Raw genomic sequence first — 123,117 nt, forward strand, 5'->3', positions numbered from 1 at the left:
GGGCATAATATTGTCGGTGGTGGGAGGTGGGTTTAGCATGGGGGTGGACGGGGGGGCCCAAATCTTAGGGCCTCATAAAGATTTGGGCCGGCTCTGCTTGCTAGTTAGCGCGCTAGTTTTAGACAAACTATGAGGAAAATCCTACACTACATATAACACTGAATTCAGTTATTTCCATTGGGGAACATTATAGATTACGGTGTTCTCGTTATCAACGGGTCTGTGATGGTAGTTTGCTGTACTGCTATATCGTTACACTTGAATAAAATTAATGTTACTATATTTGGCTAACCTGTTATTAATTTGTTAGCTCGCTATCGTAGTTTTAAGTTGCCTTGAAATGGAACTCGTGAGAAGGACATGCCCAATCGTGTACAGAACTCGTGAACTCTGCGCTCTCAGCAAATGTCCACTTTTGAGGTTTTTAATATCGGTAGGGCGTTCAACTGGTGAACAAGGTAAACTCACCATATGACAACAGCAGGAGAAGGTAGGAGGTAAACCAAGAATGTGTTCTTTCTGGAATACATTTCATTACCATCTTTTTCCTAATTAATTTGTGGTGAACATTGCATATGTTGAGAGAGGTTACCATGGTCATTGTGTATAATTCAGGTGGACATTTTTTGTGAGTGTGCATGGTTATTTACTCTGATATATGGATTATTGTATGGATAACTAAAAAGGACAGATTGCTCATATTATGACCGAGTTGTAAATGCCACTGCTCAGTTCGCACTCTACAATATATGAGAAATTAGACTTCTGACACAATATGCCACACAACTTGTGCAGGCTTGGATAATTACTTTATCTATCAAATACACCAGGGGTCCCCAATTACTTTTCATAGCGGGCCACTTTTAGGGCCACTTTTAAAACCACGGGCCACTCAACCTCCAGCAGCATGTTGTTCGTTAGTTTGTTTTGGTGTCGATACGTTGCAGGCATTATAATTTAAACAGAGATTTTTCATCTATTTTTCGATATATTACTAGTCTTACTTTTACTAAGAAATTAAAAAAAATTTTTGGTAGGGAAATAAAAAAAAAATTCTGGCATTTCTCCAAAAATTCTCGCGGACCATAAATCAACCCGTCACGGGCCGGACGTGGCCCGCGGGCCGCCTATTGGGGACCCCTGAAATACACTATCAAAAGTTTGTGGTTCTTCTTACAGATCGCTACAATGCATTCATTTGTTATTTCTGCAATAGCAGAGCAGCTGGAGCAGAGGACACAATGCTTTGGCCGGGTATAGCTTCACTGTTTGCTCATAGTTCATTAATTAGGCATATATCTTGTCATAAAACAAACAAACCAAACAGGTCTTGTAAACAACTTTTTATGTCTATAGGCAACACCCAAAGAAATTCAGGGAAGCTTGCCCTTTATTCAGTCAGCAGACAGTCTTTTTACAATAAGTATGGCATATTTAGTGTGTTATTTAATTTGACCCAGTATGGATAACTCAAAAAAGCAATCAGGTTCATTATATTATGAGAATGAAGATGTTCCATCCATTGAATACTGTTTATTAACAGTTAATGAACAGAGATTGGAAGCAATTAGATTGAAAGGCATTGAGGGTAATTAAGCAGTTAGGAATGTATTTTTTACAAATATTTAAGTTTATACTTTGAATTAGTGAACAGATGCTGCAAGTGTGAAGGAAAAACCCAGTACATCCATGGCAACCAGTAGTGTGCTTGGTAGTGGTTTGGTGGTTTGATTGTCACAGGTGCAGAGGTAGGTGCTATGGGTGCCATAGCCATGGGTGCCTTTTGCTTTGCCTTTGTACTCTGGCTTTTGCTTGCATGATGCCCATTGTTGCTTTTCTTGTCCCTCCTTGCAGCTCTGATGTTCTTGCTCTCAATCCGCAACCTCAGCCTGATGTATTTGCTGATTATCTTTTCTTTTTTTTCTTTTTTTTTTGACATCATGGCATAGGGGGAGCCTGCTGTCCAGGAGCATGACTTCACTTTCTAGCAAGTCCACCGTATTGGGGAGTTCCATGAGGGAATCACTCGTCTTCGCCCGGAACAACTGCTCCACTTTACAGACAAAATCAAAGGCCTCATCTGATGGATGGTGAAGAGCACCCCTCTTGAATTTCTTTAGTCGAAGTAAACTGCATTCTTTGTCATCACTGTTGTCATTTTCCACAACTGCAGCCTGGCATTCATCACAAATTGAGCAGTTGCTGACGACCTGCCTCACAATATATCCTGCAAGATGGAAGAGAATGCAGGTGTCTGTTTGTTTAATCTCAGGTGCTGCTCTTACCTCCATCAGTTCTTCCACCCTCAGACCAGGGCTAGAGACCGTCTCCGTCATGTCCAGGAAGTCCGCTAAGTTGTCACAGTCATTGTCAAGGTAGCTGCCAGTTTTTACAGTTGTTAAGAACTGCCCAACAGTTACTGCCCTCAGTGAGTTGCAGAACTCCCCTGGAGTTGGGACAGCATTTCTTTGCCTGATGCAGCTGAACGTGTTCTCCAAACAATCCTGGGTAAACCTACTGGTTAAGTCAAATTTGTGGCCCCGACTCAGCAGATCCTGCTGGATCTCGCGAATTGTGGTGGTGGCCATCACCACTCCAGTTTGAACTGGTTTTCACCCTCCCTGACGACCAATCCTCAGGCCACAGAAAAGATGGATAATTTAATGCCGGAAGTTGATGGCCTTCTCATATTCATCCAGCCTAAATCTGCTAAGCACCCTTACCACATTACGAGATGACATCAGGTCGAACCAGTGGTCTATCCACTCAAGAAACCGTGAGTGTGCATCTTAACTTCTGGAGTGATTCTGAATTACTGGTTCATCTAGAATAGAGTAAGTATCATCTTTCTTGTTTAACAAGTTGCTACTAGTCTTATTCCAGCTGCTTGAGTATTAGTCCTTTTGTCTACCCATTTGTTGCTGGTTGCTAGTGGGATCTTATTCTAGCTGTACCTGTCTTATTCTATTTACTTACTTGTCTTATTTACTTATTCTAGCTGTAGCTGTTTTTAAACTAGTGGGCCCTTAAATATTTCTTGTTGCCTAACTGTTTTGACTTGGCTATCCTTTTAGCTTATAAATATATTCCTTGGTAACTTGCCGTTTGCAGTTTTAATAGTATTGTGTGAGGTTTTATAGAGTTTTACATAAGTGACCAGTTTCTGGGCAATAGGCCTATTTTCAGTGTACCTCTTTGGCCAATTAGGTGTTAAGTGGCCAGGGTGTAGCCAGAACATCGCAGGGATTTATAAGTCTGGCCTGATTCAGTTTCAATCCAGTGTGCATTTTAACTTCTGGAGCGATTCTGAATTGCTGCTTCGTCTAGAATAGAGTAAGTATCATCTTTCTTGCTTAACAAATTGCTGTTAGTCTTATTCTAGCTGCTTGAGTATTAGTCATTTTCTCTACACATCTGCTGCTGGTTCCTAGTGGGATCTTATTCTAGCTGTAGCTGTCTTATTCTATTTACTTACTTGTCTTATTTACTTATTCTAGCTGTAGCTATTTTTCACCTAGTGTGCCCTTAAATATTTCTTGTTGCCTAACTGTTTTGACTTGACTATCCTTTTAGCTTATAAATATATTCCTTGGTAACTTGCTGTTTGCAATTTTAATAGTATTGTGTGAGGTTTGATAGAGTTTTACATAAGTGTCCAGTTTCTGGGCAATAAGCCTATTTTCAGTGTACCTCTTTGGCCAATTAGGTGTTAAGTGGCCAGGGTGTGGCCTGCACTCATGGCAGTCAATTAGCAATCAGTGTTCTTTAAATCACTGCTGCTACTTGGAAGCATTAGCTTCCAAGCGTCAGGCAAACAAGCCTAGGTTGAATGAAGGCTAGAGTGAACAAAGGCAAGCACGACTTTTTCAAGCCAAGACTTCGTCAAGCACGGGCTGCTCTTTTTAGACCCGGTCAGTCATCTGTATCTGTGTACATAGTATAGACTATGTGTTTCCTTCGCATTCCTGTCCTTTCCTCTACCCGGGGCTGGCATAGACATTGGGTCACCCCTAGGCACTTTTGAACCTACCAATCTCATCTATCCCACTGTCTCCACTCACGTTGAACAAGTGGTGACGGGAGGTCTCTGGAATTGCCAGTCTGTGGTGCCGAAAGCTGAGTTTATCTCAGGCTATGCATCCTTGCTCTCCCTCAACTCTCTTCCTCTAACTGAGACCTGGATCATGCCAGAAAACACTACCACACCCTACCTCTGTCTGATGTGTACTCTTTTTCTCACACTCCCAGAGCTGGAAGGCGGGGTGGTGGTACTGGCCTGCTAATCTCCCTGAAATGGAAATACTCTCTTGTTTCCATTCCAAAATTTTCTCCACCCTCTTTTGAATTTCATGCCGTTACTGTCTCTTATCCAGTCAAACTCACCATCGTGGTTGTGTACCGCCCACCAGGCCCTCTTGGTGAGTTTCTGGAGGTGCTTGACACACTTGTCTCGCACTTCCCTCTTGATGACTCTGCACTTATCCTTCTCGGTGACTTCAACAGCCACACTAACAAGCTAGATCCTGTTCTCTCTTTCCTTTCCTCCTTTGACCTTCACCTCTCACCTTCACCTCTCACCCTCTCCTCCTACCCACAAGGCCGGCAACCAGCTGGACCTTATCTTTACTAGACACTGTCCTATTTCCAATCTCTCAGTTACTCCCCTCCAGCTCTCTGACCACTATTTCATGTCCTACTCTCTCTCCCTGTCTTCACCCCCCTCAGCCCCTTCCCCTACCCACATAGTTTCCACCCGAAGACACCTCTGCTCTCTCTCCGCCACTGATCTTTCTTCCTCTGTTACCTCTATCCTCCCTACACCTGAATCTTTCTCTCTCCTACCCCCTGACACTGCTACTGATCTTCTTCTCTCTACCCTCTCCTCTTCACTGGACAATCTCTGTCCCCTCACCTCCAGGTCTGCACGCCCAACTCCACCTGCCCCTTGGCTGACCGACTCAGTACGTACTGACAGATGGAGCCTGATAGTGGCAGAGCGGAAATGGAGGAAAGGCAAACTCCCAGAGGACCTTCTCAACTTCCAATCGCTTCTTTCCACTTTCTCCTCCTCCCTTTCTGCTGCTAAGGCTGCCTTCTATCGCTCTAAAATCCTATCCTCTGCCTCTAATCCTAAGAAACTCTTTGAAACCTTCTCTACACTTCTTCAACCCCCCCACCTCCTCCTCCTACTTCCTCTCTTCTCCCTGATGACTTCGCTAACTTCTTTGACAAGAAGGTAAACGACATCAGATCCTCCTTTTCTCACCACCCGGTTAGTGCTGCTTGCACTATCCCACCGTCTGCACCCTCCCTCACCTCTCCATGTCCCACCCTATCCCACCTCGCTTCCCTCTCCCCCGACGAGGTTCTAAACCTCATCACATCCAGTCGCCCCACCACATGCTCCCTTGACCTGGTCCCCCCCGTCTTCTTTAGTCTATAGCACCTGAACTCCTTCCCTATCTAACCCACCTCATCAACACCTCCCCCCAGGCAGGATGCTTTCCATCTGTCTTCAAGACTGCTAGAGTCACCCCCCTTCTCACGAAACCATCACTTAACCCCTCTGACGTCAAAAACTACATACCAGTTTCCCTTCTACCCTTTCTATCCAAAACTTTCGAACGTGCTGTCTTTAACCAACTTTCTTTGTACCTGCACCAGAACAACCTCCTGGACCCCAACTAGTCTAGGTTCAGGGTGGGTCACTCGACAGAGATGGCCTTCCTTGCAGTGACAGAATCGCTGCACTCTGCGAGAGCAAACTCTCTCTCCTCTGTCCTGATACTCCTGGACCTGTCAGCTGCGTTCGACACAGTGAACCACCAGATCCTCCTCTCTACCCTCGAGGGGCTGGGTGTCACAGGCTCTGCACTCTCAATGTTTGCGACCTACCTGACAGGTCGCTCCTACCAGATGACATGGAGGGGATCTGCGTCTGAGCCTCGCAGACTGACTACAGGCATTCCACAGGGTTCGGTTCTGGCTGCTCTCCTTTTCTCCCTGTACACGACATCCCTGGGTTCTGTTATTCGCTTGCATGACTTCTCTTACCATTGTTATGCTGATGACACCCAGCTGATCTTGTCCTTTCCTCCCTCTGCCACACAAGTAGAGACACACATTGCTGCGTGCTTGACTGACATCTCAGAGTGGATGGCGACACACCACTTGAAGCTCAATTTGGACAAGACAGAGCTGATGTTCCTCCCGGGGAAAGGTTGCCCGCACCAAGACCTGGCCACCCCCATTGACAACACCGTGGTGACGCCAACTCGGACTGTGAGGAATCTGGGTGTGATCCTGGATGACCAACTATCGTTTGCTGAAAACGTTGCATCGGTTGCTCGCTCCTGCGGATTTCTCCTCTATAACATCAGGAGGATTTGCCCATTCCTTACCGACGAGATGGCAAAGGTGCTCATCCAGGCTCTGGTCATCTCCCGGCTGGACCACGGCAACTTCCTCCTTGCTGGCGCCCCGACGTCGGCCATCAGACCTCTGCAGCTTGCTCAGTGAGCTGCAGCTCGTCTGGTGTTCAACTGCCCTACGTTCTCCCACAGAACTCCCCTTCTCATGTCCCTACACTGGCTCCCAGTAGTTGCTCGCATCCAGTAGGTGCTAGCCTACAGGACAGTGAAAGGAACAGCTTCTTCCTATCTCCAGGCCATGGTCAAGCCCTACATCCGCGCCCAACCACTTCGCTATGCTGCCTCGGGACACCTGGTTGCCCCATCGCTCAGAGGCCCTTGCTGCCGATCGACCCGGTCATGGCTCTTTTCTGTCCTGGCCCCACAGTGGTGGAATGAACTCCCCACTTATGTCAGGACAGCGGAGTCACTGCCCATCTTTCGGCGCAGGTTGAAAACTAACCTCTTTAAGAACTACTACCCTGTTACTTGTTCCTTATTGTATTCACTCATTTAAAAAAAAACTCTTTCTTACACTTTTACTTTAGTGCTGGTTTTGCTCTTAGATGCTTGTTTCAATGCACTTATGACCTCTGATGACTGTAGTTCTCCTGATTTCCTACGTTAAATGCACTTATTGTAAGTCGCTTTGGATAAAAGCGTCGGCTAAATGACTGTAATGTAAAATGTAATGTAAATGTTGTGAGGTATTCTTGAGGACTTTGCTCCTCCAATACCAAGTACCTCAGAGCAGCACCTGTAGCCTTGCTGAATAGGTGTGCCTGTAGTGAAGTGGATTTTGTTGGACTGCAGCTCACTCTACCATCTCATCTTCATCTATGTGAGAGCGTAGTCCTGCGTGTTTGTTGATAAAGCAATAGGAGAAGATGTTCGGTCTCAAAACCATCCGTTTTATTTAGCAGTAAATGGATAAAGCATACAGAGCTCTGGGTCCAGATCTTCCTATCCCTGACAAACAACAGATTGTGTCAGTTCACGAAGTCTGACTGTCTCTCCTTTCCCTGACCCAGTCTTTATACTATACAAAGTGTTGACTGAACATGAATGTGTGGTCTTCTTTGTGATTGGTCCGTTCATCTGACTCCATTTCCGCCTCACTGATATCCGGACTCCAGGTAATCTTCTTCTACATCTGCTGTGACCTCCTTGTTGCAGCTGCCGTCGTAAAATCCTGTTCCTATTTCTGAAACCACAAATCACAGCACATCTTGTCTCTACTCCCCCTTGACCACAACACCCTTATTGTTCCCTTTCCTATTCAGAGCCGCTAACCTTATCTAAGGTCAGCGACCCTCACTCCTTCCATGGAGATAGACACACTCTCCTTCTTGGGACATCTTATCCTTTTATTGCCCCCCACTTCTCTTCCTATAATTTACTCTGCATTCCTCTGTCTGCTAACATACTCAGTACTTTTCCACTGCCACTATAGCCCCTCATGTCCTTGTAACAAGCCCTGTTCCTCATGCATATGCTTTCCCAATGATTAATATATCCTTATATCCCTTATTCCAATTAATACGTTGTAATCATCATTATTAAACATCACACCATTACATTTATCTACAATTTGTATTGCTTTTTTACAGTTTCATTTCCCCACAGTATCACTATTTTATTCTTTAGGCTATGGTGGTAACAGGGAGGAATTATTAGTCAGTCACACCTCTTAAGGTGTGCCCAGTACATGGAGACCTACCCTTATCGTACTCACACTCACTTTTGCCTTGTCATCATGTTTACATTGCCGTACCATTAAATAAATTCTTCTATTTATTGGAAACCTGCAGTTTGTTGCTGTCATGTGCATGAACGACAGGCAAGGGAGTCGCGATTAATAACATGCTTTATTCAGTCATCTGCTTCCAGTCCCCGACCCGGACAATCCCCAGAATGCCCCAGTACAGAACCGTGCTAAAACATATAGTTGCGTGCCCCTCCTCTTACGTACACAGCATGCTGGGCACTGTAGTTCTCATCACATCTCCCTCCTTTTAAAGAACATTTATGTTCCAATGGAAACAATAACATTGCTAGATTATAAAACATAGCAACAGCAATACCATATTAGCAATTTTCCAATTAACAGCATAACCAGCTAACAATGAAGACATGCACTTCAAAATTCAAAAATTAACCTGAAGGGTGGGGTAGACTGCCCAGCCCTTCGACTGAGTGTGGGGATTATTCTGCCCCATTGCTCACTCAGTATCTAAACATCATACCGCTTTGGGGGTTTTACAACTCTGCCACTGGAGGTGATGGTGAACCCAGAGGGCCTTGCTGGCACGTCCAGCTCCATGGGAGTGCCTGATGAGGTGGCGACTGGTGGGCTGAGTTGTTCTTGCTGCAAGTCATTGCTGTCTCTGGCTGGTTGGGTTGCAACAGTTGCAGGGGCAGGCACGGATTGCAGGTGCCTGCGGTTCCGTCTGAAGACAGCCCCGTCTTCCGTACGCACCGTGTAGGAGCGTGGTTCCCCTGAGGGATTCACCACGACTGCGGGCATGTTCCACCCCTTTTTCCCGTCTAGTTTGACTCGTACCCTCTCACCTGAGTGCAGTTCGGTTAGGGCACGTGCAGAATGTCTCCTGTCGAAGAAAAACTTATAAGCCTCTTTTGCCCTTCTGTCATTCTTCTCCACCTCCTTGTGGTCGAAGAGCTGTGGCTAGAGTTTCCTCTCCAGCACAGGCATGTTGGTCCGGATCTGGCGGCCGGTCATGAGCTGAGCGGGGCTCGCACCTGTGGCAGCAATTGGTGTGGCGCGGTAGCACATCAGCGCTAGGTGAGGGTCAGGCTGCCGCAAAATTCTTTTGGCCTTCCCGACGGCCCTTTCGGCAGCTCCATTTGCCTGGGGGAAGTGGGGGCTGCAGGTTGTGTGGCGGAAATCATAGTTCCTACAAAACTGCCTAAATTCAGCTGACGTAAACTGTGTGGCATTGTCACTAATGAGTTCCCCAGGGACGCCCCATCGTGCGAACATACCTTTCAGCTGCTCAATCACCTGTAGACTGGAGGTGCTCCGTAGCTGGGTGATCTCAATGTCCCTGGAATAATAATCAACCACCACCAGGTAGTTTTTTTCCATCCTGCTCACAAAGGTCTGCCCCAATCTTGTGCCATGGGCCGGGCGGCAGTGGTGTTGTACATAGGGGCTCTTTGTACTGTGAGGGCTTATTTATTTGGCAGAATGTGCACTGTGTAACTTTCCGGTAAATGTCCGATCAGATGCTGGGCCACCAGACAGACATCCTGGCTCTTTCACGACACTTTGTAAGGCCTTGGTGCCCTTCGTGAATCCTGTGTAGGATGTCTTCCTGATACACGGGGGGAATTACAATCCTGTCTTGGTACAGGAGCAGTCCGTCTGCCTCGGACAGCGATGCCCTCGCAGCGTGGTAGCCATGCAGATAAAAGGGCACGTGCCTCGGCCATCCCTCTCTGGTGTACCCGATCACCCTCTGCATTGTGTCGTCCTGACGTGTGGCCTGCTTCAACATGTCCAGCTTCGTGCTCGACACCGGTTTGGTTTCGATCACAGCTTCGACATGCGCATGCATATCCCCATCTGTGTCTGCCCTGCGGCCGTCCTGGAGTGGATTCCTGGAAAGGGCGTCAGCCACCACCAGCTGTGAACCCGGAACATACACTGCTCTGGGGTTAAAACGCATTAGACGAATTAGAAGCCGCTGGCATCTCGGCGGCACTTTGCCCAGATCATATGCATTAATGAGGGGGGCCAGGGGCTTGTGGTCTGTCTGTAAGCTAAACTCAGCTAAGCCTAACAGATAACGGGAAAACCGCTCACAGGCCCACACCTAGGGATGGGTATCGTTAGGATTTTATCGATACTGCTACTCTTATCGGTACTGCTTATCGGTTCGGTACTTTATCGATACTCTTATCGGTTCTTTTTGATTATTATGCAAGAAAAAAAGACACTTAATTAAGAACAGAATCGACATTGCTTTATTATTCTATTATATAACTTTATATAAATATAAACAAATATTATTTATTCAGCAACAGCAGCAGCAATGTTTTAAATGCGTCTGAATTATAGACTTTATAATCAACATTCAACAACAAATAAGATAAAAAATAAAAGTAAATAAGGATAAAGAAAAAAAAATATATTAAAAATAAATTTTTACAGCAAAAGGCTAACGGAAGTTCAAACAAACAAGAACCTAGAACATTATCCTAACAGTTCTTCTGCAGAAAAATCAACATATCTGCCTTCTCCGGCAGGAGTCGTGATCTCTCCTGACTTATAGTGTCCCTGGCTATTAGCCTAGCTAACTCCGTATCTATGGCTTATATATTTGTAGCTAAACAATTAGCTAAGCAATTATATTTTATTTATTGGCCTATTCGTAATAATTCGTTATTAACCTAGCTAACTCCGTATCTATGGCTCATACGGCTTACCTGCAGTGGACGTGGATGGAACACTACGAGCAAAGCAGTGGAAAACTCCGCATTTCCGCAGATTAATACCATGTTTCGACAAAAGATGTTTCGACAGATTGCTTGTATTGCCACCCTTACTGGCAAATGATTTGTTGCACTTGTGGCAACGAGCGTTGTTGTCATCGACTTTTGAAAAATATACCCAAACTTTTGAACGTTTAGTTCTCTCCGCCATGATGAGCACTTGAGCAGAGCGGTCTGCACGTGTGTCAGCGAGTGTGCGGAGCACAGCACAGCCCCGCCCCTCGCGCAGTAAGAGAGAGACAGAGAGATGGAGAAAACGGCTAACAAGATTATGTTCGCGACGTTTAAATTCCTCGAAAAACACAATTGCCACAATATAAATCTCACTCCATGATTTCTCGAGTACCTACCGACTACCGATAGCAGAACCGAAAACGTCGGATCTTAAAAGTGCTCCGGTTTTTACTAATTTAGAACCGGTTCCCGTTTAGAACCGGGTTTCGGGGGGCATACCTACCCACACCCCTGCAAGGCATTCCTTCTCTAACTGAGAGTATCTCTGCATCTGTGAGAGTTCTGGAGCAGAAGGCAACAGGCTGAACTTTGTCCCCCTGAACCTGCAACAGTGCTGCCCCCAGCCCGTAACTACTAGCGTCCACGCTCACAATGGTGGGCCTTGCTACATCATAGTATGCCAGGGCAGGAGTGGAAGACAACATTGCTTTTACCTTGGTGAAGGCTTGCTGTTGGGGCTCCCCCCACTGCCACTCTGCGTCTTTCTTCAGCAGCTCACTCAACGGGTGTAGCACTGATGACAGTTCGGGTAGAAACCTCCCCAGATAATTTACCATACCCAGCCACTGTCTCACCTGAGGGACATTCTCGGGGCTCTGCATGTCTGAGATGGCCTTCACCTTGCCTGGATCTGGTTTGATGCCATCTTTGCTGATGATGTGCCCGAAATATTGCAACTCACTCCTGCTGAAGCGGCATTTCTCCCGGTTGAGCTTCAGCCCCGATGTTTTGATTGTCTGCAGTACCGCCTCCAAGTTTCTATCGTGCTCGTCCTGGTCCTTGCCGTACACGAGTATGTCATCCATGACAACGACCGTGCCCTTGTGGTCTCTCAGCAGAATGCTCCCCCTGGGCTTCTCAGGTCGATTGATGTTTTAACCAGCTGTGGCCGTTCAGGCAGTGACCTATATGCAGTCTGTGACATGATAGTGATGTCCGCCCCCGTATCGATTCTAAAATTAACCAACGTGCCGCAGATCGGTAACTCCACTTGCCACTTTTTCTCAAAATCCATCCCCTCTATGCAACCGAGGAAGTAGGGGCGGCTTTCACTTTCCGCTTCGCCCTCATACGCATCATCCTGGTAAACGACCTCCCTCACGTCTCTGGTTTTGCATTCGGCAGCAAAATGTCCCAGCTTGTCGCATTTCCTGCAACGCCTGTTGCTTGCAGGGCATTCCTGCTGCTGCCCGTGCACGCGATTACATCGGGGGCAGGCTGTTTTGGGCTGCTGTGCGTTTCCGTTGCCCTTATTGTAGTGGTTACTAGCGTTACTGCAGTCGCGGTTGGTATTGCCGCCCTGTGGTTTGCTAACTGCATTCAGTTCAGCTGTAATTCTTTCCGCATTTTGCTGTTTAACCAGTTCGAACTGACGGGGGGCCATTTGCACTGCTTTTCCTAGCGTGAGCTCATCTTGCATCTGCAGCTTCTGTGACACGTCTCGGTCAGCAACTCCGATCACAACTCTATCACGAATATGCACTTCTGTAGAGCCGAAGGAACGGAGAAGACCGTAGGTTCACACTTTAGCCGTGTAGGCAACTTTCTTTAATCCACGGTAAATCAGAGAGACAACAAAACCACAGCTCGACTGAGCGGAGGCGGCAAGAATAACCAGAAAACTGGCTGGACAACCATAACTTAACCCTGCGTTAACCTGCCAGGGCAACCATGACTTAACCCTTAGTTCCTGGGTTGAATTCTGTCCCCAATACGTGTCCACCACATGAGCCCCCCCAGAATTCGCCCTAGTAATTGAAGTCAGGCAGGCGCGGGGGGACGACAGGCCGTCCGCGGCGGCTCCGGGTAACAGGGGCCGGAGTGTCTCTGGGAGGCATTGACGCGGGCCTGTGGAGGTCGGCCTGAGGAGCAGAAGAGGCAGCACGGGCCTCCACGGAGGGAGGAGGCGGAGCCGGGGGACGACCGCGACGAGGAGGTTGGGCTAACTCCAACGGCTGCGTCAAGTCCAGGTGTGCGGGTTTAACTCGGTCCACTGAAACATGCTCGGCCGTGCCCCCAAAATCCACCACCAGGTGCTTAGTTCCCCGTTCCAGGATGCGGAAGGGGCCGTCATAAGGGGGTTGCAGAGGGGGGCGGTGTGCGTCGTGACGGATGAACACGTAGTCCGCTGACTGCAGACCTGGGGGCACCTGGGACACCGGAGCGCCGTGTTGGGCGGTAGGGATGGGTGTGAAAGCTCTGACCCCGTCCAGCAAGGAGGCTCGTTGGTCCACAGCTGACCAGGGACGCGTTGCGTTGGGCATGAAATCGCCTGGGACTCGCAGCGGCGTGCCGTACACCAGCTCCGCAGAGGAGGCTTGTAGGTCTTCCTTCGGGGCAGTCCGCAGGCCCAGCATGACCCATGGGAGCTTGTCGACCCAGTTGCAGTCCTTGAGAGTAGCCCGAAGCGCAGCCTTCATGGACCGGTGGAAGCGCTCACATAGGCCGTTCGCCTGAGGGTGGTAGGCGGTAGTGCGATGAAGCTTGATGCCCAGAGCCTCACCCGCAGCATTCCATAGCTCTGAGGTAAACTGTGGCCCGCGGTCAGATGAAAGGTCGGAAGGCGTACCGAAACGTGAGACCCACGACCCAATAAAAGCCCGGGCCACATCAGCAGACGTCGTGGATGCCAGGGGAACAGCTTCAGGCCAGCGCGTAGTCCTGTCCACCACAGTGAAGAGGTAGGTGAACCCATGGGAGGGGGGTAGGGGACCAACCAGGTCGACGTGGACATGGTCAAATCGTCTCTCCGGCACTGCGAAGCGTTCCAGGGGCGCCTTAATGTGGCGGTGTATCTTAGCCCGCTGACAGGCAACACACGAGTCGGCCCACGCTTTCACGTCTCTCTTAAGTCCCTCCCACACAAACTTAGCAGAGGTCAGGCGCACGGATGGCTTACCGCCTGGATGAGAGAGGCCGTGCACAGCTTCAAATACGGGGCGTCTCCAGCTGTGCGGGACGATGGGCCTGGGCTGTCCTGTGGAGACGTCACACAGGAGGGTGACACCTGTGTCGCTGAAAGGAACGTCCTGCAGGCGGAGCCCCGTGTCGGAGGTCCAGAGACGGAGGATGCTCAGGTCCGTGGCCTGGTCAGCGGCCATCTGTGCATAGTCCAGGCCTAGGTGGACCGCTCCAATCACTGCCCTAGAGAGGCAGTCAGCTACCTGGTTAGACTTACCAGCGACGTGCTGGATGTCGGTAGTGAATTCCGAAATGTAGGAGAGTTGTCGCTGCTGGCGAGCGGACCATGGCTCGGCCGTCTTGGACATGGCAAACGTGAGGGGCTTGTGGTCCACGTACGCAGTAAACTCGCGGCCCTCTAGCAGGAAACGGAAATGCCGGACGGCGAGCCAGAGACCGAGGAGTTCCCTGTCAAAAGTACTATACTTGCGCTCTCGGGGTGTAAGCTGGCGACTGAAAAAGGCCAAAGGCTGCCAAGCCCCCCCCACCCACTGTTCGTGAACCGCACCAACAGCATAGTCCGATGCATCCGTGGTTATGGAAATAGGCGCTGTAGGTGAAGGATGCGCTAGCAGGGTAGCCTGGGAGAGCGCAGCTTTAGTCTCGGTGAACGCACGGTCCCGCTCTGCTGTCCAGTCGACCGCCTGGTTGGGGCACATGCCTTTCAGCGCCTCGTACAGTGGCCGGATGATAAAGGCGGCTCGGGGAATGAAGCGGTGGTAGAATGTCACCATCCCGATGAACTCCCTGAGCGCACGAGCTGTTTGGGGGCGCGGAAAGGCCGCCACCGCTTCCACCTTTGAGGGCAGGGGGACTGCCCCGTCCCCAGTGATGCGGTGCCCGAGGAAATCAATGGCCGTCAGCCCGAACCGGCACTTCGCCGGGTTGACGATCAGCCCATGCTGGCTGAGGCGTGTGAAGAGGGCGTGAAGATGGGACAGGTGTTCTTCCTCGGAGGCGCTGGCAATGAGTATGTCGTCCAAATAGACGAAGATGAAAGGAAGGCCACGGAGCACTGAATCCATCAGCCGCTGAAAGGACTGGGCCGCGTTTTTGAGTCCAAATGGCATTCGTAGGAATTCAAATAGGCCGAATGGGGTAGTCACCGCTGTCTTGGGGATGTCTGAGGGGTGCACGGGAACTTGATGATAACCACGGACCAGGTCGACTTTTGAGAAGACGCGTTTGCCAGACAGGTTTGCAGAAAAGTCCTGGATATGAGGGACAGGATAGCGGTCGGGCGTGGTGGCGTCATTTAGTCGGCGGTAGTCCCCGCATGGGCGCCAACCTCCATCAGGCTTAGCGACGATGTGGAGTGGGGACGCCCACGGGCTGTCATAGCGGCGGATGATCGCCATGCGTTCCAGGTGCTCGAACTCAGACTTGGCAATGGCGAGTTTGGCGGGGTCAAGACGCCTGGCTCTGGCGTAGACCGGGGGCCCCTTCGTAGCAATGTGATGCTCCACCCCATGCTTAGCGGTGGGTGCAGAGAAGGTAGGCTGGGTGAGGTCAGGGAACTCAGCGAGGAGGCGGTTGAACTTGTCTGCCTCTGAGAGAGAGTTGGCTAGACTTGCATAGGCTGCTTCCCTCCGCGTACATGCGAAGGCGGAGAAGGTTAAGGCATCGACCAGACGGCTGTTCTGAATGTCCACTAGCAAACCGTAAGCGCACAAAAAAATCAGCTCCGAGGAGGGGAAGCGTTACATTGGCCATGACGAACTCCCACGTGAAACGTTGTCCGCCAAAACACAGTTCTACAGACCGCACGCTGTAGGTGTGGATAGGGCTGCCGTCAGCCGTCGCCAACTGGGGGCCCCGCTCCCCGCCCATGATGTCGACGTCAGTAGCAGGGAGCACGCTTCTCTGTGCGCCCGTGTCACAAAGAAATCGCCGACCGGAGATGGTGTCGAGGATGAAGAGTAGCCTGCTCGTATCGCCAACACTCATGGCCACTACTGAGTGTTGGCCCTCTCGTTTCCCGTCGGCCTGTAGTTGCAGGGAGAACGGCACCGTTTAGCTTTCGCACCAAATCGAGCGTGGTACATACAGAGTCCAGAGGGCTTGTAGCGGTCTGATGCTGTGGCGCCACCGTCGGGCCACGCCCGCGATGTCGGCGGGGGGCCAGTGAAGGTAGGAGCCAGCACCCCGGCATGGGAGGAACGTTGTGTAGCGACGAAGAATCGGTCAGCCTCCTTTGCCAGCTCACGGGGATCAGTGATGGTGGAGTTAGCGAGCGCAGTCTGGACGTGGGGCGGCATGTTGCGCAGAAACAGCTCCATAAACAGGAAACATGGCTTTTCTTGACCCAGTAGGTTTAACATCCTGCTCGTTAGCTCCGATGGTTTGCCATCTCCCAAGCCCTGAATTGCGAAGAGGCGACGTGCTCTCTCCGTTGTTGACAGTTCAAAAGTTTCAAGGAGGAGATGTTTAAGTGCGGCGTATTTACCATCGGCCGGTGGGTTGGTTATGAAACCGCTTATCCTGGAAGCCGTAGCGCACCCCAGCGCTGCCACTACGTAGTAGTACCTGGTCTCGTCTGCTGTTATGTCTCTGAGCGCGAACTGTGCCTCAGCCTGTGTGAACCACGTAGCCGCGGAAGACTCCCAAAACTCCGGCAGTTTAATTGCAACGGCGTTCGTAGCCATAATGTGTGTGGTTTCAGAAAACTTATCCGAAAACCGACGTCGGGGTCACCAGTGTAGAGCCGAAGGAACGGAGAAGACCGTAGGTTCACACTTTAGCCGTGTAGGCAACTTTCTTTAATCCACGGTAAATCAGAGAGACAACAAAACCACAGCTCGACTGAGCGGAGGCGGCAAGAATAACCAGAAAACTGGCTGGACAACCATAACTTAACCCTGCGTTAACCTGCCAGGGCAACCATGACTTAACCCTTAGTTCCTGGGTTGAATTCTGTCCCCAATACGTGTCCACCACACTTCCTTTAATGCCCCGAACTCGCAGTGTTCTGCCAACTCATATAAACTCCTCACAAAGGCCTCGATAGTCTTTCCAGCGACATGCACGTTCGTGGATTACATTTCTCCGTGGTACGAAATGCTCGTTGAATTTACTGACCACCCTGCCATAATCGTTAGCGTGAGAAGCCTCTTCGAACGTAAATGAATTAAAAATAGCTTCTGCATCTTTCCCCATTGCGTATATCAAGGAATTGACTTGGATCTCACCATCCTCCGCATTTAGCTTGGTTGCTAGTCGAAACCGGTAAACCTCTGAATCCAAATCGGCCATGCCGCCGGTTGCGTGAAATCAAATGCCTCGGGGGGATTAAATTTTGCCATTCCTCGTCTCACCGGACAACTCCGTTCCCGATTATTGAGGTAAGTGGATTCAAAGATCTTCTGACACCATGTCATGTGCATGAACGACAGGCAAGGGAGTCGCGATTAATAACGTGCTTTATTCAGCCATCTGCTTCCAGTCCCCGACCCGGACAATCCCCAGAATGCCCCAGTACAGAACTACGCTAAAACGTATACTTGCGTGCCCCTCCTCTTACGTACACAGGATGCTGGGCACTGTAGTTCTCATCACAGTTGCCTTGTATTTTTTTTGTGCACTGCTGATCAAACTTGCTTATTTACAGTGAACAGTTATTGGTATTCATTGATTTTTATTCGTCATTGTTGAGATATGACACCAGTGTATGTGTATGACTATGTGTTACTGTGTACTATTATTTTGTTTACGACTTTGTTTGTCCCCAAGTGGGCGGTGTTGCGCTTACATGCGCGGATTGATTGCGTCACTGAGACGCTGTTCGTTTTCTTCTTCTCCCAAATCGACCGAATTAACGGAGGCTGCATTTTTCCCTCCAGCAGAAGTTCGGTAGTCAGTACGATTCTTTGTAACGGTTTAATAATCCACTTCATCTGCGCAGAGATAGACATAAAGTATTAGTCTAGTCTTCTAACAGGTTATGGGCCCAGATAACGTTGGATTGTTTAGTAGTTTGATAAAAGAAGTACACGAAGTGTGATAACCTCGGATGGCGGGATGCGCGCAGGTTAGCACGGAGTAGCAAGTTAGCAAGTGTGGAGCTAGTTAGCATCGAGAGAAGCTATCGGGAAGCTAACGGAACGCTAAGCTAAGCTAACGCTACCTAGGGAGATGGAGTGAAAGAAGAGCAGGTGGCCCACATTCAACGGACAGGCCGATGAGTATGAACTGTGGGAAGAGCGAATGCTCTGTTGCATGCATGGTGTGGGGCTGAAAACCACCATCCTTACCGAGCCCGCGGGACCTTTGACAGCGGAAGAGCAGGCCCTAGACGAGGAGCGGAACGCGGACGCCTACTGCGCATTGGCGCCTTTATTGGACAACACAAGCTTGGGACTGATCTTCAGAGAAACGAAGAACAACGGTAGAGAGAGTCTACGGGTGTTGCGGGAACATTACATTGGTAAGGGCAGACCCCGGATTGTCACTCTGTATGTAACATTGACTGGGCTAAAGAAAGCTGATAATGAGACGATAACCGAATACATTATCCGAGCTGAACAAATCATTACGGCTCAAAGGGGCGGGAGAAGCACCGAGTGAGGGACTAATGATGGCCATGGTGATGAGGGGGTTACCCGAGAGATATAAGCCATTCACTCTAATGGTGACATATGGCGACAGTGAGTTGACATTGGGACAATTTAAGGCCAAATTGAGAAACTTTGAGGCGGCAGAAGATGTAGCTAATGCTACAGCATCGGACGAGACGTCCGAGAGGGTGATGAAGGCCCACGCAGCGCCTAAGAAAAAGCCAGTGAAACGCTGTGAGGGAGAAGATGATCAAACGGTGTGCTGGCGATGCGGTGACAAAGGCCATTGGAAAACGGACTGTTCACGCAGCGTGTGGTGCAGCTTCTGCCGGGTCAAGGGTCACACGGACAAAGTGTGCAAGAAGAAGGACCGCGCTGATGGAGCCAGATGTGCACGCGAGCAAGGTGGCGGCGGCGGCGGTGGTCATGGAGCAGGTCGAGGTCAGGGACCGGGGAATACTGCGGAAGAAGAGGACTACATCTTCAGAGTGCAGGCTGGAGAGACCAGCTCAGCAGGACCAGGACGACGGCAACAGTTCAAACCAGGATTGATTGTGGACTGTGGGGCTTCTTCCCACATAGTCAATGATAAGAAGAAGTTCAAGAGCTTTGACAGCTCGTTCGAGCCAGAGAAACACTGCATGGAGCTGGCGGACGGTAAGCGCACCTTTGGTGTGGTGCAGGGCAGGGGAGATGCTACGGTATGTCTGCTCGACAGTGAGGGGCGACGGTGTAGAGTGACACTGCGGAACGCACTATATATTCCATCGTACCCCCAAGAGCTCTTCTCTGTGAAGTCTGCGACAGCACACGGAGCCAGCGTGTTCTTCGAAGAGGGCAGAGGTGCCCTTATGTCACCGGATGGTACCAGGTTTGACATTTTTGTACAGGGGAAAATGTACTATTTGCAAACTGAATGTGTTGTTGAAAAGTGCCATGTGAGCCATGATATAGAAACTTGGCATGAGATAATGGGCCACACTGCAACTATGACGATATCATAAAGCTAAAGGATATCACTGATGGTATGCATATAAAGGGTAAAGTGTGTAAACCTGACAAAGAGTGTGCAGTATGCATAGAAGGGAAGTTTACCCAAAACAGGAACAGGAAATCTACAGACAAAGCCAAGACACCACTGGAGTTGGTAAACACTGATTTAGCCGGTCCTGTGGCAAACGAGTCCATTAATGGTTTCAGGTACATGCAATCATTTACAGATGTGTGCACAGGGGCTGTGTGTGTTTATTTCTTAAAAACAAAGAGTGACACAGTGCAAGCGACCTAGAAATTTCTGGCAGATGTAGCTCCCTATGGGACAGTCAAATGCATAAGGTCAGATAATGGAACTGAGTTTACAGGCAAGGAGTTTCAAACCCTGTTGAGACGGAACAAAATAAGACATGAGACATCCTGCCCATACTCTCCCCATCAAAATGGCGTTGCAGAGAGAGAAGGACGCACACTATTCGAGATGGCAAGGTGTATGCTAATAGATAGTGGTCTACCAAAGAGCCTCTGGCATTATGCTGTACAGGAGGCAGCCCACACCAGAAACAGATGCTTCAACAAGCACACAGGCACTACGCCATACACGGCAATGACAGGAAAAAAGTGCAACATGGCTAGAATGCAAAAGTTCGGGACAGAATGCTATGCTTACCAGCAGGACAAGGGAAAGTTAGATTCTAGATGTGAGAGGGGGCGTTTTGTAGGACACGACAAGAACAGCCCGGCCTACCTAGTCTACTACCCTGACCAAGAGAAAGTACAGAAACACAGACTAGTTAAATTTGTACACCAGGCAACTAGTGAAAATGAGACTCAGACACCAGGTCTGCACCCAGAAGACTGGGTAAGAGAGAGAAAGTCTGTTGAGACAGCTGCAACTCAGCCTAGAGTACAGAAAAATGTACAGACTGACGGTACACAGTCAGCACCCGAGGATGATGACGAGGAGCATCCAAGGGTGACGTCACAAGCCTCAGCCAGTGGGAGGTACCCCCAAAGGGAACGCAACCCTCCGAGATACCTGATTGACTATAGTCAGGGCGACAGTGATGACAGCTCACTCACTACCATAGATTATGCATACAGGGCAGTGTGCGGTGTCCCTCTGACCTTTAAAGAGGCCATGGAATCGCCAGAATCAGAAAAGTGGTCCAGGGCAATGGACAAGGAAATGGAGTCTCTAAGAGACAACAAAACATTCACCCTTACGAAATTGCCAGAGGGCAAGAAAACAGTGGGAGGAAGGTGGGTGTATTCGATAAAGACAGATATAGACGGACACGACAAGTACAAGGCTAGATTTGTAGCAAAGGGATATAGCCAGAGAGCTGGGGTGGATTATGGGGAGACATTTTCGCCGACAGCCAACCTAACAAGTGTTCGAGTGCTTCTACAGAAGGCGGCTCAATATGACTTGATTTTACACCAGATGGATGTAATGACGAAGCCCGCATCCAAGGTAAAACTGAAGACATTTGCTAAGGCAATGTTTGGTGTGTGAAATGTGAGTGGTATGGGTTATACTAAAATTTTTTTGTTTTTTTTGTTCTATGAATATGAAAAGGTATACAGTAAGCTCATGATTCATAAGTGGGAGTGTTGAGATATGACACCAGTGTATGTGTATGACTATGTGTTACTGTGTACTATTATTTTGTTTACGACTTTGTTTGTCCCCAAGTGGGCGGTGTTGCGCTTACATGCGCGGATTCATTGCGTCACTGAGACGCTGTTCGTTTTCTTCTTCTCCCAAAACGACCGAATAAACGGAGCCTGCATTTTTCCCTCCAGCAGAAGTTCGGTAGTCAGTACGATTCTTTGTAACGGTTTAATAATCCACTTCATCTGCGCAGAGATAGACATAAAGTATTAGTCTAGTCTTCTAACAGTCATTATGCATGCTTACATTGTATGTGAAAGCCAGGGATCATATCAGGATAATATCAGGGATGTGTGGTGGAGCTAGGGTTACCACTTTTGTCTCATCAAAAAACTGGACACCAACACACTGGATGCCCACTCGCTAACACGTTCCAACATCAAATGTTTGTAAGATCTTTGACAATGCAGGTAAGTGATGTACAGTGCAAGTAGATCGAACCCAATACGCCCATTTCACGCCGCGGCCATCTTGGATTTTTTAAAAACCAAGAGGTGGGAATTTAGCCACGCCCCCTTCATACTCAATCGGAAATCAATGCAGCCGGGGCCAGCAGCAAACATGGTTTGGACAACCAACCTCGAGCACCTACCGTCATTTACCACAATATGAAAACTAAGCTGGATCTTTTCTTTTTCGAGTACTTTCTGCCTCTCCTGTGCCAGTGAGGCGAGACACACACACAGGACTGTATTCAAAGAAGCTGTCTAATCACAATAAAATAAAAAATAAGATACATTTCATTTTTATACTGTACATTCAATATTTATACATTAGATTGTCCCATCTACAATATTTTCATTCTTTGTACTTTAACTTTAACAAAACTGTTGGTTCATTTTAAACTAAAATATGTTCGGTCAACTGTCATTCTGTTGTAGCAATAAACTGGAACTCGCTACCAACTCAAAACATCAATTGTTTACTAAACTAAGATAGTGATTGCTCATCTCAAGGTGTGGGCTAAAAAATGGGACTGTACTGAAATGAAGTTAAATATGTTTCAATCTATCTAAGGTTTGTGTGCACTATTTTCTTGTCAGCTGAATTTAACAAAAGTTTAAAACAGTGGTCCCTGAAAATTTGTTAGGAGAGCACACACAGTCCACAGTTGGTTGACTGTTCCACTTAGTGAAAGGGGTATGACTCCATCAAAAATGTGGTACTCCTTTATGCGTCTTATTGACCGTTCGACGTGTATTCTCAAGCCAGCAATACTCTGTGTCTGTGAGCTCATCACAGCTAAACTGTCCACTTGGGCCTAAAAATGCAGGGATGACAAAATGTACATCTATTTCATTGAGCAGGTCTTTGATAAGGAAGCCCTTATTGGCCATGACCTCATCACCTGACTCTAAGAGGTCCAGAACACCTGAGCTCTTAGTTATCTCCTTATCAGAAATACATCCTGTGTATAGATAACTTACCAGGCTAACTGACCCTGAGGGAGTGATCCCAATTAGGGATTTCAGTGTAGTGTTACTTTTATAATGGGAGTATGTCATGGTGTTCAAAACCTTCGAACTAGCTGTCTCGATGCGGATCTCTGTGTAGTCTAGTATCACTCTTGTGTTTGGGTAGAATTCCCTGAATACTGGTGGCATTAGCTCGTCTACTGCTGCTCTACTAGGCCATATTGGGAGGGTCCCTAACATAAAGAGCAAATAGTTGGCCCACGTCGTACAGTTCCTGCTGACTGTGGCCGGCGACACATTGAATCGTACAGATAAATCCAGAGCAAAAAAGCCCTGCCTCACACGGCACAAGAATAGGAAAAACTGATCAATCAGCGATAAATGCTCTGCATGGAAGCCAGACACAGAAATGTGTTCTAGGTTATGGCTGTTCCTTTGCATTTGAGTCCATTGCACCATGGACTCTGCAGTAGGCTGTAAAGCTAGGAAGAGTGCTTTGAGGGTGTGGTAATCCTTAAAACCAGTGTAAAACCTGATCAGATTGGGCGCACACTGGAAGCGTTCTAGACCAAAACGCTCACTTTTCAGCTTTTTTATTTTCAGGTAGAGTCGCCGAAACCTCACTGGACACATGAGGATATGTCATACATGTGGGAAGCAATATAAATCCACACATTTTCCTGTTATCAAGATGATGTGTCAGAACAGAGCTATCCACTATTGAAAGATTAGTGAATATATATATATACATATTATACAATGCAGTAATCTACATGTTTGAAAAATTGTATTGTACTGACAGTAACAACTCACCTATCTCCCTCATGTTCCTCTTCATGTTCCTCTTCATGTTCTTCCGCTATTAAGTCACCAATGCGACTACAAACAGGAGCAAACATTTTTCAACGTCAAACTTCTGTCTCCCTTCTAATGTTTTAGTCACAGTGAAACTGGTCACCCCAATATTATTTAACTGGCTGTACATGGTGCAACCTCTGCAGCTCAATGCATACAGTAACGTTAAATGTACATGCAACCTCTGCAGCTCAATGCATACAGTAGGCCTACATGTACATAATGTCTGTTGCAATAATAGCAGGAGGAGTAAACATTTAGCCATATGGCATCTTAATGTGTCAGTTGAATTTAGGATGGTACACAGCAGTACGACATGTTGCTTCCAGCAGTGTTTTCAATGAAGTAAGAAAGGGGCGTGGCTAAATTCCCACCGCTTGGTTTTTTTTAAAATCCAAGCTGGCTGCGGCGTGAAATGGGCGTATAACATTGCTGATGGGTAGTGTATGTCTAAAACCGTTGACAGGAATGTAAAGGAAGGTTGATTGATAAAGCCGACTGCTACAGGAAACTTGGTTATGTAATGTGTGCTAACATAGTGTATGCTAATATGAACGAACGAACGAACTCTTTCCCTCCAAAAAATAGATATGATATAGGTAACTTATGAAGTTATCCCTCCACCACTCCACATACCAAATTAACATTAAAGTATATGCAATAAATGTAAAAGCAGTTAAAAGTACAAAGAAATTGTTTCATGTTTCATATTTTAGTATTTACCGTTTAATATCGCACTCGCGGCTGTCTGTCCCATAGGAGAACTTGACAGCGCGGGGATTGTTTAGATCTATTGACGTGTACATGAACCACGTGATCGCGTGGCGGCGAGATCAACTGGTGTAACTATCAACGGCTCTGAGCGTAAGGTAAGCAAGCGTTTAAGTTTAACGCATAGTTATATTGAATACGAATATTGCGAGCGTTAAGACCTCAATGTTTATGAACTGATAACGTTATATGAATATGTTTTTGTATAACGTAACATTCTACATCAGCTGTTACCAACACAGTCAATTCTAGCTCCTATCGGCACTGTAGTCATGCCAACATCATTGGACGAGCTATGCTAGCTATGCTAGCTCTCGTGAATGCTCGTCCAATGTCTAACATTTATACTTTCATATCAATAAAGGTAGACTGCTGAAGGAAGGAGAGGTGAGAGAGGAAGAAGAACGAGACGAGGAAGCTATGCCAATTAAGTGGTGTCATATTTGCGAGGTGATTTGGAGATACTGGTGCATCTTCAGGTTAGATGGCTAAGAGTAACTCACTATGAAACACACGTTATTATAATTATAATTTCAGTCTGACCATGCATTAGCCATTTTTGTATTGAGGTATGATTTTATAAGGAGAATAAAAGACATTTCTCTCAGGTACACGGGACTAGACTCATAGGACTAAATTGATTATTGTAACAGGTTATTTTCTTGTCCAGTGCGGGATTCGAAACGGGGTGTATTGCATCACAAGGCGACTTCACCAACCGCTCGGCTAAAGGGTCAGACTCGTTAGCTAGGGACAAACGTGTCTTATTAGTAGTTTACACTATGTATACACCCTACTTTGTTCTACTAAAATAGACAGATATTCAAAGCTAGTAAAATAGAAAGTTGTTATAAATAGTTCATTGTAAATTTGTGTTAAGACAGATAGGGTTAAATTTTGAAATAATGTTGATTTACTAAAATAATATTTAATCTGTTTAAACAGCAACTTTTCCCTGAGGGGTATGAACACAATGTAGGTTCTCACAAGCCACTGGAGGTGGGGGGGGATTTCAGGTCATCCTTGAAACTACAATTAAGCACTAGGGAGGAGGTCCAGACATGGCTGGAGGTCTTTGAAAGGTCATCCCAGATTACCTGGAGGGTGGCAAAAACCTATCCTGCTACTGAGGATTCTGCTCGCCACAACAAGTACAGAGTAAGAGGATTCGTGATAAATGAATGTTCTTTGCTTAATGATTGTTTAAATAGTCAGAAATTTTAATGAGGCATATCTATGTTCTAAGGTTGACTTAAGATGCCAGCACAACACACATGGCATTCGTCATATACAAAAACGAACACATTCTGTCCAGCTGGGCTCTACCTTGTACTGAAAAAAATACTTTCAGTCAAAACAGAAAGTCCAGGTTAGCTATTAAACATAGTAATAATAATATCATAATACCATATCAATCATTTTGAGATTGCATACTGTTTAATCAAGGTAACATGCTCAGTTCAATTTTTTGTAGATCTGGTGATTGCCACAATCAAGAGGGGTTTTTGTTCCATGTGACCATTAAAAACCAGCATAACCACCACTTGACTTGTGCTGAGGTGTTGCAACACCGGGATGTGTCAAAAGAAACAGTAGAGAAACTGACAAAATTGTTTGAAAGTGGCCACTCTCCCTCTTCAGCACTGAACACTCTCAAATACGACCTTCAGGAGGAGCAGGGTGATTCTTATGTGTATGCCTCCACAGATCGCTCCATGCCCAGATGTGAAGTTTTGTTACAGGTTAGTTTCATGAATCTAGCTCCTAACGTATTGCTTATTCAAATACAATCACAGAATCTATCATGTGCTTGAAGTGTATCAATAGCATTCAAATTTCCCCGAATACCCCTGACACAATTCTGTTTCATTGCCAGCTGTCAGTTCATACTTAATACAACTAGTAGTGATCATCCTATGGACATTAGTTATTTACACTAAGCTATTATAGTGGAGATTAACCCATTTAAAAAAAAGGGAAAAAAAGTAAAATCTAAAGCCCACCCTGCAAAATTCAACCTGAAAATTATGTCTTTGTTTTACTTAAAAGGGTGTCAAAAAGAGTACCAGCATGTGTTTTTATTGTCATTACAGATTATACGACACCATTTTTGAGAGGGCATCTTCTGGGGATGGCATGTTGTGCAACCTACAGGAATGTGTCGTTGCCTACAACAACAAACAAGGCGAGATATGTGCTGAGATGTGCACAGACGATAGTCAAAACCATCATTGCTGTCTGCAGTCCTCTAATGAAAAGAGTGCACAAACATGAAACGCACAGTGGAGAGATGATGTTCGTTGATTCTTCAGGAAACTGCGACCGAATGAACAGCAGGATTTTCCTCCTCCTGTCACATTCAGCTGCAGGTGGGCTGCTACTGAGAGTGGTGATCACAACCTCTGAGTCTCACAATACCATCAGTGCAGGACTCATGTTGCTGAAGACCATTCTTCCCGAGGAAGCCTTTTATGGAAGGGGAGAGCTTGGCCCACAGGTTGTAATGACTGATGACTGTAAAGCTCTACGACAGGCTGTAAAAGATGTCTATCCTCAAACCAACCCCAACCTCTGTGTCTTCCACATGCTCCAAGCGATGTGGAGATGGCTATGGGACGCTCACCATGGGATGCCAAAAAAATAATCAGCAGCATCTCAAATTTTCAAGCGTCTCATCTACGCCAAGTCACCACTGGATCTGGAGGTGTCATACCATCAGGCAGGCAGAGAGGCGTGAGGTTTGGGCTATCTGCCTACGGTCGGACCTTCCAACACAAGGTAACAACACAAACAACTTTGTGGAAAGTGCAATGAGGGTCCTGAAGGACAAGATCTTTTACAGGCTGAAGGCCTACAATGTCACACAGCTGGTAGACTTCATCACAACCAGGCTGGAGGCATATTACGTGAGAAGACTGATGGATGTGGCAAACAACAGGACCACGAAACAGCAGCCCAAATTCAAAGGCATCATGAGTGCTGACAAAATTGTCAAGGTGTGTATTCTCAATGCATATTGGCTCATATTGTATAGTGCACAACAAAAATGTTCGTAATATCACCTTCAACATTCTTTTTTTTCATATTGTAGGAAGATGAGTCAAACTATATCGTTCCCAGTGCATCAACAGATGCCATGTACCTGGTGAATGTGTCTATGGGCACATGCACCTGTCCAGATGGCAACAGTGGTGCTCCCTGGAAGCACCAGCATGCAGTGATGCAGGCCTTCAAGCTGCAAGACAGCACCTTCTTTCCAGTCACCTCACCCACTGCAAGGAAGTTGTTTTATGAGATTGCCACAGGTATAGTTACTTGTCTGGGAATGTCAACAGCTTTCTTATTCTGAGATAGCCCTGGCCCTGATGAATTGTTTGCATCAGTTCAAAATGTTCACATCTGTACAAATTAAATTTGTAACTACATTACTACATGTAAGCTTTGAGTTGATAAAAGAATATAAAACAGAACATTAAACTTAAAGTTAAATAATAAAGACAATGGCTTATTTGTAATTGCAAAGCAGATATTTTTTCTGTGTCTACAGCTGGTGGCCAATCCATTTCTACTGTTCAAGGTAGACATATCAGGCTTGCAAATAATAAAATATTTCTCTGCTAAGCATAGGTTACATCTTTTGCTGTTAGTTGAATATGCATTGCTCTCAATAAGGATTTTCCATGAGATAGAGTAACTAATATTCTTGTCCAGCAATGACCAAATGTAGCAGCTTAAGGCCGTTGCATTTCTTGAATGCTCATTGTTGAAGCAACTCATATGGGTGTTAAACCTGATTTTAAAAGGGCCCTCTGTTAGTCCAATGTAAGTGTCTACTTTGCAGTTGTCTTCTTGTCACTGATGCCTGGTAAATTACTCCCTCTGTCTGGCATTTTCCTTCAAGAGGGCACGATGCCTTAGTGCAGCAGTTGCAGATTTGGTTGCGTTGAGGGGGTCTGTGCCTTGGTCATGATGCTTGTGTTGTGGGATGATATAACTTGCTGAACATTTGGCATGCAGCTGTAGCTAATTTTGACTGTTTTCCTGTTGGTCTGGGGTAAAGCACTCAATCAAAAGTCTGAAAAATATTTTTCCAATATTATCGCTGTAAGGAGGATTATACCAGGTGATGTGCGTTTTTTTATGCTGGTTGTTGCTAGTTGATGGTGGGTTGTACTTGTATCTGAATTTATATCCACATTTTGTAAGGCTTCTTGGTGTGGCGGGGGGGGCTGCTTCATTAAAGATGGATTCACTGTATGATATATGATAAGCATGAGAGTCTCTTATTTATGCTCACTGGGATATTTTTCAAGTTATATATATATATATATATATATATATATATATATATATATATATATATATATATACTTTTTTTTTAAAGAAACACTCAACGGTAGGGAAAGTGCTCAACAAATAAGGGGCAAAATAATCCAGTGAGTCAAGTAAATTCTTTGAGACAGTACAAGCCTGTTCCATGCCATAAGCATGCCATACCATAAGCTGATGATTGCTTATGGCATGAAACAGGCTTGTACAGTCTTATAAAGAATTTACTTGACTCACTGGAGCTGATGAGTGCACGACGCATGAAACAGGCCTGTACTGCAATGTATTAAAAAAAATTCCTGTATCTGTGTTGATATTCCGCTCCTCATTAGTTGAGCACTTATAACACCATTGACAGTTTCGGAAAAAAACACTATATTTAAACACACACACACATACATACATTTATATAAATATATATATACATATGTGTGTATATATATATATATGTGTATGTGTGTGTGTATATGTATATTTATTTATTTATTTATTTATTACAAATACACTGATCAACCAAAACATTAAAACCACCTGCCTAATATTGTGTAGCCCCCCCCCTTCCCGCCAAAACAGCTCTGACCCGTCGAGACATGGACTTAACAAGACCTCTGAAGGTGTGCTCTGCCAGGTACATAAGTCACTGAAAACATATGAACAGTATGTCACCTGTTCATCTAATAAGAAGAACTCCCATTATTGACCTGTGTGCAATGACTCAGTGCCTGGCGCTTTCACATCCCTGCCTAAGCCTCCCTTTGGAGCACCCTACCACAGTAGTGTACTACTTCTGCCGATCTACAAACCCATCTCTAAACAACAAGATTAAATAGTAACAATGGTGAAATACTGGACAGAAAACAGCATTGCCACCTTACAAGCTTGCTTTAATTGTACAGATTGGGATGTCTTCTATAGCTTATGCTCTGATTTAAATGAACTGGCACAAACTGTTTCTTCCTACATATCTTTCTTTGTGGACTCTCATCATTTCCTGTAAAAACATTACAGTCTTCCCTAATAACAAACCATGGGTTACTAAAGTCAAGTCAAGTCACTAAACATAAAAATTTCATAAACAAGAAGAAAAAAAATTTTTCTACAGGGAACAGCTGGGAAAAAAAGGAAATTACCAAAGAAGTAAGGAATGAAATAAGGAAAGCTAAAAGAATGTATGTATGCTGCTGTACTTAGAACATAAGTACAGCGGCGTTGATCTGCGGACAACTTGGAGGGGAATTAAATCTATGTCCTCAGTCACTCAGAGAAACAGTGACAGGAAACCTCTTAAAATTGAGGTAATAAACGATACCAATCTCCCAAATATTTTTAGCAACTTTTATTCCCACTTTGAGAAACACGACTTTTCTGAAAAAATCTCACTCCTTAGAGCGTCTCTCTCTTCTGACCGTGATATTGTCATTAGTCAGGAATGTGTCAGAGGTCTTTTAAAACCGGTAACCATCAGGAAGGCCCCTGGTCCAGATCACATTTGTGGACGCACATTGCAATGCTGTACTGACCAGTTTAGCGGTTTCCTCCAACATAATTTCCAGATGTAACTTGACTGTAACCAAATCCCTGCTATCTGGAAATCTTAAATATGTCCCAAAGTACACCAGTCCTAGGCTACTTGATTTTAGACCAGACGTGCTAACATCATTAATAATGAAAATCTTTGAGAAAATTGTGGAAAAAGCTTGTTTTGTGAACTGTGGATGGAAAACTTGATCCACTGCAATATCCTTACCAGTCAGGGAGAGGTGTGGAGGATGCATAGCTTTTTATACTTAATAACCGATATAAGCACTAAGAAAAGCCGCAAGCCCATGCCAGGCTTTTGTTTGCTGACTTTTCATTGGCATTCAGTACAATATCGGCACTTTTTTTTGCATCCCCCCCTTTTTTTCCCTCCCCCATTGTATCCGGCCAATTACCCCACTCTTTCAAGCCGTCCCGGTCGCTGCTCCACCCCCTCTGCTGATCCAGGGAGGGCTGCAGACTACCACGTCTCCTCCGATACATGTTGCGTCGCCAGCTGCTTCTTTCCACCTGACAGTGAGGAGTTTCACGAGGAGGATGTAACGCATGGGAGGATCATACTATCCCCCCCCCCCCAAAAAAGGCACCCTGACCGACTAGAGGACGCGCTAGTGCAGCGACCAGGACACATACCTGCAGACACAGCCCATTGTGTCCGTAGGGATGTCTGACCAAGCCAAGGTAACACAGAGATTCGAACCGCTGATCTCCATGTTGGTAGGCAACGGAATAGACCGCTACAGTACCCGAGCTCCCGTAGGCACATCTTTTAATAGATAGGTTGCTATGTGATTTTAATTTGCCTCACCAAACTTGTATTATGGATCTTGGACTTGTTGACTGACAGAGAGCAGAGGGTGTCTGTAAATGGCTGTCTCTCTGAATCTGTAGCTATGTCCACAGGCTCACCACAAGGATGCGTCCTATCGCCCTTACTCTTAATTATGTACACTGATGGATGCAGGAGCACTCAGGAGGGCAGCTACGTGGTCAAATGTTCTGACAACACTGCTTTGCTGACCCTTCTCTGGGGTTCAGAATCAGTCCATGGGAATGTGCTCACTGATTTTATTTCTTGGTGTGATAACTTCGTGGACTTAAATGTTTCTATAACCAAGGAACTGATAATTGATTTTAGATGTAACAGAGATGCAGCCAAAGCGTGCGTCATACATAAGGAAATTGTGGAAATGGTTACATCATACAAATAGTATATTTGGGTACTACTATGGATGAGCACGTTAAACTTGATGTGAACACTGAGGCTATTGTGAAGCAGGGACACCAGAATTCACCTTCTCCGCAAACCAAATTCCTTTTCTGTCAGTCTCGTCATCCTGTTGCCTTTATCAATCTTTTATTGAGTCTTATGAGTTTTTCTTTTATTTGCTGGTTTCACAGCCTCACGGTGAAAGACAGAAACAGCCTGGACAGCATTGGTAAAATCTGTTCCAAGATCACCGGAGTGAAACAAAGAGATCTGAATTATTTTTGCAAACAGCAAATCTTACAGAAAGCAGCAAGTATTTTGGCTTCTTCTGGACATGTTCTTCCAAGGGAATTTTCTCTGTTGCCATCAGGGCGGCGTTATGTTTTACCTGCTTGTAAAGCTAACTGTTATTCTAAATCATTCATTCCCTCTGCAGTTCCACTACTGAATCCTCCATAGTTTTTTTTAAAATATTATTATTATCGGATCGTTTTTATTGTGTTTACCAAGTTTATCTAGCCTATAAACCCTTTTAGCTCCCTGGAGTGTTACTATTTATTGTTTGTGTTTGTTTGAATGTTACTGCGTTTTGTGTACAAGCTGCTCCAAACAAAATTGTCCCTAGCGGGATTAATAAATTGTTTGTATTGTATTGTATTGTACATTGTCCCAAAAAGTTGAATCAGTTCAGCTGGACATAATGTGTAATAGGGGAAACGTTTCATCACTCATCTCCCACTGAACTTTTTGTCCAGATGAACTGATTCAACTTTCTGGGCTTTCCTTAACTGGATTATTGAGCATGCATAAAGACATTCTCTACATTGCTTCTTGTCCCCCTGCAGTAACGAGGCATGGAGGTACTCGGGTGGCTTTGCTCGCGCTGTGACCTTCTCAGATGTTTTGCTGAGGGGATTCAAGTGGGGCTTCGCTGCTTTTACTGTTGCTCTGGCTGTTGAGTATGCCCTGTTTCCCCCGAAGAAGAGTGACCACTGACGTTAGATGATGCCTCTCGCAACAAGAACATACCGTAACTGAAAAGAATGAAATTATGTATTTTCTGTATAATAAATGTTTTCTTTGATCACCCAGTGGATATGACTTGGACTCATTTTTCTGACATTGCTGTTGTAGATTTGCTGAGTATGCCCTGGGTTTGCAGAAGTCAAGATTGCTCACCTTATTTTTCACTTTATTATTCACCTTATTTTCTTTCCCTTTAACAGGGGTATGGCTGATTTTTACGCATGCATTCATCTTTAAGCATTTCCTCTGACTGCTTTTAGGTTATTCCTGTTTTCTCTTCCTGCTTAATCTGGAAAGGCACATTCTCATTGATTTCACTGTCAAAATGACTACAACCGCCATCAGCATAACTAATAGAAGTATAACATCCAGGCTGTGGTACTGGAGCCAATTGAGATCATGGGCGGCAGGTCTAAGATGATGCGCCCCTTTGTGCCTCATCACAAATTCGGTCCAGTACACTGAAAGGTCAAGAGGGTCAATGGGACGATCTTTATGAAGAGCTGAAAGCTTCACCGCACTGTCTTTATACCTAGAGTTTCAGATGCACACAAGCAGAGGGGAGGAAGGGGATCGAAACATTTTAGCAGTTAGTCTTGGAGCTGTTGACATGAAGGGCAAAACCTCAAACTTAGTTTAATTTTCAACAATTGTCACAACTACAAGATTTCGTAAGCTCTGCCTGGTTTACTTTAATAGGTCAGCAGTAAGAGATCCACTGAATTCAAAATCAAAGCCTCAGACTATAGAGCCTGTTTTGTGATGGACTTGGAAGTAGGACTGCCAATGAACTCTGACTTCTCACCTGGTGTCATTGATGACTTCATTAAGTCCCAGAAGAACAGTGTCAACACTGATGGTAGGAATATCCAAGACCACACCCATTCCCCTGCTTGCCATCGCATAAGCATTGCCAAACTGGTCCCCATTTATTGGCAACATCACCATGGGAACACCATGACACAACCCTTCATAGATACCGTGTGATCCAGCATGAGTGATGAAAGCCCGAATTCCACGATGTGCTAACAGAAACAAAAAGTGTTTTATAGTTGCTGCATATGAACAGGTTGTTGTTGAACTATGATAGATGAGTATATATGGGTATGGGTACTTGAAGTTAATTGGGAATACTGTTGTTTTGAATATAAACTGTGTTAATCCATTACTTGAATCAGTTCAGTGACAGTGAATTTACTGTACTGAATTTACTTTACCCAGTAGGTCATTCTGTGGTACCCATTTCATCAGTTTCACATTTTCTGGAATGTTTTCAGGAACTGGCCCAGTGTATCGCCATACTACCTAAACCATCAAGAGTTGTTAGTTGCAGTGCTCACTGCTGTATGTTATGCAGTATTTTCCTGTACCTTTGAGTGAATGTCTTTAAACAGGTATTCTTGCCTTCTGTGGAATCTGTCTGAAGGCTTCTAAGAAGATAGCATTTTTGTCCTCTGGTAGAGCTTTTATCATGGAGCCCAAGGTAAACACCACAAACCCATACTCGCCTGACAGCCATGACTCAAGATCCTACACACACAAACGTATACATCCAGTGGGAACAAAGTGGCATCTCTCTCTCTCTCTCTCTCTCTCTCTCTCTCTCTCTCTCTCTCTCTCTCTCTCTCTCTCTCTCTCTCTCTCTCTCTCTCTCTCTCTCTCTCTCTCTCTCTCTCTCTCTCTCTCTCTCTCTCTCTGTCTCTCTCTCTCTCTCTCTCTCTCTCTCTCTCTTTCTCTCTCTCTCAGGCCCCACCTCAGGCAGCGGGTTCCTCATATTGCAGTTGATCCCCCCAACCAGCACCACATTCGGCATGAGAGGACGTGGGAACTCTAGTATGAAGTCAGTCCTGTATAAACAAAAAACAACAATATCAATCAGTGCATGCGTGGGAGATAGTGTGAATGTGCTTGTAGGATCAAAATATGACAGCCTCTTTGCATGTTACCTTAGCAACCATATTGCAGAGTCTGAGAGCACGTCAGCTATGCTTACATCCTCTCCCAAAAATTGATAGGCTATCTGGTCAAAGCGCCAGTACAGTAGTCGGCATAGCAATGGGTCCATTAGACTTATCTGTAGAACAGTGCCATTGCAGGCGAAGAAAAAACTGTACGTAAGCAGTTGATAACAATTTAGAACTTAAAAAAGAGTACTTAGCATAAATAGCAAGGAGTTATAGTGTAGTTCAGTTGAATATTAACAACGTTGAAGCTAAAGTTGTCTTTTTGTACATATACTCAGTACAGATTATTTTGTAAGCTATCCTGATGGTGCTTTTATAAAACCAGACTAGGTCAAAACCTAGTATGGTGCTGGACCGTGTATGGTCAGTGTTTGAAATTGTGGCAAATTTGTTACAGGGATGGTTAGTGGTAGTGTCTATAATGTGAATTCCTGGATATTAAATGTTAATCTATAATTTTCTGGAGTGTTCCCAGTAACATTTCCTCACCTTCTTAAAATAATGGCCTAAGTCATATTTTCAAGTTTAAAAAAAAACCCCAGAATAAACTGACAAATTTTGCTTCAGTTTCAGTTTATTCTATGTCTAGTTGGTACCGCCCCACCTCTCACACCAGCTCAGGCTCCTTCCCTGCCAGAATAAACTGACAAATTTTGTCTGTTTCAGTTTATTCTGTTTTTTGAAAAACGTGAAAATATGACTTAGGCCATTATTTTAAGAAGGTGACGATTTGCTGTTCAAGTGTAGCATATCACACGACATCGTTTAGCTACGTTTGAGTAAAAAAAAAAAGAAGGTTATAAATGCAGTTACAAAAACAATACTTTCCATCTTGTGATGTTTTGATTTGAAAGAGAACTAAATTTAATTGTAAGCGTACCTATTCTGATTACTTGTTAACTCCCCCTCCACTTTCAACTGTTTCTATCTGCGCATGTCTCTCGTTTTTCTAAGACTCACTCTGTATTAACAGGTGAATTCACAAAGAATGGATTGTGGCCGCTAATAGCACCATGAATTGCCTTGATGCATGCTAAATAATCCAGGTAAGAAAATCAAAGAAGGTTGAATCCGTTCATCTGGATACAATATTATCCAGATCAAGGCTGGATTGTGGACCGGGCATGCCGGGCGAGTGCCCCGGGTCCCTGGGCCACGAGGGGCCCCAAAAGGTCAGGGGCGATGCTGTGAGCTGCTATCTCATCTCTGTTTGTTTTGTGATTCAAAATTGTGTTGTACTTTGTAGTCGCCATCCGAAACCCATGCAGATTGGCATAGCGTCGACTACCATGTTGGGCATTTGCATTAGTTTTAGATTTAACAATGTTATTGTTTGTGTAGCCTATCTGACGGGGCGGGGGGGGGGGGGCAATGGACATGCGTGCCCCGGGGACATGTGTGCCCCGGGGCCCCATGGTGGGTTAATCCGGCCATGATCCAGATGAACTGATTCAACCTTCTTTCACCATGAATTGCTTATCACTTCAAGGTCCGATTCACAAAATATATTGTGCTAATGACATGACAGCGCAAACACGGCCATAAAGTTTTGGAGCCGAGTGCAGTTATCCATGTGGCATAGTATTGGTGGCTTTGCACCAAGCTCTCAGTAGGCAGGCTCAATGTCATCATTGATGTCATCAAGTATAGCAAGAATTGTTAGACCCCGGCAACCTGTATCTGCGAATGATTTCGGTCTCAGTTAAACCAAAAAGTGATTCCGCTCGCGAGCACGCCTGGCACGCCTTCTTCGCCTGGCTACATTCACTGCTGCCATGATCACTGGAAATCCTGGGCGTCAGTTACGACCAACTCTCTGAAGACGCTAAAAATGTTCACTACGCTGGTGTTTTGCAATGAGGCTCACGTGCATGGAAAGGGGTCAATTTTGCGCCAAATGTATGCATATTACCCAATTTTAAATACGTGCAAATAGCACTGGAGTACCGAGACGCTATTTTCTTGGCAGCACAGTTAGCGGTACATTTCACCCTTTGCGGGTGCTTTGAGAATCAGACGGTTTCGTTTTGTCTTATTTGTGTAGGTTTAGCTGCAGCAAACGCAACGCTAACCTTTGGATTCACCAGTGAGCGTTTTGTCAGGGCGATTGTTTTTGGGGCGCTTTAGCTTTGCACCCTCCCCCATGCCGCTCAACGCTTAGCCGACCAATCGTGTAACTTTCAGTGACATCGTTGGTCACCTGATCCAGCGGCCCAATCGTGTCAGTCAGCTAATCAGACGTCCGCGTTTGTTTGGCCCGGTCCAGCCAACGAGCGGGCAGGCAGGGAGGGATTTTACTGTTCAGCTGAGCGTTAGATGGGGTAATAAGCGACCTAAGTGATGCATAATAGATGCGTGTATGTCCATCCAATAGATGTAAAGTGTACCAAAGTGTTGATAACTCTCTGCATTAAGTTCATTTTATCTGTGAATCCGCTGACGAAGCGAGGGACGTATGAGGGAGGGGAGGGGCAGGCTGCAGACGTCACATGCATGGAACATGGGATTCCTCTCAGCAAATTGACAGTGGGGAGACCTGAAATGGTTTAAGAGAGAAGTTTGCGAAAAAGTATTGGACACACACACACACACACACACACACACACACACACACACACACACACACACACACACACACAGAGATTTCCAATTATTGTTGAGCTTTATCAATGTTTAAACCTATGCTTTGGCAATATGTAGTGTTATGTCATGCCAGTAAAGCCATTTGAATGGAACTGAACTGAATTGAGAGAGAGAGATAAACCCACTATGTTTTGAACCAGCAAAGAGAAAACTCACCTAGCTTTCGAGCTATGAGTGAGCCTGTAGGTATGAATGGATCTGTCAAGACGGCATCAAAAGACTGCAGGAAGAGAAAGGATGCAAGGGAAAATGTGATAAGTAATACATGGGGGAGAAACTCGTGCACAGCTGTCTCAGCACAGATTTGTCCTCTGTCCTTCTCACATGCAGACAGTGTCATCAGCACCACACCTTCCACACACAAATACTGTCTGTCACCCACCCGGCCATTCTACACACACGTGGGCTTTAATAATAGATCACTTAAATTATGAACGCTCATATTTTAGTTACAGTCTACAGGTGGGCCTGTAGAATGCCAAACGACTCTGACCATATTTTCTATTGTTTTGTTACATATCTGTAGCTGACAAATGTGTTAAAATAGACACATACAATATCACCAAACAAATTAACGTTGTACAACTTGGCCATAATATTTACATGCATAAATGATACCCCAAAAACATTCACTCACCTGCTGCGCTAGATGAGCGATGAGGCTAGCATTGAACAGAAGGCTTTCGGCAGTGGTATGGATAAAGCCAACGATTTTCCCGACTTGGTAAATGCGACTGCTTATCTTCTCCTTGAAAGATTGGGAGGACTTTCGTATTACCTCCGTGTGTAAGCTCAAAACAGAATCGATATCTTCCTCCCCATAAGGGACGGGATATGTGAGAGTACTGTAGTGTTTACCAGGACCCATACGTATGCTGACCTCAGGGATCAGGACGGTGACCTGGTGTCCACGACGACCCATTGCTTGGGCAATAGCCTTTATACCAATCCAGTGACTCCCATCCATGGGCACCACCAAGAGGTGACCAGAGAAACCAGTCGAATTCCTTACATTATCAGAAATGCTGCCAACAACGCCAGCCTTTGTTTCTGCCGTCCTCAGCTCCCATTCAGGTCTAGCAGACCAGTTAGGCTCATTTGTGGCCCCATTCAGCTCCAAGGCAATGCTGAAGAGCAGACATACAAATACCATTGCTTTCCGCATTTCTACCCCTACCTCTTTTTTCCTCTGTCCCCCTCTCCCCCCTTTTTTATACTGTCGTATATGGTTGTATATTGTACTGATTGTAAAGCCCTTCGGGACTACCTTGTGAATTTAGCCTATACAAGTAAACTTGACTTGGATTCTGTAGTCTATCTGATTTCCTTCGCCTCTGCTCTTGGTTGTTGAGTTTCTCTGTGAATTAGCAGATTCCTTTGAATGGGTGTGTGTTCAAAGTCCTACGACATTGGCAGCTCTCCCATTTTTTTTCTGGGAGGGCCAAACCAATCAGAGTGTGTGTGTGTGTGTGTGTGTGTGTGTTTGAGAGAGAGAGAGACAGACAGACAGACAGACAGACAGACAGACAGAGACAGAGAGAGATATTCCCAGCTGATCACCACTGCACCGACAAAGTATAAAGATTTTAAAAAAATGTTGATCGGAGGTAAACATTCTCTCTAGCAGTGTTTACCGAATGAGGTATGGTTGAAAGATGATGATGTAACTTGTGCTTTAAAAAAATTATTATAAATAATTAAATTATTATAAATGTCATCCCGACATTAAACCAAACATTTTCTCTCTCTATTTTTTACAGTCTATAATAAATTCTACACTGGAGATCCTCTTCTGTAAGCTGGTGCTTGAGGAAAGGCCAAGGGTCACAGTTCAAATATAGTTAGAAGTCCATAAGCAGTCCGTGCACATACTTTTGATCACCAGTCCATCAGTTTCACTGATCAGTATGAGCAATCTGTAAATTGTCCATTACATCAGGCTGTGAAAAAAGTCTACAAGTTGTCCAGGGCAATAGTCGAACATGTCACCCCCGTAGGCTCACGCTTGCTGGTGTCCATACATACAGGGTAGTTGAAGGTAGAATGGCTGTAAGGGTGGAAGCCATGGAACCAGTCCTGGTGCAGGGTAGACAGGTAACAGCTGCTGTGGTGGCTGAAGGGATACCCAGCTGATTGTAGGTCATACGTCTAGGTGGGTGTCTCTCTCTTTGTGGCAGCTGGTAGATTGGTTCTATTTCAGCAGCAGCACTCGATGAGGGTGAGTGGTCTTCAGGCAAATTTCCAGCAGCTAAGTTAATCTCCTCACCAGGCAGGTTTCCAACAGTTGTGCTGAGCTCCTCTTGCCGATCTCCACCAACAGGCTGTGCTGGTATAGGGACAAGGACTGCAGCTCTGACTCACTGTTCCATTGGTTGGGGTCCATGTTCAGGCTCAATCTCTGGTCCTGCATGTCTCTTATTAGTCATGGCAGGCAATGTGGCTCGTAATGGAGGTCATATTCATCCCAATTGTCTTCGTCAGACTCTTGAGGCTGCGATGCAGACTGGTGCCTCTTTCTCTGTTTACTTTTTCATTTTTAGCCATTTCTGGTTGTCTCTCAAAAGGTAAGTGATCACAGGACATGGGCAGATTTCTGTGAAGGACTCTGGAATATATTTTACCCCTTTCTGGTCTCACTTCATAAATCAGTAGGTCAGGCCCTATTTGTCTCACTATTGTGTGAACTGTGTTTTCCAAATAGTCATGGAGTTCACCTGGTCCTCCTCTTGGTGTCAGGTTTCTAATCAGGACACACTCACCAGGCTGTAACACCGAACTCCTGACCTTTGCATCATAATACTTTTTCCTTCTTTCAGCAGCTTTCTGCGCATTCTCGTTTACAATGGCGTATGCTTCCTCCATACCTTGTTTCCATTTCTTCACATAATCTCGCTGGTCACTAAAACCTGACTCTGTGTACAGTCCGAAGAGTATATCAACTGGAAGATTGATGAGCTCCTGAGCAAAAGGTAGAAAGGTGAGTAAGTAGCCTGTCACTTCACATCGGGTACAGTCATAAGCATACACCAATTTGTTCAGAGACTCCTTCCAGTTTGATTTCTGCATCCCAGTCAGTGTCTTTTTTCCCCCTCCTTTTTCTCCCCAATTGTACTTGGCCAGTTACCCCACTCTTCTGAGCCATCCCGGTCACTGCTCCACCCCCTCTGCCGATCTGGGGAGGGCTGCAGACTAACAAATGCCTCCTCTGATACATGTGGAGTCGTCAGCCGCTGCTTTTCACCTGACAGTGAGGAGTTTCGCCACGGGGACGTAGCGCATGGGAGGATCACGCTATTCCCCCAAGTTCCGCCCCTCCCTGAACATGTGCCCCGATCGACCAGAGGAGGTGCTAGTGCAACGACCAGGACACATACCCACATCCGGCTTCCCATCCGCAGACACGGCCAATTGTGTCTGTAGGGGCGCCCGACCAAGCTGGAGGTAACATGGGGATTCGAACCGGAGATCCCCATGTTGGTAGGTGACAGAATAGACCGCTACGCTACCCGGACGCCCCTCAGTCAGTGTCTTTAGCATCTGCAACAATGTTCTGTTCATATGCTCCACTTGACCGTTCCCCATTGGGTGATAGGGTGTTGTCCTGGATCCGGCCATGCCACTGAGTTTCTTTAGCCGAGTGAACAACTGATTTTCGAATTCTCCTCCTTGGTCGTGGTTGATGCGGGAGGGGAACCCAAACTTCAGGGCAAAGTCATTGAAAATGAGATTTGCAACAGCTTTTCCTGACTTTGATGTGGTGACATATGCTTGGCCAAAGCGCACGAAATGACCCTGAATGACAAGGATGTACTCATATCCACCCTTGCATCGGTCAAGATGGAGGAAATCAATACATACCAGTTCAAAGGGCTGTGTTGTCACGATATTTTTCATGGGAGCTCGAATAATTCTCGTCGCATGGCTTTTTCTGCTTCAGACAGATGCAGGTTTTAGTCACATAGTGCTCAATGTCAGCTTGCATATATGGCCAGAAAAAGTGGTCACGTACTAGAGATAAGGTGCAGTCAGCACCTTGGTGTCCCATGTTAATATGCAGCTCCTGCAGTACTTTTCCTTTGAACTGCTGTGGGAGGACTAACTGTTTGTGGCTGTTCTGAACAAAATGCCGTCGCTGTCTATTGTCAGTTTGTCCCATTCTCTGAACAGGCATTTTGTCTTTGGCCTGATTGTCTTTAGCTCTCTACCTGGGGGTCTGGAACCTGACAGTTTACTCTCTAGTACAGGATGAATCACGTGATCAGATTTTTGTGCCTCTTTTAACTGATCTTTTGGTTTGAGGCTGACTGATGTAGTGGCTGTCTCACCTGCAACTGAGACTGACATAGATGCAGCTGAAAATTACAGCGTTGCAAGGGACTCTTTTTGTACCTCAACAGTTTGGGTTGTGGCAGCAATGGTGTCAGGCGGCAGCTCCACAGAACATTCTCTCTTCAGCAACTCCACGGCCAGCGGCATCCTTGACAAAGCATCTGTGTCACTGTTCTCTCTCCCTGGCCTGTACTTTATCGTAAAGTGGAAATCAGCCAATTCTTCAACCCACCTGGAAGTGGTTGAATTAAGTTTTGCAGCTGACCCTTTAGTCGAGCGGTTAGCGATGTCTCCTGCGGTGCGGGCGATACGGTTTCGCTTCCCGGCCGCGGCAGTTCCTGTGGTTGCGTTGTCCCCCGAATTCGCTACATTGGTGTCAGAAGTGGGATGGAGCGACCGTACGGCCATCGGAAGCGTATGCGCCCTGAGGCGTGAAGGAGCTGATATGCTTAAGCGCGGGGACGCGCTTCCCGAAGGAGGGGGGGTAGTGTAACGTGCATGGATAAGAAGACACGCTGGCCGCTGGCTAGCGGGTCTGACCCTTTAGTCTAGTGGTTAGCGATGTCTCCTGCGGTGCGGGCGATACAGGTTCGCTTCCCGGCCGCGGCAGTTGCTGTGGTTGCATTGTTCCCCAAATTCGCTACAGCAGGGGTCTCAAACTCAACTTACCTGGGGGCCGCTGGAGGTGGAGTTTGGGTGAGGCTGGGCTGCAAGTATTCCAAAAAAAAAAAGTACAACCGATCCAATGTTCTCAATCTTTTTTTTAATTTTTTTTTATTTATATATACACAGGTGATCAAAACAAGACAGGTAACAGTACAAGTGCAGGAACAAAAACGAACAGTGTGAGACAAAAAGGGGACACCAGGTTCTGTTATGACAAGATGGAATACTAATAAGCTAATAAGCTAAAAAAAACAAAACAACAAAAACAAACAAGCTATCAAATAAGCTCATTGACCTGCAGTGCACAAGTGGTCAATGAGCTCCATTTGAAGCACAGGAGGGGCATTTTGCACATCAAAGGAGAAGGGGTCAGCAAAAATTTGAAAAGTGGCTCTGTGTGTCTTGAACTCTGCAAACCTGTGATCAAATTGCTCCTGTAGCTTCACAATGGCATCAGCATACTTCTCACCACTGAATGGTGTGCCTACATCCATGAGTGCCTTGCATGCTGGGAAATGGCAGAGGTTTGTCTGAGAGAGCTGGGCTTTCCATAACACAAGTTTTGTGGAGAATGATCTCACGTTGTCATAGGCAGCACTGACAAGCTGCCCCTGGTTTTGTAATTTCTTGTTCAGTACATTCAGCTCGTGTGATGTCAACAAGGAAAGCTAAGTCCATGAGCCATTTGGGATCACTTAGCACAGGAACAGCCATCCCAGCCTTCTCCATGAAGGCTTTCACTTCTGCTCTCAACTCAAAAAACCTCTTCAAGACGTTTCCCCTGCTGAGTCAACGTACCTAGGTGAAATAGAGCACATCCTCATATGCTGACTCTATTTCCTCCAAAAAGGCGCGGAACTCCCGGTGCTTTAAAACCCCTGGATCCGATATGGTTGATGCATTTCACAACGACAGACATCACATTGTCAAACTTCAGGCATTTGCTGCAAAGGGGCTGCTGATGGATAATGCAGTGCAGAGCAATGGCCTCCTCCACACCCTCCTCTTCCAGTTTTTTTTAACAAGGTGCCACCACTCCATTTCTCCTCCCTGTCATTGATGGCGCTCCGTCGGTTGTTATTCCAGCAAACCTCTTCCATGGCAAACCCGCATCCACAATGGCATCACACAGCTGGCGGAATATCTCCTGAGAGGTGGTCTGGCCATGCATTGGAATCACTGTGAGCAACTCCTCCATCACTTCAAAACTGTCGTCAACACCACGGACATAGATTGCGAGCTGTGCAGTGTCAATGATGTCTGTTCTCTCATCAAGAGCGACTGAGTATGCACAGAAACGTTTGGCTTTCTCACGCAGTTGATCATATATGTTACCTGACAGGTCAGAAATGCGCTCTGCCACTGTGTTGGCTGAAAGGCTGATGTTGCTAAACTGACCCTTCTTTTCCGGACAGACTATACTTGCAGCCTGTAACATGCACTTTTTAACAAACTCCCCTTCTTTGAATGGCTTTCCCGACTTAGCAATCATCTCACTCTCCACGTAGCTAGCTTCGACTGCTGCATCATTATCTTTGCTAGCTTTCTTGAAGAAATCTTGTCGCTTCAGTAAACATGTTTTAAGATTGGCGACCCGTTTCTCTCATCTCCCTGGTATTTTGTATACTCATCAGCATGTCTAGTCGAGTAATGACGTCTGATGTTGTATTCCTTGTGCACCGTAACTTTCTCGGCGCATATAAGACACGTCGGGCTGCCTCTGTGCTCAACAAAAAAATATGCCGTCTCCCACTTTTCCTGAAATTGTCTGTGCTCGTCACCAACTTTTCTCTTCACGGCAGGTTTTGAGAAAGACATAACTGGGGCTTGCTGACAGGATATATTTTCCTTCCACTTGGTGTCGCTACGGAATCAAGTTTCAACCAAGTTTCAACCGTTGCTAATTCGCGCTGCCCATTATGGTGCGTTCAAGTTGTGCTCGGAAGTCGGACTTTCTGAGCTCCGAGTTGGACATTTCAACGGGAAGTCTGAAATCCGAGTCGTCCCAATTTACAACTTCCAACGTAATGGGAACGCACCATGACTTGACAACAAACGCGACACCGGAAGCTGTCATGAGCCTGCGCTATGGTAGCTCATAAGTGAAAAATAAAAGCCCAGGGCAAGCGCGGGCCGCACTAACACTAAACTTTGATGTCAAGTAGGGGGCCACAAAATAACGTCCCGCGGGCCGCGAGTTTGAGACCCATGCGCTACAGTATTAACGCTTGCTTACCTTACGCTCGTCTATGAGCCCTCGAAGGCTCATTCATATTTAGCCTGATTGACCGGTGAGTGGCGCGGGAAGAAGCGCTACCTGATTGGCCGGTGAAACGTTGTTGCTCGCGCTTGTCAAGACATCCTGAGGAGACGAGCGTAAGCAGAGCGGTTGAAAAACGTGGCGACACTCCCATAGGCTCCCATTTTTAAAAATGGCGGATACTTTTCCGGCCAGATTCCGGGTTATGGGAACCATGAATAGTTCCAAACATTGACGTTCACAGCATTGCTTTCCATTGTGTATCAAGCCATTTCAGCGGTAAGTTGATAAGTTAGAAGGTAAGATTTTTGATAATTCCCTCCATTTACTGCATTACCTGAGCGCTTGAAATGTCAAACACGACAGGTTGATAAATGTATATTTATATATTTTTGTGTGTGTGATATATCATATCAGTAGTAATCACCTAAAAACAAAAACTAAATATTTTTATATCATGTTGTTAAAAGACTGACAAATTAATGCTACTGGTTTAATCATTTCCGCTGCCTATGTCAGAGCTGGGGTCAGGTTCATGCGCATTATAACTGCAAGCAAGTACATCGCGACAGTATGTCACCTAAAAAGGTTTATCCGTCTGGCGCAGAGAAGCAAAAGAGGAGGAAAGCAGAGGACAAAAAACAGCAGGATAAAGGTACTGTTCTGCACTTTTGCACAGTTCAAAAGCAATTCGAATAGTTAACTTGTTCAGTAAATGCACTGTCTGCTGGTTTATTTTATGACTTTCCAGCACAGTAGTAAGTCATGACAATGGTATGGTAATGATCAAGCATGGGCATTATATTGTCGGTGGTGGGAGGTGGGTTTAGCATAGGGGGTGGATGTGGGGGCCCAAATCTTAGGGCTTCATAAAGCTTTGGGCCGGCTCTGCTTGCTAGTTAGCTCGCTAGTTTTAGACAAACTTTGAGGAAAACCCTACACTACATATAACATTTAATTCAGTTATTTCCATTGGGGAACATTATAGATTATGGTGTTCTCGTTATCAACGGGTCTGTGATGGTAGTTTGCTGTACTGCTATATCGTTACACTTGAATAAAATTAATGTTACTATATTTGGCTAACCTGTTATTAATTTGTTAGCTCGCTAGCATAGTTTTAAGTTGCCTTGAAATGGAACTCGTGAGCTCGTGATCAGGACATGCCCAATCGTGTTTTGAACTCTGTTCTGCGCTCTCAGTAAATGTCCACTTTCGAGGTTTTTAATATCGGTAGGGCGTTCAACTGGTGAACAAGGTAAACACACCATGTGACAACAGCAGGAGAAGGTAGGAGATAAACCGAGAGTGTGTTCTTTCTGCAATACATTTCATTACCATCTTTTTCCTAATTAATTTGTGGTGAACATTGCATATGTTGAGAGAGGTTACCATGGTCATTGTGTATTATTCAGGTGGACATTTTTTGTGAGTGTGCATGGTTATTTACTCTGATATTTATTGTATGGATTATTGTATGGATAACTAAAAAGGACAGATTGCTCATGTTATGACCGAGTTGTAAACGCCACTGCCCAGTTCGCACTCTACAATATATGAAAAATCAGACCTCATCTGACACAATATGCCACACAACTTGTGCAGGCTTGGATAATTACTTTATCTATCAAATACACTATCAAAAGTTTGTGGTTCTTCTCACAGATCGCTACAATGCATTCATTTGTTATTTCTGTGTAGCACTATCTATCCCTTTTAACTGTCAAGGACAACGCTCCTGAGTTCTCTATACAACTCGGTATCTAATAAACTATTGAAGTATGCTAACTTCGCTTCTTGTGTGTTTAAAGTATGTTCTAAAGGCTCTAAATGTCTTACAGTGTCATCTGGCAACTCCAACTAAAAAGGTTGACTACCCCTTTAAGGCGCTTAAATATGGCATATGACCCCTTTAAGGCAATCTAACATGGTCTAGACACCTCAATGTGTCACCGAGTAACTTATATTAAAACGGTGGACTAGCCCTTTAAGGTTCTAAAATATGGTGTATTAGCCCTTTAAGGTTATATACTATGGTCTATGCATCTCTGGGTGTCACTAGGTTACTTCCAGTAAAAAGGTGGACTAGCCCTTTAAGGTTGTAAAAATATGGTGGACGGCCCGTTTAAGGCTAACTCAACATGTCACTCACCATAGCCTAGACACCACAGGAATAAACATACATGAATAATTCACACTCACACAGGTACATAGAATTATATATACAAGTGTATTATGAGTAATAATTATTAGATTGAATGAAAGTAGTAAGCCTCAATGGCTAACAAGCATCTGCATTAATATACTCACAAATGAATCAGACCAACACATTAGCATACAGCTCAACAACCCTATAACTAAGCCGGCAATAAAAATAAAAGAAAGTCAACCCCCAGTTGCAGGCCTGTTTCTTTATCGGGTACGTTGGGGCCCTAACCAGCCCTCTTCGCTCCCCTTGGAAGCCCGCACATCCAGCTTGTACTCACAATGAATGCTCCTCTTCGTCTCGCGCTTCCCACCGCAGTGCAGCAGCGAACGTCAGGCCTGCAACCATCCTAGCTAACTGGCTAGTTAGCCGTTAGCACCATCTCACGGTCGAACCATGCGCTCGCCTCGGCAGCACAACACGGCAACAGACGACTCCTTCTGCGTTCCTCGATTGTCGCATGAACACACCACTACACTGTAACTGATAACGTTACTTCGCTAAACTAGAAGACGGCCCGACTCGCTGTGGGGCAAGCCCCTTACCGCATCCAGTCCATTCGCGCGTCTTGCTGTGCTAACAACGAACACCGACTGGCTAGCTCGCTCCGTAACGTCGCTGGGTCCACATATGGGACTGACGAGTAGTCAGTTTGTCTCCCCAGTCCACACAAACAGTTCCCGGGATGGGTCTCGGTCAGACACCCGCACACATCACTGTTCACTAAACTTCAATTACATTTCTCTCACCGCAACATAGCATATAACAACTCGACATCAAACTGCTCCGTTTTGCTCACACAAGGGACGAGTGACCTACTTTCTCTCCCCGTTCAGTCTGCTCGCGCTGACGTTCCCTGCTGCCCTCTCAACCAATCACATTCAAGGTAATTTATTCTCTCCACAGCCAACCAATCACAACAATGGTAAGTTATTCTCTCCACAGCCAACCAATCACAACAATGGTAACTTTCAATAATAAAAGTAAATGCATTTCACATTGGTAAACAACTGTTTTGCAGAAAAATATCAACAATATAATATATTCATATTCAAAAGGTAAACAAATAACAAACATAGGCCAAACTCTTATCTAATAGTGCAATATAATATATCTAAGGCCTATAATTTAACCACAGGGTTACATCTGCAATAGCAGAGCAGCTTGAGCAGAGGACACAATGCTTTGGCCGGGTAAAGCTTCACTGTTTGCTCATAGTTAATTAATTAGGCATATATCTTGTCATAAAACAAACAAACCAAACAGGCCTTGTAAACAACTCTTTATGTCTATAGGCAGGACCCAAAAAAATTCAGGGAAGCTTGCCCTTTATTCAGTCAGCGGACAGTCTTTTTACAATAAGTATGGCATATTTAGTGTGTTAATTAATTTGACCCAGTATGGATAACTCAAAAAAGCAATCAGGTTCATTATATTATGAGAATGAAGATGTTCCATCCATTGAATACTGTTTATTAACAGTTAATGAACAGAGATTGGAAGCAATTAGATTGAAAGGCATTGAGGGTAATTAAGCAGTTAGGAAGGTATTTTTTACAAATAATTAAGTTTATACTTTGAATTAGTGAACAGATGCTGCAAGTGTGAAGGAAAAACCCAGTACATCCATGGCAACCAGTAGTATGCTTGGTAGTGGTTTGGTTGTCATAGCCATAGGTGCCACAGGTGCAGAGGTAGGTGCTATGGGTGCCATAGCCATGGGTGCCTTTTGCTTTGCCTTTTTACTCTGGCCTTTGCTTGTACCATGCCCATTGTTGCTTTTCTTGTCCCTCCTTGCAGCTCTGATGTTCTTGCTCTCAATCCGCAACCTCAGCCTGATGTATTTGCTGATTATCTTTTCTTTCTTTTTTTGACATCATGGCATAGGGGGAGCCTGCTGTCCAGGAGCATGGCTTCACTTTCTAGCAAGTCCACCGTATTGGGGAGTTCCATGAGGGAATCACTCGTGTTCGCCCGGAACAACTGCTCCACTTTACAGACAAAATCAAAGGCCTCATTTGATGGATGGTAAAGAGCACCCCTCTTGAATTTCTTTAGTCGAAGTAAACTGCATTCTTTGTCATCACTGTTGTCATTTTCCACAACTGCAGCCTGGCATTCATCACAAATTGAGCAGTTGCTGTGGACCTGCTTCACAATATTTCCTGCAAGATGGAAGAGAATGCAGGTGTCTGTTTGTTTTAGCTCAGGTGCTGCTCTTACCTCCATTAGTTCTTCCACCCTCAGACCAGGGCTAGAGACCGTCTCCATCATGTCCAGGAAGTCCGCTAAGTTGTCACAGTCATTGTCAAGGTAGCTGCCAGTTTTTACAGTTGTTAAGAACTGCCCAACAGTTACTGCCGTCAGTGTGTTGCAGAACTCCACTGGAGCTGGGACAGCATTTCTTTGCCTGATGCAGCTGAATGTGTTCTCCAAACAATCCTGGGTAAACCTACTGGTTAAGTCAAATTTGTGGCCCCGACTCAGCAGATCCTGCTGGATCTCGCGAATTGTGGTGGTGGCCATCACCACTCCAGTTTGAACTGGTTTTCACCCTCCCTGACGACCAATCCTCAGGCCACAGAAAAGATGGATAATTTAATGCAGGAAGTTGATGGCCTTCTCATATTCATCCAGCCTAAATCTGCTAAGCACCCTTACTACATTACAAGATGACATCAGGTCGAACCAGTGGTCTATCCACTCAAGAAACCGTGAGTGTGCATCTTAACTTCTGGAGTGATTCTGAATTACTGGTTCATCTAGAATAGAGTAAGTATCATCTTTCTTGCTTAACAAGTTGCTACTAGTCTTATTCCAGCTGCTTGAGTATTAGTTCTTTTGTCTATACATCTGCTGCTGGTTCCTGGTGGGATCTTATTCTAGCTGTAGCTGTCTTATTCTATTTACTTACTTATCTTATTTACTTATTCTAGCTGTAGCTGTTTTTAAACTAGTGGGTCCTTAAATATTTCTTGTTGCCTAGCTGTTTTGACTTAGTTATCCTTTTAGCTTATAAATATATTCCTTGGTAACTTGCTGTTTGCAGTTTTAATAGTATTGTGTGAGGTTTGATAGAGTTTTACATAAGTGACCAGTTTCTGGGCAATAGGCCTATTTTCAGTGTACCTCTTTGGCCAATTGGGTGTTAAGTGGCCAGGGTGTGGCCTGCACTCATGGCAGTCAATTAGCAATCAGTGTTCTTTAAATCACTGCTGCTACTTGGAAGCATCAGCTTCCAAGCTTCAGGCAAACAAGCCTAGGTTGAACGAAGGCTAGAGTGAACAAAGACAAGCGTGACTATTTCAAGCCAAGACTAACGTGTCTTATTAGTAGTTTACAGTCGTCACCCTCCCCGGAAGCGCGCCCTCGCGCTTTGTTATTCCCGCGCTCCGAAGAGACTTCTGGGGATCTGCACACTTCCGGATCCCACCGCTGCCACCAATGTAACCGGTTATTTTCTTGCCCGGTGCGGGATTCGATACGGGGTGTACTGCACCACAAGGCGACATCAATAACCGCTCGGCTAAAGGGTCAGACCCGTTAGCTAGGGACTAACGTGTCTTATTAGTAGTTTACATTATTATAAATAGTTCATTGTAAATTTGTGTTAAGACAGGTAGGGTTACATTTTGAAATAATGTTGATTTACTAAAATAATATTTAATCTGTTTAAAATGCAACTTTTCCTGAGGGGTATGAACACAATGTGGGTTCTCACAAGCCACTGGAGGGGGGGAATTTCAGGTCATCCTTGAAACTACAATTCAGCACTAGGGAGGAGGTCCAGAGATGGCTGGAGGCCTTTGAAAGGTCATCCCAGATTACCTGGAGGGTGGCAAAAACCTATCCTGCCACTGAGGATTCTGCTCGCCACAACAAGTACAGAGTAAGAGCATTCATGATAAATGAATGTTCTTTGCTTTATGATTGTTTAAATAGTCAGAAAATTTAATGAGGCATATCTATGTTCTAAGGTTGACTTAAGATGCCAGCAAAACACACATAGCATTCGTAATCTACAAAAACGAACACATTCTGTCCAGCTGGGCTCTACCTTGTACTGAAAAAAAAATACTTTCAGTCAAAACAGAAAGTCCAGGTTAGCTATAAACATAGTAATAATAATGTCATAATACCATATCAATCATTTTGAGATTGCATACTGTTTAATCAAGGTAACATGCTCAGTTCAATTTTTTGTAGGTCTTGTGATTGCCACAATCAAGAGGGGTTTTTGTTCCATTTGACCATTAAAAACCAGCATAACCACCACTTGACTTGTGCTGAGGCCTTGCAACACCGGGATGTGTCAAAAGAAACAGTAGAGAAACTGACAAAATTGTTTGAAAGTGGCCACTCACCCTCTTCAGCACTGAACACTCAAATACAACCTTCAGGAGGAGCAAGATGATTCTTATGTGTATGCCTCCACAGATCGCTCCACCTGCCCAGATGTGAAGTTTTGTTACAGGTTAGTTTCATGAATCTAGCTCCTAACGTATTGCTTATTCAAATACAATCACAAAATCTATCATGTGCTTGAAGTGTATCAATAGCATTCAGATTTCCCCAAATACCCCTGACACAATTCTGTTTCATTGCCAGCTGTTAGTTCATACTTAATACAACTAGTAGTGATCATCCTATGGACATTAGTTATTTACACTAAGCTATTATAGTGGAGATTAACCCATTTTTTGAAAAAAAAAAGTGAAATCTAAAGCCCACCCTGCAAAATTCAACCTGAAAATTATGTCTTTGTTTTACTTAAAAGGGTGTCAAAAAGAGTACCAGCATGTGTTTTTATTGTCATTACAGATTATAGGACACCATTTTTGAGAGGGCATCTTCTGGGGATGGCTTGCTGTGCAACCTACAGGAACGTGTCGTTGCCTACAACAACGAACAAGGCGAGATATGTGCTGAGATGTGCGTAGACGATAGTCAAACCATCATTGCTGTCTGCAGTCCTGTAATGATAGAGTGCACAAACATGAAAAGCACAGTGGAGAGATGATGTTCGTTGATTCATCAGGAAACTGCGACCGAATGAACAGCAGGATTTTCCTCCTCCTGACACATTCAGCTGCAGGTGGGCTGCTACTGGGAGTGGTGATCACAACCTCTGAGTCACACAATACCATCAGTGCAGGACTCATGTTGCTGAAGACCATTCTTCCCGAGGAAGCCTTTTATGGAAGGGGAGAGCTTGGCCCACAGGTTGTAATGACTGATGGCTGTAAAGCTCTGCGACAGGCAGTAAAAGATGTCTACCCTCAAACCAACCCCAACCTCTGTCTTCCACATGCTCCAAGTGATGTGGAGATGGCTATGGGACGCTCACCATGGGACGCCAAAAAATAATCGGCAGCATCTCAAATTTTCAAGCGTCTCATCTATGCCAAGTCACCACTGGATCTGGAGGCGTCATACCATCAGGCAGGCAGAGTGGCGTGAGGTTTGGGCTATCTGCCTACGGTCGGACCTTCCAAGCGTAACAACAGGTAACAACACAAACAACTTTGCGCAAAGTGCAACTAGAAAAATGCTTTTCCACAGAAAAAGCGTGTGAATGCTGAGCTGCTTAAAGAAATTGCGAAAGCGTTGCTGAAAATGGATAAATAGGAAAAGTCAGAAAGTCACTAGCCTAGCTGAAATACCTGGAAACTGAAATGTGAAATGGCTGAATATTTTAAAAGTTTTAAAGGTATAAAAAACTGAAACATTTGCCATAATGTGCTAAATACATAAATAGTTTGATTGTTGGAAACTGAAATGTGTGTAGAATGAGAGGAGGGGTAATAATGAAGATGAAGAGTGATGAAGAGGAAGGGTAGTGATGAAGAGGAAGGGTGGTGATGAAGATGAAGAGTAGTGATGAAGAGGAGGGGTAGGAAGGAGGGTAAGAAGGTTGTAGGAAGGTAGGATAGCAGGGAGGTTGTAGGAAGGAAGGTAAGGTTGTAGGAAGGAAGGTAGGAAGCAAGGTAGGAAGGTAAGAAGGTTGTAGGAAGGATGGTAGGAAGCAAAGTAGGAAGGTAGGAAGGCAGGAAGTTTGTGGGAAGGAGGGTAGGAAGGAAGGTAGAAACGAAGGTAAGAAGGTTGTAGAAGGAAGGTAGTAAGGTTGTAGGAAGGTAGGAAAGATGGTAGGAAGTAAGGTAGGAAGGTTGTAGGAAGGAAGGAAGGTAGGTAGGAAGGAAGGAAGGAAGGAAGGAAGGTAGGAAGAGGGAGGAAGAGCAGTTAAGAAGTGGCAGAAGCTGATCAAATCTACCAGGTGTTGAGAGTTGACAGTAATTAGGCTGGCAGTTGAGTTTCAAATTGATATGTGATTTCACAATAGGACTGAACATTCTAACAGGCAAAGTGTATGGCAGAATTGCTAAACTTTAGAGCTGAATTGTTCAAAAACTGTAAAATATTTTTAAAATCTGAATAGGATTCTGAAAGAGCTGAATGTCCCGAACTGTTTAAGCTTTAAATGGGGTTTCTAGCTCAAAAAATGAAGGAGGAGATACAGTTCAAAGGTGATGAGGGTTTCAACCTTTCCCCATATACTTCCATTGTTTTGAAAAAGTAGAACAAGCTTAATATGTCTAAAAGTATAAAAGATTTCAAAAAACTGAAATGTGAGCCTTAATGGGCTTAAAGAGGTGAACATTTTGATACCGAATGGTTTCAGTGGCTAAAAGTATGAAGGAGTAAAAGAGGTGGAAATGTTGCAAAAGTCCCCCATTGACTCCCATTCAAACAATGGCTGAAAAAAGTTGAATATTTCAAAAAGTTCAAAAGGTATGAAAAATCTGAGGGAAGCACTAATGTCCTTAATGAGTTGAACATTTTGATAGTTGAATGGTTTGAGTAGCTATAAGTATGAAGGAGCTACAAAGTGTCAAAAAATGGGCGGAAGAAAAATAAATAAATAAAGAACTGCAAAGCAATAGTGTGAATGCCCAGCATTCATACTAATATATATATATATATATATATATATATATATATATATATATATATATATATATATATATATATATATGTGTGTGTGTGTGTGTGTGTGTGTGTGTGTGTGTGTAGAGGAGCTCAAGCAGGAGTCGTGACAACTTTCTCTTTCGGCTACACAACGTGCACCATTTATTCCTTCCACCATTACAACAACAACAAAAACCCGCGCAGCGGAAGTGTATCCCTGTAAACCCGAACTGAGAAAACAGCAGCTGTAAACTAACGTTCCTACTAACTCAATAAGGGGAATTATGTATCCCCATAACCACTACATGTTTGTATATACTACTACTACTTTCGGCTGCTCCCGTTAGGGGTCGCCACAGCGGATCATCCGTTTCCATTTCTTCCTGTCTTCTGCATCTTCCTCTGTCACACCAGCCACCTGCATGTCTTCCCTCACCACATCCATAAACCTCCTCTTTGGCCTTCCTCTTTGCTTCTTCCCTGGCAGCTCCATATTTAGCATCCTTCTCCCAATATACTCAGCATCTCTCCTCCACACATGTCCAAGCCATCTCAATCTTGCCTCTCTTGCTTTGTCTCCAAACCGTCCAACCTGAGTGGTCCCTCTAATATAATCACTCCTAATCCTGTCCTTCTTCGTTACTCCCAGTGAAAATCTTAGCATCTTCAACTCTGCCACCTCCAGCTCCGCCTCCTGTCTTTTCGTCAGTGCCACTGTCTCCAAACCACATAACATAGCTGGTCTCACAACCATCTTGTAAACTTTCCCTTTAACTCTTGCTGGTACCCTTCTGTCGCAAATCACTCCTGACACACTTCTCCACCCACTCCAACCTGCCTGCACTCTCTTTTTCACCTCTCTACTGCACTCCCCGTTACTTTGGACAGTTGACCCCAAGTATTTAAACTCAAATGCCTTTGTCACCTCCACTCCTTGCATCCTGACCATTCCACTGTCCTCTCTCTCATTCACACATAGGTATTCCGTCTTGCTCCTACTGACTTTCATTCCTCTTCTCTCCAGTGCATACCTCCACCTCTCCAGGCTCTCCTCAACCTGCACCCTAGTCTCGCTACAGATCACAATGTCATCCGCGAACATCATCATCCATGGAGACTCCTGCCTGATCTTGTCCGTCAACCTGTCCATCACCATTGCAAACAAGAAAGGGCTCAGAGCCGATCCCTGATGTAATCCCACCTCCACCTTGAACCCATCTGTCATTCCAACCGCACACCTCACCATTGTCACACTTCCCTCATATGTATCCTGCACCACTCCTACATACTTCTCTGCAACTCCTGACTTCCTCATACATACCACACCTCCTCTCTCGGCACTCTGTCATAAGCTTTCTCTAAATCTACAAAGACACAATGCAACGCTTTCTGGCCTTCTCTATACTTCTCAATCAACATTCTCAAAGCAAACATCGCATCTGTGGTGCTCTTTCGTGTCATGAACCCATACTGCTGCTCGCTGATCATCACCTCTCCTCTTAACCTAGCTTCTAATACTCTCCCAAATCTTCATGCTGTGGCTGATCAACTTAATACCTCTGTAGTTGTTACAGTTCTGCACATCGCCCTTGTTCTTGAAAATCGGTACCAGTATGCTTCTTCTCCACTCCTCAGGCATCCTCTCACTTTCCAACATGTGTGTATATATGTATATGTATTTATTACAAATACACTGATCAGCCAAAACATTAAAACCACCTGCCTAATATTGTGTAGCCCCCCCCCCCGTGCCGCCAAAGCAGCCCTGACCCGTCGAGACATGGACTTAACAAGACATCTGAAGGTGTGCTCTTTTAGTTAATGGCTTTAAATTAATCAAATCACTTGATAATTTATCACTCAATTTTTCATTTTACATTCATTTTTACCGCTCCATTTTTCAATTCACGTGCATTTTCATCAGCCCAATTTTTATCAAGTAATTTTTGTGACGTCTTCCACCCCTCGTAAAAACAAACCTGCGAAGTCGAGAAGTTATAGCAGAGGGGGAAATGGGTGGAAAGGACTTATTTTTTTTAGGCAGTGGACATTTCCATTTAATTCCAGCAGGTAGAGGTAGTGCATCATTTCGGATGCCAACAGCCACTCAAAACTAACGAAGAAGAAAAAGAAGCCGAAGAAGGAGGAGAAGACGACGAATCGGACGAAGGAGGAAGAAGAAGGGGTGTAGCAGCAGCTAGTCGGCTGAAAATGGTTATGAAACAATGGAAAAGGGCCAGATTTGAATGATTGGTGACAAAGTAAGTATCGCGGTTCCGCTGGTTTACCAACTCACGATAGTTTTCCGTTAATGTTTTTTTCTTATGGTGAATGACACGAGACAAACAATGAGTTGTGGCGCGAACATAAATTTTTTAAATTTTATTGAAAACGATTCGTTTACAAAACATCAAGACGTACAAGCCGTGACAGTGAACGCCTCTCAACATACAAGGCACATTAGTTAAGAAGGAGAAATTAAATTGTATAACATAAAATAATATAACATCCATTATCCAAACCGCTTGTCCTGCTGTCAGGGTCGCGGATTTGCTTCAGCGTATTCCAGCAGTCACCGGGCGGCAGGCAGGGACACTGCCTGTAGTGTAAAACAACTTAATAATAACAATATTTTTGCACTTTTTCATAGTTGCTCTAGGGGTCCTCAAATATTTTGTCCTTCATAAACTCTGAGGAGAGACTGCATGTTTTTTTTCTTCTTCATTAGTCTAAACGCACTGAGATGATGGTACACAAGGTCCCTTTTGAAAACAAAAAAAGGGGTTTCATTTTCCTCCACTTGGATGTGTGGATGAAAAATTTCGCCAGGAGTATCAGGTTGTTCAAATCAAGTCACTCTTAATGACCTCCATGTTAATATCAAACACAATATTTTCTCTTCTGAGAGGAGCAAGTAGTTGGATTTTGGTTTGACAGCCATTCCTGCTAACCCTCCCCAAAATGTCACAGAGTATATGCACTGGAAAAACAGATGATCCGTCGTTTTAGTTTCTGTATCAGAGAAGCTGCATTTATTATGATCAATACCAAATCTAGTTCTTAACAGCTCATTGGATGGATAAATATTCTTAAATTTGAAATGGACTTCTAATGTCTTTGGGCTTACAGGATAAGTGATATAGCTAGTCCTCCATTTTTTTAATGTCTGATTTAGAAAACAGTTGTATTATTGAGTTTTTAATTTGATCGTTTTGGGAATAGTTTTTTAGCTAATTCAGGGGGCAGCCTGGAACTGCCGCAGCTGGGCCGCGAACCCGGGTCTCCCGCACCACGGGCGACTACATTAACCAGTGCAAATCTAGTCATTCTAGTCAGTGCGAGTCTAGCATACCAGCTCCCTCACGCCTCTGGGCGCACACGCTTCCGATAGCCTAACGGTCCCACCATCCCACTTCTGACACCAATGTAGCGAATTCAGGGGGCAGCCGGGGCGGGAACCCGGGTCTCCCGCACCACGGGCCACTACGTTAACTCACTAACCAAGTGAGTCTAGTCATTCATGGTCGTTACACTATGTTGTTAAGGTGATGTATCAGCATGTTTGAGTTTTCCTCAGTCAGAAAATAGTGACCATTAAAATGGAAGCACTGGTAGATCTATCACACCCGATTGTGTCTCTATGTTTTGGACTAACATTCAAACCGATACAGGGATTGTTTTGATTACTCTGTCAAATTGAGCACGTGTGCAGACTGACATATTTTGAGCAGAAGTTTTCACAAGATAGCCAGTATCCTTGATCGTTAATTAGATGGGCTACTGACCAGATATTTTTATCCATTCAATGTTGTAAGTAGAGAGATTTGCCATTACACAGTACATATCTGTTGTTCCAGATGCGTGTACATGAGTTTCCAGCTTAATAGTACCTGGTTGTGAAATGAGGACAGTTTGGCATGAAAATATTGTAGCGACCGGGGAAGACAATCGCTGGACTGATGACGGCTATGCGTTGGGGAAGCACAAGGAATTATGGGACTGCTATGTTCATGTTCAGATCATTGTTTTATTAAGGTTGTGTTCATGTTCAGACTGGTTGGCTGTAGGACCATGACTGTACTGGTGTGTTCAATAGTGACCTCGTTATGGGAAGCCATCGATACGCAACCATTGGGTGGGGGGCAGAATAAAATGGCACTCGAGGTTGTGCGGTGTGTGGGACACGGGAGTTGTGATCGAAAGACATTTCCATCGCTCTTTCCCCTGTGATGGCCTGGTGGCCTTTCCAGGGTGTCTCCCCGCCTGCCGCCCAATTACTGCTGGGATAGGCTCCAGCATCCCAGTGACCCTGAGAGCAGGATAAATAGTTTGGATAATGGATGGATGGATTCTTCAGTTGAACTCGCCACATTAAGTTTAATGTAGGCAGAGCAGCGCACCACAACACTGACGACCACAAAGTACGTATTTGGCAAAATACGCTCAGTGTAATGCATATCTATCACGGAATTTATTATGGACGGTCTACCATCCGATGTTGTGCGTTTTAATTGTGCGACAGCAATGATGTAATTAAAAAATGACCCGAAGAGCTCACTGTCATCTACATAGAACTCCCCACATTCAAAATTCAGTACCTTATTGCCATACAACTTAGTCGTTAGGAATTTGCCTCAGTGTGTCAATGACAGCACAGTCACAACAGTCACAGCATGAAAAATATAACAATGTCACCCTATAAAACATTATGTATATCCGTGGGTGTACATGTGCAAAATAAGAATAAAATATCAGATGCCTTAAAATACAGTAAAATGCAAAATATAATAAAATACAGGATAAATTAGGGATTTTTCTTGATTACATACTCAATAATACAGGTAAGAAATCCCAGAAAGTTGAGTCAGTTTATCTGGACACACCATTTATTGAGAGAAACGTTTCATCACTCATCTAAGTGGTGTGGATACCCGCAGTCAGTCTCAGCTGACAATACAGTGGCATAAGGACCGAAAACAACAATCAGTTTCATATGCAAATTGTCATGACCATTAACCAGAGTTTCAGTGGCAATGGTTGCAATCAACAGCATTGTAAGATGGCGACAAATGTACCCCCCCCCCCCCGTCCAGTGTGGTCGTTCCCTCGTAACATAGATAGCCTCCCTGACTCCCTGTTCAAACCAGCGTTCCTCCCTATCAAGGATGTGCACATCCTCATCCTTGAAAGAGTGGCCGCTGGCCTGTAGACCATGGAGTCCTGGCCTAATGCGTTAGCTCTTCTGTGTTGTGCCATCCTCTTGCCCGGCATCTGTTTGGTTCCCCCAATGTTCAAGTCACAACAATCCTCCCGGCATCCTTCCCCAATCCTCTGTGTACTAGTACACATTGCCATTGTATCTTTAGTTAATGGTCACGGAAATTTGCATATGAAACTGATCGCTTTTTGCGGTCATTATTCCACTTTATTGTTTATAAGGGTGGGGATACCTGCAGTCAGTTGAGACTGGTGAGTGATGAAACGTTTCTCTCAATAAACGTTGTGTCTAGATGAACTGATTCAACTTTCTGTGATTTTTCTTAACTTGATTGTTGAGTGTGCATAGACGTCTGGACACAACGTTTCAGTCTCAGCTGACTGCAGGTATCCCTGCCCTTTTAAACAGCACACTTGCATAACGACTGAACCAACGATCGGTTTCATATTGCCGTGAGTATTAACTAGAGTTACAATGGCCATGTGTTCACATAGGATTGGGGAATCGTTGCAATCATACGGTTTTGTTAAACCAGACAGACCACCATGAGAAAGCCACGACGCCACCCAGTGACACAAATACCGACACAAATACAGGCAGTCTTGTCACCTTTTTCTTGTGGCTACTGCCTGGAGCTCGTTTTAGGGGCCCATGGATATTTGTGTCGCTGGGTGCCATCGTGGTGTTAGCAATAGTACTATAGCATTGATCCATTACTTTTATCATACCTGGTGGGCACATGAATCTGCTGTTCATACTTTGACAATGTCCTCCTGAAGTGAGTAGGGAGTAGTGAATGAATTAACTTTGTTGATTGTCTGATTAAAACAGGTTAAAGTTGAAGAGCGGAGATCACGTGACGTGTAGAATAAACATGTCATGCCCCCCCTCCTCATGCAAATTCAGAAACTTGTATAGGATTAATGTTCAGCACATTTTTCAACTTTCACCTTAAGCTGTTTTCAACTTTGCTAGCTTTGCAATTTATACTACATTCTTAACTTAAAGGTCTACAACTGACAAAGGACTTGAAACAGAGGGCTTCTGCAAGGTGTGCAGTATTCACTCATCTGAAGTGTAGGATGTTAGCAATATGCCAACACAGTTTTTACTTAAAACAGACATTTTTATATTGATTACCAAAAATTGTTTGCAAGCGGTGCAGCTTAAACAGACACATTTATGTACAGTCAAACTTATCTGAGCATTGTTTATTTACTTTATGTTCATCCTATTTATGTTTGATAGTTGTCATTTTGCTTTATTTTTACATTGTGCTCTTACAGGTGACTCTTGAGTGTTGTGTAAGCTGGAAAGATCCTATGTATTCTACCCACTCATCTAAAAGGCAAAAGAACTCCAAGAAAGCCCATGAAAGGCTCGAACCCTCTACAGATGCTGTCTGGCACAAGTTTAGAAGTACTAGAAAGGGGGAGTCAAGAGATATTTTTATTATCTCAGATGAGGGGACGTACAATGACCTCATTGTTGAGGAAAAGAAAGCAGGAAATGAGCGTGTGGTCAGGGAAGATGGAGGTGAGCCACTGCAGTTGGTTGATGAAGACGTGACTGATCCCATACTAGGCGGAGACCAAGGCTCTTCCGATTCTTTCTCTGTGCACTCAATCGGCACACGCTCTGGTCCCTCATACTCACCCCCAGGCTTGTGCTTTGACTGTCAGACGCTCTACAGGAAGGCAAAGAGGATGAAAAAACCTCTTGACAAAATCTTAGACAACGGTGAGCACCATTTTCCCCTGATTAAGTTTATTGGTTCTTACAATTGTACAAACCCCTACTTGGATATTCTAAGACGTTTGAATCGATTAATCTGGATGCAACGTTTATTGACAAATGTTTCATTACTCATCTAAGTGACCTCTTCAGTCTAAGCTGACTGCAGGTATCCCCACCCTTATAAACAATACAGTTGCCTAACGACCGAAACCAACGACCAGTTTCATATTTTCATATGCAAATATGGGCGTGACCATTAACTACAGTTTCAATGGCCATGTGTACTATTCACAAAGGATTTGGGAATGTTTGCAATGACAGCATTGTAATATGGCGACAGTGGTACTTCGAGCCCCCCCAGTTCAGGGATGGTCATTTCCCCTAACATAGATGGCTACTTTGACTCTCCGTTCAAAGCAGTGTTCCTCCATATCAAGGATGTGTACACATCGTGGAGTCCTGGCCTGACACGTTAGCTCTCCTGCTAACACGTCAGGCCAGGACTCCAGTGTCTACACCCATCTACAGGCCAGTGGCCACTCTTTCAGTGCACGGCCTTGATGGGGACAAACGCTGGTTTGAATGGGGAGTCAAACGAGGCCACCTATGTTAAGAGGGAATGACCATCCCTGAACCGGGGGGGGGGGGGGGGGCTAAGATTACATCTGTCGCCATCTTACAATGCTGTGATTGCAAACATTCTCAAATCCTCTGAATAGTCCATATGGCCATTGAAACTCTAGTTAATGGTCACATCCATATTTGCATATGAAACTGGTCATTGGTCAGTTGTCATGTCAGTTGTATTATTTATAAGGCTGGGGATACCTGCAGTCAGTTTAGACTTAAGAGATCACTTGGATGAGTGATGAAACGAATCTCAGTAAATGTTGCATCCAGATGAACTGATTCAAACTTCTTTGATTTTCTTACCTGGATTATTGAGCATGCATAAAGACCCTACTCTTTGTTCATCAGATCCCAAATCGCTGACATGTGACCAGTGGATCTTGAAAAAAAAGTGGAGACCAAGGCGTCTGTGTCCTGCAAAAGGGTAAAATTGTATAGTGTTGTGAATGGTTAGTGGCTTTGTGTGCCCTCATAGTACAGCAATAGAAACCAGGTAGGTTGTACAGTATAAGCTGTTAATATCTACAGATAATCAAACACCATTCCTATGTTTAATGCTTTGACAGTAGACTTTGGACCAGTTTACGGCTAATCAAAAAAAGATGCAATGAAAAGTACCGGAACCAGTGTGATGGAACTGGAACACAGTCAGCGTGCTCTAGACCACACAGTTTCCTACAGAGGTAATCTACAGTCCGCATTAGTATTAGTCTTGTGTGACAAACTTTGATGGGTAACTGTAATGTGTTTTTTATCTCAGGAACCTCAGGCTTTGTGTCAAGATGCTGAAAAAAAGGAAAGAGCAGAGGATCAGGAGGAGAAAGAGATCCAGAAACGTCACTCAGGAGCCACACCTTACAAAACGGCGGCAATGCCACAGCGACAGTCACCATAGCATTGCCATCCTGCCAAATGGAAATCCTCACCCTAGTTTCAGTAGTGAATCCGTTCTGTGGAGCTGTAGTGAAGATGAGGAGTCTTGCACCCATCTTACTTTTGAAGTGATTCCCTCTTCAGTCACTATGGAAACCCAGCCACCAGAGGCCCAGACCAGACAACAATTATCAACACAGAGCAGGGCGTTTAGAGACTTGCTAACAAAACAATGTGGCAACAACAGTACGATTGTCAAGGAATCATGTTTGTGAGGTCGCTTTCAGTTTATTGAAAATGCTGCTAATTGATGCACAGGCTTTGATTGCATAATCCCTTGTAATCTGAAGTCATACTTAGTTTGAGTTTTAGTATGTAATGTCTTGCACTTCAGTTTCAATTTAAGTGTTTTTTTGTTTGTTTTTTTAATTCAGTTTGTTCTTGAACACTAAATAAACTCCTAAGTATTTAGTCTGCTTGAACAAGTGGGATTAAATGTTTTAATATTGTTCGAAGGCAACAAACTCAACCCTCAGTACTGTTTTGGGTGTCCAAAAACATCTTCGGGATCAGCTATTTTGTCAAAACAAAAGCATTTATATGGACTCTTGTAAAGATTTACAGTTGGGCCTGCCTCTCACAGTCCTTAGTAAAAAAATAAACCATTACTTGTCTACTTTTTACAAATTTGCCTGTACTTTTTTTCTTTTCTTGGATTTTTTTTCCCACCCTTTTTCTCCCCAATTGTACCTGGGCAATTACCCCGCTCTCTGAGCCATCCCGGTCGCTGCTCCACCCCCTCTGCCGATCCGGGGGAGGGCTGCAGACTACCACATGCTTCCTCCGATACATGTGGAGTCGCCAGCCGCTGCTTTTCACCTGACGGTGAGGAGTTTTGGCAGGGGGAGGTAGCGTGTGGGAGGAGCACGCTATTCCCCCCAGGTCCCCCTCCCTCCCGAACAGGTGCCCCGACCAACCAGAGGAGGCGCTAGTGCAGCGACCAGGACAAATGCCCACACCCGGCCTCCCACCCGCAGACGTGGCCAGTTGAACATATGGAGATGCCGTGTCAGCTGCACATTGCTGTGTGCCTTTGTACCAAGCCTCCAGTAAGTATAACAAAGTACTTCTTTTTCATACGTTTCCCTCCGGTGCGGAAACCGGAAGAAAATGGTTGTCGCTATCCAGGGGGACAACACTATTAGAAGATGCCACCGCCTCCATCCCAAAAAAGCCTAGCAGAGGATGTGTGTTGTCTTGAGGACAAAATGTCCATCCTGTAAATAGCAATTATCTGTATACATACATGAAATCTGTTTTCTATTGTTAAAGTTGTTTGATATTGGTTTATTGAAATCACTTTGTTCAATGATGAAATGAGTGGTATACTCTCTTGAGGATAAAATGTGAATCTTGTAAATAGCAATTATTTATATATACATGAAATCTGTTTTATATTCAAGTTACTGAATATTGGTTTACTGGAATACATTTTCTTTGTTCAATTTAACTGGTACGCAGATTTTTTGGTCACCCACCTGTCAGTTCTGCTGGTTTACCTTTCTATAACAATTACTGTAGTTAATACAAGACACAACATTCCAATGCTAATCATTTATCTTTATTACACTGAGTTAAAGCACTCCAAATAACAACGGTCACTGTCAAAACACTTGATACAGGGAGAAAAACGAGACGTCCGCAGAGCCAAACTAGATGAAGGAGCAGAGGGAGTTAACAGATAATTATAATAATTATAATTATAATTGCAATTAAAATAAATTCTCCTTCTAATCAAACATCCGAAAAGATGAGTAAAGTATTGTTCTTGCAACTGCATTTATAACCTCTTTTTTTTAAGCTCAAAACTTAATTCAACCATGTTATGTGATCTGCCACTTCAGTACAACAACAAATATTAGTGCCCTACAGAAAATTACAGATAAACATTTAAACACACAGTATTACATTATATACACCACCACTGACTATCCCTGTAACAAACTGAGCTGAGGAAGGCAGCGGGCAGAGCAGGTCTCCATTGCAGGGAAGCAGAAAAGTAAAAAAAAGAAAAGAAAAAAGAAATGGTCAATTTTATCTGAGATTGTGGCTGTGATTTCTTTGTCTCTGGGAATCCTCTGAATGAACATGCCTTCCTGTGTGTAGACAACAACGTCACACCATTCAAGTCCAGAAATTAACAGCTGACTCTGGATCTGCCAAAAGTACGGATTCACCAGACCAAGTTCAACACCCCGCATTTAAACAAAAACAAGTTTTCAGTAAATAAACAAATATCCTTAAATTAAATAAAAGTACCATGTTAAGAAAGTTAGTTACTGTAGTTCTTGGTTTATGCCACGTCTGACCAGTTTCCGTGCAGCTGTGTGTTGGGGGAGCAGAGGTGGTCTTCAGCTGGGAATGATGTGCAGCCTGGTAAAGAAGCGCTGCCATGTGGTTGCATAAAGCTGTACCTGCCACACAGGCACACTGGCAGCTCTGTAGCTGCACAGGATGGGAACCCCCATGTACAATCTGAAAATACACACTTCTGTTACAACACATACTGTACTTGCTGCAAGTGCAGTTCAACATTAAAACATTGTTTATAAACAATACATGGGTGAACTTTTGTTATAAAGGAGAATACATGAGTACAGTGAGAAAAATATGAATGATGTATGAATTGATTATATGAATGAGAAAAAAGGAACCAAAAAAAAACCCACAGTTGATATGCACTAATGTGTAAATCAGAATTTGTAGCCAAACCATTACTAATCTCACTTTACTCATTTAAGATAATAAGGGAACACAGAACGTGTGTAAAAGTGACGGAACTCACAACGCAATATTGTTTCTGCGAATCCCATTATTTTTTACACATTTTTATACACTAGGGTGGGTTATGTATGGGGTAGCATACGAAATATATTTTTAACGTAGCCGTTAACAGTATTAGATTCATAGCAGTGATATGATTCACAGAAGCTTTATTGATTTGACGAACAGGGACCTGTCTCACGAACCAGTACACTGAAATTCTCCAGAAGGATTTAATCCATTAATGATTTTAAATTGCACTTCCTTTACTTTTGGTACAGCTGGAAACTGACGGAATTTTGTTCCCAATTTTCCACCTGCATCTTTGGAGAAATATTGTAAAACTGGGTTTCTGTTTAATGGACTGACAGCAGGCTAAGCGGTCTGGATACTGGATGGATGTAATTCTTTGACAATGACTCTCTGGATTGTGGTGTTGGGCAATTTTCGACCGATGACATCATGTCCATTGAGTGTACATATAGGTGTCTGTAGGGACGCCCGACCAAGCTGGAGGTAACACGGGGGTTCGAACTGGCGATCCCCATGTTGGTAGGCAGCGGAATAGACCGCTACACTACTCAGACACTGTTTTGTTTGTTTGTTTTTGACCTGACTGTTGTTGTTTTTTTTTTGTGAGGGGGGGGGGGTTATTGTTTTATTTGTTTGTATGAAATGTGCTATACAAATAAAGTCTGATTGATTGATTACTTTGCATGTCCAAATGTGTATGGATTTCTACTGGCCACAACATGTAAGTAGGCTTTCTATTTTTAGTAGATTTGTGTCCTGAATTTGACATTTTGTAAAACCATGGACAGCTTCGCGCAGCTTGAAAGAAAATGTGAAAATATCTTAACCCTCATTCTTCCCTAAAGATCCACATGATGGTGCCACTTTACAGCCTAACGTGCTGCCTCCGAAGGGTCTCATGCCGTTAGGGGAGCCCGAAAGAAGTATTTTATTTGAAACTGATTGGCTATGCTGTGTTGTAGGCCAACATTTGAGCCGGGACTGTGGCAAGAGAACAATTAGGTGTGTAAAAAGGAGGTTTGTGATCACTATTGGATGAATTAGCGGCGGAGGAAACATGGACACAGCGAGAAGAAGATAAGAAGCTGGGAATTGAATCTTGAGTATGGGAGGTTTGAAAGTATGTGTGTGTGTGTGGGGGGGGGTCTGTTTGCCAATGTGTCAGTGCAGTGAGGGAGGGGGGTATTGGGGGATTAACTGGCAGAAATGTGCCTGCTGACTTGTCATCACACCCATAACTGTACGTGAGAGGCTCCCAATGCTCAAAAGAAGTGTGCCAGCTCCTTATCCAAGCTCCTTATCAAGCCAGTCTAGGACTAACAGACCGGACCACGTCATCTCGACAAAGGGACACAGAAAGCGATAATAAAACAGGACGCGCGCTCTTAGGGCTCATTTACAAAGAAAGAGTTTAGGGGAGTGTCATTATCCTCTGCTACTCTGTATGTCCGGGTAGTTACCAGAGCATAGAGTAGCAGAGGATAACCATCATCTCACATTCACTTGCAGAATATCGCACTCTCTCCCTGTCGCTCCCCTTCGCTCACAGCCAAACATACATGCATCACAACAGATGATGACACAAGTAGGTTAACTATTTTCACGCCACAGTGAGAGCAGAAGCTCGCCTAATACTGAAAGTGTCCAAAATGAACAGACCATGAAGTTAGAGCCACTGCTGCCTACATACACACACATGGGATGCAGTTGCAGTCGGGATTACTTGTACAGTCATTGTTTGAGTCTCATTGGCCCGCTTTTCCATTGCCAGTGCGACCTGATTGTCACAACCCTGGGGTCTCGGGGGTCATAACAATACAAGCAACAAACACATACACACACAAAGAGAGCATGGTATCCTGCGATAGAACCATATCAGCACCTGACACCTCGAAAACAGGAAGAAGGTTTCAGCGGGGACACAGATGTGTTTGGGGGTGGAGCGGAATGGAGGCTATAAAACGCCACTAGACAGGGATCTCCACTTCACTCCACACTTGGCCGAAGAGGGAGAGAAGGATTGTCTCCATCATGTCTTACTATGAGGTATGGACCCAACTGATTTGTGATACTTAAGTTTGGACGCTTTTATCAGCATGCATCATATGAGACAATGGATTAAAAAAATCATTTAGTTCTGTCAATATAAAGGTCTGTCGATGGCACATCTTTCTTTCATAATTGCTAATTAGTGTATGTAAAGTTAAAAAAACTACCAAGGATTCACTTTAATTGCTCTTCTCTATCCTCCGTCTGTTGCTCCGCTCCATATTCACACTCACATCACCTGTTTGCTTACAGCATATCTTCGTGGACTACGAATACAATGATACAGGCTCGGGCTCGGGTTCTGGGGACCTGGGCGTGGATTTTGAGGAGCCGTGTAACACAGAGCAGCTGGTGACCCCTGACCTTACCCAGGTCTTCCTTCCTGTGGTCTATGCACTCATCTTCATCCTGGGCATCACTGGCAATGGCCTTGTCGTTATTGTGCTGGGCTTCCAGCGCAGGTGAGAGTTTAGGAGGGCTTGTGGTTGGTGTGCCTGCAACATGACTGAAGCCATTCCCTTTCCACATTGTTTCCTTGCTATAAAGTGGCACGCAAACAAACCAGTGTGTCTCATTGAGAATCAAGCAGCTCAGAGAGATAGACAACAGCAACAAATTTAGAGGGATTTTGTGTGTGTGTGTGTGTTTCTACAGGTCAAAATGCAGTCTCACAGACCGGTATCGACTCCACCTCTCTGCTGCCGATCTGCTGTTTGTGCTGGCACTGCCATTCTGGGCTGTGGATGCAGCGCTGTCTAACTGGCATTTTGGCGCAGCCACATGCGTGGGTGTGCATGTGATCTACACGGTCAACCTGTATGGCAGCGTGCTCATCCTGGCCTTCATCAGCCTGGACCGCTATCTGGCAGTGGTCCGAGCCACAGATACCAGCACCACAGGCCTGAGACAGCTCCTGGCCCGGAGATTGGTTTATATGGGTGAGTGTCTGACTATACTTCCTCTATTAATCTGTAAGTACTTTTCACCCCTTTTCTGGCTCTGTCTGTTTTTTCACTCACTCATCTTATCTCTCTTAATCCCTCATCTCTCACCCTCTCTCCCCTGCAGCTTTCTTCTACCATTAAATTCACCCTAAACTTTTCCCTCTTTGTTCAGGTGCCAGACTGCCTCTTCCTTGCTCCACTACTTCTCATTTTTCATGCTCAACAGAGCACTCGCTCCTCTTCTGTTATTTCTCCATATTCCCATATTCCCTTATCTTATTTCCATCTCTCTCTTCCTCCAGGTGCTTGGTTGCCGGCGGGTCTGCTGGCTGTGCCAGACTTGATATTTGCCCGAACTGAGGAGCGAGGAGAAGGGGTGACTGTGTGCCAGCGGTTCTACCCAGTAAAGAACGCTCCGCTCTGGGTGGCGGTTTTTAACCTCCAGCTGGTTCTGGTTGGTCTGGTGATCCCAGGTGTAGTTCTTTTGGTTTGTTACTGTGTGATTGTCACCAGGCTGACCCGTGGCCCACTGGGTGGCCAGAGGCAGAAACGGCGAGCCGTTAGGACCACTGTGGCGTTGGTTCTCTGCTTCTTTGTGTGCTGGCTCCCCTATGGGGTGGGCATCTCTGTGGATGCCCTACTGCGCCTGGAGGTGTTGCCCGGAGGTTGCAGCCTGAAGGCAGGCCTGGAAGTGTGGCTTGCAGTGGCAGAGCCGATGGCCTTCGCTCACTGTTGCCTGAATCCACTGCTTTACGCTTTCCTGGGGGCAGGGTTCAAGAGCTCTGCCCGCAGAGCTTTAACGCTAAGCCGCGCCTCAAGTTTGAAGATACTACCCAGAAGGCGTGCTGGAGCCTCCACAACCACAGAATCAGAGTCATCCAGTTTACATTCTAGCTAACAGTGTCTGTGCATGTATATGTGTATGTGTGTGTGTGTGTGTGTGTGTGTGTGTGTGTGTGTGTATACATGTGTTTTTGCACATGGGTTGATGTACGAGTATATGTGTAAGAATGTTTATACACGAAGAGTCCAAGAGAGTAAGGAGCAGTCTGCTGGCCCATGACTTACCCTCTCCCTTGTGACGGAGTTTCTCATGTAAATACTGTATCTAGAATGCTTCACAGTGCCGCTTTCCTTGTCTATTTTGAAAGTGTTTGTAATAAAATTTGAAAACATGAGAAGATTTGTTTGTTTCCTGAGTGAAACACTTCCTGCCTTGCATTCAACCACTCAACCAAGGCTAAGGCCACCCCAACCTCTCTGTCTGCCCATCTCTCTCTCCTCTCTCTCTCTCTCTCTCTTGTTCTCTCCTTTGCTCCTTCTCTCTGTTTCTGTCTTTCTCTCTTTCACAGTGTGGGGTCATCTCACATGTGGGTCAAGTATCCATTGCAACCCATTGAAACTAAATCAGTGTTTAGTCTGGTGTAAAACCAACTTGTTGAGGTAGGGATTCTATGACCGAGGTCATTTTATAGCACATTTCAAAAGGAATGGGTGAGAAAGAGGATGGGACAAGCCACAAGAGCAATGAATCAAATCCATACACATTAGGAAGCAAGTATGTGCCACAAACTTGTCTTGAGTCAGGAAAGGCAGTTGAGACATTAATTCTCCAAAGGAGTTGAATCAAGTGTGACTGGACTTGGTATATATCCGTGAAGACATTTCGCCTCTCATCTAAGAGGCTTCATCCCTTCCTGCCTTTCTGACTAGACCAAGCTAGTCTGACTGGCTGGTGATGAGACTCAGTATTTATCCTCTTTGGAGTCGTTATCAGAGCTCTCTGATAACCTCTTGGATGAGAGGCGAAACGTCTTCATGGATATACTATACCAAGTCCAGTTGCACTTGATTCAGTTCCTTTGGATAACCATGACCTGGATGAATGAGAACATTCACAGACGAGACATTAATTCATTTTGTTGGACTACCCACAAATACTGTTTTATCCTTGACAAGGTGTATTATGGGTTTAAGATGTAACTTGCCAAATACAGTTTCTTAAAAGGAAGCGCATTTCAAAAAATTTGGTTGGAAGTCTGGTGAGTGTTTTAAAAAAATATTATTGTTATAATCTGTGTCTCTCTTTATGTCGATTCTTTATCTCTCAAAAAATCACTGTTGGGATCCACTGATCCGCAGCATGAACACGTTCAGTTCTGTTTCTTCTGAAAATGAAACGTGGGAGTTTTCAACCTTGAGCCTTGGCCCATTGGCGTGTGAGTCGACACTGGTGTCATGAGTAGTCTCGACCCGCTCGTGTGTGGACGTGTGAGTGCCGGATTTATCATCCTGATGGTGTATACAATTTGGTTGAACACGGTGAGAGAGACGGGAGGGGAGGGGATGCTGGTGATGGGGGGGGTCAGTAAGTCAATTTTCCCAGCCGCCTCGGGGGCACAAATTCACACACACACACACACACACACACACATACGCACACGCACGCACTTCCCCAAGACTCACTTCCAAGTGGAAGTGAGAGAAACAGAAGCTGGAAGTTTACTGTGTCTCACTTCCTGGAGTAAAGTGGAGGAAGACGGAGAGGAAAGGGAGATGAGAAAAAGAGAGAGATTACTGTAAGATAACTGCTTAACACGATGCAATGCAAGTTTGACTCTGCAACTGTGTGGGTAAATTACACCAAATCCCATTATTACTGCAATACTTTTATCGCAACTCACATGTAGAATTTAGGCCCAGTAAGCCAAAACCTCAGCTCTGTGCCCATTTCATGTGTTGGAGTCACGCAATAGGTGTGTCACAAGTGTGTACAAGCGCACAAAAGCACACATGTGCACATATGCACACACAAAACACACGCACACACACACATGCACACTCACACAAGCTGTCACATAAACACACAATACACACAAACAATTTTTCTGCTATTTATAGTATATTCAAAACAGGAAATACTTCCTGCGGCTCATTTTAGGAAAAACAAGCAGTCAAGACAATCAAACAAGCCAGTGAGCGGTTCTGCAACATAGAACTGTGGTGAGCATACACATTATTATTATCATTACATTTACATGTATTAAAGTAAACAGGACTCATGCAGGTCTTGTTTTTTTCCAACGTATCATAGCCAGTGTTTAATTTGAGCGCTCATGTTGCTTCATAAAAACCTCTGATGGCTTCATTTGGATGACGCACAAACATAGATACTGTAACGACCACGAATAAGTAGACTCGCTTAGCCCTTGGCTAAGGGGTCTGACCCTTTAATTAACTGGTTAACGTTGTCGCCCGTGGTGCGAAAGATATGGGTTCGCGTGGCGGTCCCAGGCTGCCCCCCTAATTCACTACAATTCTGTTAAAAAGTTGCATGCCAGGAAGTTCTGAGTGCTGGGTTGTGAGCGCTTTTGTAATCTTCACGCAATAAATCCAAGAAGTGAGTGAACGAAAAAGTAAATGTCTTCTCTTTGACCGCCTTCAATCAGTCATTGCAGTAATCCTTTTTTCCTTATCTCCTTGGTATCCTATTACCCCTTATCTGCCACCATCTCTCCTTTCCTCTCCCCTCCTCTTTTTGGCCCAGTCTGTCTGGCTGGTTGGTGCCAACAGTGCTATTACTGCACAACAAAAGTGTATGCTGGCGTTGCTATGGCTGTGTGATTCTTGGCATGTGGGCATAATCTGTCCGTGATGATGGTAATAATAATAATAATAATAATAATAATGTTGATGGTGAGTATCACTGTTGTTGTTATTTTGACGTTTGTTAGAAAGAAGAAAGCCACTTTATTTTGTCATTGTATTCTTACAACGAATTGTACTCTTACAATGGATTTGTCTTCTGCATTTAACCTATCTTATTGTATAGGAGCAGCGCCTGGGGACCAACTCCAGTTCTCCTTTCCATTGCCTTGCTCAGGGACACGGGCAGGAGTATTAACCCTAACATGCGTGTCTTTTTGATGGTGGGAGGAAACCAGAGCACCCGCAGGAAACTCACGCCGACACGAGAAGAACATGCAAACTCCACACAGAAAGGACCTGGGATGGCCTGGGGTTCGAACCCAGGACCTTCTTGCTGTGAGGCAACAGTGCTAATCACTGGGTCACTGTGCCACCTTTTTTTTCGCCTTTTTTTTTTTAGAAAAAATAATCATCATTATCGTTACTGAAGAGCAAGTTGATTTGACTTCACTTGATTAAGAGAACACGTACTCATGTGCGGCAAAACCTTGGGAAAGTAGATATGGGAAAAGAGAGGGCTACACACACACACACACACACACACACACACACACACACTAACATGTGCAAACTTCAGAGCTGCTTAGAAATACCACTGTTTCATAATGAGGGGCACTAAGTAGTTAGAGGCCTGCTTTGACATGTAGAGGCAGCTGATAAGCCAGAGAAGATTCAAGCCAGCATCATACTCATACCAACCAGCATCGCCAAGCTTTTGGATATTACTGCCTTCATAACAAATGTGGGTATGCATGCGTGTGCGTGCGTGCGTGTGTGTGTGTGTGTGTGTGTGTGTGTGTGTGTGTATGTGGAAGCCTACAGGTGGTCAGGTTCTCTCACAGTCAGACAGGCTGAGTTTCCTGTCACCGAACAATCGTGGGAAAATCAGAGATGGAGATGGAGACAAAGAGTGAGGTTGAGGGAGAGCGAGAGAGACATGGGTCGCATCCAAATAGCCTGCAATGACTTCCTGCTTTGTTCCTGGTGGATTAATACAATGTGACAGGTGAAACCAATTGCCTGCTGGGGTCACTCTGAACAGATGGAGTTAAGAGTAGGATGAAAGAGATTTTCTCACCTCCTGACAGTATTGATGAGACCAAACAAAACCCTGGCCCAATATGTCCCTTGTGTTTATTCCCTGCCCAGCAGATGCTCTTTATTTGCATGTATGAAAATAGATGAATGAGGAGCAGTAGTCTAAGTCAACTGTAAACATTTTAAGTCAAGTCAAGTCAAGTCAAGTTTATTTGTACAGCCCAATACGATTATCCAAAGGAATTGAATCAAGTGCAACTGGACTTGGTATATATATCTGTGAAGACGTTTCGCCTCTCATTCAAGAGGCTTCATCAGTTCGTGCTTTTCTGACTAGACCAAGCTAGTCTGACTGGCTGGTGATGAGACTCAGATATTTATCCTCTTTGGAGTCGTTATCAGAGCTATTGATATGCGTGGCTCTTTGTGTTCCGATGTTTAGCAATGCTCATCGTTGTCAGAGGTATTGATGTGCGTGGCTCTTTGTGATCCGATGATAAGCAGCGACGGTCGTTGGGGCTGTTAGTTTAGACTTCGTTAGTGTTCCATTCAGTGGTCATGAGAGTCATTGGAGCCATTAGTGGTCGACTGTTGTTCTTGGAGGCTAGGCTTCTTGAGTCTCCTGGGTAGAGATGAAAGGACGGCATTGTAAGTGGGGGATAGGTGGTGTCGCAGACCTCCTCCTCTGTTGAGGGATGGTTTTTCCAGTTTCGCATAGATGGCTTCCTTCACCCCTCTTTCAAACCATCTATCTTCCCTGTCCAAAATGTGTACGTTGCTGTCCTCGAAGGAGTGTGTCTTCTCCTTTAGGTGTAGATAGACTGCTGAGTCTTGTCCTGAGGAGTTTGACCTTCTGTGTTGGGCCATCCGTTTGTTTAGTGGTTGTTTGGTTTCTCCTATGTATAGGTCAGTGCAATCCTCATTGCATTGTGCAGCATACACCAGATTGCTTTTTTGGGTGTGTGGTATACGGTCTTTGGGATGAGCCAGTCTTTGTCAGAGTGTGTTGCTGGGTTTGAAGTATACCGGGATGCAGTGTTTGCTAAAAAGACCCCAGAAACATACGGGATGCCTATGTTATTCATTCTGTTCCTTTTCTCCTCATCGCTCACCTGGTTTTTAACGCTCCCCTCAGGTGTTTGTGTTTGCCTGAGTGCTGCTGGGCACATTGTCAGCTCTGTGTTGCAGAGTTCTGATGACGCCCAGTTTGTGTTCCAGAGGGTGGTGTGAGTCGAAAAGTAGATATTGATCTGTGTGTGTAGTTTTCCTGTAAACTGTTAAACTTCCTGTTATGAAAGGATGGGCCCAATACGATTACAAATTTGCCTCAAGGGGCTTTACAGCAACAAAACAGCCTGTCCTTAGACCCTCGCATCAGATTTTACACACCTGTTAACTGGTAACTTTTATATTCAGCCTGAAAGTAACAAGATAGATATTCATTGTGGTTGCAGTGGACAGCTGGTTCCTATTTTTTTTCATGACCTTTGTTGCCACCGGCGTTATGACTTACACGGCCGCGTCTACTCCTTCATCTTCCACTTTAAAAGTACTAACGAACAGTAGCCTCTAGTGGTTGTCTTGAGTTACTACGCCAGCCGATATTTCCGCTTTATTACTGCGCTCCGAGGGCGCACATTTCTACTAGGAAGAGTATCGCGGGAAAAGGGAAAGAGGCGTTGCCTTGTTTTGTATATTCACACGGGATTGGTTGGAAACTTCTAAACGGGTTGGAAAGCGTTAAAAAATACAACCACCTAATTGGTGGAGAGTGGCGCGCCGTTAACCACGTGGTCTTGGTTTTCGCGCGAAACTGCCACTCTGCCCCTTCCTCAACGTGTTCTGGTTGTTTTTGGAGGAGTACGGTGGACCTTTGTTAGAAAAAGCCCCAAAACTGACATCGGTGTAACACCGTATCAATATGGATCTTGCTGCACCTGCTGTAGAGAATGCCGGAGAGACGATAAAAGATGAGTTGGCTGAAAAATGCCAGAAGTTGTTCCAGGCTTTCTTGGAAGAGTAAGTAGATCAACAGTACTGTGTAAACGGGAGGCCTTGTGCTCACAAGATGGTACGTTCACTGGTCTACCGATGTAGTGACCACGTTAACCAAACGATTTGGCATTTCGGTCTTTGTCGGTTTTGAACTTTTTGTATTTTTTTTTACCTGTTAAGATGCCTCTTGATTTCTGCGCCCAAGCCCAAATATGGCGTACTCAAACTAAAATGGCTGTAGCTCTTGGAACACTTTTGTAATATATGTATAATCGTGGTCTCTAGAAAGGGATCCCGTTGTAGCTCACTGAGGTGTCAGATTTAACCTAAATACTACTGCAGTGTTTATGAAAAGGTTTATAACACAGTACAAATAGAATTTTATCTTCGCCTACAACAGAAATAATTATTTAAGTGAAGATAACTTATTTTCTCTTTGTCTCTTGAGCCTATGACTCAGTGGAGCTATTGCCATAAATTTCATCACGTTTTACCAAAATGTGAGCGTTTTTGATTGTTTTTACAATGGATATGCATAGGCGGATCTCCAAAATGTTCCAAATGATGTATGGGCCTTTTGGATTCGACAAGACTACATATTTTGTACTTATCCAGACGACTCCATGAGGGGGCTGGTTCATGTGAAACGGTTAAGCCTGTGCGTCAACATTTCCTGTTGGCCTTCTGTGTGTCCAGGTTCCAGACCGGGGATGGAGAGGTGAAGTATGTCAGAGAGGCAGAGGAGTTGATCAGGCCGGAGAGGAACACTCTGCTGGTGAGCTTCACAGACCTGGAGGGTTTTAACCAAGAACTAGCAACTACCATCCAGGAGGAGTACTACAGGTAAATATGGAAACATTCGCCAACTATCACTTTATGGACTCCTTTTCAGTATTTTCTTTGTTGACTTAAGTTGTGATTGCGTATATCCAAACATGTATACGAAGTTGTAACAGTCAGAAATTGCTGTGGATTAATATGAACAAAAACTCTTTGCAGAGTGTACCCTTTCCTCTGTCATGCAGTGCGCAATTTTGCACGGGATCACGGGACTGTTCCTCTTAACAAAGAATTTTACGTTGCCATCCAGGACCTACCAACCAGACACAAGTAAAGCAAATGTTCATTTACCTCAAATGTGAATCATTGTATATGTTTTCTGTCTTAATCGGAGTTCATTTCTGTGTGCTTTATTGCGGTTTTGCAATGTGTCTCACAATACCCAAGTAAAGCTACTGTGACGGTATAACACCCTTGCAAGTCACAAACAACTACCTGCGTAGAAACAAAGTAGTTCACTATCATCAAATGGTGTTCTAAAGAAATGGATAAAACTGTACAGGTTGATGTAACTGTCCTATGTGTTTTCAAGGATCCGTGAGCTGTCAACTTTACGTATTGGGACTCTGGTTAGGATCAGTGGTCAGGTGGTGAGGACACACCCTGTGCACCCTGAGCTGGTAAGTCATCCTTTGCTATCAAGAGATCCATCAATATGACAGGCACATCACTATGCTTTATCTCTAGGAGTGGTTCTGGGGATAGGCTTATTCTTAAATGCAAATCATTCAAAATCTGAAATATGAAGTCCCTGCACATAAGAAGCTGCATCTTTGCACATGATGGCTGTCTTTGTAAAACCTGTCTGAAATGAATTAAAGGTTAATTTAGCACATATTTAGCACAGTTCTGTGCCCAGTGTCAACTAGCAAGGGAGATTGATGTTAAAGAGATCCTGCTGTGGTTGGGTACAAGAAAGAATTGTCCTTATGGGGATCAAAAATATATAATCATTATCAAATGATCATATTATTAACTATGTAATTGATTGAATAAAGAAATCAAAAAGAGAACAACATATTGCATTGGTGTTTTATGACCTGCCAGTTGACTGCAGGGATTTCCAGTGATACTGATCAGTGTTAATTTAGTTGATGGTAACTATGATGAAAAATAGTCTTCCATGACCTTGAGTCCAAATAGAAAGTAAGCCAGTAACTTAAAAAAAAAAGGTTTCCTTAGCGTCTAGTCAAATTTTCTGGTGAATGAGTACATCTGTTTTTAGTTAATGAAGTAAGCCAGTGTGCTAATTTCTTAAAATTACAACAAAATATAACAATGGACTGTCAAAAACTTAACTTATTAGATCAATCACAATTCAACTTTGTAAACAAACATAATAATGGAAGGCACATGTCAGTATATTTTAGATTGGGCTTACAAGGGTGATTTTGATGAAGCTATCTTTTTCTTTTTTTTCTTTTTCCTCATGGAAATAACATTTTTTTCTGCATCTTTTTTTGTCAGTTAAAATAAACAATCCCACTGACTATGTTGTACTGTTGCAGGTCAGTGGCTGTTTCATGTGCCTGGACTGCCAGGGGGTGATCAAAGATGTGCCTCAACAGTTTAAGTACTCCCCGCCCAACATCTGCAGAAACCCTGTCTGCAACAATCGCTCCCGCTTCCACCTTGACACTTACAAGTCCAAGTTCATTGACTTCCAGAAGGTAATGGCAGGGCTTGTTGTGCATGCAGGCCATTTTGTAACTGTTTATATCATGTATGTATATAATGGCAGTAAGGGGATTGGTAAGAGTGTGTATGGCACTGATAACTGATCTGACAGTTGTCAGTTGACAGTGAGTCTTGCTTGAATAAGTCTAAAAAAAAGAAAAAAGAAAAGAAGATCCGGGTAGCGTAGCGGTCTGTTCCGTTGCCTACCAACACGGGGGTCACCAGATTGAATCCCCGTGTTACCTCTGGCTTGGTCGGGCGTCCCTACAGACACAATTGGCCGTGTCTGAGGGTGGGAAGCCGGATGCGGGTATGTGTCCTGGTCGCTGCACTAGCGCCTCCTCTGGTCGGTCGGGGCACCTGTTCGGGGGGGAGGGAGAACTGGGGGGAATAGCGTGATCCTCCCATGCGCTATGTCCCCCTGGCGAAACTCCTCACTGTCAGGTGAAAAGAAGCGACTGGCGACTCCACATGTATCGGAGGCATGTGGTTGTCTGCGGCCCTCCCCGGATCGGCAGAGGGGGTGGAACAGTGACTGGGATGGCTTAGAAGAGTAGGTTAATTGGCCAGATACAATTGGGAAGAAAATGGAGGTAACAAATAAGATCCAATGTCCCACGGTGTGGCACGATTACTTAATTGATGGGTGTGTGTTCACAGGTGCGTATCCAGGAGACACAGGCAGAACTGCCCCGTGGTTCAATTCCTCGCTCTCTGGAGATCATCCTGAGGGCAGAGGCCGTAGAGACGGCTCAAGCCGGGGACCGCTGTGACTTCACTGGGACCCTCATAGTGGTGCCAGATGTGTCACAGCTCAGCACTCCTGGTATGATCTTTTCTTCAGCACACTACTTGGGAGTCCTTAGATGAATTGCACTTGGTGGGAGGGAATTCAGGTTGATGAGAATGGGAGCTTTGATATTATGTCATCTTTAGAGGTGACTTGCATAGCTTTATATGCATGTAAACATACACACCACTCATATGTTCATGTGTGCATTTTGCACAATACGTCATGACTGTGTGTGTGTGCATTCCCTCATTTCCAGGTGTGCGTGCAGAGACCAGTTCCCGTGTGGCAGGAGGCGGTCAGGGCTTTGAGGCTGAGGGCCTGAGGGGGCTGAAGGCTCTGGGTGTCCGAGAGCTTTCCTATAGATTGGCTTTCCTGGCCTGCAATGTGGCCCCCACAAATCCACGGGTAAGTTGTACACCAGGCAAGAAAGGGCACATACCTCATTACGTTTCCCTTCACAGAGCTTTAGATGATAAGGGTTTTCATCTCTGTGGAGCAAAACGCTGATCTCACTGGCATAAGATCACACCCCACTAGCGCTTTCTTCCCCTTCTCTCAACTTAACATTTCATCAAACCTACTTTCCAATTATCAAACTACGAATTAAATAATATATTCAAAGTGAATTAATTTAACACTGTTTTTATTTGTAACATATTTCTAAAGTCACTCACAAGTGTGCTTGTATTTTTGTTCTAGTTTGGTGGAAAGGAGTTGCGTGATGAGGAGCAGACAGCTGAGAGCATCAAGAGTCAGATGTCAGTGAAGGAGTGGGAGAAGGTGTTTGAGATGAGTCAAGACAAGAACCTCTATCACAACCTGTGTACCAGTCTCTTCCCCACCATACATGGTGGGTACCACTACCATGACTGTAAATCTATCAACTTCATTCTCTGGGATAAAACAGTGTTAATACTTGTCAAACTGCTCTTTATCCAAGGTAGTTTGGCTGAAGATGCATATATTTTCACTCGACAACTGTTAGCTGATCAATACAAATGCAGTTTGTTGTTGGTCAATCAGCAGTGGGGTATTTGGGGGTCTTAAGCTTAAGGAGATCTTGAATAGATGTTGAAGCGTGAATGGACGTTCAAGCCACTTAAACTGCACATGTCTTCTCAACAGGTGAAAAAAATTCTTTGACTTGATAGTCACAGCCATGCATGTCTATATTTGGGGCTAAGCAGCTCTGGCATGTTGTCATGTCATTGTCTCTGAGTGTATTTAGTGTAGGAAATGTGTGCATTGTGCAGAGTTAATGGTCACTCCACTGGGATACATTACAGCAATAATATATTTGTGTGTGTGTGTGTGTGTGTGCGTGTGCGTGCGCGCGCGCAGGCAATGATGAGGTGAAACGCGGCGTCCTGCTAATGTTGTTCGGAGGTGTTCCCAAGACGACCATGGAGCGAACCTCGCTGAGGGGAGACATCAACGTCTGCATCATAGGGGACCCCAGCACATCTAAGAGCCAGTTCCTCAAGTATGAGACACATTCACACTGATAATAATAATGATTATCATGAAAAACATCTTAGCTTAGATAGAACTTGTCAAAAATAATGGTAGCAAGTTAAACTCATGAAAATTCTTTTTGAATTCTACACCTGAAATGGCCTTTTACATGTAACTGTCATATTCATCCCAAACCTGTTTTGAAGTCGAAATTTGTGTGTGTGCGTGTCCATAGACATGTGGAGGAGTTCAGCCCTAGAGCGGTCTACACCAGTGGCAAGGCCAGCAGTGCTGCAGGTCTGACGGCAGCTGTGGTCCGGGACGAGGAGTCTCACGAGTTTGTTATTGAGGCTGGAGCTCTCATGCTGGCAGACAATGTGAGTTTTTAGAGTTGTTCTCTCCAGAGCTTCTGAATGTTTTGTGAACAGTCAGCAGTCTTGGGGTTGGTCGGTCCGACAGTGCAGGACACAGCCTGTTTGTCTTTCCTGCTTTATATTCTAGGTGCCAAAAAGTAAAGACAGGGTCAGAAATTTTTGCATAACCATCTAATGTGGCTGGTGTTAAGACATGCTCACTACTGTATGCTGCTGAGTAATCAGAAAAAAAGACAGCGGTCAATGATAATGTGCTGGCATACCAGTACCAGATGTACTAAGCAACAGACATGTCATGGGATGCAGCCTCTTTGCAAACTAAGACAGCAGAAAACCAGTCCATCAAGGCTGATGGATGTCTGCTCCTGGTGCTATGACCCAGTCTTACAAACAGGTGTAGCAGATGCTTGAAGTGTCAGAGCTTGCATGGGGCTCCAGTTTTAATTCTGGGTAGTTTGGATAAAACGCGAGTGGTTATTACAGTGTTCTCTTTATTTGGCCTGCAGGTGGTGAACATGCATTGAATTCAGTCCTTAGCCATTGAGCTACATCTAATGTGTACAGTTTCTTTCCAGTAGGCAAAACTGACAGTGGTTTGTCTGTACCATGTGTCTCTAGGGTGTGTGCTGTATTGATGAGTTTGATAAGATGGAGGTCAGGGATCAAGTGGCCATCCACGAAGCCATGGAGCAGCAAACTATCAGCATCACCAAGGCTGGAGTCAAGGTAATGCAGATGGTGCAGTGTCTCAGATTGAAGACTTGGTAATTTACATTTAACATTCCAAACCAGTCAAAGGCACACCTTTGTGTTTTCGTAAATTCCGTGTTTTAAACAATGGAAACAGAACTTTTGGGTACACAGTTTGGTCAGTCAGTTATGTTCACATCCTTACTCCTGGACTTCTCAACTGTAAATTATGAAAGTTAAGGTTAATTGTGTAGAGAAAAATACTTTACTTCTATATTGGAATCATCCTACTTGACATTAAAGGAACCTCGCCATATTCTAGATGGAAATTACTGAAACACAACCCTCAAAGTTAACTGATACTCTCATCCAGAACAAACTTCCATAAACATAGCAACAGAATAAGAGGAATTGGACCCCCCCCCCCCCCATTTTGTTCTCTCCTTCAGGCCACTCTGAATGCTCGCACATCCATTTTGGCAGCAGCCAACCCAGTCAGTGGGCGCTACGATCGCAGCAAGAGTCTGAAGCAGAACATCAACCTGTCTGCCCCCATCATGAGCCGCTTTGACCTCTTCTTCATTCTTGTGGACGACTGCAATGAGGTGAGGCTGTGCACCTTGCTTGTTTGCATATAGTGCACCACTGTAAATCCTATTTTGTATTCACACGAGTATGTTTGTGTTCCTTAGGTGACAGACTATGCCATTGCAAGGCGCATTGTGGACCTGCACTCCCGAGTGGAGGAATCCGTGGACAGAATGTATTCTCTGGATGAGATCCGCAGATATTTGCTTTTTGCCAGGCAGTTCAAACCAAAGGTGTGTGCATTACATTGGTTTTACATGGCTTTCCTTTTTTTTTTTTTTTTTTTTAAAGCTAGTGTTAAATATTGTATATTTTATCTTTTGTATGTAGATTTCCAACGAATCAGAAGAGTTCATCGTTGAGCAGTATAAGCGGCTTCGCCAACGTGATGGTTCAGGAGGTGTGTCCAAGTCAGCCTGGCGAATCACTGTGCGGCAGCTGGAGAGCATGATCCGCCTGTCAGAGGCCATGGCCCGCATGCACTGCTGTGATGAGGTACGTACAAAGAAGAATCTCCTACATGTATCAGCTTCACTTTTATTTGCCAAGTACAACAACAGTCAGCATTATTGACATAGCAGGTGACAGTAGTGAGTGCTCGGTAGTTACTTGATCTCAGAGTGCAAAAGTTCACAGGTCTCAGCACTGGGCCTGTTCACCAATTGAGCTCTGTTATGAATCGAGCTGACTCTGGGGAAGGGAAATTACTATTGACTTGTGTTGAGCAGGGGTGGGCAACTTTGATGCGAGAGAGGGCACAAAAATTTTATCCTCACTACCAGAGGGCCAGATTGTGACCATGCACTTCCACTAGTGGGATACTGTACCCCATCACTCAATTAACCGAATAAAGCTACCAAGTTGATGAAAAGAATAAAATATATACTGTTAATCAAATTTTATTGTACCAAATTTTCTATTTAATGAGCTTAACACAGAAACAAAATGTCCATATTTCCTGAGTCCATTATTTAAGTGCAATGGGGTCTCAAAAGTCATCGTTCAATAATGGTACAAAAGTTAACATTCACACTAAGTGCAACAACTAATATTCATGTTTGTAGTGTATCTACTCTGCCCCCCTATTCCATGACATGTTTCAAATAAACATGCATTTAGCTCAAAAGGGTAAAATGGTATCTAGCGCTTTTCTAGTCTACCAACCACTCAAAGTGCTTTTTTACATGTGTCCCTCACGTTCACCCATTTTCACACACACACACACACACACACACACACACACACACACACACACACACACACACACACACACACACACACACACACACACACACACACACACACACACACACACACATTCATACACTGGTGAAGCCATTGAAACTCACCCACAGGTGGATCAGTATAAAGTTCTGTCTTAACACCAGAACGACCAAGACCGTCATTTTGATGGTTTTGGATTTTTAAAGTTTAATAACTTCGATGAAGAAAAAAAAAAAAAAAGGATACAGACCTGCCGCTCCCTGAATGCCCCTAAAATTGCATATATTTGCATTAAAATTAGTTTTAGGTCAATTGCACAAAAAAAAGTTATGATAAGATCTACCTAAAACGACCATGAGCTCATGGTCGTGGTCATGGTCATAATTTGCGCGTCATGTCATTATTTATGATGTGTGTTGGGTGCATCATTTCCTTTGCGAAGTTCATTGCTCTTTCCTAGAAACACATTAGCGTTCTCCAGTGCAGAGTAATAGTCTGAACTTGATTTTTGATTATTCCCAACATGTCTGGGTACAGACGCCGTTTCAGATGCACCATGACTACCACCGAGGTGTATTTACAGGCGTTGGACAGCAGCCATATTAAATTGTTTGAAAAATAGTATTAAAGTTGTTAAAATGTTAATTTTGTTGTCAGCCGTTTCTTAACAGACATACATGCAATGCATTAATATCTCAACTGGGTATTTATCTTGACAGAATATAGAGTTTACAAACCGTGGGCAGTCATTTTGATGGCCCACGGTCGTTAAGGTATTTTTTAAATTCTGGTCATTGTTTGGGACTGTTTCAATATTTATTTTCAGTTCTTTTTTTACATGCTTTATAGGCCTTGTTACGTTTGTTAGATTAGCAATATGTGTTTTCCGTTTTGTTTTTCAGGTAATATTTTCACTTTTTCAATTTTGCTATTGTTTAAAGTTTAAATTGTATAAAACTAGTATTATAGTTGTTAAAATTGTAATTTTGGTGTCAGTTGATCCTAACAGACATACTAACATATGCAATGCTTAATATCTCAATTGGGTATTTATCTTGACAGAAGTTTATAAAGCGGCAGTCATTTTGACCACCCATGGTCGTTTTGGGTAGGAGTGAAATCCCGGTTGTTCTCGTGTTAATAATAATAATAATTTGTTTTTAAAGCACTTTTCTGAAACAATGTTACAAAGTGCTTCATAAAAAAACAACAACAAAAAACAACGAGATACTTAATGAGATACTTGTGGTCTCTCTGCTAGCATACGATAGACTGAATGTCAATGTTTGTGCATCCATTCTGCATGAGCTGGAACATAGTTTCATCCATCAGTCTGTTTTTCTCTTTTGACTTGACACGCTTCATTGTTGAGAAGCTGCCCTCGCAGAAGTGCTCCCAAACATGCTGGCCATTGAGAGTGCAAAATCCCTGAGGAGTGGAAAGCGCGACTCGGGCAGTAGTCTCCAAAATGAAATTCCTCTGTCATTGCGCTTTGCTTGAAAGAAGGGGGTCTTACTAGTTTGCAAAGTTCAAGCTGCAACTCTGGGAGTTGCTCACTGACAGCAGCAGAGAGGGAGTCAGTGAGTAACGCAATTCGTGGCTGCATGGCATGGAAATCATGAATGCGTTCTTGAACTGCCCGTGCAGTATTTCTGTGTCTGTTCTGTACTTGAGATGTTTTCTCACATTCAAGGACATCTTTATGCATCTCTTTACAGGTGGAAAAGTGTGCCAAATTTGGATGGTTGGATGAAAAGCCTTCTTTGAACGGGGCTAATTTATGCTTAAATGCGTTCATGTGTGCGTATAGATCTGACATACACTATATGTACAAAAGTATTGGGACATCTGGCCATTACACCTACTGGAGCTTTTATGACATCTCATTCTAAATCCATAGGCATTAATATGGAGTTGGTACCCCCACCCCGTTGCAGCTATAACAGCTTCCACTCTTATGGGAAAGCTTTCCACAAGATTTTGGAGTGTGTGGGAATTTTTGCCCATTCATCCAGAAGAGCATTTGTGAGGTCAGGCACTGATGGTGGACGAGAAGACATGGCTCGCAATCTCTGTTCTAGTTCATCCCAAAGGTGTTTGATGGGGTTGAGGTCAGGGCTCTGTGCGGGCCAGTCAAGTTCTTCCACACCAAACTCACCCAACCATGTCTTAATGGACCTTGCTTTGTGCACTGGGGCACAGTCATGCTGGAACAGGAAAGGGCCCTCCCCAAACTGTTCCTGCAAAGTTGGAAGCATAGAATTGTCCAAAATGTCTTGGTATGCTGAAGCATTAAGATTTCCCTTCACTGGAACAAAGGGGCCTAGCCTAACCCCAGAAAAACAGTGCACGGTGCAAACAACCTCTCTAAGCACTTCCCGCGGCTCATCCATCTGATCTCAGCGTGCATCTGTAAATCCCCATAAGCAGCACTGACTTCATCCAAAAAGGCTACAAACTTCCTATGATTGACAGACCTGCTGTCCCCCTTGAAAGAGATTGGTAACCTTGGTAACTAAATCTATGACATGGCTGAAGTTCATTGTCTTGGCACAGAGGGCCTCCTGTAAGATCAAAAGGAAATAGGATTTAGCCTATGATAAAAATTCTCACAAAGAAAACGCACATTCATAACCATATATTAATAGTTAGCTAGCAATAACGTTACCCACCTGATGTATGATGCAGTGCAATATTGGACAGTCAATGCCGCTCTGTTGGAGGAGCCTGGTGAATCCAGTGCGTCTTCCTCACATCGATGGTGCGCCATCGGTAACAACAGCTGAAAGCTTGTCAAAGCCTGCATGCGCACTTACAAGACTTTTAACAGCATTGAAAACATCCTTGCCCTTGGTAGTGTCATGCAAAGACACCAATTTCAATAACTCCTTGTGCACTTCAAATGAACTGTCAATTGCTCTTGTGTAAATGAGGAGTTGGCTAACATCCATCCTATCTGTAGCCTCATCCAACGCTAAAGAGAAGTACTTGCACTCATGTATGACTCGTTTTAGCTTTCCCTTGACATGATTTTAATGTCAAAAATTCTTTTCATCACTGTATGACAGGACAGAGAGACCGTTTCAAAGTTCTTAGCCATGTTATCATCTCCAAAAGCTTTAACCATCTCTACTGCACATAGCTTCACTGTTTCGCCATCTGACAAGGGCTTCTTTGCTATAGCAAGCTCAAGGGAAACGGCATAAGATGCCTTGAGAGAGGATTCCTGTGTAGATGTGGCTTTGGTAAAAAGGCTCTGCTGTCGGTGTATTTTTGCTTTGAGGTCAGCGATGATAGCGGCTCTGGTACCGCCTGTGTACTTGCCATATTTGCTTTTGTGCGTGGTACTGTAGTTGCGACTCAAGTTGAATTCCTTCCATGATTTTGTTTCTGGGCACACTAAACACATAGGTTTTACTTGGAATTCCGTAAAAAGATATTCTGTCTCCCATCTTGCCTGGAAGACACGCTTCTCTAGGTTAAGTTGTCTTTTTTCTTTTTGCCACTTATGTCTCTCCTCGTCGTGTGTCGTTGCAGAAGAGGCTCACCGAGATCAAGATGAGACCATGTGCAAGCAGTTGCTTGGCTACAGGCCTCTTGTGTTTTTTGAGTGAGCGCCCTCTATCAGTGGACAGTATAATTACAATTGGGATCTGGTTCAAATGTGGTCAAATGGCCCACTTGCTTCCGAAATCTGTGAAACCAACAATTTATTGATATTTAGAAATTGACCCGCGGGTCGTACTGAGTGAGGACGGGGGCCGAATGCGTCCCGCCTGTTCATGTCTGGCGTTGAGGATTAGAGTTTCTTGTATCCTAATGAGATAGTCCTTATGATTCCAGGTTCAGCCTAAACATGTGAAAGAAGCGTTTCGCTTGCTGAACAAGTCCATCATCAGAGTGGAGACGCCCGACATCAACTTGGAACAGGAGGAAGAAATGGAGGAAGAGGGGGTGGAGAATGGTACGCACACTTTCGCAGAGATAAAACAAAACTGCTCCAATACACACTGGTGAAGATAGTGAATACAGACACAATACAAATTACCATGTTAATGGAGACAGCATTCAATAAATCTTCCTCACGTGGTAGATATTAATACAAATCTGCCACTTCATCTTTTCAGATCGCGATGTCCCTAATGGTGTGAATGGTGTCGATGGCATAAATGGTCACGTGAACGGTGTGAATGGCCATGCTGAGCCAGGCAGCCAGGCCAAACCATCTCTCCGACTCTCTTTCACCGAATACAGACGGCTCTCCAACTTACTGGTCCTGCATCTTCGCAGAGTAGAAGAAGGTAAAGAAAAACACTTCATTGCACAACTGCTCCCTTGTCCCCCCCCCCCCCCCTCCCCATGGCCATTTTCTGGGTTTTAAGTAAGAGGTTATTTTTTTTGGCACACTGAATCACACACTTTTTTGGAGTTCCAATTCATTCTTCTTATTTGAAGCTACTGTTACTTCAGTCTAAAGACTGAAATAACAGAAGGTAGAAGAGTGTCTCTCCACCTGCCGCCCAATGACTGCTGGGATAGGCTCCAGCATCCCCGTGACCCTGAGAGCAGGATAAGCGGTTTGGATAATGGATGGATGGATGTTACTTAAGTGTTGGAACTGATCACATCGTTCATTTGTCAGTAACAAATACCATATTGCAATGTAATATCTATACTGATTGCTATTTTGCAGTTTAGTGGCTCAAAATCATTTTGATGAGTACAAAAAAAAATATTCCCTAATTGACTGGTTTCACTTTATGCTAGTGCAGTTGAAAATGTTATAATTTTCTTGAAATTGTTATGGTTTTCTCACCAGTTATGTCAAGAAATAGGTTTTCCTTTACCCCACTAGCAGACTAAGATTAATTAAAGCCTTTATTCTTAAAATTAATATTTCATGAGTGGGTAAAATGACAACTTACAGTGAACATATTTGTAGTGGCCATTCATTCAGCTCAGCTCAGTCTTGGAATATATAGCAATGTTTCCATCTACATGGTTTTAATGCCAGTTTTTAAGTTGCGAATACACCTTTTTTTTTTACACGCTTTTGATCTAAGCTGTTCACTGCTGTTCTTGTGTCTGCGTCCACAGCTGAAGAAGAGGAGGAGCTGAAGAAGAGTGCAGTTGTGAACTGGTACTTAAAGGAGGTTGAATCAGAGATTGACTCTGAGGAGGAGCTCATCAACAAGAAGGGCCTGATTGAGAAAGTCATCCACAGGCTTGTGCACTATGTAAGTACGCCTTCTAAAGAAACGCGTGTTCACCATTTAAGTTGACGGTGAGACCACATGGCTGGTACCCACAAATAAATGTAACAGTTGCAGATGCTTTCAAACTGAATTCCTTGGCTGGTAAGCTAGGGCATAAGGTGGTAAATCCAGTTTTTGTTAATTAAGACAACTGTTTAACTGCTGCTAAAGATTCCTCAAGAAGGATATGGAAGTGCTCAAATTTTGCATTGCAATTGAAATTCTATGACACAATCCAGCCAAAAGCAATATAAAGAAATGGATATGGGTATGGGAGGAAATAATGCAGACATTAATTTTCAATAAACTACAAACAAGGGACTCAAACATGGGACATTGATTCACTTTGTGAGGACATGCAGCGATTGCATATAATGTGATACTTTATAGTTAAAATCATAAAAATTACAGCAGTCTCGAAATCACTTTTTTGTACTGTGAATTAATATTCATAGTACAAAAAAAAGCAATGAAATAAAGATGCCTGCTAAAACAACTTTTAGACTAGTCTCTGTCTAGTGTGTTCAGAAGTATACTTATTTACAACTGAGGGTGAATAAACTAATTGAAGCTAAATGACCATATGAAATAAAATAAAGTAAATGACCAAATGAAATAAAAGGGGACCGGAGGATGTGCTCCAATTATCGGGGCATCACATTGCTCAGCCTCCCTGGAAAAGTCTACTCTGAGGTGCTGAAAAGGAGGCTCTGACTGATTGTTGAACCTCGGATCCAGGAAAAACAATGCGGATTCCGTCCTAGCCGTGGAACAACGGACCAACTCTTTACCCTTGCAAAGTGCTGAGGGAGGCATGGGAGTTTGACCAGCAAATCTACATGTGTTTTGTGGACTTGGAGAAGGCTTATGATTCTGTACCCTGGGGCACTCTGTGGGGGGTACTGTGGGAGTATGGGGTACCGGGGCAGTTGCTACAAGCCATTCAGTCTTTGTATAACCAAAGGGAGAGCTGTGTTTGCATTCTTGACACAAAGTCAAACACGTTTTCGGTGGGTGTCGGCTTCGCCAAGGTTGTCCCATGTCTCCGATTCTTTTTGTGATACTCATGGACAGGATCTCAAGGTGCAGCCAAGGTGAGGAGTGTGTCCATTTTGGGAACTTCAGGATTGCATCTCTGCTCTTCGCAGATGATGTGGTTTTGTTGGCTTCATCAGAACGCGACCTCCAGCGCACACTGGGGCAGTTTGCAGCTGGGTGTGAAATGGCCAGGATGAGAGTCAGCACTTCCAAGTCTGAGGCCATAGTTCCCTACCGGAAAATGGTGGATTGCACCCTCGGGGTTGGGGATGAGTTATTGCCTCAGGTGAAGGAGTTCAAGTATCTTGGGGTCTTGTTCGCGAGTGAGGGTAGGATGGGGCGGGAGATTGACAGGCGGATTGATGCAGCATCAGCAGTAATGTGGACATTGTACCAGACCATTGTGGTAAAGAGGGAGGTGAGCCGGAAGGCAAAGCTCTCAATTTACCAGTCAATCTTCATTCCAACCCTCACCTATGGTCATGAGCTTTTGGCAGTGACCGAAAGGGTGGGATCGCAGATACAAGTGGCTGAAATGAGTTTCCTCCATAGTGTGTCTGGGCTGAGTCTTAGGGTGAGGAGCTCGGACATCTGGAGGGAGCTCGGTGTAGAGCTGCTGCTCCTTCATGTTGAAAGGAGCCAGTTGAGGTGGTTCGGGCATTAGATTAGGATGCCTCCTGGGCGCCTTCCTTTGGAGGTTTACCTGGCACATCCAACTGGGAGGAGACCCCGGGGTAGACCCAGAACTCGCTGGAGGGACTGTATGTCCAATCTGGCCTGGGAATGCCTTGAGATCCCCCAGGAGGAGCTGGAGGGCATTGCTGGGGAGAGGGACCTCTAGAGTGCCTTACTTAGCTTGCTTCCACCGCAACCCGACCCCGGAGAAGCGGGTGATGAAGAGATGAGATAAGAAACTAAATGAGTTGACAGCTTTAATGTGTTAGCAAGCATCCTATCTCCTTCTCATTCATGTGTTAGCCTCATAAACAGATATTTGTGCAGCTTCATCTAGACCTGTTTCTGGTTCTCTCCTCAGGATCACATCCTCATTGAGCTGTCTCAGGCAGGACTGAAGGGGACAGAGTCTGAGAGCCCAGCAGAAGAAGTGGTCCTTGTTGTCAACCCAAACTACACGTTGGAAGATTAGACATGTCCCTTTTCCAACCCCCATCCGCCTTTTCTTACAACCCCGACTTCTTCACCTTTTCTGATTCCACATCCAACTCAAAGTGACTGTTGAAAAGTGTTTTATATTGAATACCCATATGTAAGAAATGCATAATGGCATTTGAGACCGTTTAGGTTTTATTCTGGTTTTGGTATTAAGCATCTCTGGCATTCACGGTTTAAACTCCTAAGATGAAGTAAAGGTCGTTAGTCACACTGACTGTTTGTAAATATGCTGCTCTTTGCTCCTTTTCTTCTAAGTGTTGGCAGGCTTTATCAGATTTCTTTGGTTCTCAAGATGTAGAATTGCCTTAAATTGAGGAGTTACATTATTCAGTAAATAGTAAGTCAGTTTTTTGATGGGATAACTGTGATTACTATGTATTTCATGCATACAGATTGCTTTTCCATACGTTGGAATTATTTTGTGTAGATATGTATTTTGAACACAACACATTAGTAAAAGTCTTTGTAAAATTGACAGAACATTCCTTGGGTACATGTAATTTCTGTTGTCCATGTTGTTCGGCCCACTTTGTTGCATTATTGCCTCCATATATAATTTGTTTTGTCTGAATAGCTTGAGAAATAAAAATATGTATATGTTCTCGTGATATCTTGGAATATCAATGATCAGGCAGAGGCTTCATCTCACTTGAGCTGGCTTTTATCACTGGAACTGCCACAGCAACATTTTAACATGAACAACATTGGGGGTACAGCGTCTTCCGACTGGGCTCTATACACTCTACACACACTCTGCCTAATTCCCTTATACAAATTACACTGGAGCCCTCTATTGGTCCTTGACAGCAATAACACGCTATAGCCACTTAATCACGATTCTTTTGTCTGGTAGGTTTTTCTAGTATACCATGACGTATAGATATTTATTTTTTTAACTAATGTGGTTCTCTTGTTTTTTTCGCCATATTTTAATGATAGTTTAAATCGTGTATGAGGTCCGAAAATTTTTTAAAACGTCGAATCAAACAAGTTTTCGTGCCCACTTGAAAACTTCCCCCTGCGCATGCGTGCCTGAAGTTTCGTCCTTGCACAACAAAGATGGCGGCGCATTACACGAAATTGCCCATGTCAGTACTGCTGAAAGGTAAAACTTGTTTCTCTCATATGTTTTAAATATGCTGTGGTAGCGATTGAATGCAAAGGTCTGTCTAGGTATTTGGGCTCAGAAGTTGGGGCTGAACAGCTGTGTCTTTGTCAGGTAGAACGAAGATTACATGTTGAAACAAGATGGATGTTTCTCTGTTCAAGGTGTACGCCTTCTACCACAGCGATTTCAGTGGACGCACAGATGTCAAACCCCATTAGTGCCTCTGTGTTTACGGCTTGAAGCGTCTCAGTATCACTTTCTTCATCAATCTTCCGGACCCACACTCTCCAGCACCAAGGCAGACCCACACAGGAGTTCAGAATCGCAGAGGAGGCCAGATGCACAAAAAGATGACAAAAAGGACGAGTCTGAAGAAGAGTATGAGGGTCCTGAGTACATCCCCAAGAGAAAGGCAAAAAATCCTATGATGAAGGTTGGCTTTGCCTGGTGAGTACACCATACTTATACTCATATCTTGATCCCTATTTTATGTTTATGTTCAATCTATGGAACACACACAGAGACACACGCACATTGAATTCTCTGCTCATGCATCACATCTCCTAAAACAATTTTTTTGTACTTCTCTTTTTAATTACTAATTCAAAGTACATTTTATGTACTTTGTACTCTTTTAATTATACTTTATATATGATTGTTCCTAATTGCTTTTATTTACTGTCTTTTAATTATATTTATTATGGTGGTTCCTTTTCTGTTTTTATTTGTGTAAAGCACATTGAATTGCCCTGTGTACAAAATGTGCTTTAAAAATAAACTTGTTTGCTTGCTTGTTAAACTAGATAAAGCTATTTCACACTCTTTGCATCCAATCTGCCTTTATACCTACTTGCATTACAAAATTATTCATTCTTTTCAGTTAGCACAAAGTGACAGCAGTGATTGCCCAATACAGTGCATCCGGAAAGTATTCACACCCCTTCACTTTCCCTACATTTTGTTATGTTACAGCCTTATTCCAAAATGGATTAAATTCTTTTTTTCCCTCATCAATCTACACACAATACCCCACAATGACAAAGTGAAAAAGGTTTTGTAGAAATTTTTGCAAATTTATTAAAAATAAAAAAACTGAAATATTGCATGTACATAAGTATTCACACCCTTTGCTATGACACTCAAAATTGACCTCAGGTTCATCCTGTTTCCACCGATCATCCTTGAGATGGTTCTACATCTTGATTGGAGTCCACCTGTAATAAATTCAATGGATTGGACATGATTTGGAAAGGCACACACCTGTCTATATAAGGTCCCACTGTTGACAGTGCATGTCAGAGCAGAAACCAAGCCATGAAGTCAAAGGAATTGTCTGTGGACCTCCGAGACAGGATTGTATCGAGGCACAGATCTGGGGAAGGGTACAAAAAAATGTCTACAGCTTTGAATGTCCCGAAGAGCACAGTGGTCTTCATCATTCGTAAATGGAAGAAGTTTGGATCCACCAGGACTCTTCCTAGAGCTGGCCGCCCAGCCAAACTGAGCAATCGGGGGAGAAGGGCCTTGGTCAGGGAGGTGACCAAGAAACCGATGGTCACTCTGACAGAGCTCCAGCGTTCCTCTGTGGAGATGGGAGAACCTTCCAGAAGGACAACCATCTCTGCAGCACTCCACCAATCAGGCCTTTATGGTAGAGTGGCCAGACGGAAGCCTCTGCTCAGTAAAAGGCACATGACAGCCCGCTTGGTGTTTGCCAGAAAGCACCTAAAGGACTCTCAGACCATGAGAAACAAGATTCTCTAGTCTGATGAAACCAAGATTGAACTCTTTGGCCTGAATGCCAAACGTCACATCTGGAGGAAACCAGGCACCTCTCATCACCTTGCTAATACCATCCCTACAATGAAGCATGATGGTGGCAGCATCATGCTGTGGGGATGTTTTTCAGCGGCAGGAACTAGGAGACTAGTCAGGATCGAGAGAAAGATGAATGGAGCAAAGTACAGAGAGATCCTTGATGAAAACCTGCTCCAGAGCGCTCAGGACCTCAGACTGGGGCGAAGGTTTACCTTCCAACACGACAATGACCCTAAGCACACAGCCAAGACAATGAAGGAGTGGCTTCGGGACAAGTCTGTGAATGTCCTTGAGTGGCCCAGCCAGAGCCCAGACTTGAACCCCGTTGAACATCTCTGGAAAGACCTGAAAATAGCTGTGCAAGGATGCTCCCCATCTAACCTTACAGAGCTCGAGAGGATCTGCAGAGAAGAATGGGAGAAATACCCCAAATATAGGTGTGCCAAGCTTGTATCTTCATACCCAAGAAGACTTGAGGCTGTAATCGCTGCCAAGGGTGCCTCAACCAATTACTGAGTAAAGGGTGTGAATACTTATGTACATGCAATATTTCAGTTTTTTATTTTTAATAAATTTGCAAAAATTTCTACAAAACCTTTTTCGCTTTATTATTATGGGGTATTGTATGTAGATGATGAGGAAAAAAAAAGGAATTTAATCCATTTTGGAATAAGGCTGTAACATAACAAAATGTGAGGAAAGTGAAGGGGTGTGAATACTTTCCGGATGCACTGCAGAGAAGAATGGGAGAAATACCCCAAATATAGGTGTGCCAAGCTTGTAGCTTCATACCCAAGAAGACTTGAGGCTGTAATCGCTGCCAAGGGCGCCTCAACCAATTACTGAGTAAAGGGTGTGAATACTTATGTACATGCAATATTTCAGTTTTTTATTTTTAATAAATTTGCAAAAATTTCTACAAAACCTTTTTCGCTTTATCATTATGGGGTATTGTATGTAGATTGATGAGGGAAAAAAAAGGAATTTAATCCATTTTGGAATAAGGCTGTAACATAACAAAATGTGGGGAAAGTGAAGGGGTGTGAATACTTTCCGGATGCACTGTATGTTGCAGATGACATCAACTTGATGTCAAGGTAACAAAAACACAGAGATGTTTAGGTTTGATCCACAGATGTTAACATAAATGGTAGAAACTGGAATCTAAGATGGAGAATAATTTCTCTATTCAGCCCTGCCTCTTTATCTATGCTAGGTCCACATTGCATTGTGAATAATGGAATTAATGTTACTAAAGCATGATTGTATGATTTCATGATTGTAACCTATAAGTTGGTTTTTGACCGAGGGTTTTATTAATATATGTCTGTCTCCACCCTCCAGGATGATAGGCCTACCTTCAGGTGTAATTGGCTTCATCCTGGCTAAGAGGGAAGTGGACAAGAACCGATTGAAGCAGCTGAAGGTTCGACAGCGAATGAAGAGGTCCAATGAGGGAGAATACGAGGGAGGGCGCTACCGCCGTCATACAGAAGAAAGTAAATTGGATCATTGAAGTGTATAGGTTTGTCTGAACTGATGGAGACTATGACTTGAATCACGGCATGAATTACATAACATGAACGAATTACATAGCATAAAAGATGAGCGCCAAGACAGCCTCCTATCCCTACTGGCCAAAGACTGAATGGCTTAAGCTCCAAGATAATGAGAGTGCTTACTGCTGAAGATAAACCCCAAGTTGCTCTTTCAGACCTTCACCACTAGCTCAGTAAATTGGTCGGTTTTAGCTTTAGGCTGTTATAGGGCATAGTGAATCAGGTGAACAGACAGTCCTTTTGAGACCCAAGATTTATACCCAATCAAATTTGGGCTGAATCCCTTCACTATAGAACCAGGAAAGCAGGGAGCAGCCATTGGATTCTTATCTGTTTCGAATCACTGGTTTTATTCTTGGTGACATAACCTGTTACCAAGAATAAAACAATGACAATGTGTTTAGCCAATAGATTGTATGTGCACCTCTTCAGCCAAGTTAACAAATGCAAAACTGTGCTCTCATCCTGTATGTGTTCTGTATATATTTCATAAAATGGTTGATTTATTTGTACTGTTGTACTGCATATGCAAGATGTTAAATTTGAACTGTAAATAGATTAAATCACATCTCACAAAAGTATTTATTTGATATGAAAAGGCATTTTGATGCTCCCACAGGAGTACGTATATTTCTAAGCAACTCTCTTTCACTACCTCTACCTACATATACAAAATATTGGAACATTGTTTTGTATAAACTCTTGAAGTCTTCCAACTGGGAGCCTTATTTTACTACGGTTACAGCTTGGAAAACAACCCTACCCCTTTCTAACAGCACCTGGGCCAAACTGTAGTCACAATTCATTCTAAGAGTGTGTATGGCACACTGTGTACAAAATGTGTGGTCTTTATCAGATCAAGGCTTGTCAAGAAACATTCATATGAACAGAGATGTTTACAAGAATTACTTTTTTGTAAATGTCCTGTGATAATTATTCTGGCCCTCAGTGTATTCTGTGTAGCAAAAGCCATTCTTTTGACAATGCTGCACAAGGATAAAACCATACATAGAAGATGTTTGCAAAATGGATCACCTCAGTCTTTTTCTCATTAGATTATAAACAGGTCCCTCCCGGGGGTTACAACCCAGAATGTAATAATACTACAAAAGCCAAGTGAATATATATCCCCTGTACATCACAAAGATACAAAATTCTATTTTATTGATAGAATTATGAAAACAGCAGTAATGTCAGCAAATACCATTATATCAAAACACTTGCATTACCCAACAGTGTCTTAAAACATTTGCAAAAGCTTGCTAGCATTATAACCCATGGCAGTTTCTAACATTACGAAAAATCATTGTGTATGTTGTTTCATAGACAAACCACTGTATATTCTGACCAATTTCTCCCTTGTACAGTACTGGAGTCAAAACTTCAGAGCCATGTAAGAAAACAATAGCGATACCCCCTGTACTTGTAATGTTGGGTATGCAGACTAGAATAAACAGTTTCCCTCATTTTCTCCCATCTCATTCAGACAGGTACCACCTTAAGACATTTGAATTCATACAGAGAAGAACAAACTGTTCATCCAGCAAATACCTGGATACATAGTGCAGCTACAACTTTGGTGTTTATATGGTATACTGTACAGAATACTATTTGAAATGTTTCAAATCGAAGAATTATTCTTAACAGAAAAAGAAAAAGTGCATTTTATGTGCATATACAACTCCACAACTTTAAGATGACCCTAACATATATATACCCCTAAGCACTTCATGATTCAATCAACTGATTGTGATTTGACAGACAACACGCACCAACTTCCAGATCATTAACAAACCTTAGAAATCATGCCGTCGGGCCATATTAATGAAGTTTAGCTCTCTAATCTATTCACTGGCAACTGAATGCAGTAAGGATTTTTGGAATCACTACTTCCTACTGTATCATGATTATCCCCTGCTGACAGTTTTCTTTTGTGTCTACAACCTCTTTGGAAGATTAACTGGGAAATGAGACAGGGGCAGATGGAAACATGGAATGGTTTTGCTTTAGTGGATTTCTGTCTACACCCTGTTGGCCCCGGATAATCGCCCCACCTATTGTGGATCTATTTGCTTGAGGCGCCAATGATCTGCAAGAGGAAAATGAAGATCTGGATGATGTCAACATAGATGGAAAGAGCAGCAAACACGTACTCCTCAGGACTGATGGAGTACTTCCTGTTTCCTATCAGCAGCTGTGTGTGGTAGGCCAAGAACTATAGTGCAACAGAAAACATTGGGGGGGGGGGGGGACAACAACATTACAGGTGTGCTGTGCCACATCACAGGGGTGCCTAGAGCTAAGGAGGACATGTAATACATAAAACTGATGTAGAGATCTGCAGTAATGTTTGTGTTAACAATAGTATCCACAAAAATCAAGTCTAGTTTTAAATTAAGTGCAAAGACAAACTTTCGGAATGACGTACAAAGAAAACTGCTGCTGACATAGTATTTAATTTAATTAATTTATTTTTTTAAATCCCCCCCTCTTTTTCTCTCCAATGTATCCAGCCAATTAACCCACTCTTCTAAGCCATCCCGGTCGCTGCCCCCCCCTGCCGATCCGGGGAGGGCTGCAGACTACAACATGCCCCCTCTGATACATGTGGAGTCGCCAGCCGCTTCTTTTCACCTAACAGTGAGGAGTTTCGCCAGGGGGACATAGCGTGTGGGAGGATCACGCTATTCCCCCCAGTCCCCCCCCCCAAATAGGCACCCCGACTGACCAGATGAGGCGCTACTGCAGCGACCAGGACACACCCACATCCGGCTCCCCACCCACAGATACAGCCAACTGTGTCTGTAGGGATGCCCGACCAAGCCGGAGGTAACACGGGGATTCGAACTGGAGATCCCCGTGTTGGTAGGCAACAGAATAGACCGCCATGCCACCCGGGCGCCCGCTGACAGTATTTTAGCAAAACAAAATGTGACACTGCTTAAAACAACAAAATTATGACACACTGAGATGATCTTCATAAAATCCTCGCATGATTGCAAGCTTTGTCATCTAAGTCAAGAACTTACAAGGGTGTAGACTATGGCTCCTAAGGCAGCATAAAGCATGTGAAGCCATGGAATCTGTAAAGATTAAAAACAAAAACATTAAAAAGATCATATCCAACTGTAAAGTGTGTCTGATGGGTAGGGAGGAGAAAGACAATGATTAGGTATGTCAATGTCAGTGACTCACGTATTTGAAAGACAGCACAATCACCGTGATGATGCCTGTCACCAGCATGACGATTCCAAGCACACAGAAGAGACCTTGGCATTTGGTGAAGTCAACCTGAGAACCAAAAGCAGGTACAGACACACATGTGAGCCATTTCTTTTTTCTTTTCTTTTTTTGATTTTCCCCCTTTTTCTCCCCAGTTGTATCGGCCAGTTACTCTACTCTTCCGAGCTGTCCCGGTCGCTGCTCCAACCCCTCTGCCGATCCGGGGAGGGCTGCAGACTACAACATGCCTCCTCTGATACATGTGGAGTCGCCAGCCACTTCTTTTCACCTGACAGTGGGGAGTTTCGCCAGGGGGACGTAGCACATGGGAGGATCACGCTATTCCCCCTCAGTTCCCCCTCCCCCCAAACAGACACCCTGACCGACCAGAGGAGGCACTAGTGCAGCAACCAGGACACATACCCACACCCGGCTTCCCACCCACAGACATGGCCAATTGTGTCTGTAGGGATGCCCGACCAAGCCGGAGGTAACGCGGGGATTCAAACCGGCGATCCGTGTTGGTAGGCAATGGAACAGACTGCCACACCATCCGGACACCCGACATGTGGGCTATGTCAAACGAAAACACACACACACACACACACACACACACACACACTCGCAAATCTATACTTGTGGGGCCCCCTCATTGACTACATTCATTTCCTAGCCCCTAACCCTAACCACGCAAACCACATGCCTAACCCTAACCCTTACCCTAACCTTAACCTAACCTTAATTCTAACCTTAACCCTAAAACCAAGTCCTAACCCTAAAATAGACCCTTTTACTTGCGGGGCCCCATAAAATGGGGACCAAATGTCCCCATTAGCATAGTTAAACATGGCACACACACACACACACACACACACACACACACACACACACACACACACACACACACACACACACACACACACACACACACATTTTGAACCCAGTGATGCACATCTTACCTTTGTCTGGAAACAGAAGATGGTGACAGCGATGCAGACAACAGCAGTGATAGCCAGAGCAAGGAACACTGCTTTTGTATCATAATGACTACAAAAGGCAATTAATACACAAACAACTATTAGATAAAGAAAGCTGGATGTTTATGCCATTGCTGTTTGTGTGGGGGTGTACGTGAGTGTCTCACCTGGATATGGCTCCAGTCATATAAGACATGGATAGAGTCTGCAGAAACAAGAAGATATTTTTGAAATTATAGAGCAGAGCACTTCATTGGTCTAACTGCTGAGTTACAATGTCCTTCACAATCGAGTGACATGATGAGAACCCATCTAGACACTCCTACCCAACTCTGCAGAAAAAAAGTTGAACAGGTTTTTTAGCACGTGAATCCATCCATCCATTCAAACCGCTTATCCAGTTTAGGGTCATGGGATGTTGGAGCCTATCCCAGCAGTCATTGGGCGGATGGCAGGGAGACACCCTGGACGGGCCGCCAGACCATCACAGGGCCCGCCCACACACACACACACACATTCACACCTAGGGACAATTTTAGTATGGCTGATTCACCTGACCTACATGTCTTTGGACTGTGGGAGGAAACCCGAGCACCCGGAGGAAACCCACACAGCGACGGGGAGAACATGCAAACTCCACACAGAGGATGACCTGGGATGACCCCCCCAAAGGTTGGACTACCCCGGGGTTCAAACCCAGGACCTTCTTGCTGTGAGGCAACCGCGCTAACCACTGCACTACCGTGCCAGCTGCACGTGAATCCATAAGATAGAAATTCATGAGATACAAGGCAGTCAGTTATCAATTTCTAAAATGGCATGAAAATTGATTCTCTTCGAGAAAACACATCTCTGAAAAAAGAATCAAGTGTTAACAGTTAACCCACTTTTTACTGATTCCTCGCTCACCGATAATGAGATATGGGAGGGTATTGTGTTGAGACATAGTGATGATGTGGTTTGGCGGTGATCCCCCAGACATGGATTAAACCCATTCCAAGTTAAAATGTGAGAACTAATTGAAATCCCTGTTCAGGTGACCACTGTAGTTTAGAAACTGGCTTCAGCTCAGTCCAGAAAACTGGGCTGACGTCATTCCTATTTCTGGACTTACAAAGATCAGGAGCAAAATTGCGTTCCATGGGAACTTCCTCCTGTAAAAAGAAAAAAGAGTGAGGGTTTAGAAATCTCAATAACCATTTTGCAAATGTGCCCGTTTGACTCATCTTTACTAAAATTAACAAAGACAGTTCTGTTGTTGGGGTTTGGTTGGCATCCACTAACCTGGGGCCCTTGCAGCAGACCAGCACAAGGTGGGTGACAAAATACACACCGCTGGAAAGACATATGTGCATGAATAGAGTGAAAAGACTTCTAAGATTTAACACATTTTTGTAAAATAAAACCAGAGGTTATACATCATACAAGTTCTTGCAATGTTACAGTATTAATACTTACAATGATGCCCAATAGACAGCTTGGTTTTGCTGTACAAAATTTCGGACAGAGTCACTGGGAGAGGGGGAGAAACGGGACATGGTAAGAGAGGGACACATAATGCAAACACACCCAAACACTACTCATATGTGTAAACCCACACACACACAAAATACTCACACAAATGTGAAAACAGCCACAATAGCTGTAGTGACAAGCAGCTGAGATGCCAGAATCAGATAAACCTGAAAAGTTAAGACCGAGAGAGAAAAGGAAGATGTCACATGATGTTCCTAAACAGAGCAGTCTACATTCTTTGCAGGCAGTACTGTGAATCTGTGTCTTTACCACTTTGAGCATGTGTTTTACCTTTCTGATGAAGGCATGTCGGACACTCAGACTGTCCCAACCGCTGCCACTAGCAGCAAAATCATCACCTGTGATGTTGGTGGAGAAGTGTCAGCATCTCACCACTGTGGTGTGTGTGAATTACTCTTACAGTATACTCTTTTTTTCCCCTAGGATTTCCCCCCCTTTTTCCCCTCAGTTGTATCCGGCCAATTACCCCATTCTTCCGAGCTGTCCCGGTCGCTGCTCCACCCCCTCTGCCGATCCGGGGAGGGCTGCAGACTACAACATGCCTCCACCAATACATGTGGAGTCACCAGCTGCTTCTTTTCACCTGACAGTGAGGAGCCTCACCAGGGGGATGTAGCGCATGGAATGATCATGTTATTCCCTCCAGTCCCCACTTCCCCCTGAACAGGTGCCCCGACTGACCAGAGGAGGCGCTAGTGCAGTGACCAGGACACATACCCACATCCGGCTTCCCACCCGCAGACACGGCCGTAGGAACGCCCGACCAAGCCAGGGGTAACATGGGGATTTGAACCCGCCATCCCTGTGTTGGTAGGCAACAGAATAGACCGCTATGCTACCCGAACGCCCACAATACACTCTAAGAGAAGGATTTATGTTTACAGCTACCATATAGTGAGGTGAAGATTGCTTAATTCAAATGTGCATTTCCATAGGTCCCTTCTCCATATGCATGTACCACACACACAGAATTTGGTACAAAGAGCCAACAAGAAACCATTTACTTGCTTTAAAATAATATGGCTGTGGCTTACCTGAGCTCAGGGCATCTGTTGGCATGGTAGGTGGGATGATTGGGGGCATTGGGGGCATGGGTGGGTGGCTGGGGTAGCCAGCTCCTAGAGCCCCAGCAGGCTGAGGCTGTCCTGGGTATGGACCTGGAGGGTATGGCATTACATTTGGGCCTGCTGGGTAGGGGGCAGAGGGGTGGCCTGGAGTTGGACCCCCGTAGGCAGGGAAGCCATAGGCAGGGGGAGGGGATTGATTACCGCCCTGATGCCCGTACAGTGGGACATGGGACTCGTTGTACCCTGGAGGATAATCTGACCTGGACATATCGTCTGAGAGGAGAGAGGGGAAGAAAGAATAAAAAATACGAAAACGACCCTTCACCACAATGACTGTTAGACAAATTCAATATTTTTTTCCGTTCTCTTTTCCTACCCATTGCTCTGAAATCCACTATCAAGTCAAGTCAACCCTACCCATAAGTTCCTGTGATTGGGAGAGCAAATAAACATAAATGCTAGTTCTTAACTTGAAATAAGCCCTGAATATCCACAAGCATGAACACACACTTGGCCTCAGCAATAATGGACCAACAGAGTGATCTTAGGAGTGTGTGTGTGCGTGTGTGTGTGTGTGTGTGTACTCCTAATGGTTACAATTAGGATATGGGCTAGGCTGTAATAAAACCTGATCCGGACTTATGGTACACTTAACATAAGTGGGACAGGTTTCTTGGGCCAAATCAGGACAACGAGAACATGTGGTTCTGCTTAAAAATGTGGTAGACAAAAACCACCATGGGCCCACCACCACGTCGTCTCTCTCACGCAGCACACCCCAAAGCAAGATAACCACACGTTAACTTGCAAGGACATATCTGATGAGTGTCGGCCTAAAACCACCACACACACACAAACACTCACACACACACACACACACACACACATACACACACACACACACACGTGTGTGATGCTTTGGATTTATGTGTTGATCGATAGTGATGCTGCCTGACTAAAAGCGCCATTTGATCATAGAAATCATTGGAAAAACAACAACAAAGAAAAAAAACAACAAAACAACGTGGTATATTTGAAAAGGATAGTAGTTATCATTTGCTGCATTTTGTGAATACAGTTTTAAAATGACCCCCCAGTTTATTCATGTTGATGTGGCCTACTGAATTCGACTTACTACAGTCTTGCCCCTTTGCATATGATGTAGTATTTTTGCACATTTTTTTGAGGCGAGCCCGGGGAGGTGGAGGTATGCGCTGGAGAAAAGAAGAATCAAAGTCAGTAGGAGCAAGACAGAATATGTGAATGAGAGGGAAGACAGCAGAATGGTGAAGATGCAAGGAGTACAGGTGACGAAGGTGGATGAGTTTAAATCCTTGGTGTCAACTGTTCTAAGCAATGGGGAGTGTGGAAGAGAGGCGAAGAAGAGAGTGCAGGCAGGGTGGAGTGGGTGGAGAAGAGTGTCAGGAGTGCTTTGTAACAGAAGGGTACCAGCAAGAGTTCAAAGGAAGGTTTACAAAATGGTTGTGAGACCAGCTGTGTTATATGGTTTGGAGACAGTGGCACTGATGAAAAGACAGGAGGTGGAGCTGGAGGTGGCAGAGCTGAAGATGCTAAGATTTTCATTGGGAGTGACGAAGAAGGACAGGATTAGGGATGAGTATATTAGAAGGACCGCTCAGGTTGGACAGTTTGGAGACAAAGCATGAGAGGCAAGATTGAGATGGTTTGGACATGTGTGGAGGAGAGATGCTGGGTATATTGGGAGAAGGATGCTGAATATGGAGCTGCCAGGGAAGAAGCAAAGAGGAAGGCCAAAGAGGAGGTTTATGGATGTGGTGAGGGAGGACATGCAGGTGGCTGGTGTGACAGAGGACGATGCAGAGGACAGGAAGAGATGGAAAGGGATTATCCGCTGTGGTGACCCCTAACAGGAGCAGCCAAAAGTAGTAGTAGTATTTTCGCACATATGTGATTTTACTTAAAATTGTATTAGTGGTCCTTTTTTTCCCCTCCTTTTAATATTGTGAACTTTTTGAGTATGTCAGTGTGTGTGTGTAGGTCTTAATGTGTATTGTGATTGTCTGTTGCATGTTTTTGATCCATGACTGTGCAACAAATACAGGACAACAAAGTTACTGATTGATTGAAATCCGTTTTCTCCAATTCAGTTGTGAAGATTTGTCATGAAAGCGCAAAGTACTCTTGGCGCTCTACTTTCACAGGCATTTTCAGGGGAATACACACAGAAAGGGAAATACTTAGAGGGCTGGCTTTCAACATGAAATGACATCACAACTCCAGCACTAGGCAACACAACAAAAAAACACAAAATGGAAAAATGCATCACACGTTGCTCTGCCCATGGAGCAGTCATAGAGGGAACAAGAGTCCGGATCAACTTTCACACACAGGCGGCCGGGGAGGAAACCTTGAGGTGTGTGTGCCATTGAATAAGGGGAGGGCGTAACAGAGGACAAGGAACTCTTTCGTTCACTCGACAAAGTGGCTGGGGAATTTTCAACGTCATGCAGCTGAATTCCCCCCCCCCCCCGTCAAAATAAGTCGTTGGTTGGTCGAGTACAGAAACCTTGAGATCTAGTTAGCAATTTGGCAGATGGAGGCTGTCATCATCTTAGTTTGTTTGTTTGTTTTTTTAAACACAACACACTGCTGTGCAGAATTAAGGAGGCCGTAACAGAGGCAGAAAAGAATAAAAAGTGGAACATTATAAAAAAAACTAAAAAAAACGGAGGAACGAATTAAACTTATCCTCCCTCACATGCACTTGAATTGGGCGAGGACATTATATAGGACAAGGGACTCTTGTCTGTGGTCCATGGTGGCTAGTGGGTGCCAGACATAAAGCTGTCTTTTGTTTTATTCCGGCAACAAAGATTGTCTAGTTGGTATGAGCTCTAACCAAGTGGCAGATGCTATTTCATCGTCTTAACTTTCCCCAAACACACCAATTACACACGTTGCAAAAAAAGTGGCACTTCCATATTGAGCCAGAGAAGCCAAAGTCCTTGAAGAGTTTCAGCAGAGAGGCCTTTTGTTACACATGGCACTTCTTCACGAAACCTCGCACGAAACCAAGTTTCTTCAGACTTGCATTGTGTCAACCCTTGAAATTAGCCAAGAGGTTGCAAGAAACGTAAACGTAAACCAAAGTTTTTTCCAAGCCAGGCCACCTCCTTTCCCATGCCTTTTTTAAATGGTTTTGACCATGGACTCTGTTTCACGGACTATGATTACGGATTGTGGATGACTGTACTTTCGCCGCCCTTGTGATTGCTGTTTCACTAGCACTATGTACTGATTATTGTAGATGTATTTTATCCATTAGTTTTATAGCACTTTGAGGTTTCTATGAAATGTAAAGTGCATTTACAAATAAAATGTATTATTATGTATTATTATTATTAAACGTCACTTCCGCAGACCTGACCCATGCTGCCCTGGCTGGCTTTCAAACGCGCGATGGACAGACATCCACCACCATGGACCAATGATAAACCAGGCTAACGCTCTGTACCTTAACGTTAATTACTGTTGATTAACGTTACTCGATAACAAACCCAGTTAGCAAATCCTCTTCTACCAAAAAGAGAGGACTAATTACGTTACACTGACTCGCCATCAAGATATTCGATCAAACATATTTCCTTGAGTAATAAAAGTAAAGTTGACAGAGGTGCTATTTATTTACATCTTTCTGCCTAATCTGGCTGGCTGCTGCACGTAGCCTTGATTGCGTTTTAAATGCTTAGTGCAACTGTGTAGCTGCACAAACATGCAACTCATACATTCAACCATGTTGTGTGAAACATTTTTCTTGTGTAACGTCGACCTTGGTGTTTTACTTGCGACTGCTTCAGTCTTACGCCGAGGCGGAAGTATGATAAAACTAATCGTGACTAGTGGCAGTAAATTTGGACATTACTGGTATATGTTGCTTTGGACAGGCATAGCTAATCCCGACTACAGGGTGTGCGTCCATGTACAGGGAGGGAAAACAACATCTAAAAAAAAAAAAACACCCAACAAACGTTGCACCATCGGGCAGCAGTATTTTCCACTCGTCGACACCGTGTGTAATTACTCCATAAAGAAAAGTGACCCGCCAAACGCATATAGGTGTAAGACAACTATTTTAGTCTATTTGAAAGGTTTACTGTGGAAAGTCCCATTTTAACAGTTGCCAAGCACACAAACTGCAGCCTATCAAGTGGCGGCTCAGTCCCTAACAAGAAGCCTTTTCAGGGGGCAGTTTCGGGGACCAGCGAGGCTGGACGACTATAGGAAAAAGAACCGGATGGGCAAAATATTACACGTTAGCTATCGTTAAAAGACTCCAAATCGGACATCGTCGCTGAAAACGGATTGCTTAAAACTCTTCGAGGGCTTAACTTAATTACGGCTGCAAACGGAATATGTGACTAATAAACCCTAAAGCATTTTTGGACTTACCAAATTGAGAAATCCCAACAACAACAAAAAGAAGTGCGGGTCGCAGATCTTGTTATTTTTCCTCTTTAAAGGTGCGCTTGGTAAATCCCACCAAGACTGTCGAATGACCACACCGCCGGAGGGGCTTTTTCTTCACTTTTTCTGACGTCTCAGGCCGCTCCTGTGTTTTCTCACGCAGCAGCACCGGGCAACCAGATGTCTCGACCCGAACATTTCCTAGAATCGAGGACATGTACAGCAGGGTGGAGTCCAACGGAATCTGCCATGGCTTCACACGCCCTCTGGGTGTGTGTGTGTGTGTGTGTGTGAGTGTGTGTGTGTGTGAGTGCGTGTGTGATGCATGTGCGTGTGTGTTTGCATATGTGTGTGTCAGTGGCGGCTGGGGAATAATAGTCTAGGTGGGGCTGTGCCATATTCAATCGGTTTCATTAACCATCCCTAAAATAGTTAACACAAACCGCAGGACACAGTGCTCTGTGAAATAGTTAGTGATTATTTAATGCGATTGTTAACAATTTGAAGCATTCTCACACAAAAAAACAACATCGCACAAACTTTCCATTTGCATTTGAAACTGAACTCGTAAACAATTGACTTGTTTATTTTTACACATTTTTACACATTTATTTTTTTCCGTTTTTACACATCTGTTGGAAAGGCTATTGACTGTGACGCCAGTGCCCTCTTGTGGCGAAAGTGCGCAGCTGTGCTGTTGAGCAAAAGTACGTTGGCATTAGTAGCAAGTAAGCAAAGCAAACGAGCAAGCAATTAAATAACTTAAAAAAACACACAGTTACAGAGTTCTTTACACCCAATACACAAAATGAATATGTAAAATAAAATAAATTGAATGAATATATAACATGGAATAGGGATTAATAAACCAAGCTAAAAACGAACCAAAACAGAAGGCACGGGTAGAGATCTATAAAAAGGCTTGCCTGAAAAAATGGGTTTTTAGAAGCCGCTTAAAACAGTCCAAAGATTCAGCGAATCTAATGAATTGGGGAAGGCTATTCCAGAGGCTTGGGCTGAAACTGCAAAGGCGCGGTCACCTTTTGTTTTGCACTTGGAGTGAAGGACGGCGAAAAGACCGAGGTTTCAGGGTCGGAGTGGTCGGGAAGTGTCGTAGTAGATAGGCAACGCAAGAGCGTTGACTGTATTCTCTCTGCGTGCCCTCGCACACAGAGAGAATCTTCTCAGATAAATGTTTCATGTCCCTTACCAACGACATCTCTACATCAGGGCCGGTGGGGCCTGGCCCACCAGATGTCGCCAGTGCATGACATGAGCAATAATAATTCAAGTTCAGTGCAACATATCATTTTTTTTTCTTCGTAACTAACATTGTTGTGCGTTTATTACATATAACAACAGTAGCATTATTCGATACATTCCAAATATCTTCCGGTACCTGTTGTGTCAGTACTTCTCCTAGCAGGCTTCGTTTGGTGAGCAGGGGGCTGGCCCGTCAGCGATATTATGAACCCTACATAGCCCTCGCCAAAATCCCGTACCCTGTCCCAAATCTCGCGAACGGACGCCGGATTTCCGCTGCGTTGCTAAGGAAACAATTAACTATCAACTCGGTGCGAAGCAAAGCTAACGTTAGCTACCTTCAATTTTGTAATTTTGTATTTTTCGCAATTTTGGACAGCTGGCTGCTTTTGTAATTTTGGACTGCTGGCTGTCAACAACAGAACGGAGGTAAGTAACGTTAGTTGTCACACGCCTCTGCTCCTTGGATACGTTATTGGTATTATATTAATGTTGATTGTGGATAACTTAGACAGGTTAAATTGTGGGTGTACAGCGTTTCCTTGATGAGCGCTAACCCCATAACAACATATTTTCGCGTTGCTACGGTGGCGCACACGTGACAAAGCCAGAAACGGGATTTTGGCGAGGCCTATGTAGGGTTCATAATATCGCGGCCCGTCAGCGTTCGTTTAACCAAGTGAGAAGTTGAAAACACCGCGCGCATATTCAACGCGCTTTCAATAATACACTGTGGGGCACGATCATGTTGGCCCCATGCTGAGAGCAGGCAATAAAAAATAATAGAATGACGTGCATCAAGACGTTTAGTTAACGTTGTCTACGGTATCGGCGTGTAGAGAAACTTTTCCACGTTGAAAAGGATTAAGATATTTGCACGCAGTACCATGTTGCAACAGGGGTTAAATGCACTTCCTATGCTATCAACTGAAAATGAATTCATCCATGGATTGGTGGACTTCGACAGAAAAGTTATTGACAAGTTTGCCCAGATGAAAGATTGTCGTGCATATTTTCTTTTCAAACAATGCACGTCGCTGGTGAGTTTATTTTGCATTGGCCCGGAGAGCAATGGGTGTTCTTGCTCTGAAATGTTGCTTTAGATGTGTTATTGCAGTTGCCAACCTCAGTGATTGTATACTACTTGATTACTTGCGATGCTGTATAACCAGAGGTGGAAAGTAACGAAATACATTTACTCACGTTACTGTATTGAATACTTTTTTTGTGTATTTTGTATTTTTTAAGTACAATTTAAAATCGGTATTTTGTATTTTACTTGAGTACGTTTTGACTCAAGTATTGTACTTAGTTACTTTATAAATCCTATCCGTTACTGAGTAAAAATAACAATTCAACCTACAGGGGAAAAATACGCGCCAGAACCATAGACAGTAAACCAATGGCCAGAACCAACAGTGACAAATGATGATGTGATTAGCACTGGCGCGTGAACATAGAGGGCGCGCGCGGACAAGCTAGGTTAGTTGGCGCGAAGTTTTTAGTTTCTAGTGCTAGAATGGAGGTCGACAAAGCAGGCACGGCCAGCGGTTGCGGTCCAGAAGATCCGGACCTAGAAATAATAGATGAAGCTCAAGCTGAAACATCGAAGTCTGTAGAACTAGATGCAGAAAAAAAATCCTTGGCCACATTTGGAAGATTTCTTTTTGTTCAAGCGTAGGAAAGGCAACAGCATCATCATGCAGTGCAAGATGTGCCTCCCAGCAGTGAAGTACCTGTCTGCTTTCAACAACTCCACTTCAAATCTGCAGAAGCATGTTTTGGTAAGTATTTCTGCTGTCTCATTAGTAGTTTTATTTAACATAGCCAACCCAGGCTCACCCCATTTCGTGGGCATTTTTATGCTAGCACCTGCAACCATTGACAGTAGAAGAAACCCACAGCTAGCCAGCACATTCTAATTAGCTGCTATGCTAACATAATCAAACGTGACACATCATTAAGTACCAAATGAACTCGCTCCAGCCGACAATCCGCATGTTTATTGTACTTCAAACAGATACAAAACGCGTAATGTATATTTGCAGTCTGTTTAAGTCTTTAGGACATTGGCTAAATTTGCATAACAGCTAGCCCCTGGTACTTGAGTGTGTAAAGGCTAACTGTTAGTTGCTAGTAGTCTTGAGTGGACTCGGGGAAATTAGCCTTGGTTAAATTTAGCTGCTATGAATAGTCGGTGTTACCCCGTCGAAATTGCCACGGGTTTCAATTTGATTGTGTCTTTGAATTTACAGTCAAATCAAATGTATCAACTGTGTTAACAGAGAGGGTTGTAGTGTGAGGCACTTTGCCTAACCAACATTACAGGGCACTCAGCGCTCCTCCACTATAGGCGGGGAGCTAAGGGGCCTTACCGTGCACCCTCCTTACAATCGAACGAAACCAACTTTTTTTAAAAACGTCTGACCATGCTGAACATGTTAACAAATGTTAACATTGAAAATTTTGGGTTGCATTTCATGTTTCAGGTACTCAATGCATTTCAATGTATTTCCCTCCATTGGAAATGCATTACAATTACAGGAACATGACTCTCCATGAGCAAGGGAAAAGTGTGACATCTGTCTTTGCAAGTTAATCACATCTAGTGATAAATGTATGGTTTTAGTGGTATTATTGGCTTTCTCTAAATAATAAAGGCCAGAATGTAAAGTCTTTCTACTCGATTTACAAGGCAAATCAAGTAGAAAGACTTTAAATTTTGGTCTCTACTATTATGGAAAGCCAATAATACCACTGAAACCATACATTTTCCAAAAGCTTGTGTCCTCTAGATGTGATTAAACATGCAGAGACAGATGTCACACCTTCCCCTTGCTCATGGAGAGCCAATGGAGGGAAATACACTGAAATGCATTGAGTACCTGAAACCTGACGTGCAACCCAAAATTTTCAATGTTAACATTTGTTAACATGTTCAGCATGGTCAGACCTTTCAAAAAAAGTTGGTTTCGTTCGATTGTAAGGAGGGTGCACGACTGCACGATAAGGCCTCGTAGCTCACCGCCTACTAGGCAGACCCAGAAAAGATTGTTTTGACTCCTTCATATCAACGACAAGGGATTAGATCACTAGTAGGCGATTGTTGCTCTGTGTGCATGCAAGCAGCTATGATGATTACACATGCATTGATATGTCTCCTTCCTCTGTATCATAATACTGGTAGGCTATAGAAACACATTGGCTTTTGATGTTGATTTGAAATCTCAATTTTAGCATTCAAATCCAAATCATTGATTTTGTTGGGAAGGGTGCAGCATTGTAATACCCTCTGGATTGTGGCATATTGTGCTTAATACAATGTAATAGACAAAATGTGATGACTAAAGAAATAGAAAACTTTTATTTATCAAAGTTTTAATTTCAGTGTGTTTAATACGCACCACATTGATTCCTCTACTGATAATACCCTTTTCTTTTTTTTCACAGAGGAAACATCCATCCAAACAGTTGGCTTTTAGCCGAGCAAAGCCAGGGAAGCGAACCCACCAAGCAAATCCACCAAGTCCAAGCAAGCAAACAAATATAAAAGATGCCATGACAGTGGGAGGCAACCGCCGTGTGCCACAAGGCAAGATCGACAAGATCATCATTAGGCTAATATGTGAGGGCCTTCATACATTTAGTTTGGTTGAACAACCTGCATTCAAAGAACTTTTGACAACGCTAAATCCACAATGCAAGGTCATTTCCAGGTCCACTGTCCGGACAAGATTAGAGGCATCTGCCATTCAGATGAAGAAGAATGTCATGTCCCATCTCAGTAAAGTGAGCTACGTTGCCACCACTACAGATTGTTGGACTGCACACCAGCAAAGTTTTATTGGGGTGACGGGTCATTGGGTGGATGAAGAAACCTTTGAGAGGAGATCAGCTGCGCTTGCATGTAAGAGGTTAAGAGGGTCCCACACCTTTGATGTCCTTGCAGGGGCACTTGACGACATATACTGTCAGTATAGAATCAGGGGCAAAGTGGTGAGAACCACAACAGATAGTGGCTCAAACTTCGTTAAAGCTTTTAGTGTCTTCGGAGAACAGAGTCAGTCTGAGGATGCAGAATCAGATGCTGAGTCGGACAGAGATTCAATTGATGATGAGCCCACAGCTAACTACCTGGACACATTCAGCATCCTGGAGCAAGATAATGGCCTGGAGTACCAACTTCCTACACACCAAAGGTGTGCATGCCATCTTCTCAACTTAGTTGCCACAACAGATGCTGAGATAGCAGAAAAGAAGATGGACACATACAAGAGACTATCACGTGCAGCCTTTGGGAAATGTCAAGCCATGTGGAACAATACGGGTCGTTCATACATGGCAGCAGAAGTTGTGGAAGATCATTGCCGACTCCAGCTCATCCGACCAAATCAAACGCGGTGGAATTCAACATTCATGGCTGTGGAGAGAATCATATGGATCATACAAGAGAAAGGGGAGGAGGCAATCAGGAATATTTGTGAAGAATTCAAATTAAAAACGTAAGTTTTAATTTGCATTTCAACAGTATGAAAGTGTGAATGTGTGTTTACATACTTGAAACTTAACTTTTCCTGCTTGATTTCCTAACAATTGTTTGTATTCTATTTATGCCAGGCTGACTCAAGCAGAAATTGCTTTCCTGACTGATTACTGCTCGGTGATGAAACCTCTGGTAAAGGCCTTGAACATACTTCAGTCAGAGACCAACACACACTCAGGGTGGCTTCTTCCAGTGATATGTCAGCTACAAGCAAAACTCAAAAGGCAGGAGACCTCATCCAAGATGTGTCTACCACTCATCAAAGCCATTCAGGATGGTGTCCAAAAGCGTTTTGGTGAGATGATGATGGACCCAGAACTGATTGCGGCAGCAATACTTCTACCGAAGTTCAAGACCACCTGGACAGAGAGGCCTGATGTCATAGAAGCAGGTATGATTGCATCTTATAATAAACTGCTTTTCAACAGTTTATTGGAGCTCTACTTTGTTTTATACTCAATACAATGTGGTCAGTGCTATAAGGCATTATGCATTATGGTGCACTCTTGGTAAATTAATCAAGTCTTAATTGTCAGAAATGTGTTGTTTGTCACTCGACAGGTCTGGCTTATGTCAGACAACACCTTGACCAGATGGCAGAGGTGGAAGTGGAGCAAGTTGGACAACATTCCTCAGATGAAGATGATTTCTTCTCCTCAATGAAGTCCAGAACGTCAGAAGGTACAGGGGAGTTGGAAGGGTACCTAGCCTGTATCCCAAACGATATGGATCTGCTAAACTGCTTTCCAAATTTAAAAAAACTCTCTCTGAAACTCAACACTGGCCTGCCTGCTTCAGCTGCCTGCGAGCGGCTTTTCAGTTGTGCTGGATTACTGTTCACTGCAAAGCGAGCAAGGATGAGCTCAACTAACTTTGAAAATCAGCTGCTGCTTAAACTGAAAAAGAAGTTTGTAGACTAGGTTATAGGTGATTTAGGGTGTCACAAAACTAGTGGCCTTGATTTGCAATATTCCTCTCTGGAATATTGCTGCTCTTTTATGTTAGTTCCTTTAATTTTGTAACACTTGTGAGCGTCATCATGTGGACATTACTTTGTAGTTTGTACCTCTCTGAGAGAGAGAGACAGAGAGAGAAAGTAGGCGTGCACAAGCCTGTTTAATGTTTTTTACCACTAAATGGATGAGCTCAATTAACTTTGAAAATCAGCAGCTGCTTAAACTGAACAAGAAGTTTGTAGACTAGGTTACAGGTGATTCAGGGTGTCACAAAACTAGCGGCCTTGATTTGCAGTATAACAGCTGTTGGTGTTGACATGTATGTTGTTGTAATTACACTTACATTTGTGTAGGTATTCTTTGTTGTTATCGCACTTACACACACATGCCCTCTATAGCGCTCTTGCAGCTGTGGAGATGGCATTAACACATTCTCATTCTCTGACGGTTAACAAACACACACACACACACACACACACACACACACACACACACACACACACACACACACACACACACACACACACACAAGCATGTCTCCTCTGGAATATTGCTGCTCCTTTATGTCAGTTTGACTTTGTAGCAACACTTATGAGCGTCATCATGTGGGCATTACTTTGTACTTTTTACCTGTGTGAGTGAGAGAGAGAGAGGGTGGGAGGGAGAGAGAGGGAGAGTGTGTGCATGTGAGAGAGAGAGTGAGAGAGAGAAAACGTGAGAGTAAGCATGTTTAATGTTGTACCACTGAATGGATGAGCTCAACTAACTTTAAGATGCTACTTAAACTGAACAAGAAGTTCAGTTGTTGTTATTGCGCTTACATTTGTTACACTTGTTCTTTAATTAAAAACAAAATAGTTATGGATTTCTGACCCCTTATCCTATTTTTACTACCCTCACACCCCACACAAAGAAAGTAACTAAGTAACTTTTACTTAAAGTACATTTCAAATGAACTACTTTTTACTTTTACTTGAGTACATTTTCAGATGAGTACTTTTACTTCTACTTGAGTAATATTTAATCAAAGTATTGGTACTTTTACTTGAGTACAATATTTTTGTACTTTTTCCACCTCTGTGTATAACAAGGTAATAGACCAGTTGTGTGCGATCAAATGCCGCTACATTAATTTGTGCATTTGTGATTTCACTGATGATGTATGTTTGGATTCACTGAGCAAGTAGGCTTGTGTCTAGTTTCATTGAGGAGTCGGATATTGCCCATACAGATTTTATTGTGTAGCCACTGTCTCTTACTCTTGTAACAGTCCATGTTCTATCTGTCTCCACCGTTTAAAAAAGTAAGCATGGGAAGCAAAATACGACATGACTGCATCCAGTTAGCCAAGCCTTCCTGTTGTGTCAACATTGGAGAAGGCTTGCATGTATATTTTACCCTTTTCGCTTGCCTGTTGTCTGATTTTGATGTCAGGTTGAATAAGGCCAAGCTCTTTGACTTGTAGTTTCTCCACCAAAGTTCCCTTCGCCGATGGATTCTGGTTAAGAGATCTTACTGAATTTGGAGGCTGCTGAAATCCTGTGTCTTGACTACTGGTGTTCACCATTGTTACCAACGTCAGGTGTCCCTACTCCACTACCGACTGATAAAATAATCTCCCGCTAGACATCAGATTCGAAGACGCTGACTGGCTAATTTTTATCTTGCTATGTGCACATCTTGTTTCAGCAATTGTCTGCGCTGCTGCATTGACTGGGTGATGTTTCTATCGCCCCCCAAAGAAAGACGGGATAAACAGGACGCTAATTTCCCCCCAAACATAAAGATCTGTATTTTATATATTACATTATTGTGCATTTAAACACACATACTTAAAATAAGTAATTATCATTTTAAAAATCAAAATCAAAAAACACCTTCCACCAATGAGGGTCGCACCCTAACGCCCTCTATTGGCCAGCCACCATTGGTGCGTGTACCTGCGTTTCTTCGTGGTGTTGTGGGGGCGTTTTCTTTTTAAAGAGTCGGTGCTCTTAAAACTTAAATCCGGGATTTTTTTCGATCTGTTCGGGACCGTGGGGTCAGGTTACAGAGGAGCCAGCTGACTGGCATCCTTACCTCCGTTACCGCTGCAGAACTGCAGAACATTTATATTGTGGCGAGCCGGCGTGGAAGACTGGAGAGATAAGAGATTTCTTACTCGCAACTCTCGTGTCCCATACACCGTACGACCCCGAGAGTGCTATTTAATTTTAACACCTCGTCAGAACTGAATGGAACTGATGCGAAAGGAGAGGCAAGGATGCATTTTTTAAATGACAGCTCCTGTGTCCCATACACCTCACGACACCAGGAGTGCACCTTTATACTGCCCCTGCCCCATAGTTGCCGAACAATAGATTCCCCCAACAAGGTCGTCACTGAACACAGTAATCCGGGTCACGGTCCTACAGTCAGTCAGTCAGTCAGCAACACAATCGTCTACCCAGTCCGAGTCAACCCTCAAGCAGACAACACATTAATAATCAATAATCAAGTCCATCGGTGTCCGGAGTTCCCGCCCGAACATGAGTGCAGCGGGCGTGCACTGGCTGGACTCCCGAACAGCAGTCCGGTAGGACCACAGGCCGGCGGTGGTCCCAGTCCCGCTGATGTTGGGTGGTGAGGATGGCAAGTTCAGTGTACGATTGAACTGCTCCACCAGCCCGTCACTTTAAGGATGGAGCGGCGTCGTCCTCGTCCTGTTCACCCCAGAGGCTGGCAGACCTCACTGAAGACCTGGAACTCGAAGTTCCGTGCTTGTGGAGCTCAGCGGGAACTCCGAAGCGGGTGAATATCTCATCCACCAACCTCTCCGCTGTCATGGTAGCACTCTGATCCGGCACTGCGTACGCCTCTGACCAGTTTGTGAAGTAATCCATAGCCACGAGGACGTAGTGGTTGCCAGAGTCAGTGATGGAGAAAGGCCCCAGGATGGAGAAGACATAATTTCTGGTACTCTGACTACTGATAATGAGTGATGCAAAATACATATTTTTTGATACTCTGAGTACTTGACTGAATGTTGGCAAATTCAAAATTAATGATACTCTTTGGTACTCAGTGATACAATATACATAATTTATGGTATTCTTCATAACATGGAATGATGCAAAATACATTGTGCGTCATTAAATCTTAAATTGTATACAGAAAATACCAATATCTCTTATTTCCACAATGGCATGTGCTACATGACTGATATATGGTAGGTGTGACTGAGCTGTTGGGCTCAACTGGCCTGACTATGTAATCTACCTTTGATGGTGGGGTGTGAGCTGATAAGCAGTTCACACCCAACCGTCAAAACACACAGCAACCTGCTCCACAGTCCACATGCAATCCACAAACTGGGTGGGGCCCATGAGAAGCTGTTGGTTGTCTTCTGTGAACAATCAAAATCAAATCGGAACGCTAGCCAGAGCTATTTCATTTCCTTGACATCTCTTACTCTTTATTTCTTAAACAGAAACATGAATTACTTATAGATTACAATGAAAATGATTTTTTTCGTTCTTAAAGAGCCTCACTAAACCAGTGCAATATGATTCCCTATTCAAATTTCATGGATGTTTCACCTCACCCGGCACTCCATCTTCACTAAACCAGTGTAACAATTTTATGTTTGGGGGAGAACTTACGGGAGCTTTTGGAGTTGATAACAGCTGAAATGAGAAAGATAAAAAAAAGTGGTTTGACAGAAACAATTTATCTTTAAATCTGAACAAAACAAAGCTTATGTTATTTGGAAATTGCAAAATAGACAAGTTAGAAATAATGATCGACAATATAAACATTGAAAGAGTATATGAGAATTAATTTCTTGGTGTGGTTCTTGACCACAAGATCTGCTGGAAACCTCATATAAGATTTGTGAGGACAAAAATGGCAAGGAGCATTGGAGTGCTGGGGAAGACAAGGCATATTCTGAATCATAAAACTTTGTACTTACTGTATTGTTCACTTGTATTGCCATATTTGAATTATTGATTGGAGGTATGGGGTAATACCTACAAAAGCAACCTACAACCGCTATGTGTACTGCAAAAAAGCGCTATAAGGATAGTGAACAATGTAGGATATCGGGAACACACCAACAAACTGTTTTTAAATTCAAGGGCCCGATGTTCGTGGACCTTGTAGAATACAAGACTGCACAAATGTTGCACAAAGCAAGACATAATCAACTTCCTGGCAACATACAACAACTGTTCTGAGATCGAGAGGGTGGGTATAATTTAAGAGGAATGTTGAAATTCAAAAACAAAGTATTCACACCACTTGCAAAAGCATGTGTATTTCATACTGTGGAGTTAGCCTGTGGAATGGTTTAGATCAAGAACTCAAGGAAAGCACAAGTGTAAATCATTTCAATAAAGGTACCAAAAATGGTTTTAAAGAGCTATATGGATGAGGAGGAGGCCTTGCTTCTCTCATGACAATGATACCTTTGTGGATGCTGTTATTGTTTTTCCTCATTATTGTTTTTATTGTTGGAGATTTTTTCCCCAGTATTTTATTGCTGTCACTGTTCTTTGTTTAATGGGACACCTTTGTTGTTGCTTTTATTATCTGGGTTTCTTTTTTGCTTGTTTTCGGTATTTTTATTGCTTTAATTCCTTTGCTTACAAACACACGCACGCACACACACACAAATTAATTTCATTTTTTCCACTATATTTCTTATTTTCATTCCATTTTTAATTTCCATCATTACTATTGTTATTTGTTTTTACTTATTGACAAGGTAAGTCACTGAGTAAGGCATACTCTGATGTGTAAAAAAGTTTATTAATGAGATTGTATAGATTGAGCATCAGAGAGGGGGCAGGATATTGTAAGTAGAAACTTCCTCCTGCTCCTTTTCGAACATGTAATGTTTGTTTGTTTGCTGTGTTTAAAATAATTACATTTTGCTTTCTATGTTTGAAATAAAGACCTACCTACCTACCTACCTACCTACCTACCTACCTACCAAATATGATTCCCTATACAAATTTCATGGGTGTTTCACCTCACCCAGCACCTCATCTCTGTTTTCCCTTATTTCTTTGAAAGTGCAGCTTGAGAGATCATGAAGTTATCGCGATTTTGAATAGCGTGCGTATGGGGCTGCATACCAGTTGGTAGGCAATATGGCGCCCGTGTAGCCAGTTGGCCAGACTCTCTATACATGGCGCTGACAGGCAGTGTGTGTTCCCCTGTGCTGGTTCTCCACACCTGTGAGTACTTGATTTGATTGTTTTACTGGATGTGCTCGGGGTCCTGCAACTACAGATGACATCACTACTTCATGCATTATGATTGGGTAGGGGTTTGGGTAGGGGCTAGTTCAGTTTAGGAACAGAGGGAAACAGTAGATTGACGTTAGACGCAGCTCGGGCCTTTGGCCCTCACGTGCGTTCGCTCGTCCAGGGAGCCTGCGGCCTCGCTCCTCAGACACAGCTCAAACCTTCGGCCCTCGCACCTTTACTAACCAACTCTATGTGAACGTGGATTGTGAAAAACACACAGCTAAATAACTACAAAGCTAGCATTAAACAACGCTAGCTAGCAACATAATCCGTGACGTCATATGTAGTCGAAGGACCCCGAGTCGATATCGTACCCGAGCAGAAATAGAACCCACACCAGGCTTCCAGGGGGCGATCGGCGGTGGCAGGCCACGTGTGTTCCCCGGCGTTGGTCCTCCGGGCCTCCAGGAGCCGGTGGAGCCGCAGTGCACTGGCGCCATCAGGTTGGGCTGGAAAACCTCTGTCTCTTGTGGGCGGCAAGTGCCAAAGGTCTGCTCGATGTCCAATCTCTGGATCGCCCTCTCTATTCTTTCGCTCAATCCCACTCCTGACACCATTGTGGCGAGCCGGTGTGGAAGAATGGAGAGCTAGAGCTCTCTTGTTCACAACTCTTTTGTCCCATACACTACATGACACCTGAAGTCCTATTTAATTCTAACTCCCTGTCAGAAACGAACAGAACTGCCGGGATAAGAGAGGCAAGAGGCAAGGATACATTTTTAATTTGCAGCTCCTGTCTCATACATCGTATGACCCTAGGCGAGTACCCTTATTCTGGCCCTCCCCGACAGCTGGCGAGCAATGCCTTCCCCCAACAACGTCATCACTGAACACAGTAATCCCAGCCATGGTTCTACAGTCAGTCAATAAGCAACACAGTCGTCTACCCAGTCCAAGTCAATCCCCAAACAAACAACAATAATCAAAACATAAACACAACATTAATAAAACCACGATTCGAACATAACAGTCCCACAATCCCCCACGCTTCCCCAGCGCGCAGCTGTCAGTCCAGTGACCGTCCTCCCCGACCACTACCATATATATATCCATCCATCCATTAGCTGAACCGCTTATCCTGTTCTCAGGGTCGCGGGGATGCTGGAGCCTGTTCCAGCAGTCACTGGGCGGTAGGCGGGGAGACACCTTGGACAGGCTGCCAGGCCATCACAGGGCCGAGACACACACACACACACACACACACACACACACACACACACACACACACACACACACACACACACACACACACCTAGGGACAATTTAGTACAGCCAGTTCACCTGACTTACATGTCTTTGGACTGTGGGAGGAAACCGGAGCCCCCGGAGGAAACACGGGGAGAACATGCAAACTCCACACAGAGGACAACCCGGGATGACCCACCAAGGTTGGACTACCCGGGGCTCGAACCCAGGACCTTCTTGCTGTGAGGCGACCGCTGCGCCAACCACTGCGCCACCGTGCCGCCCAATACATACATACATATACATATATACATACACACACACACACACATATATATATATATATAGTATATACGTATATGTTTCCATACTTAGTCTTTATGCCATTGATTTTCTCTATCTACCTTATTTTTGTTTAAATGTACCCTACTCTATCCCCATTGGACAGTTCAAATGTACCAATGTTCCAACCGTAGATTGGCCCATCCCCTTACCCTGAAATTAAACACCGCACATAGAACGTAGGCAACCAGTATAAATAAGGACGTATACTTTAACCATATAGGCAGCTGATGAGTGCATTGAGCACGAAACAAGCTTGTTCTTCCATGTAACCACTTTGAGCTGTGGACATATATATATATATATATATGTGTGTGTGTGTGTGTGTGTGTGTGTGTGTGTGTGTGTGTGTGTGTGTGTGTATATATATATATATATATATATATATATATATATATTAATATGAGCAGGGTATGGGGCGAAAATGAATAGGGATTCGGGAGGTCCTGTTTGGCAATCAGTCTTTCTGACTTTGAAATACATTGAGTGACAGGGACCTGCACAGATAGACCCCAGGTAGTGCTCAAGCACCTGCCCCTTTGCCCTCTGACCAGATAAGTGCCCTTTTTGAAAGAAATTTTCAATAAAAATGTGGCCCACGGTATCAATTCTTAATTAAAAGCGTGTAATAATGCCTGAAAATTGCATTTGAGTAATTCTGCAAGACCGCACTCTGTGGTCCCCCTCCCTCTTCCACGATGTAGCTGCCACACAAGCAGCATCCACCCTGCCTTTTGGTGACATGACAGCCAGCCAGGTAATATGACTGTCAGAGGCTGTAGAGGGCTCATTTTTAAAACTACAGTGAAGATATGATACTCATATGAAACTAGAAGACCTAAGGCATCCATTGGTATCAATTCTGTCATGCGTGCTTGTTGGGAAGGGGGCTAAATAACGCTTCAAAGTTAAGCTAAATTTTGGCGAGGGAAACTGAGGGCCACTGGCAGCTAGTCTGGTGAAGCTTACTGTTGAAATGCATCAACTCTCTCACCAAGCAGTCTTACTGACTGCAACACGCTAAGTCTACTACTACTGACCGAGCCTTCTCCAGGGCAGCTCCCAGGCTCTGGAACTCACTCCCCCAAATCATTAGAGGCTTAGAATCCCTCCCACTCTTCCAATCCCATCTCAAGACACATTGCCTTCTCGTGCCCCGATCGTCCACCCCTGGTCTGGGGCAGGCTGGGGAGTGAGCGCTCGACCTGCCCCCTCCCTCAACTCCCTCCCCAAGCGCATCAGACACCGCTGCGGGCTGCCCACATTCAGCTCATTGGTCGGGACTACTCATCTCTTCAGACTTCATCTGTGATTTATGATGTTTGTTTTTCTTTCCCTTTTGTATCTGTCCAAGTGGGAGAGTACTGCTGGCGCCGTGTGTGGCTGCCGCTTCTCCCTCTCGTAGCCCCCCTTCCCACCCACCCCTGTATGTCTGTGTTATGTTTATCTGTTGTCTTGTTTCACCCCGTTTATTGTAAAGCGACTTTGAGTATTAGAAAAGTGCTATATAAGTTTAATTTATTATTACTACTACTACTACTTTCGACTGCTACCGTTAGGGGTCGCCACAGCAGATCATCTATTTACATTTAACTGCAACACGCTCAGTATTTACCAAATTAGAGAGCTAGCTAGCCAAAGTACATGAAGTGAAATGGACCAGCTAGCTAACACTAGTGAACAAAATTGACTGCAACATGCTTAATATTTAACAATTTAGAGTTGCTTTATTTGATGAACGTGGGTGCCGATAGGCGAATATCTTCACCAAGCAGTCTTACCCAAATAAACATCATATCATACTCTGTCTATTATTGGGAGATTAACCCTTAATCATCTTGCACAAAATTGGTTTTTGCTCATTTACCAATTGCAGCAGGCATAATGCCAAGAAAAGACAGGGTAAGAAAACAAAAAGAAATGGAGCTACAGCAGGCAGACCAGGGAAGCAGCTCACTGATATCCTGGATCAGGCCATCTACCAGCAAGGAGGACGAAGGAGATGTATTGCCGCCTGATACAGAACCCATCATCACAGATGAAGAAGAAAGGTCAGAGCCCAGAGCAGAGTCATGTTCAGGGAAAACTGTTCCTTTACAAGCTCAGATTTGAAAGTTTAACTGTTCATCTAATTTCATTGAAATCGCTTATTATAGGTCCACAATTTATTTTAACTACACAAAGTGGTTTGGCGATTCTAAGTCAGACATGAAGCTACTTTAGCTGAATATTAGTAAGCTATTTTGTACTAAACTTATGTAAGTTAGGTCTACATTACTAAAAATAGAGAAATCCTGACGACAGGTTAATTGATCTGACAGTATATCTTGCATGGCAGGGACAAGCATTCCAAGGCAGCATGGCTCCCCAAAGCGCCATGCCGCCTTGGTGAAATGGCAGCAGTCACTGTATCATGGACATCAAAGAAGGTTGAATTGCTCATCTGGATACAATGTTCATTGACAGATATGTTTCATCACTCAACTAAGTGACATCTTCAGTCTCTAAACTGACTGCAGATATCCCCACCCCTTATAAACAATACAGTACAATCAAAGAAGGTTGAATCAGTTCCTCTGGATATAAGTTTATTGACAAATATGTTTCATCACTCAACTAAGTGACATCTTCAGCCTCTAAACTGACTGCAGACATCCCCACCCCTTATAAACAACACAGTACAATACAGCGTAACGACCGAAACCATCGACCATTTTCATATGTAAATATGGGTGTGACCACTAACTAGAGTTTCAAAGGCGATGTTTACCATTCACAGAGGATTAGGGAATGTTGCAATCACAGCATTGTAAGATGCCGACAGATGTATAACGACCGAAACCAGTGACCAGTTTCATGTGCAAATATGGGTGTGACCATTAACTAGAGTTTCAATGGCCATGTGTACTATTCACAGAGGACTGGGGAATAGTTGCAATCACAGCATTGTAAGATGATGACAGATGTAATCTTAGCCCCCCCCCTCCCGGTTCAGGGATGGTCGTTCCCTCTTAACATTGATGGATTCTTTGACTCTCCATTCAAACTATCGTTCCTCCCTATCAAGGATGTGCACAGCATCATCCCGAAAGAGTGGCCACTGGCCTGTAGATGGGTTAGACTGCGGAGTCCTGGCTAGACATGTCCTGGCCTGGACAGCGTGTTTTGGAGCTCAAGAAGCTGTCGGATACCTGATGGGCTTGCAGAGAGAGAGCACTGAAGACCCTTCAGAGAATTCTGAAAGCTGTTATGAGGCTCCTTGATGACATCAGGGAAAGCGATCCACCTGACCTGGCCCAAGGGGATGCCAAGATGTACATACATGTGATCAACTTTGTATGTATTCTTGGAAATCACCACCCCAGTGTTCCCAGTCCCTGCTCTAGCATCAGATTCTCTGCAGGAAGAAAGCTTGGACCACTCCACTGCCTACAAGGTACAGAGGCCTCAGCGTTCCAATACCTACTGTAGTGCCCGGTCAGGAAAGGAAACGAAAAGTGCCAATGCCTTTCCAACACAGCCCAACAGTGTCTCGAGTGAGTGATCAGTTTGAGACTGTAGAGGCATACTTCAGGAGCAGTGTATACTACACATTTCTGGATACTATGACTGAGGAGCTTTACAGGAGAGTCAAGGGGGGGCAACACTAGAAGTCCCACTGATGGAATAATTTGATCCTTCCACTCCTTAACAGTACATGTCAACTAGGTAAGTGCCCCAAACTCAGAAGCAGAGGAAGCTGTCCACATTCTCTGTGATTTCTATGAGGAAGATAAGGACCAGCTGAAGACAGAGCTAAAGGTCTTCCACTCCAGCTTTCCTTCAAGTGACCTGCAAGAAATTCTTGCCATACTGAATGAAAACAGGGGCCAGCTCATCTTTCCAACCTTAGTGAAGATGATAAGAACCTATGCGACACTGCCAGTGTCAACAGCTCCTGTAGAGATCATTTTCAAAGCTGAAAATTATCAGGAACAAACTGAGAAGTCTCTGTGGACAAGAACGGCTCGCTGACCTTCTCCTGCTTGCCATAGAACAAGAAGATGTCCAGATAAACCATAGTGAGGTCATCAGACTGTTCCAAGACATGGCACCAAGGAGGATGCTCCTTTAAAGCGGAAGA

General features: G+C 44.2%; 6 protein-coding genes across 8 annotated transcripts; 4 read left to right on the forward strand and 2 right to left on the reverse strand.

Annotated features, from left to right (window-relative positions):
- Positions 1 to 32,645: 32,645 nt before the first annotated feature.
- On the reverse strand, positions 32,646 to 38,418 carry LOC130123606 (UDP-glucuronosyltransferase 1A1-like). Its single transcript, XM_056292828.1, has 9 exons — positions 37,734 to 38,418; positions 37,253 to 37,316; positions 36,841 to 36,989; positions 34,436 to 34,563; positions 34,243 to 34,336; positions 33,894 to 34,019; positions 33,707 to 33,794; positions 33,295 to 33,514; positions 32,646 to 33,021 (listed from the first exon to the last, which is right to left on the reverse strand). The coding sequence occupies exons 1-9, from the start codon at positions 38,259 to 38,261 to the stop codon at positions 32,751 to 32,753; spliced, it is 1,668 nt and encodes a 555-aa protein (XP_056148803.1). The 5' UTR covers positions 38,262 to 38,418; the 3' UTR covers positions 32,646 to 32,750.
- A 17,277-nt stretch (positions 38,419 to 55,695) lies between these two features.
- Positions 55,696 to 62,668, forward strand: si:ch211-227n13.3 (uncharacterized). 2 transcript variants are annotated; one of them, XM_056293616.1, is made up of 5 exons: positions 55,696 to 55,784; positions 60,028 to 60,481; positions 61,457 to 61,532; positions 61,675 to 61,791; positions 61,869 to 62,668. In XM_056293616.1, exons 1-5 carry the CDS (start codon positions 55,770 to 55,772, stop codon positions 62,254 to 62,256), a joined length of 1,050 nt encoding a protein of 349 aa, XP_056149591.1. In that variant the 5' UTR covers positions 55,696 to 55,769; the 3' UTR covers positions 62,257 to 62,668. The 2 variants fall into 2 exon arrangements, with proteins under 2 accessions (XP_056149591.1, XP_056149592.1); XM_056293617.1 differs by having other exon boundaries at positions 61,678 to 61,791.
- Positions 62,669 to 66,843: 4,175 nt separating this feature from the next.
- Positions 66,844 to 69,001, forward strand: LOC130123798 (C-X-C chemokine receptor type 4-like). Its single transcript, XM_056293090.1, has 4 exons — positions 66,844 to 66,883; positions 67,139 to 67,347; positions 67,541 to 67,824; positions 68,133 to 69,001. The coding sequence occupies exons 1-4, from the start codon at positions 66,869 to 66,871 to the stop codon at positions 68,726 to 68,728; spliced, it is 1,104 nt and encodes a 367-aa protein (XP_056149065.1). The 5' UTR covers positions 66,844 to 66,868; the 3' UTR covers positions 68,729 to 69,001.
- A 3,343-nt stretch (positions 69,002 to 72,344) lies between these two features.
- Positions 72,345 to 90,274, forward strand: mcm6 (minichromosome maintenance complex component 6). 2 transcript variants are annotated; one of them, XM_056293378.1, is made up of 18 exons: positions 72,345 to 72,544; positions 75,268 to 75,414; positions 75,571 to 75,681; positions 75,944 to 76,031; positions 76,920 to 77,081; positions 77,749 to 77,914; positions 78,138 to 78,286; positions 78,581 to 78,731; positions 79,223 to 79,364; positions 79,572 to 79,713; positions 80,329 to 80,436; positions 80,850 to 81,005; positions 81,093 to 81,221; positions 81,319 to 81,483; positions 86,056 to 86,176; positions 86,340 to 86,513; positions 87,310 to 87,449; positions 89,542 to 90,274. In XM_056293378.1, the coding sequence occupies exons 1-18, from the start codon at positions 72,501 to 72,503 to the stop codon at positions 89,650 to 89,652; spliced, it is 2,406 nt and encodes an 801-aa protein (XP_056149353.1). In that variant the 5' UTR covers positions 72,345 to 72,500; the 3' UTR covers positions 89,653 to 90,274. The 2 variants fall into 2 exon arrangements, with proteins under 2 accessions (XP_056149353.1, XP_056149352.1); XM_056293377.1 differs by lacking the exon at positions 72,345 to 72,544 and adding an exon at positions 74,462 to 74,595.
- Positions 90,275 to 90,735: 461 nt separating this feature from the next.
- On the forward strand, positions 90,736 to 94,122 carry si:ch73-71c20.5 (DUF4748 domain-containing protein). The gene is made up of 3 exons (XM_056292564.1): positions 90,736 to 90,783; positions 90,948 to 91,233; positions 93,949 to 94,122. Exons 1-3 carry the CDS (start codon positions 90,738 to 90,740, stop codon positions 94,118 to 94,120), a joined length of 504 nt encoding a protein of 167 aa, XP_056148539.1. The 5' UTR covers positions 90,736 to 90,737; the 3' UTR covers positions 94,121 to 94,122.
- Positions 94,123 to 96,217: 2,095 nt separating this feature from the next.
- On the reverse strand, positions 96,218 to 105,642 carry tmbim1a (transmembrane BAX inhibitor motif containing 1a). Its single transcript, XM_056292563.1, has 12 exons — positions 105,397 to 105,642; positions 100,933 to 101,238; positions 100,169 to 100,236; positions 99,980 to 100,044; positions 99,821 to 99,874; positions 99,647 to 99,697; positions 99,477 to 99,516; positions 98,530 to 98,567; positions 98,345 to 98,432; positions 97,359 to 97,454; positions 97,193 to 97,246; positions 96,218 to 96,378 (listed from the first exon to the last, which is right to left on the reverse strand). The coding sequence occupies exons 2-12, from the start codon at positions 101,231 to 101,233 to the stop codon at positions 96,229 to 96,231; spliced, it is 1,005 nt and encodes a 334-aa protein (XP_056148538.1). The 5' UTR covers positions 101,234 to 101,238; positions 105,397 to 105,642; the 3' UTR covers positions 96,218 to 96,228.
- Between the last annotated feature and the right edge of the window lie 17,475 nt (positions 105,643 to 123,117).

Source organism: Lampris incognitus, chromosome 14 (assembly GCF_029633865.1).
Source record: "Lampris incognitus isolate fLamInc1 chromosome 14, fLamInc1.hap2, whole genome shotgun sequence".
Classification (NCBI taxonomy): Eukaryota; Metazoa; Chordata; class Actinopteri; order Lampriformes; family Lampridae; genus Lampris; species Lampris incognitus.

Excerpts from the sequence above, each read along its gene's own strand:
- LOC130123606 (XM_056292828.1), bottom strand. The coding sequence starts at position 38,261 with ATGCGGAAAGCAATGGTATTTGTATGTCTGCTCTTCAGCATTGCCTTG. Across the intron at positions 34,020-34,242 it reads TGAGGAACCCGCTGCCTGAG|GATCTTGAGTCATGGCTGTC; the intron begins GTGGGGCCTGAG and ends TTGTGTGTGTAG. Across the intron at positions 33,795-33,893 it reads TCAGACAGATTCCACAGAAG|GTAGTATGGCGATACACTGG; the intron begins GCAAGAATACCT and ends TTGATGGTTTAG.
- si:ch211-227n13.3 (XM_056293616.1), top strand. Across the intron at positions 60,482-61,456 it reads TGACAAAATCTTAGACAACG|ATCCCAAATCGCTGACATGT; the intron begins GTGAGCACCATT and ends TTTGTTCATCAG. Across the intron at positions 61,533-61,674 it reads CGTCTGTGTCCTGCAAAAGG|TAGACTTTGGACCAGTTTAC; the intron begins GTAAAATTGTAT and ends ATGCTTTGACAG.
- LOC130123798 (XM_056293090.1), top strand. Across the intron at positions 67,348-67,540 it reads GTGCTGGGCTTCCAGCGCAG|GTCAAAATGCAGTCTCACAG; the intron begins GTGAGAGTTTAG and ends GTGTTTCTACAG. Across the intron at positions 67,825-68,132 it reads CCGGAGATTGGTTTATATGG|GTGCTTGGTTGCCGGCGGGT; the intron begins GTGAGTGTCTGA and ends CTCTTCCTCCAG.
- mcm6 (XM_056293377.1), top strand. The coding sequence starts at position 74,498 with ATGGATCTTGCTGCACCTGCTGTAGAGAATGCCGGAGAGACGATAAAA. Across the intron at positions 81,006-81,092 it reads TTGTGGACGACTGCAATGAG|GTGACAGACTATGCCATTGC; the intron begins GTGAGGCTGTGC and ends TGTGTTCCTTAG. Across the intron at positions 87,450-89,541 it reads TCCACAGGCTTGTGCACTAT|GATCACATCCTCATTGAGCT; the intron begins GTAAGTACGCCT and ends TTCTCTCCTCAG.
- si:ch73-71c20.5 (XM_056292564.1), top strand. The coding sequence starts at position 90,738 with ATGGCGGCGCATTACACGAAATTGCCCATGTCAGTACTGCTGAAAG. Across the intron at positions 90,784-90,947 it reads CATGTCAGTACTGCTGAAAG|GTGTACGCCTTCTACCACAG; the intron begins GTAAAACTTGTT and ends TCTCTGTTCAAG. Across the intron at positions 91,234-93,948 it reads ATGAAGGTTGGCTTTGCCTG|GATGATAGGCCTACCTTCAG; the intron begins GTGAGTACACCA and ends TCCACCCTCCAG.
- tmbim1a (XM_056292563.1), bottom strand. The coding sequence starts at position 101,233 with ATGTCCAGGTCAGATTATCCTCCAGGGTACAACGAGTCCCATGTCCCA. Across the intron at positions 100,045-100,168 it reads GACATGCCTTCATCAGAAAG|GTTTATCTGATTCTGGCATC; the intron begins GTAAAACACATG and ends TTAACTTTTCAG. Across the intron at positions 99,698-99,820 it reads GCTGTCTATTGGGCATCATT|CGGTGTGTATTTTGTCACCC; the intron begins GTAAGTATTAAT and ends ATGTCTTTCCAG.